Below are 139,666 nucleotides of genomic sequence, written 5' to 3'. Positions count from 1 at the left end.
GGGAGGGAATAGTGGGTTTCTCAGGCAGCTCCCAGGCCTTGTCCTTGCTACAGCTGTGCAGCTAGTGAGCTCATGGGCAAAGGGAGCCAACACTGGGTCACATCTGCCTTGGCAAGTAGAAGCCTTCCTGGGTGCCTCTTGTTTCACCGTCTGTCACGGGGCTACTTTTCTCCCACCTGGCAGCAGAGGTGGCCTCAGGATCTTAGAGGCCCCTGGGAAGCCCACTTCCCCGGGGAGCCCCTGACCGGCTGGCTAGCAGGCTATGCAATGCACCCACCACCCGCAGCAGAATGGCTCCCACCTCCAGCTGCTCTTGGTGAGCAAAGGCTGCTGGGAAACCGGCCTGCCAGGAGCATGGAACAGAGCCAGGAGTCCTGGTGCAAGAGCTCAGCTTGGGGGAGGTTAGTACTGCAGGGTGTGCATGAGACAGGGGGTAACGGAGCAATTCCGTCTGATCATACAATACTGACCCCCTCTTTCATGATTAAGGGCCCAGTCCTGCTCCCCTTGAAGACTCCTGGACAGCAGGATCAGGCCCTAGCCGTTTTGTTCGGATGCTGCCCAGGGCTGTGTTTGTCTACATGGATTGTCACTGTCCTCTAGCACAGCCACCTCTTGGCCATAGGGTGACCAGACAGCAAGTGTGAAAAATTGGGATGGGGGTGGGGGGTAATAGGAGCCTATATAAGAAAAAGCCCCAAATATCAGGACTGTCCCTATAAAATCGGGACATCTAGTCACCCTACTTGGCCAGTCACACACCCTGGGCAGTTGAAGCCATTGCACTAGAGGGCAGATTTCGGACTCTGGGCCAATGCTCCAGTTTGGTCCATTACTGACACTATCCCGAAGCAGTTGGTTGCCTCCTAACTCCAGTGCAGAGGCGGCAGGGACACGGACCCTGACAGCCTAAATCCCAGCCCATTGGCTCCTGTCAAGGACGCACACTGATGCTAAAGTTTGGTGCCATTTAATGCTTTGGGTAGATTTGTTCCATTGCATTCAGCTGATGTTCATGAAGCCTCTAGCCCTAATTGTCCTTTGCTGTCCCAGCTAGCCAGCTATTTTGTCTGTCCTTCATTTCATCTTGTGACGGTCAGGGCTAGAGTTTTGTGCATTTTCATGCTCCCCTGTGCAATAGCTCTAACTCTGCCAGTGTCTCAGGTGTGGCTCAGAGAAGGTGAGAGCTGATGGACTGGGCTTGAATTGGGAGGATGTTTTCAGGTGATGGATAATAAAACTGTTGTCTGTTAATTGTCTGTGGTGGCGTTATCTGTATTGGCAGAGGGCTGGCTGCGAGGGGGAGGTCTCCGCTTGGAAATACCTTGAGTTCCTGAGACCACAGTTTGGATCCATGGCCGGGCAGATAACGCAAGTCCTGTGTGATTTACACGGTGCGCGTCTTTGGGACAACACTTACAAACAAGGTCCTGTCCACTCGCTTGGGTGTTAAATCTCCTGTGACCTGTCCCAGGAGACAAGGGTTTTGTCTTTGTCTCTTGCTGCCCCACCCCCTTCTCTTCTGTGCATTGTGCTATGGTACCCCAGTCAGTTGCATCCTCCACCCCAGAGCTGTGTGCATGGCAGCAGGGCTGTGTATATCGAACAGGGGAAGAATGTGTTGGTGAAAACTATCATTAGCCATCAGAGACGGGGCCATGGCCTGGGACTTCTCTGCAGGGGGTTTTATGAGTCCAAAGTTTTGTTCTTTTTGTGTAGGTGTCTGCCGTGAATATCGCTGTCACTGCATCTGTATGTCTGTACACAGGTGTGTGTGTTTCACCGCACGTCAATGCACACAACAACGTGTCTTGCCATAAATCCGTGTGTGCACGTGCGTGTGCGGAGGACTATCTGTCGTGCCTGGGATTTTTTGATGGTTGATGTAACTGTCCCCCAAACCAATGCCATGTGGCCTTCCGATTCAGCCCGCCCCCAGCTCGGGGATTCACGGCTCCTCCAGAGCGTCAGAGGGAAGCAGCACGAAGCCCTGGACACAGACACGCTCTGTGCATTCACTCAGCACAGATGCCCTCAGCCAAACAGCCCATGTGCTCCCCAAACCTGCCCATGCCGGCCCTGCTCTCCTCTGTGCCCGGGTAAATCAGGAGTAACCCCCAGGCAGGGGAAGGAGGAGCGATGAACAGCATTTCCCTCGGCTGGGCTCCCCTCCCCCGGATCCCAGCCCTAATCTCCTCAAGAGAAAGGAGCGGTGGAGGCTCTGGCCTCTCCCGGAGCTCACAAAGGCCGGGCTCCTTTCCCAGCTTTGTCATGCTAAGAGAGCCAGTGGAGAGAGACAAACGTGGCCATCTGCATGTGAAGGAGCTGCACATCTGAGCAAAATAAAGTGCCATCTGGAGCAAAGCTGGTTACCGGGCGCCTCCCCCCACCCTCCTCCCGCTCCCACCTTCTCCCAGCCCTGGCTAAGCAAGGGGCATGAAGGGGGGGCGGGAAGCAACAGCAAGGGCTGGTGGAAATTGGACTCTGCCCGTTGTGGGCCGAACGTGGGAGGAGTTACACCAGGGTGACTCTGGCCCCGGGCCCCAGCTAAATGCCCACCAGAGCCTGTGCCCTATGCGAGGTGCTGGAAGGGCCCTGTTGGGCGTGGATGATCTCTGGCGTGCCCGGCCGTGGCCGGCGTGTGCAGAGTGCCAGGAGAATGGAGATCTCACACCCTCCCTCGCCTCCTGCCCCCAGGACACTGCCCCCCTTCGCTGTTGGCAGCGAGTGATGGGAATTGTTTGTTACCGGTGTAAGGGACGGCATGAGCAGAGCTTGGCCCTCTCCCTGCAGGGAGTACCCCCTGGCTGCACTGACAGCTCTGTGACTGGGTGCTCCGACCACAGGCCACCCTCTAAGCATGCCTCCCATCCGAGTCCCCCGGGCCAGGCAGCAGGAATTGGCCAGGGTGGCAGTGAGTCTCCAGTGACCAGGGATTCACTCGGATTGCTTTGATCTCGCAGTAACTCCATCCCAGCTCTAATGAGTCCACCGATCCAGCGCCCGGAATCCAGTCCATTGCTCGGATGGGCGTGAAGCCACTGACGGCAGCAATTTCATTGCTACGGCTCAGATGCCCTCGACTGCATGGCTGCTGTTTGCACAGTGCATTCCGCAGCAATTCGGTGCGGGGATTGCAGTGCCTGGGCAGTTCATCTGCAGGGAGCCAGCCGTGAGTGCAGTGACTCCTCTGAGCCCTGGGCTACACTGGCAGCGGATGTCGGTATAACTCCGTCGCTCGGGGGGGTGGATCTGAGCGACGTAGTTGTACTGGCCGAGCTCCTAGTGTAGACGCGCTAAGTCGGTGGGAGAACAGCTCCGGCTTCTGGGGGAGGTGGATTAACCCCGCCGGCAGGAGAAGCTCTCCTGTTGGCGTAGGTAGCGTCTTCACTAAGCGCTACAGGGGCGCGGCCGCTCTGGTGCAGCGCTGTCAGTGGAGACAAGCGCAGGCGTGGGGTGAGTGCCAGGATTTTCCGGTGCCTGCGGAGAATGGGGGCTGCGTGATTGCACTGCAGGTGCAGTGAATCGGGAGTGACGGTGCAGATCCCGCTCTGTATGCGACAAATGCAAGTGGATCTGAGTAAATCCGATGGGGCGGCAGCGCTGTGTGTGTGAGTGCCGGGGTTCTGCACATGACACCAGGCCTTTGCAGGTTGGAGTCTAGTAGGAACAAATGTTTACGTGGACTGTTCCCACCTGGCGCCTCAGCGAAGGCTGTCAGCCCACCCACCCCCACCCCCCGTGTTATAGAGGGGCTAAAGCACCTGCACAGGGAAGCGGTAACATAAAAGAGGGACCACAAGCTGCCAGAGTGGGGCTCTGGATTTCCACCGTGGCAAAGCCGAGGGGATTCTCATCCAGGGATTTGATTTGGCCCATTGTAGAGACGGGCCCAGCAGCAAAATTTGGATCCAGATGCTGGAGCAGATTCTGAGCCCCCAAAACGAAGGGGTGTTGGGATGTGCTGGGTTTTAACCCGGGCGCATCTCTCATTTCAAAAAGCGGCAAAGAGTCCTGTGGCACCTTATAGACTAACAGACGTATTGGAGCATGAGCTTTCGTGGGTGACTACCCACTTCGTCAGACGCATGGACTCATTTCAAAGGCAGCCCCGGGCAAGTACGTTAACGCTTTAACTGCGGTCCCACGTGTGGCAGCCCGGGTCATCTCCCCTGTGCTGGCGCGGTGAGGAGGAGCTGGCTGGCGATGGACCGGACTCCAGGAACAGCCCTGCCTTGTGTGGTCTCATCAGAAACCTTGTTTTGAAGAGCCCAAGTGAATAGCCTATAGTCTGCAGCGCCTTTGATATCTGCGGCTGCTGGGCAACCTTTGCTCTGCTCAAAGAAGCTGTGATCTGCCAGCAATCCTCAGCTTAGCTCTGAGCGAGTGCCATATGGACAGGGAGGCTCTTACTGGCCTCCTCTCCTGTTTCCCAGAATTCACATGGTAATGAAGCTATTCGTCTTGCACTCTGACACAGTCCGAGGCTGTCCAAGATGCTGTGCCGCAGCCCGAGCACATTGTCAATGGCCTTCCAACCACCTGTTTGATTTTCCCACCACCAGGCGTAATGGAGAAAAAAGCAGTTCATGAAACCTCCTCTTCCTCCGCACCACCTTGGATTCCTTCACTCCCTGGCCTCCAGGCTTCCCGGCTGTCTGTCGCAAATGCTGTTCAGCGGCTCTCTGGAGCTCCCCTTTCCTCCCTCTCTGATTCCTTCCCTCCCCTGGCGCCGAGAGGCGAGGGGCTCCGGCTGCTCCGCCTGGCCAGGAGGTTTGTGTGCGGCTGGGACTGGGGCTGTCCCTGGAAGTAGCTTCACAACACTCAGCCAGCTACTCCTCTCCAGCCTCCTGCACCCTCACGCTCTCCATCTGCTGCCCCCAAAGCATCCACTGTACCCCCCCGCCCCGCTGCACTCACCTGGCAGGGAGGGGCTGGGCTGTGTCACTCTCACCAGGGAGTTCGGTGGTGCCCGAACCAATTCCCCGACATGGAGGCAGGTGGCAGCTTGGGGCCTTCAGCACGTAATGAGCTGTTTCCAGTCTCTGGTGAGAACCGTGCGGCAGGAACTGCCCTGCCTGCCTGGGGGAGCGCACAGGGTGTGGCCGGCAGGGCTGGTGCAAGGAAGTTTCGTGCCCTAGGCAAAACTTCCACCTTGCGCCCCCCGCCCCCCCAGCCCTGCGGCAGCTCCCTGCCCCCCTCTGCCCTGAGGCACCCCCCCCCCCACGGCAGCTCCCCCCCCCGGGGAGCCGTGCGGCAGCTCCCCACCCCAGCTCACCTCTGCTCTGCCTCCTCCCCGAGCACGCCGCCCCCGCTCTAATTCTCCTCCCCTCCCAGGCTTGCGGCGCCAAACAGCCGATTGGCGCTGCAAGCCTGGGAGGCGGGAGAATGGAGCGGCGACTGCGCGCTCGGGGAGGGGGCATAGGAATGCTGTAAAAAAAATTGGGGGCACCGCTTTTTGGCACCCCCAAATCTTGGCGCCCTAGGCAACCACCTAGTTTGCCTTAATGGTAGCACCGGCCCTAGTGGCCGGGCTGGAGAAGACGCACGGGGAACTCTGGGCACTTCCAGAGCCCTGTCCTCCAGACCAGCAGCCAGCCAAGGAGTGGGATGGGGGGGCTGGTGGCAGAGCAGAGCCCTGGGAATGTGGCTCTGGTGAGAGGGACTCTCTAGCCATAGAGCAGCTGCAGCCAGGGAAGCCACGTTTCCAGCGGCCTGGCACGAGGTCTCTACCCTGTGGCCCCCCTGAGCCCTTAGCCTCTCTCCTGGGAAAGGAGAACCATCCAGGGTGGGCTTGTGCTGCAACCACGTCTCCCCTAGGCCCCAGAGCTGAGCCCAGCCAGCTCATGTCCCAGCCCACTGAGCCAGCAGGTTTTCATCCCCGGTGAGAAATGAAGCAGGGTCATTCACTGCACAGACCCCCAAAGGCACCCGACAGCAGCATTTGCTGACCCCCAGCCAACACCGGAAAGTCAAGCTCCCTGATTAGTGGGTGGCCTGGAAAAGGTTGAGGTTGTCAGGGCAGCACCGTATCTGGGACAGGGGGCTGGGCCCCTGGGTGACACAGCAAAGGCCGTTCTTTCATTCGATGTTTACCCTTTCCAAGTTCAGAACAATGATGACCTCTGGGCTGGCCACTTCCCTGCAGTTCATGGTCAGCTGGGTCCCAGGCTGCCCCGCTTTTCCCCAGGCGCTTGGCTCGTTCGGAGTTTGGGTGAAGAGCTGCACAATGCAGGAGGCACACGCAGTTGCAAGTTTCATGCACAATCACGGGGACTGCGTGCACCGGTTACATGCCCAGGTAGGCTGAGAATTTGGCTCTAGGATTGGAAGTGCCCTCCCAGCCAGCCAGCACTGCAGTCCAAGTCTTCTGCTCTTCCCTTCCCTCCCACCGCTCTGTGCCTAGCGCCAGTGGCTCATGTGTCAAATCAAGGCATGGTCACGGAGGGGTGGGTGTAGTTGTAGATGTTTTTCCCTGGGGTATCCATGCATTGGTTCCTCATGTAGCATCTAGGCCCCACCATTCACAATGTGGAAGAATCCGCAGCTTGGCATCCTCGCCCGAACTCAGATCCCCCTCTGTACCAGGCCAGTGCCAGGAGAAATGCAGCTGGATTCCCACCAGCAATCCCCTTCCAGTTACCAACATGAGCTAGCACTGTGGGGACCGGATGAATCGTCACGTAACGCCACTGACTTCAGTGGGTGCCCACCAGTGACGAGGTTGGCCCTCCGCTGTGCGAGCATTCGCGAATGGAGCCCCACAGTGACCCCAGGAGGTAAGCCAGTTTTATTATCCCCTTGTAACTGATGGGGAAACCGAGGCACGGGGTGGTGCAGTGACTTGTCCCAAGGCCATCAAGCGAATGTGCATCAGAGCTGCGGCGTTCCTGGCTCCCCATCTGGGGCTCACTTCACCTGCCTGTGTCTCTCAGGTCTATGGAGCACTGGGTGGAGGGGTGTGAGCTGGCCAGGGGGATTTCAGCCCCTCGTGTGCTGTGACCAAACAACGTGCCGTTGGGGAGCTCGTGAGCATCAGCCAAATGGGCTTCTGGGGGCAGCACAGGGAGGTGAGCTGGGTTCGGACCAGGCCAATTATACCTAGTAGGGAGCGGGCTACGACTTGACCCTTTGGCCCTTTGACATGAGGCTAATATGTGCCATGAGCCCGGCTACCGAGCTAAGCGGGGCTGGAGGGACGGTGAGCGGAGTCAGGCCCTTTGGCATTGTTCCTGGCCTGGCTGCACAGCCCGCCTTGCTCCGCAGGCCGCGGCTCCGGCAGTGAAAGGCATTCCTGCACACAATGCCCCGCTCCTCAATAGCCCCTCACATGCCACCGGTGGTGGGCTGCTGCGGACGCGGCTGCTGCTGGCAGATGGGGGCTAATTAGCGGCTTTGAGAGCCTGTGTGGGAACAGGGCACCCACAAGGCGCGCATCTGGGCCGTGTGAATGGAGGGGCCGCCCTGCCGGCAGTACCCGCCCTGGGAACCCGGGGGTGTGAGCGAGGGAGAAAAGACAGACAGCTGAAAAGAGCCCCAGCCGGGCTCGGCTCGCGGCCGCAGCAGATGGGTTTGCTGTGCCGTGCCGGGCAGGCCTGGCCCGAGCTGCTATGGGTCAGCAAGAGACCTTGGAGCAGAACAATAGCCAGGGTCCCTGCATCCTCCACAGCCAGCCCAGCCCAGGAGCAGGGGGATTCCCCCAGCCCTGCTTGCAAACAGCCTGTGCAGCCCTGCCTGTGGGGGATCCATACTTCTGTTCCTTTGCTGCTTGGCCGCCCCAGCGACCTGAGCTGGGAGGGTGGGGTGGGCTAGACGGACCTGCGTAGTTTGGCCAGCTGGCCAATCCAGATACCCTGACAAGCTGGCAAGACACTCCCTGGAGTTGGGCTGGGTGGCCCGGGCTTGAATGAGGGACTTGCTCAGCTCCGTGGCAGGAGCCTGAACGGGCTGCCTGGGCACCAAGTACTTCCTTGCATTTGGAAGGGACCCAAGGGACAGCTGGGCCCTGTGGGAGAGGTGCATTGGGAGATGCAGAAGGCATTGCTGCAGCCAAGCGGAGAGACGGCTGGGCACGGCTGCTCCAGGACCGATCTGACCGGGACGCTGCTGTTGTATGGATGGGCGGAATCGTGCCCGTTTCCTGCCACCGATGCCCCTGAGTGTATCCCCGACCCCAGCCCAAAGTCAGGGCTGGCCTGAGAAAACTACATCCACTTGAGTCTCCACTTCCAGCCAGGGGCCTCCACACACCTGGGGGCAGAGGTGCCAGGGGGGCGGGTTAAAGGTAAACGGGAGCCTGTCTCTCCCAACCGTCCTCCCCCATGGACCCTGCCCCCTCCCCACACTCTGCCCTGCCCAGATGTTTTTCTGCCTTCCTCCCCTGTCTGAGTCCTTGACCTGCCTCCCACGCGGGCAGCCCATCCTGCCAGGCACCTGGCAGGCAGCAGTCGGCCGTGGAGTGCCCTGCTGCTGTGACTCACAGCTCCTGCCCCCTGCCCTGCCCCACCCCTGCAGCAGGTGCCTGGGACTGGCCTTGCAGTGAATGCAGGATGGAGGCAGCCCTTCTGCAGGGCTGGGCTAAAATAAACCCGGCTGCAGAGGAAACGCCTGCACACTTTCTCTCCCCCACCGCCGGCTCTCGGACATGCTGCCGATTTTCCCACAGGCCCTGCGGCGGGGGGAGGGGGCAACCCTCCCAGGCCTGCTTTGCTGCCCTTCGCTCGCACACCTGCTCCAGGCCGGCCGATCCCGATCAGCCAGCGGGCCGGGGATGAGAGGAGTCAGCGGCACGCACAGCTGTCACTGGCATGATTAGCGTGGCCGCTAGGAAGCCATCGGGGAGGCAGCCCGGAGGAGAGCAGCCAGCGCACCTTTCAGTTGCGAGAGCAGCCAGATTAATCCCAAACCTCCTGTGTCCAGATGTCCCTGCACAGGGCGGCAGGGAGATGGATTGAGTGCGCTCCGTAATTAGCCCTTATGTACCTTTTTGTCCCTTCCCAAACTGAGCTCTGCAGAGTTGAGTCATTTTAAAGCAGATCATTTTCTGGCTCAGTGAGCAGAGCCTTGCTGGAGGGAGGCGGCGGGCTGGGGGCAGGCTGCTCACTTCCCGTCAGTGCCTCTCACCAGCAAACCCTGTGTGTATGGCCCGGGGGGCTCGGCGCTCGCAGGGGGGCGTGCAGCAAATGTGCCGGGGAGGATGAGAGTGTCTCTGGTGTGAGGCATGGGGACGCGTGCAAAGCCGTGCGAGTGAAGCACGAGGGCTGCAAAGGTGGGTGTGTGGTTCTGAGGCACAGTGACGTGTGCGTGCAGAGGCACGCACATACTGAGCTGTGTCTGGGGAGGTGGGCACCCCCTGATTACAGCCCATAGGGACACACCCCAGCGAGCGCCCGGCTGTGCTCCGGGGCGCCCGCTCACTGAGGGCTGGGGGAAGCTCCACTGGCTGCCGGAACCATTGCTCGGGCCATTATTGTGTTTGATGGGACCTGCTAGCAGAGCTGCTACAAGGAGAGGGTGGCCTCTCCCTCAGGGGAGGCTCCCACCAGCCCTGGGGGTTGGCACATGGGGTGTATCACGGGGTGCGTGCAAGTGGGGGGTGCAATCCAGCTGAGCAGTCACTCATCTCACAAGACAACTGAATTCGCTACCCCAACAACGGTGGAAGCAGCCACAGCCCCCTCCGTCAACACGCAGCGCTCGCCGGCTGCATCAACCCGGGGGCTGCATTGCGGGAGGTTTGGCGGCCGGAGTTGCTGTCAGGCCCGGGGCAAGGAAGACAGATTCCTTCTGGATGACTTGTGGGAGTGAGCGTCCCACACACACCACAGTGTTTTCTAATCCCCAGCCGCCCGAGGACGGGGGCTAGTGAAGGAATGGCAGGGCCGGGGCCACCCCAGGGTGACTGCCACTGACCTGCTCAGACAGTGTGGAGCTGGAAGGAGCCCCGTGCTGCCCAGTCCCAAGGAAAGGAGCCATTTCCTAGCCCCGGAATTTGGGTGTGAAGGCGCCTGGGCTCTACCTTCCCGCGATAACACCTTTAACTTTCACATCCTGTTGTCTTGGCAGCCTGTCCAGTCCAGGTCACCACTTAGCCAGCGGAGGGCAGCGGGAGAACAATGGGAGATCAGGGCGGGATTGTGGGAGAGAGCTGGGGCTGGAGCCGCTCTGTCTGGGGCTCCCTATTCTAAGCTCTTCAGGCTTTGTTCAGCTGCAGAGGCTATCAATACTTCCTGCTGGAGCCAACAATACCGCTGCACAGCTGGGCTCTGGTTCATCTGGTTTACAGGCCCCACATTCAAGGGGGAATTGGAGCGGGAGGGGGAGGAGGGAGAGGCCGAAATATTATATTCACACGTGTGTGTGTGTGTGTGTGTGCGCGCGCACAATGGGGGAGGGAGGCTGCAGTTCAGAGTGGCTTTTTCTTTACTGCCCCCCCAGTTTTCATTGAGTGTCTTTTGGGCAGGATGGGGCGCAGATCCTTATCTAAGCTGCTTTGGAAAAGAGTGAAAGCCGGAGACTCGTGAAAGAGCCTGGAGCTTTCTGCAGGAGCCGGGGACGGATTGTATGAGCTCAGTGGGTTCAAGCTGCCTGGGAAATGGAAAACCTTGCTCTGGGCTGGGGAGTCGAGAATATTGAGCCGACTCTCCGTTTCTGGAGCCCCTTCCCAGGGCAGGGAGACGCTGACTGCCCGGTACACACATTACTGATCAGTGCATGACGTAAGCCTCGTGCACCTCATGTCTAGTGGGTAAATATAGCAATAGCCCCATTTTGCAGTTGGGGAAAGTGAGGCACAGCAAGGTTAAATGCCCTGCCCACGGTCACGCAGCAAGTCTGCAGCAACCCTAAGAGTTCTGGTGCCCACTCCTGGACTGTACCCACTGCACCCCCCTCCTGGGGCTGGTCCGCATGCAGTGTTCCACCGGATTAACTAAAGGTGAGATGTGGCACCAGTGCAGTTAGCATAGGCCAGGCCTGACAGCTTCCTGGAGGGGCAGCCCGTGTGCCTGGCCATGCTTCCGATTCAAGGCAATCACCATCTCCACTGATGTGTCAGAGGCTTTGGAATGCTTGCAGCATCCAGGAGTGTTGGCCCGGCTGGCAGGAAGCCCTTGTCACGCCCATGAGGTTGTCCCCAGCATTCATTGACCATCCCCTTGACATCCCCTTGTCTCATAAGAACGGCCAGGTTGGGTCAGACCAAAGGTCCATCTAGCCCAGTATCCTGCATTCCGACAGGGACCAATGCCAGGTGCCCCAGAGGGAACGAACAGAACAGGGAATCACCAAGTGATCCATGCCCGTTCCTGCAGAGGGGCTCCTGTGCTTTCACTCCTGCAGGAGCAGGATCGTGTATGGGGGCTCTGCTTGGCTCTTGTATAGGTTTAGCTACTTCGGCGTAGTCTGTGTTCTGCGCCATGGATGGGAGCCTTCCCTGTCCCGTTGTCCCTGCTCGCGTGGGTCCGTACAGCGTGTGCGCAGGACAGGTGTGTAGGCGGGGGGAGGCCGCCACAGCTGGGATCCTGTGATAGTAATGAATGCTTCGAGGGGGAGCTCTTGGGGCAGGGCCTGTCTTTTGGTCTGTGTTTGTCCAGCGCCGTGCACACGGGGCTGCTGCAATATAAACAATGATTCATGGTTTTTCTTGCCTATAGCACCTTCCGCCCAGTGCACCCAAAGCACTTGCAATACCGCCCCTCCCCCCTCGCTCTGCGGTAGAGATCACCGTCCCCTTTGGACAGAGGGGGAAAGTGAGATGCAGAGAGATGAACTGACTTGCCCAAGGTCATGCAGCCAGTCAGTGGCAGCAGCAGAACGAGCACGCAGCCATCCTGACTCCCAGCCCGCTGCTCTGCCCGCCAGGCCATGCTGCCTGCTCCACTCTGCCGCAGCCTTCCATGCGCCTTTCGAGCCTGGTATATTGTCTTTCATGGTTCAAGTGAACCGGCAAGGGGCTCCCATGGTCCATGTAGCCGAGCACAGGAATCCTGAGAAACGGCCAGATTCAGCTCTGCTACCCTCAACTACTGCGCCCTGGATGCCCTGTTCTGTTCGTGCTGCTCCGACTGGCCGTGTGTCTAGGGGGAATGCAAAGCAGCTGCATGATTGCCCTGTTCTCCTGGGATGATGGATGTCCTCATACACCAGCCTGATGTTTGCAGGGTTGTGCGACAAAAGGCATCTGGCTGCTGGAGCTGGAGAACGGGACCCTTCGTCTGTGGCCACCCCACACCGGCTCCCTGCTCTGCCAGCAGGGATCTAACTGCCGCCGGATAAGGTTAGAGGCAGGATGCAGACGCCCCCTCCCCCCCAGTGATGGTTGTATTGGTGTCAGGTGGGGGGCAGATGTGCCAGCATGTCAGCGTCCACACATGTGGGCAACATCTGTGAGTGGCCGATGTCACTGTCCTGGCGGGAGACGCTGAGACAGACACCGAATAGATTCGTTCTACATAGACTGGGGGGCTGAGCAGGCTCCTTGCTTGCTGCTGCTTCACGTGAGCCTGTACTTCCCACGCCTGCTCTGCTGGTCTCAGAGCGACGCTGCACTGGCCCGTACGGTGCACTGGGGTCTAGCGAGGCTCTTGGTGGGGAAGTGGGATGGACGTGGTTCAGCGGGGCTGGACACGCAGCGCAAGAGGGGGCCGTCGTCTTTGCTGTTGGGCCTGCATAGTGCAGCACCCACTGAGTGCAAAGAGTAAGGAATTGCCTGGGGAAACACAGGGGCGACATGCAGGCCTTGTCTATACACAGCAGTTGCCCTGATTTACCCAGGTTGGTTTCTAATCTGATTTCCATTGGCACGACTTGTCTGTAGGCGAGGCCAAGCCAGATAGAACTGAGGGGTAACATCAGGAACAGCGTCCTAGCGCTGAGCTCTATCCACAGTGGCACCCCCCTCCCCCGGATACTGATTGGCAGCCCCTCACTCACAGCTCTACGGATGGGACCTGCTTCCCCCTGCCCTGAGGCGTGTGGAGTCATTATGGTGAAACGCTGCCTGTCCCACACAGTTCTTGGCCCCTAGACCGGTGCCGGGTGGGGAGAATCGGGCCCACAGTCGTGAAGAGTCCCAGCCTGGCCGAGTGGGCTGGACCATGCCCTCTCCACTGCCTGCCATTCTGGGACTCTGCAGGGTGGGCACAAATCGCTGCTGGATGGCGAAGAGCGTCTCCGGGACAGATGGCCAGGAACCGACGGCGTGGCTGATAAAGGCAGAAGGAGCAGCCACAGCTCTGCATGCATTTCAGTTCAGCCTCACCGGTCTTTAGGTGGGGCAGTTTCCTTTCTTGTGAATTCTATTCTTGAGACTGTTTCCATCCGCACCCCCGTGGAAAAGGAGCAGACTTTCCAACAGACGGTTCCAGTTCCTCCGTCGGGATCTCCGCGGGGCGAGGGGCTTTCCACACTGACATGGACAGAAAGGATCAGAGTGGAGCTTTCCTAGCATTGTTGTATCGGGTCTCGGGTTGCCAATTTTGGTTGGCCATATTCCTGGAGATTTCATCACATGACATAATCTTTCATTCCTGGAGACTCCAGGCCAATCCTGGAGGGTTGGCACCCTAATTGGGTCCAAGGCTCCTTCCATCGATGCCAAGTCTCAATCCAGGCAAAGTCCAGCCAAGTTACAAACCTCCAAAAACGAGGCGCAATCATGGAAATGTTGGCAGATCCTTAACCAGAGCAGGTGCTGCAGTGACCCCCTCCAGCGCCCCAAACTACTGCAGTGGGGGGTGAGTCATGAGCCTTCTCTGGCTCTGCTGTCCAAGGAAGAGGTCAAGCCAGCTGGGAAGCAGGCCACTCCTTTCCAGTCTGACCAGCAGCAAGCGGCCAGGGGTTCCACACAGCCAGGGCCCCCACACAGCCAGGGCCCCATGAAGTGGTTTGCACTGCCTGTGCCTAAAGTTAGCTCTGCCTCCAGTAGCAGGCTCCTGTCTCCTCATCCTGACGCATCTTGCAGAGAAGTTAGCACAGAGGTCGCTGGGGGAGTCGAGGGAGATGAAAACACTGAGTCATCTACAACTGCAAAATAAACAAATAACGTGAAAATCCCCCTCCTACAAAAAATAAACAGGAGCAACGTCTCCTGAGTCACATTCCGTGTCAGGCCATAAAAATGTAAAAGATAAAATTTGTAGCATCACAATTTGACCCACGAAAGAGCCTTGTGTAGGAGGAACAGCCTTGGCAATGCTGCGGGTGTCTGGTAAAGACAACCCCAGGAAGGCATGTGCAGCGAGAAACAGCTTCTATCAGTCTAAACAACTGGGAATCCAAAATGCCTCTTTTGTGCAGGGTGAGCCCTAAGCACCCAATCTTGCAACACCGCCACCCTGGCCACTCTTGTCATTTTGCTCTTGCAGTTTTTACAGGCCGATGGGACAGGCACCCGGCGTCTGACTAGCCGATATAGGGACGTACGTGCAGTTTGATGCACAGTCCAGATTTTGTGCAAGCCCAAATGTATGCGTGAAAAAGTGTGTGTGTGTGTGGGGGGGGGGAATGGTAGAGACAGGGCTCAGGGCCCTTGAAAATCTGACGTCAACGGCTTTTATTTGGCATATTTGCTCTTCCCAATGTGCAGGAATAGAGCCCCATGGGGACCCATGTCCCAGCCCTTATGTCAAGGCACTCAATGACCTGGGTCCAGTGTCACTAAAAGAGCGGAAAGGTTCAAGATGTAGACGGCGCTTGCCAGTTTTTCTCCTCTGGCGCAGTGGGACTCATTACACTAAGAATAAAACTCTTCTGTGCAGGAGACAGAGATTCCTTGGGGGCTGGCCCCACACAACGGGACGAACGCCCCAGGAACTAAGGACCTGTCCCAGGTGTCTCGCCAGTAGGTCTCAACCACATACTCAAGGTCTAGTTGATCGCCATATTTGGGTTGGGAAGGGAGTAAATGGGGGATTCTCTGTAACTTGGAAATCTTTAAATCAAGATTTGAGGCCAGAGGTTCTGGGCCTGTTGCGAGTGCATGGGCAAGGTGCTGTGGTCTGTGATGTGCAGCAGGTCAGACTAGATGATCACGATGGTTCCTGCTGACCTTAAAGTCTATGAGACCATCCCAAATCTCACCCCCTTCTACCTCAAGTACAAGGCACATGTTTTTGACTTGCCTTCTCCAACATAAACGTACATCCCTATGTGCACCTACCCTGGGCCCAGGTCAGATATATGTGTAGTCATTAAAAAAAAGAAGAAAGAAATCCAAACCACGACACCCCACTGCACACACTTCTGACCCGGGCACAGGGCAGAACAAGCACATGACAACACAGATTAACGCACTCCTGCAAGGCGCTCAGATGCTATGGGGATGAATGTAGTATAAGAACCTATAGAAGCTAGACTATTGATTAGCTGCAAATAAAATACAGCTCTAACACATAACAGGATAAAAAGGACAGTGGTCTTTGAATAGTGCACTGGCCTGGGAGTCAGGAGATGTGAGTCACATGTTCCTGGCCCTGCCAATTCTGAACAAGTCCCTTAATGGCTCCGTGCCTCAGTTTCCCCATCGGTCAAGCGGGACTAATGATCTGTTTCCTGTAGTGTCATCAGACTGAACAGATGGGTGGCTGGAAAGCGCTGTGAACACCAGTGACAGAAGTGCAAGGAACTAACCACGGGCGACACAGTGCCTGACACCGGGCGGGCTCCTGACCACTTCCTCCATTTTTTGCATTTCAAGAAATATATATTTCCTTGTATTAGAAAACAACCCCCCAGCCAACCCCGCCCCCCAATCCAAGCCGATGGGGGGGGGGGCTGCCAAGGCCAGCCCGATTAGCTAGTTGAAGCCTGGGGAGGGGAGGTCAGGAGCCCCCCCCCGCCAGCCCCAGCCCCCGAAGCTGGTGTATGGGGGTACACGGGGCCCTGCGAGCGGCTGGGGGTGGGGGCGGCGGTGCAGGTGCGAGGGGGAGGGGGCGGTAATCTCCTGTCCTGCAAGGTGATAAATGACCGCCGGGCCGGGGCCGGTTCTCAGGCACGGCCCAGGCTGCAGGTGATTGGGGGCGGCGGCGGCTCCCTGTTTGTGGTCGCCATGGGCACCGCCCGGGAGGCGCCAGGCTGACAGCACTCAGGGTTTTATGAATGGGTGACGTCACAGCCCTGGCGTCTAACGGTCTGAGCAGCTTGTTTAGACACAGACCCAGGCTGCGGAGGGGGCGGGGGCCGCGGAGCCCGGGCTGGCGGCGGCGGCGGTGGGAACAGGGGCGACGCAGAGAAAATCTGCAATGAGCGGGCTGCAAAGCGCCACCGCCCTGGGAAAAACAACCCGGGGGGGTTGCAAAAAGTCCCTGCCACGCGAGCGGGGAAGGTGGGTGCTGCGGAGCCACGAACCCACGAGCTGACAAGCGGCCCCGTGCCGGCGGCTGGCGCTTCGCCTTTCCCTCCCGGCGGGGTTCAAACCCGGGGAGGTGGCCTAGGTTGCTGCGCGCACCCAATCCACGGATCACCCATTAGCGAGCAGTCGCTGCACCTCGGGGCATGCACCCAGCGCCCCTGGGCTGAGGGTCGCCAGCTCCCAGCCCGGTGCTGCTGGGGAGGCAGGGAGCTGGGCTAACTGGGCCACTGGTCTGATTCAGTCTGGCCTTTATCTTCTTATGCTGGAGGGAACTGTGCAATGCCCCCCCCACCCCCGCAGTGTTTTCTGCCTGTTGCATGCGGGGTGTGTGTGTGGGGGGGTCTGTCTCTGCCCCGCCGGGGTAGAGCCTGTGGGGCAGCTGGATTTGTCTGCGGGGGGGGGGACTTTGCCGATAAATTGGGGGGCGGTGTCGGAACGGTTGTTAAAAAGCTATTCCAAGTGCTTGTCACATTCCTTTAATCCTCCCCCTTTCTCAGCCAAATGCCCTCAAGCTGCCTCCACCTGCGCGCCGCCCCCCTCCCCACGCGCGTGAAACCCTCCCGCCCCCAAACCCGTTTGTCTCTGCGCGTCACTGTCCCTTTAAAACCCTCTCCGAACGCGCGGCGGGGAGAAGGGCGGAGAGGGGGCTGGAAACCACGCCCCCTCAAGGAGGGCCGATCGGATTGGCTGCTTGGGAAGGGAGCTGGCCCCGCCCCCCAGGGCCCCGCACTCTATAAGTAGCCGGCGCGGCCCGGTGCTGGCTAGTCCTCGTCGCAGGGTCCTGCCGCCGACGGATCATCGTCCCGCTCCTAGCCCAGCATGAAGGTCGCTAGCGCCGCCGCCGCCTCCCCCGGGCCCAGCTGCACCCTGAAGCGGGTGCGGCTGGGCGGGGGCGCGGGCGAGGCCGTGCGCTGCCTCTCGGAGCAAAGCGTGTCGCTGTCGCGGGCCGGCGGCGGCTCCCCGCGGGGGCTGCCCCTGCTGGAGCAGGCGGAGCAGGCGGCCGCCGCCGCCTCGCTGCTCTACGACATGAAGGGCTGCTACTCGCGGCTGCAGGCGCTGGTGCCCACCCTGCCCCGCCACCGCCGCGTCTCCAAGGTGGAGATCCTACAGCACGTCATCGACTACATCTGGGACCTGCAGCTGGAGCTGCAGCACCCGCCGGCCCGCGGCCAGCCCCTGGGGGGCGGCCCCGACGGGGAGCCCGGCGGCTCCGCGGAGGTGAGACGGCTGCTCCGGGGCCCCTCTCCCCTCCCCGCTCTCGTGCTCTGAGCCCCTCTGCCCGCTTCCCTGACTGCTCCCCTCTCCTGCCATCTGACCTGGGCTTTGGGCCCCTGGGGTCCCCCACACCTGTTCCGGGCTCCAGGGTCTCCTGCTTCTCCCCCCGTCGAGGTGCCCTGCTCCTCTGTGTCTGGAAATGTCATTCCCTTCCCTTGGGGTGGCCTGACCAGCCTGCTGTGGGCTTCCCCATAGCAGTGCCTGGGGACGGAGCCGCTGTACTTGCCTTTGCTGGTATGGGTTCCCATGAGCTGGCTCCTAGGCCTGGGGAGGCCCAGTGCAGCCAGCCCCTGGAGCCTCCTGCCCCAGGAAAGGCTAATAGGGGTGGGGAGAAGGATTGAGAAGAGTCTCTGCCTAGGACTGGAAGGCTGCGACTGTAAAAGGCCTGGCCTGGTTGCAGGAGGACTGGAGTGACCCCAGCTGGGTCAGGCAGGTCCCTATGCAGCATTATGGTGATGGGCAGTGGCCTTTCTTCTGAAGGCATGAAATGGGGAGGGGGGGAAGCCTGCCGTAAGGGAAAGGTGCTGCCCTGTGACCAGGAGAATGAGCAGGACCATGGCCCCGGACTTGTGATTTACCCTTTGCCTCCTCTCTGTTCTAGCAGGCTGCCTGTGTGAGTGCCAGCGACAGGATCCTCTGCCACTGAGAGCCTGCCTGGGAGCATGGAGCACTCCTAGGGCTGAGGAGCAGTAGCTCTGTTCCCCATAAGGGGGAGGTCTGGCTGGTGCCCCCCTCCCCCCCCCAGCTCCACAGGAGTCGTCTGAAGTCTGAAGGGAGAGCTCTGGCGAGCCTCTTGAAGGAGATGAGGATGGGGAGTCTGTGCTGAGCCTGCGTGTGGAGCCTTCTGGGATCCTGGAAGGAGGAACAGGAACCAGGACCGGGGCTATTTGCAACAGCCCTGGCTCTTCAGCTGCTGCTGCGACATCAAAGACTCTTGAGACTTTTCTGTATGGGAGACTCTTAACTTTATAAAAAAAAAAACAACCAAACCTAAACCTGTATCCTTCTCAGATTGCTGAGAATATTCCCTGTATTGTATATTACAATGATGCTACCGAGAATATTGTTCTACAATAGTTGGAGTTTTTGTTATTAAACAAATGCTGATTGTTTATGGAGAACTGTCTCCTTTTGTAGTTCCTGTGCCCTGGCTCCCCTCTGCCCCCGCCAGTCAATGGGGCCCTTCTAAACAGGGCTTTAAATGGTGCTTTGCTGGACTTGGCTCTGTGACCAGCACTAGTAAATTGTAGGGCAGTGGGTGCAAACCAGTTCGTTTACTGAATCACTTCATAAAGCCACGCATGCCTGCATTAGTGTTAGCCCTGGTTCACAGTCAAATCGGAAACCCTGAGCGACTACAGCCTGGGTTTGTCTAGTCATGGAAGTCCAACTTTGGAGTGAAATTCTGGGACCCTCCGAAAAGGTAAATCAAGCCTCTGCACCTGCCCTTGCCTGATGCCTCTCCGGGGGCAGTGTAATAGCTATGCTGGGGAGGGTTAGGGTTGACTAGAGTGCCATGAACCAACCCTGTTACTCCCTAGGTCAAGTGCTGATCTCGGTCCTGTAAGGACCTATTGGGCCAGTACCAACCGACTGGCGTATGTCCTGGCTGCTGGGCAGAAAGTCATGGGTCAGCCAATTTGGGTGACTGGTCCAGGTGGACAGAACTCAACTTGATATTTTATCAGAGGTATAAAAATGTCTATTCTAACCTCCTATGAGCTTCAGTTATCACGAATTTGGGGGGGGGGGGGGGGAGAGAAGGATACCAGAGGTGTTAACTAGAATGACAGCTGTGGAGATTCAAAAAGCTAATGCTTTATAACTTTAAAAACACATCACCACCTAGGAAGTAAATGGCCTTAAATCAAACAGGAGTTCACACATTTTATTACTTTGTCACCTATAAATTCTGATGATTAATGGAAATATCCTGTGTGTGCACTGACATTTACCAATGAAATCTAAGCCTGGTTACAGCCCATGGGGGGGGGGGGGGGAGAGAGAGACACCTCAGTCCATCTATTCATTGTCCTTCCTCAATAGCAGCTTAGCTGAAGCTTTGGATACAGGAGAGTCCAATCTTGTCTGTGTTAACTGATAACCTGCCCCCTTCCAGTATCTACTGGGTTTAAAGAGAAGTCTGGGATGCACCAGGACTAATACCCAAATTAAATCCCCCAACAGCTGCACCTCCATTGTCTCCGGCAGAGGCTAATTCTCCCCCTCCCCTCCATCACACTGTCTTCTAAACTTTCACCACCCTGCTTCAATTTGGTTTTAGGATATGAAACCATACTTTTTTATCTCTTTCCCCCCCCCCCCTTCCAATTAAAAGTGAAGCTGAGGTACTGACCCCACTGCAGGTGCTGGGAGCCCTGTGGAGGAGAGCCAGCCCCTGTGCTCTGGGTGGGGGGTAAAACAGTTTTGCTTTGAGGTTTCTGCTGTTAACAGGACCCCCCCCCCCCCCCACACACACACACACACACCCGTGGAGGAGCCGGCTGTTCCCTCTCCTGAGTTGCTCTGTTCTTCTTTCCCCTTTGGCTCCCTCCCAGCCCATCTGGAGCCTGGCTCAGCCTGCCTGTTTGTTAATGTTTCAATCAGCTGTGTGCTAAGGAATGTGCAGTTATTTAACCTGAACTTCCCCAGGTGTACACAGGCGCCTCTCTGTCTGAGGCTGCAGGCCCTTCCCAGGCAGGCGGCCTGCCTTTGGCACAGATCTATTAGACAAACACTCAGCCCTCCTCCCTAGCACACACGGCTGCCTTGTGGAGCTAACGTCCCACCCCCACAGCTGCATCTCAGCCCTGGGAACACAGAAACATTGCACAAGAGAGAGACGTTACACACAAAACTCCCTCTTTTCAACTGCTGCTTGGAAAGTCAATAGATTAACCCCTTTCCAGCCACACCAAACTGAGATCATACAGAGCAGCTCCCCTTAGCCTGGGCTGGTTCTTACCTGCTTTTTAGTTAGAAATGCTTCCACGACTGATTGAAGTGGGGGTTCCAGCAGGAAAGAATCTGACCTCATACTTTTTTTCTACAGTGCTTTCTCTTCCTGGGCCCATGATATGGCCTGTAGGCCCATGAGAACTGTGATACTGGCGTGTATGGGACAACAAAGGGAGGGTAACTAGCCAGGAGAACCAAGGAAGTGTGGGCAGCTAAGTGTGAACAGGTAGATCAGGAGGTGAGGGCACAGGGCTGTGAGGCAGGACACCTGGGTTCTGTTGCGAGCTCTGCCACGGATTTCTGGTGTGACTGGGGAAGTCACATCACTGCCTCAGTTTCTCTAGCTAGAAAGTGGGAACAATGATCTGACCAGCCACCCACTGGTGTTACAAGACAGAATGTCTTGCTCTTTGTGAAGTGCTTTGAGCTCCTCGGAGGGGAGGCACTAGACAAGAGTGGGTGTATGATTAGAAGGTTGCAGGCTACTCGTGTGGTGGCATTGGCCTGGGGGGGTCTGGGTCTTGTGCAAACTCCCTGTGTGATTTTGGGCAAGTCACTTAATCCCTCTGTGCCTGTTCCCCCATTGCTGATTGCGTATGGTCATTCTTTTGCCCATCCTCTGGCTGCCTGTTTCCACAATCCGCTCTCCGGGGCAGGGACTGTCACAGCACCAGGCAGCCCTAAGCTCCGCTCGAAGCACTAGTGTCAAACAAGTCATTTCCTCTGCAGGCTGGAGCCCTCTGTTCTTAGCCCTGCGGCCCCTTTGAAAGGCTCTAAGAATAGCTCGCTTCCCGGGAGGAAGGTGGGTGGCTGAATGGGACGGTGCAGCCAAGGGCCAGGGCCAGAAGCGCAGTAGCCCCCTCCCTGGCTCCCAGGGGCCCGGAAAAGGGCAATGAGTTTTCTTTTCATCCGAATCGTCCCAGCTCAGAAGCAGCATCTGGTCTGCAGGGAGGTCGAGGCCTTACCCAATTTGCCAGCTGGGTTGACTGAAGTGCAAAGCGGTTAAAAGTGACTTGTTCGAGGTCATCCCTTGAGTCAGCGGTTCCGCCCCGTTTGGAAGGCAGGCGCCTCGCCTTTGCTGAAGGGGGAGTTGCTTGGCCTCTTGCTGAAGCAGGAGGAGCTTGTGAAGGGCCAATCCTGCAGTGACTTCACAGGGGCGAGGGAATGCGGGGTGCAGGGTGCTGCTCGCTTTGGAAACGCCAGGCCTGCCTGCATTTCCGCCGCACGTTGTTGCAAAACCTCGTAAGCCGAGTTGTAAATAGAAGCGCTCAGAAGGAGGAAATTGCATCAGAGGGGGTTGTGTAATTCCAGCCCCAGCTGCAGGGACGCCTCACAGGGCAATAGACAGGCAAAGGGCACCGCAGCCCTGACTGGAGCTGGCCTCTGCTATCCGCCGGGGCTGACTCACCCACCCAAGCCTTCCGGGGCGCCAGATGCCGCAGCAGGGTTGATTTACTCACTGAGCGTTAGCATGGAACGGACTTTCCTCGGGATCCGGGGGACATTCCGAACCGAGGGGGCGTAACCCCAGCTGGGTCTAGGGAGACCCCGGCCCCCAGGGCCTCAGTGCAGGAGAGAGCCATGGCCCGTCGCCTCCATGTGCCAGGATACTGTACTCAGCGCACAAGGGTACAGGAGAGACCCTTTGGCGCCGTTGGAGCCAGGAGACCCTATTCCTGGGCGCACGTGTACGGAGCGATCCCTGTACCCAGGCGTCGGTGTGCAGGCGAGTCGCTGTTCCCAGGTCCAGGGCGGCTCCTGGGACGGTCCCAGGACTGCAAGTCATTTGACCTTTTCCCTGGTGTCTGTGAAGGAGGGCATGCTCCAGCCCTTCCCAGCACCCCCCACCCGTCCCATTCATTCCTGGGAGGAATTTGCCCTGGCAGCCCCTTCTCCACTCTGCGGTTGGTTTAATTCAAGAGCCCTGGAGAGCTGGGTGGACTCCCTCGCCCCTCTCCCGGCTCCTGTCCTCAGCCAAACAGAAGGGAGAACATCTCAGCAGCGTGGGAGGCGGCCGCCCTGGGCACTGAGCTAGCCTGGCAGAAGGGCGCCGTTGCCTGGCTATTCAGCGCCATGGCGGGAGCCGAGGGTTGTGCTGGATTTGCAGTGCCGTGCCCGGGCTGGCTGGTCAAGAGGGAAAGCGCAATCCAAGGGGCCCCTGAAGCTCTGCCCAGCTCCTGCACACGTTAGGGCAAAATAGCAGGGTTAGCTACGCCCCCGTGGGATGTGGGGCCTCGCCTGGCATTCCAGGGGGTGCTGCTCTGGGGGGGTTGGCGTGCCATGCAGACTGGTGCCCCGGAGCAGCCGCGCTGCATGGATCCTGCGGCTGGAGGGTGGCCATGCTAGCAACTGTGAGTGGGTCCTGGGCTTACTCTGAGCCCCAGGCTGCTAAGCTGGCCCGTCAGAGCCACCCGCCCCAGAAACCCCACTGAGCCACTCACAGACCATCCAGCCGGCCATGAGGTGGGACATAGTGTTAGCTGCCTGGAATCATCAGCACTTCCCTGGTGGAGCTTGCCCTGGTTAACCCCTCCTGCGCTGGGCAGGCTCAGGACCTTGGCTGTAGTGAGCAGCGAGTAGTTTGCTGGAATCCCGGGCAGGTTGCCACTTGGTTGGCCAGCTGCAGCCTCTCGTAGGCACTGATGGACTGAACAGCCCTTGCTCCTTCAGGGGGTGTGTGTGAGAGAGACGATGGGGCAGCTCGTAAGGACCTCGAGATCCTCCTGGCCTCCCTTTCTCTGCGCAGTTCTCAGCTCCTGTCCTTGCTGCTCGATGGCGCAGCTGGCGTACCAGGAATTCCGGGGGTGCATTTGCCATTGGGATGGTGTTGGTCTCTCCTGATTAAGAAGGCTGCAGGGGGGTTGAGGGGTCAATTACATGAAAAAAAAGGCAAACACCCCCATATCTCACGTCTGCTAAGGCCCTGGCTATGCTGGAGATACATTTTGCACCAATGGAGCGACCCCAGCGCAACTGCCAAGTGTAGGTGTGCTGCAGGAGTGTAAGAGGGGGAAGTGACACCAGGCCCAGCCCTGTTTTGTACTGATGCAGTGTGTCTGCATTAGGGGTTGGCCCCACTGTCACTCCATCCGTGTGCTGCCCCCTGTGCCAATTTCCCTGCTCCAGACAAGCCCACGGACTCAGAGGCAGGGCAGCTGTCAGGGGATGCCTTGGTAGTTGGGGAGGAGTGGGAGAGGGAGGATGGGTATGTGTGTGTGTTCAGTTTTATGCATGCAGCTTTGGTTTTCCAACTCTCTGGATCTGATGGGCCTGCAGGGGCCAAGCAGGCAATGAAGAGAAATGTGAGCTAATTAGTCAGGGATCAAGAAACCCAGCAAGGGACTATGTGCTAAATGCCACTGGAAATGACGTATCATTGGAAGTAATAATAACCCTAAGTAACGCTTCAATTTATATCCCTCTTTTTGTCCCAAGGGATCCCCAAAGTTCTTGGCAAACTTTGTATAGGGTTAATTTAATTTGCCACTGAAATGCAGCCACCTCTCGGGTGGAACCTGGCAGCTGTGTAACAGAGTTTGGGATGTGAAGTGAAGAAGGCGGCCAACTGGCAATGTGGACAGACAAAACCCTGATCAGTTGAATTTTAGCTGGGTTAACTCCTGCTCCTACCTAATGATCACAAGTGTCCAGGGCGGCAGCTTTCATCTCAGGGATAGGGAATGCGACGGGTGATTCCGCTACTGCGCGGGAGAACAATTAGCGTCTCTCTGGAATGCAGCGTATGATCTACCAGTCACCCTCCCATAGGAGAAGCCCAAGGAGAAGCCAGGCCTGCCGACTCTAGAGCCTCTGGGATTCTCAAGGCACTTGAGAAAGCAGCCGCAGCAGATCCATTGTCCACACTAGAGCCGAGGGAATCTGAGCTGGGCTCTTCCTTGCACAGAGTAACAAACACAAGGGATAAGCTACCAGGGGAAACAACGGATAAATGAGCTCAAGAGACAACCAGTCATCCTGCCAAAGGCAGCAATTGCAGGGTCTGCAGACCAGGAGGCAGGTGCGGCGAAGAGAACACCTTGGCCCAGATCCCTGTGCTTGTAGCTGGAGCAGCTGTGGGCACCTCCCCACCCCACAGTGCCGCCTGAGGCTGGAGGCCAGCCCCTGCCTTGCTGGGAGCCGCTCCAGAGCCTGCACGCGGAGGAATATGGCAGCGACTCCTGCTGGGGGAGGTTGCGAGCGCCCCCAGGGCAGTGTTTGCAACCCCCTGCCTAGAGTGGGGCCTGAGGGGAGAGGCTGGGTCTGGAATCACTCACAAGCAGCCAAGCAACAGGGAAGGGCACGCGCCAGGAGTGAAAAGTGGCAGAAAGGTCCCAGGTTTGTCACAAACGGGACCGTTTTAAAAATGCCCTGTAAAGCCAAAGTCCCTGATTCCCTGGGGCTCTGGCTTCTGTGTGAGTGTCCGTCCCTGCGTGGACGCGAGCAAGGGAGCGGTAAGACCCCAAGGCCCTGCCTGAGCCCCGTTGCGACCTGGGGCTGCTGACAGCCAGAGCAGAGCAGCAAAGGTACCAGCCCCTGGGTCAGGGCTGCCTCTGGGATGCCGAATCCTGTGCAATGGTGCCCTCTGGTGGATCCTCTATTTATGACATGCCGAAGACCATAAATGACCTCTAGGGTGCTCCGCCTGGATGCAGCCCCACGCCCTGACACCCATGCAGCGGGTACGCTGGCTTTTCGCCTCCTCCAGGGAGCACAGTTGATTTCTAAGGAAAAGGCCTCTCCTCCAGGAGTACTGGGGTCCAGAGGATTGAACATGGAAAGGGACATCAGGAGAGCCGGCTTCCATGCCTGTCTTGGCCATTGGCCTGGTGTGTGGGCCTGGGCAAGTCACTGTCCCGCTTTGTGCCTCAGTTTCCCCATATGACAACAGTGGACTGTAATATTGACACACACACCCCTTTGTAAAGAGCTTTGAGCCTTGCTGGTGCCAAGGGCTCTGTGCATGCCCAGCAGTGCACACAGGCCATGGGGCTGCGGAGGATTGGGAGAAGACACAATTCCAGCCCTTTCCTTCAGGTCACTTTCTTTTACTCCTCTGGCCTCTGAACAGCATTGCCCTTGCTTTGCTGCCTGCCCCTGTGCTACATTCCGGGGGGGAGGGGGGGAAGGATTCACCTCCAGCATTAGCAATGCTGAAGAGAGCAAAAGACACAGCAAATGCAGCAGAGGTGGCTCCGTTTCCCCCAGAGATGCTGTCGTTCTCTTGCGATGTTCCAAGGAGTCACAGTTTGCACCCTGCAGGTCATAGAAAAGCTGGAGGGTAAAACTCACACTGGGCGTCAAAATTGCCCATCAGACCCAACCCACCTGCTTATTCTGAATCGCAGGCTGCCAGGATGTGACCAGAAATATCATGATGGGTGGGGATGGATCTTATTGCCCTTATATAAATCCATGGTACGCCTACATCTTGAATACTGCGTACAGATGTGGTCTCATCTTAAAAAAGATGTACTGGCATTAGAAAAGGTTCAGAGAAGGGCAACTAAAATGATCAGGGGTTTGGAACGGGTCCCATATGAGGAGAGATTAAAGAGACTAGGACTTTTCAGTTTGGAAAAGAGGAGACTATGGGGGGATTATGATAGAGGTCTATAAAATCATGAGTGGTGTGGAGAAAGTGAATAAGGAAAAGTTATTTACTTGTTCCCATAATATAAGAACTAGGGGCCACCAAATGAAATTAATGGACAGCAGGTTTAAAACAAATAAAGGGAAGTTCTTCTTCACACAGCGCACAGTCCACCTGTGGAACTCCTTGCCTGAGGAGGTTGTGAAGGCTAGGACTATAACAGAGTTTAAAAGAGAACTGGATAAATTCATGGAGGTTAAGTCCATTAATGGCTATTAGCCAGGATGGGTAAGGAATGGTGTCCCTAGCCTCTGTTTGTCAGCGGGTGGAGATGGATGGCAGGAGAGAGATCACTTGATCATTGCCTGTTAGGTTCACTCCCTCTGGGGCACCTGGCATTGGCCACTGTCGGCAGACAGGATACTGGGCTGGATGGACCTTTGGTGTGACCCAGTCTGGCCGTTCTTATGTTCTTATGATGGCCAGAGATCCCAGGGTGGGACTGAGTGTGGGGTGAAAGTACAGAGGGGGGGTGTCTTCCTCCTCCGGCACAAGGCGAGTGAGGTGAGGCGTTTGAGGCCAGCCTGTTTTTGTGATGGGGCAAGAGAGATGCTGGGGGTTGAAATAGCAGAGCCAGCCGCCCTGTATCCCAACAAGGGCTGAGCAGAGAGAGGGCTCAGGACGGGAGAGAAGGGCTGCTCAGAGACCGTTTTCCTCAGGGCTCCTGGGATGAGATGGGAGCTGGGCCTGAAGGTTTTGGTTTCTTTCCCTCAGGCTGATGAAAGGGAAAGGGTTAGTGCGACCGTCCCCTTTGAAACCCAACACAATCGCTGCCGCTTTGTGGCTCCTTTAGCCCTTTTGTTGCTTTGCCAGGTGCAAAGAGCTCGTCTTTCCCCGGCTCTGATGTCAGCGTCCCTGATGAGGTGGATAAAAGGCCCCTGGCTAGCTCAACATCACTCCTGCCTGTGCAAAATCCCTGGGCGGCCGGCAGGTGGGAGGCAGGCGAACGGGGAGGGGAGGGGGCAGCTGAGCTGATGATAGGTGCTGCCCAGGGCCTGGCCTTGCCTTGACCTCGCTGTTTGGCATTAGAGTCAGAGATGTGATCAGTGCTCAGCATTCGCGAGCCATTCCTGGCCCCGGGGGCCACCCGAGGCCTGTTCCCCCCAGCTGGGGCACAAGGCACCGGCAACACAAAAGCCACCAGCTATGCCTGCCCTCGCCAGGGTGGGTTACAGCCCGGCCTCCCCACCTGCTGCAGACAGACGGGGAAGGTGATTTGTGGGGCTCATTCCCTTCTCCGGGGCATGGTAATAAGAAGTGGGCGTGGCCTTCCTAAAAAGAGGTGTGGCCAAGTCAACCCCTCCCCCCCACGGGCCACTCCCCTTACTTACATTTTTCCAAGCATTCAGCTGAATGACTTGTGTGTTAGATTAACCAAAGCAAAGGAGAAAGCCTGGCCCTCTGGTGCCAGCGTGCCCCTTCCCCTGGGGGCAGGCCCATGCCGTGCCACACAGCCTCCCCCGCCCAACACAAGCACTTCCCCCCCGACCCCGCTATGCCCAGCACCCCCCAGACTCCCTCCACCTCTGCCCAGCGCCCCCCTGCCCACAGCCCCACCACAACTGCCCAGAACGCCACCCAGAACCCCCACTCCCTAGTGCCCCAACACACACATCTTCCCCACCCCCTCACAGCCCAGCACCCCACCAGGTCCCCCAGAAATCCACTCCCCCACCCCTGCCTCTGGCCACACTCACAGGCCCTTCTGGGAGGCGGCTGTGTGTGCCGGGCTGAGCCGGCAGCGCCACCAGCCCTGGGAATCGCTACTGACCCTCGGGAGTGACGCGATCAGCCAGGCCAGAGCCTGCCCCACCCGGGCTCCCTCAGGACCCACCTGCCTGGAGGGGCCCAGCCAAGCCCCCCCACATTGCCCCACCCGCCCCCAAACTGACCGAGACAGGCCAGGCTCCTGCACCAGTCCCAGGCGGCTCAGCTCTGGGGAGACAGGCAGGGCCCCACAGGTGGTGGGAAGCAGAGACGGCCCGGAGCCGGAGGTGCACTGGGGTCGGGCCAGGGGGCTGAGAGGAGCCCTTGGCCAGGCTGGCCGGGTCTCGGGGCGCAGTGCACGCGGAGCAGGCGGGGGCCCCTTGTGAGCATGGGCCCGGCTCGCTGGCGCCACTGTGGCAGTGTGTGCTGAACTCAACACACTGCCCCTCCCAGCTGCATAGACAAGGAACAAGTCAAAGCTGCCTCAGGCAATTTGGCCATGCCCCCTTTCCCCAGGGCCCAGCACTCGCGCGTGCTGCAGTGATCACTGGGGGAGGCTGGTACCCCTGGCAGAAGGACAGTGGGTTTCATATTGCTGCCGTACCGACACCAGTGGAACCTGTGTGCTTTGGGATTTGGAATCGTTTGCAGGTCTGAGCCCTGCTCCTCAAGGGCTTTGCTGATGATGGCGATTGAGTGGCCCCTGCTCTGCACGTCCCGTCACCTGGGCAGTGCGGCTGATGCTGCGTGTGCAGCGCTCTGCGACGTGCTACAGAGCAGAGGCGTTTGCCCCCCTCCACTGCTCCGAGTCAGGGGGGCGTCTCCTCAGCTCTCCCGATTCACCCCACTTGACATGAGCTGCCGCCTCCCCGGGGGCTCTGGGCTGCAGCCGGACCCTGCAGGCAGCTTCCACACCGGTACAGTCCGGCCTCCTGCTTCTCCTGCAGCCACTGCACTGCCTCCCCGTAGTCTGTGACACAGCGCTCACTGCTCTAGGCGTGGGCAAGCTGCTGGGAGTGGGGCCCCAGGAGCTGTGAATCAGGGGCATTTGGAGGCATGTAGTTTTCATCTGGCCTCTCTAAAGCCTCCCCCCGCCCCCACTAACTGCTGCTCACAGTGCAGCGCTGGAAGACAGGCGTGTGCCCGGTCCCCTGCCCTGGTCCAGGCTCACTCTTCATTTGCTTCAAAGGGGACAGTCAGGCCTCAGGATTCAAGTCTCCCTGCCCAGCTTGTGAGCGAGGTGCAGCCCCTGATGGAGGCAGTGTTTGAAGGCTCAGAGAGGACCCCAACGAGCTGAGCCCTGGTCCCAGGGAATGTGCAGCTAGGGAGTCTCTAAACAGCACCGCTGCATTTCGGCTAAGGTCACACTGCGCCAGGAAAGGGGTCACCGTTGCTCACTCAGTCCCCCTCCAACTCCTCTCTTGATGGCCGTGAGCCCTCCCCTTGGCTGAAGCCCTCCTTAGGCCTCTGGTGCTCCTTTGGGCTGTACATAGGTGGCCTTGTCATATTCGAAATAAAGAAAAATCTTCTGGCATTTTGCACAAGTTTGCAGCCTCTGCAGCACCTCTGTTTCTGCTGGCCAAGGTCCATGGGCTGGTGACGGCAGCCGAGCCCAGCAGTCACTTGGACTGGGGAGGGATGCGCGGCTAAGATCCCAACACACAGGTTTGGGGGTTTCACAGCAGCTAGTCTGGCCAAGCGCGGCTGAGTGAGGCCTGATACGGTCCGGTCGGGTAGAAGGACCTAGTTGTGTTTAATCCATGTCTCAGTCTGAGCTAAGGGTGGGTGTGTCTGGTCTGGGCTCATTCCAGGCTCCATCGCAAGGCAGAACCCTGTTTGGGGACAGCCGCATTGTATCCCGGTCCCCACACCCTTGGCTCAGCATCCCCCCTCCCCCCAGCTGCGGGCTGCCGAAACTGCTCTGCGTCTCTTCTGACATGGCTAATCTACCCGGTACGCCAGGGCTCCAGCAGAATCAGTCAGACAAGCCCATAGTTCCTAAGGGAAGGAAAAGCAAGCGCACCCGGCGAGGGTGGCGGCGTGCACAGAAAGGAGCCGTGGAGGGAACGGAGACAGTGCACGTGGGAAGAGCCCGAAGGGAAGCGATGTCCGTGGGAACGGAGTTCTGGATGGGGAGCCGCAGCGATGCCATGCAAAGGTGCTTGTGTTCCCCCCAGCCCTGGAGCGCACTCTGGCCAGTGTCTGTACTGGAGAGCAGATTCTAACAGGATGATCCATCCTGGGATTTGCCTAACACGGGGACCGGCCACTTCTTTGCGTGTTGGAGACGCATGGCCCCTAGGTGTGAACCACCAGCGAGCGAGGCCATGCCCGCAATGCCAGGGGAGCGGCAGCTCCGCTCACTCCTTATCCGGCTTGGCTGGCAGTGACTCAGCTGGAGGTGCGGGAACTGACAGTGTTGTTGAGATTAGGAGCAAGGAAACCTGGCGCCTTTCTGGTTCAACCAGACCGTCAAGAACTTGGGCAACCTTGAATGTCAACACAGGCTATAAGAACAGGAGCTGTCCTGGTGCTGGGACTTAGACCCACTGGAATCAAGCAGTCTGGATGCCGCAAGGACTTTGGAGCCAAGAAGCGAACAGGTATCAACATCATTCCTTCTGCAGCGAGGGCTCGGTGAAGGTTTAAGCCAGGGTTTGGGGAGCCCAGATGACTCGTGCTGGGTCATAGACAATTCACTCATCTAGCTGTGCAGTGCAGTCAGGACCTGAAGGCTAGACTAGGGCTCGTCTTATTGGTTATTGTCTGTCCATAGCTGCGCAGAATGATTGGGTCAAGACACGCTGCGTGGGCGACCCAGAGCAGGGGGGAATCTCGGCACAGGGAGGAAGAGCGGGTGAGCAGCCATGTGACTCCCAGGGGTTGCAATAACCGCCCAGGCTGCAGCAGGGACTGGAGCCGGCCATCAGGGACTTGTTCGCTGCTATGATAATAGTTGGCACATTTCAACAGGCACGTGTTAGCCAGCAAGAGGCCGGTAGGTGCATAGGTGATGCTGACTCTGTTTTACAGCTGGGGTAATGAGGCCCAGCCAGGCCAAGTGACTTGCTCAAGTCACCAGTGAGTCCAGCAGTGCCAGGGATAGAAGCAGAAAGAATGGCTTTCCTCCTGTGGACAACGGCCTATGTCTGGTGACTGGCAGCCCTCTCGGGGCTTGGAGACCAAAGTGATTGTCAGGAGGGTCCGGGGAGGGTGAGATCTGGAGATAGACACATACCAGGGGGATGTTCTGGGGCAATATGGCTGGATAGTCCCAGAGAGCCTGTGCTCCCCTCCATCCTTTCTGCAAGGAAACACGGGGCGTCTGGCAGCTCTCTCCTGATTTGCTTCCTGCCTGCAAACAAGGTGTGGAAAAGTCCCGTGTGTTTGTCAAGCTGGTAGGGCATGGCACGAGGCAAAGCCCTCTGACATTGCTGGAGGGCAGGGGGGGTTCTGCTCCTCGTGGGAAAGACACTCTCTCCGGAAGCACTACGAAGTGTTGTGTGTACGAGCTGCGATGATTATTAAGACTGGGCCGCTGCCTCAGAGGGTTCCTTATGGGGCAGTAATTCTAGAGGGGACGCAATTTTCCAGTTTAGTTTTTTTCAGTCTTGGCTAGCGTCATTGACTCTACTCTAGCTGGTCTCTTCCTAGCGAGGCAGGACCGGGCGCGTGCTGGTGTCCGTATGATCAGACATGCGCAGTAGCTAAGCCGCGCCTTGCGTGGCGCAGGAGGTGAGATTTGCCAAGTGACAGATTTGAAAAGGCTGCCAGGAATCTTGGCACGACCGGTGCTTCTTTCTGCCAAGAGGGAAGTGGGCACTCACAATCTAGGGGTCAAATCTTGGGGAACAGCTCCCACTGACGTCAAACCAAGAGCCGAGTCGATGGCAAAACTCGCACTGACGCCAGTGGGGCCCGGACGTCAGCCTCTGGGGGTTGCATATGCGTGGTTATTATTCCTTCAAACATTTAAAATCCTTCTCAAGGTGCCCCCCAAGCAGGATGTCCCCTGCCAGAGTGGGGGACCACACCAGCAGGTCCATAGTCCTGGTATCACCTGCTGTAGTGCTCTCTAGCTGAAGTATTTCTGGTGCTCCTCTTCCCACATACGCAGGCATCATGGCCCAGGTCCTCAGAGGTCCTCAGCACCTAACTCACACTGATTTCCATGGACGTCAGCAGCCTAAATACCTTTGAGGAGCCGACCAAAGCCCATTGCAGCCCATGGATGTCTTCTCAGTGATTCCAGTGGGCCAGCTGCACAGTTACTACCTGGCATTAAGTTGCTCTGAGAGGTGACGGCTCCTGATCCCCCTATGTCCCGTGGCTCTTCCCATCCCCTCTCGCTCACTTGGCAGGTATCTAGCTGCAAGCTGGGAAGGGGAGTTGCTCTGTGTGTGACAGTTAGCAGAAGGGAAGGCCGCCCCCGGGATTTTCCCCAGTCCCCTCTCTTTCCTTTGGCTTGCACATCTTTTGGCCCCAGGGTTCACGAAGCTGGAATTGTTCGGTGTGAATTAACTGACTTTGAGTTTAGCCCTTTGCTCTGTCTACGAGTCGCTTGTCCCCGGCTCCAGATTTGTGTCGATACATTTATCAGGCACAAATGTTGGCCGAGCAGCTGATGTGACTCCAATGAACCTACAGTTGGTCCCAAGCTGGTCACCTACGCCACATCTATATGGGAGCAAAAAGACGCACAGCTTGGCCCTGCCTGGCCCAGGTCAGCTGACTTGGGCTCATGGGACTTGGGCGGCAGGACTAAAAACTGAGCTCTGGGACCCTCCCATGTCCTGGGGTCCCAAAGCCCAGGCTCCAGCCCAAGCCTGAATGTCTACACGGCAGTTTTACAGCTCTGAAACCCGAGCCTGAGTCAGCTGACCTGGACCAGCCACGGTGGTTTAGTTGCTGTGTAGATGTACCCTTAGGGCCATGTCAATGGCTATTAGCCAGGCTGGGCAGGGACGGTGCCCCTCGCCTCTGTTTGCCAGGAGCTGGGAATGAGCGACAGGGGATGGATCACTTGAGGATGATCTGTTCTGTTCATTCCCTCTGAAGCACCTGGCATTGGCCACTGTTGGCAGACAGGATACTGGGCTAGATGGACCTTTGGTCTGACCCAGTCTGGCCGTTCTTAGGTTCTTATGATCCTTTGAAGTGCTGGGAGACGGACCTGGGGGACATTGTGGACAGCGTGATGGGGACTCTGCTCAAAGCACAAGTGCGTTCGCAAACACGGCTGAGATATTAGGGTTCCTAAGGAATGGGACAGGGAATAATATGGAGAATATTCTAATGTCTTTTCCACGCAATGGCACAGCCCCATGGCTACCCATGGCGCACAGGAGAGTGCAGAACTGGAGGGAAGAGAGATTGAACCAGCTGGGGTCGCTGCCTTAGCGAGCAGGCGAGTAAGGAGTGCAGACTGCTAGAAATGTAGGGCTGGAGGAACCTCCAGAGGTCAGCTCGACTCTGCCTCATGCTGAGCTGAGGCAGGATTAGGTGCACCTAGACCACCGCTGAGCGGTGTTTGTCTAACCTGTTCCAAAACACCTTCCTGGGGCTTCCACGACCTCCCTGGATAATCTGGTCCAGTGTGTCCCTCTCCTTAGAGTTAGAAGATTTCCCTACTATCGAACCTAAACTGCAACCCACACTGATTCCTTCTTCTCCTGCCCTCGGTGGACGTGCCGAAGAATTGATCACTGTCCCCTTTAAACTTCTATACAATAACAAATGGCCTAGAGAAGGGAGATCGGAGGCTCTGTTCTCCCTCTCCTGTAACACATGAACAAGGGGACAGCCTATGACATTAAAAGGTAGGAAATTCAGAACTGATAGCAGGAAATGCTTGTCACACAATGTGAGAGGAGACTGTGGAACTCACTGCCACAGGGAGCCATTGAGGCCAAGAATTTAGCACGAATCACAAAGGGATTGGCCATTTCATGGATAATAAGACTACCCAGGATTAGCATAGAATGGTGGCAGGGTTATCAAACCTCCTGCTTCAGGGCTTCAGCCAATCTCTATTCGAGACTAGGATGAGACCCACCACAACTGTAGGTGCTTTGGAGCAGGGACCATCGTTTTGTTCTGTGTTTGTCCTGGGGTGTCGCAGAAACATTTCACACGGCATGCACAACTGAACCCCCTGGCATCACCCCTCCCCACCAGGGCTCCCCTCCTGACCACTCCCTCGCGTGGGCACTCAATGCAGCTCCCCATACTTGAAGCCGGTCTTGAGGCGGTGGCTGAGTGAGACCTGCGGGTGGAGCAGAGCGGATGGGGCTGCTGTAGGTGGGGTGAGGCCAGGCAGGCCCCTGGCAGGGAGCCCTGATGCAGGAGTTAGGCCCCCAGCAGGGTTGAGGAGAAGCAGCCCTGGTGGACCCACCGCCAGCTCCATCCCGACAAGGGGACGGGAGGGCCCAAACGGAGTGAGTGGAATTACAAGCTGGTGCGTGGAGAGTTCAGCACTGCTCAGGTTTGGGCCATGGCCCCTGTCCTGGAGGGGCTGCAGGGCCAAATCTGAGTGGGCAGTGGGGCAGCAAGGGCTGCTTCACCTCGCCGTTGCCATGGGGCCAACTCCTGTACCAGGCTCCCCCCACCAGGGGCCTGCCCAGCCGCCCCCGTAACATGCATGTGGGCGTCACTGGTTTGTACAGCACCTGGCACAAGGGGGTCCTGGTCCAGGCCTGGGCTCCTAGGCGCTATGGTAGCACGGATAATAATACATTCTAATAGGGAGGGGCAGAGTATCCCCCTTGCCCACCTGCCTCTGCAGCATCAGGTGCTGCCCTGCTAGAGTCACTGTGCAAGATGGACCTGGGTCTGATCGGGCCTGGCCATTCCCAGGGATTGTGTCATGGGACTGTTCGCTCCTGGAGTGTGAGCGCTCATCCTCCTGGGCACACGACGTCAGCTCTGCCGCCTGCCTGGGTGCCTGGAGAGTGATTCATAACTAGCAAACAGTGAGCAATGAACCCCCAACACGTGCATGACTGTGTGGATTCTGTGTTCATGCAAAGAGCAGCTGCTTCCCCCAACAGCTTGTGTGAGAAAAAAAAACACCTTTGCAATCAGGGGCTCGGATGGAAATAGGCAAATCCATCAGCCGGGCCTTTCTCTTGGTTTCCCCTTTGAGTCACTGTGTGGGGAAAGGACGCGGTTTCGATGGCAGGCCGCAGGAACAGCGTTTTAGCGTCACAGGCGGGGTGAAAAACGGCTCTGTTGCAAGTATCAGTAACAGTGGAAAGCACAAGAGACAAAGCTTTCCTGCCAAGTCATCAGAGGGGGCCAGACATCACAGCGTGTCCTCTCCAGCCAGCGACCCATATAAAATGTGGGGGTCGTCGTGTCTTGGGTTTATCCCGGGTGTGCACTTGGAGTGACGGGTCTCATCAGGAGCTGAGGTACTGGCTAGGGTTGTATTCACGGGTCCCCAGGCTGTCTTCACTGTTCCAGACTTGCCAAGCTGCTCCGTGGGGAGAGAGAAAAGTGGTTTCTCATGGACGTGTCTCTTGCGGCAAAGGACTGGCCCAAAGTCATACTTTAGAGCTGAGCTGGGAACCCAGCCCCGTGCTGCAAGCGCCAGGCCTGTAGCTTTCCCATGGGAAGCTGTGGGATGGGTGCTGGGAGCGCTGGGCTGTCACATGCTGCTAGCCGCGTGCCTTTGTCTCCCTGCTCCAGGTGGTGAAGAGGATCCCAGCTCCGGTCCTAGAGGATGGTTTGGGCATTTGTCTTTGTTCTGCTGGGCGCTTGCTGTCGGGTGGAGGGAACCAATGCCGGCCTGAAAGGCAGAGTAACACAGAAGGGCCTGGAGTACGGTCAGTTATTACCCTGTTTGTTTTTCACTGGAATTGTGGCCTGTGCTCTCAGCCCGGAGACATCCCCAGGGCCCTGCTCTCCCTCGGAGCCGGAAACGGGCTGGCATCTGTTCCTTGTAGGGTGACCAGATGTCCCGATTTTATAGGGACAGTCCCGATTTTTGGGTCTTTTTCTTATATAGGCTCCTATTACCCCCCACCCCCTGTCCCGATTTTTCACATTTGCTATCTGGTCACCCTAGTTCCTTGGGATCCACGCTCTGGGAGCAGCCTCACCACGGCTGCTCCCTGCAGTGCCCTGCCACGGCCCCAAGCTGCTCTCTGCAGTGCTGTATAGCAGAGGGGGAAGACCTGGTTCAGCCAGCCTGGGGAACGTTCCCAGAGCACTCCTTCCCCTGCATGCCGTGGGGCAGTGTGGAGGGAGGATGTGAGACTGTCACCGCCTTCCTGTTCCAACGGCCCCAACCTGCTCCCTGCAGTGCCCTGCCACGGCCCCCAGCTGCTCCCCGCAGTGCCCTGCCACGGCCCCCGGCTGCTCCCCACAGTGCCCTGCCACGGCCCCCGGCTGCTCCCTGCAGTGCCCTGCCACGGCCCCTGGCTGCTCCCCGCAGTGCCCTGCCACGGGCCCAGGCTGCTCTCTGCACTGCCCTGCCATGGCCCCCGGCTGCTCCCCGCAGTGCCCTGCCACGGCCCCCAGCTGCTCCCCGCAGTGCCCTGCCATGGCCCCTGGCAGCTCCCCGCAGTGCCCTGCCACAGCCCCCGGCTGCTCCCCGCAGTGCCCTGCCACGGCCCCTGGCAGCTCCCCGCAGTGCCCTGCCACAGCCCCAAGCTGCTCCCCGCAGTGCCCTGCCACGGCGGCTGTCTGTGGGCCCTGCCACGGCCCCTGGAGGCTCTCCGTAGGCCCTGTCGTGACCCCAGCCTGCTCTCTGACTCAAGGTCAGCAGTTCGGCCTGGAGGCGGTGAAGTCACTGCTGAAGAAGGAGCACTTCCCGGATCTGAATGGTTCATACAACATCCCTCTCATCGGGGACGTGGGCTATTCCGTGTCCAGGTAAGAGCGCGGCTCCTTCTCCCTGGTGCTGGGGCCAGGAACGCACTCATTGCCCCCCCCCCCGAATCAGTGGGGCTCCCAGGCCCTCTGCACCGGACAGCTCGGGCTCGTCACGGGGACTCCTGAGTCCTTTGATGAGAGTCGCTCGGGGCTGGGCATGGGCAACGTAAGCCGGTTTAGTGCTGCAGGAGCTGCCACCTCACACATCCGCCCATCCATCCGTATGGAATGAGAGAATGCCCTCCCGCCATGGCCTGTCACTCCCCTGGGGCCCCGACCCCGCAGGAGACAGGCGGGATCTCATTGGGGGGGGTGTTCCCTCCCTTCCATGCCACGGGACTGGCGTTCTCAGCTGCGGGGTCGGGGCTGCCTGGCACCATGGTATTGCGGTCGGGTGGCCCAGTGGTGCAGGCACCAGCTGGGTTCAATCCCAGCTCCACCCCGGACTGCCTGTGTGTCCTTGGGCCACGTGCACTATGTAAGGGGACTGTTGGGCCTGCACTGAAACTCTGTGCGGGTTGTTTGGTTGGTCCTCTCCCAGTACCAAAAGAAAGGGGGAGGGCCAATGGGAAATCAGGACCCTAAGACTGACAGTCCCCAGGGCCAATGGGGAGAGGGCAATGCTCCAGGTCAGGCTGATTGACAGGGCAGCCAGGCCAATGAGGGAGCCAGGAGCGTGGTGTCCCGTGTGAGGTGGAACGGCCGGGCCGGAGGGGCAGAGCTAAGGGGAGAGCAGGAGCTCGGATGGGCTGGGAGCGAGGGCCAGAGCCGGGGCCAGAGGAGCAGCCCCGGGAGCTGAGCTGGAGGCAGGGTGCGAGTGGGGCTGGGGCTGAGGCTGAGGCCAGGGCCGGGGCCGGGGCCATGCGGAGCCGGGCACGTGAGCGGCTGGGGAGTCCAGGAGCCCCGGGCCCCGGGCCCAGCGCAGGGAGGCCCCAGGCACGAGGCCTTGCAGGCCGGGCTGGGAGGGGCTCGTGACTCCGACGGGGGCGAGGCTGGGGGGACGGGCCCTTCCCCCTAGCGCCTGCGGGCGTGTGGCACCGCCAGAGCAGGGTGTAATCCCCGGTGTCATGGCAGCGCAGCCAGGGCCTGGGCAGGGGCGTGGGCCCTGCGAGGAGCAGGCTGGGAACGTCCCTGCGCCCCCGAGACGGCCGGGTGTGGTGCCCCAGGCCCACGGGGCAGGGTGACATGTTTCCCTTTCACCTACCCCGTTTTTTTTAATTGGTTGCTGTTTAAAAAATTGTATTTGCTTGAACTCAGTGCGGTGAGCAATGGGGCAGGGAAGTGTCTGGTGCAGAGACAGTGCCCCGGAGTGGGGACACCCTAGCCCCTGTTCGACGTGACCATGACAAGACTAGGGGCCCAGCCCCCCAGGAATCCTGGGCCCAGCCGTGTCGGGGTTACGAGGACTCTGCCACACGGGAGAGAGGAGGGGAGCCCTTGAGGTCAGGCAGGCCCATGTGTAAAGGAAGTGGGAGCAAGGACTCAGATCGTTTCGCTAGCCCATTTCACCGGGGTAGTGTATAAACCAGGAAAGGTCTCCACAATAGTGGGACCATTCCCCCACTTACAATTAGATGGTGAGGTGCCCAGATGCTGCGGTGATGGGTATTTTAGCTGGCTAGACTGTCCCTGCCGGCCATCTCTGTAACAGTCTTACCTCCAGCTCAGTGACCCTGGCCGCAGGACGGTGCCGGGGCTCTGAGCCATGAGCTGCTTCACAGAACCTGTAACCTTTGCCTCCAAGATCAGTCAGATGTCCTGCCCTCTGGGTAGTGCCCACCGTCACTCAACTGCTGTGACTCCAAACTGCACCCGGGTGGCCAGGGCTGGAGCTCGATGCATGAAGCTGGTTTAGGTGCATTAGAAATTAGGCACCTGAGTGTTTTTCTTGAACTTCCTCCGCTAACAAATCCTCTCAAAGCCTCCCATTCCCTCACACCTAGTCCACTCAGGCCGATCCCCCGCCTTCCCTCTGTGAGTGTCTCTCACCTCCTCTTAGCCACACGCTCATCTCCCCTGCATAGGTGATCCCAACTGACCTGCTTCCTTGTCTCACACCCCACCCAGAGAGCTCTGCCCTGACTCACTCTAACACACACACGCACACACACACACACACACACACACACACACACACAGGACACACCCATAGATCTGACCTGCTTTCTCTCTCTCTCCCACACTCCCAGGATGCAGCAGCTGCAATAAATGTCCCTTTCCCCACGTTGCTAAAACCAGTGCTGCTCCCCGAGTGTTCTCCTGAAAATTGTGGCCAAACACCCACACATACATACATATGCACACCTACTGCATGCACACACACAGGCACACACACATCCATATGCAGATGTGTGCGTGCACACACACACACACACAGCCCCCCTGCTCCCCAAACACACACACACTGTGGAGCGTGGCAGAGGTTCCCGGGAGTTCCCGAGGTCCCCATGACAAGCTGTTCCTGGGGCGTGTGGGGGAGCATTTGGCCTTAGGGCAGTCGGGCTGATGGGTCTTTCTGCTGCTTCGCAGGATCCAGATTCAAGAGCTGCAGCTGAATGAGTCGGTCGTAAGCTTCTCCGAGGGGACAGGCGTGAGGCTCGTGGTCAGCAATGCCCGCATCCAGCTCCGCGGTGTCTGGCGAGTGAAAGTTCTGTTCGTGTAAGAGCTGCTCCGCTGCTGGTGCGGCCACTGGAGCCCTCCATAGCCCCAGGGACAACGGGGACCCCACCTCCACACTCCCCTCAGCTCCCCAAACTCCCACCCAGGGCCAGAGCCAGCTCCGATGCCATGTGCTGTTCTCCACCATAACCAGAGCTGGGTCATCTCCACTGGGCGGGGGCTCTGGGGCGCGCACCTGCAGATGTGACTTGCCCAGCCTGACCGTGGCCTCGTGGGAAGGGCAGGGGGGCTGGCGCTGGCACTAGAGATGCTGACACAGGGTCTGGGCAGAGGCCAGTTTTGCTCCGGGGAGCAGTCGGACAGGGCCCCGCTTTGCGGCTGCTGTCTCCAGTGCCGCCCTGCGGTGCAACCCCAAGAGGGTAACGTTGAGCCTCCTTCCTGCCTGTGCTGAGAGCACTGATCCCCCTGCAACGGTTACCAGCTCCTTAGCCCCCCCACAGGGCCCGGCATTGGTTGGGGGCCCCAAGCCCTGCAGAGACCTCATTTCTTCGCTTGGTCAATGGGTCTAAAAAGATGCGAGTCCCTTTGCTAAAGGGACCAAGGGAAGGGAGCACCAGATGCCTTCTCCTTTGCGGACATATTGTTCCCCGGGGCCATCGGTGACACAGCCTGGGGGGTGTTCCTGCTACCTGAACCTTGGTGCAGGAGCATAGCTGGAAGGGAGGGAAAGGAGCAAGAGGGAACCTCCCCTGCCATGCCCTGGCTCCCCTCCGTGGCTGCACAGGTACAGGGAGGGAGGGAGGGGCAGATTGGGAGGTGCTGCTCTGGGGCGATGGAACAGAAGGTAGGGAAAGGAGGTGACGACTCCGTGCTGGGGTAGTGGCACATTCTGGGCAAGGAGTGCTGAGTGCAGCTACTAGGGGGGCAGCTGCCCTCACAGAAACCACGGGCACAGCTGGCAGCCTTGTGGGCAGCTGAGCAGAGAGGCCAAGGCCTGGATGGGTCCTGGGGGCACTGCTCCCCCAACCCCTGGAGGAAGTCCCTGCAGCGCAGGGCAGTGCGGGAAGCTCTCTCCCTCTGCAGGTACAGCTCCGACTCCGCTCTCCAGTGCCGTCTCCCTGGGGCTCTCACCCCAGCCTCTGGGCCCGTAGCTAGGGCAGACCGAGCTCCACTAGCCGGCAGGTGCTAAACTGCCCTGTGCTTTCCTCCCTTCCCAGACCCGACAGCGGCTCCTTTGACCTGAGCGTGAGCGACCTGTCCCTCTCCACCGAGCTGGGGGTGAGCAGGGATGACAGTGGCCGTCCCCAGGTGTGGAGCACCAACTGCCGCTCCAGCATCGGGAGGCTAGCTGTGAAGTTCCATGATGGAGCCAGGTGAGTTCTGGCTTTCTGAGGCCCTGCTACATCCCTTACCCCCGAGCTGGGCTCAGCTAGGCTGCTTATACTGTCAGCCCCCTTACAGGGGGGCACGCTCACTGGGGGGGGGGGGGGGGCTGCGCTCTGCACATCACGGCCTCTCTATCCCACAGAGCCCGGGCCTGCTCACTGGCTGCACCTGCTGTGGAAAGCACCACGCTGAGGCTTGGACCGCAGGGCTGGCTGGGAGATGGGGGCAGGTTCAGAGCAGTCTTTTTAGAGGGGGAGTTGGGACCAGATCATGTCCATGGTTTTATTCCTCTAGGTCAGGGTGTCAGAGTCACTCTGCCGTGGGAGGCCAAACTACATTTTTACTTACGGTCTGTGGCCAGGCCGATGACATATGGGGCAAGTCCCTCCATCCCCCCAGATCTCCCATTGGCCAATAGCAGAGTTGCACAAAGAGGGAGGTTACAATATGGCCCTTGTGTACTAAGTGAGCCAGAAACGGGCCAAGTCACTCTTGTCCTCAGCCTCAGACCTGGGGAAAGGCGACGCGGGGCTCTGCAGGGCCGGTGCGCAGCCTGCCTGTTTGCTTGGCCACTGCCACGTGCAGTTACCCAGTCTGAAATTGTGCAAACTAGGCAGACAGTGACACACCTAGATCACTGAAAATCGGGGTCGTGGTGAGCCAGCACCATAGGCATAAATGTCAGTATCCCCTGGAGATGAATGGGGGCAGGTCACATCCCCTAGAGCTGTGGTTTCAGGCTGTCTGCAGACTCAGGAAGATGCCACTGCAAGCGCTTGCACTTGATAGTGAATGGAGGGCAGTGGAGTTTCGTCCCAAGGCTTTGAAGAGGTTGACTGTTCAGAGTGGGATTTGCCAATGCTCTGGGTGCTGCCCTAGACAGCCCTGGGAGTGTTACGGAACTGGGCCAGCGCTGAGTGCTTCGGGAGCCCCCGCCCATAGCTCTGCGCTAAGCACTGACTCTTCTCCTTCTCTCTCCCCACAGCTGGCTTTACAATCTGTTCACGGGGGCTCTCCAGGCACCCCTGCGGTATGAAGTAAATAGGCAGGTGAGTGTTCACACTGCTGAGAGCAGCTCCCCGGCCCTGTCTGCCAGGACTCGGGAGGTAGGAGGAGGGTGAGATCCGCAAATGCTGAACAAGTGTCTTCCTTCCCGGCCTCTCCTGCCAAGCACTAAACTCATTCGCTCATTGCTACTAGGGGAGCTGCTGGGTACAAGGCCCTCCAAACACACGTTATCAGCAGGGCTTGCTCCTACACCTTCAGCACAGCGGCACAGACCTTTCTCGCTTGAGCTAAAGGAGTAACTCCACTCGCTGGCAGCATGGTAGGCTGTTATCCACTATTGGATCAGGCCACTAGAGCGAGATGTTGGCCAGTGTGTTACACTTAGCCTTATTGTACCAGTGCAGGTCACTTCAGGCCTCCTGCTTAACGTACCTGGTACATGGGGCAAAATATGGTCCCACTACCATCCCTGCCCCTGTGTGTCATGCTGGACACCTCTTCGTCCTGGGGCAGTGGAGAGCAGCTCCTGGGTGGGGATTGTATCAGTGTTTCTAGTTGAAACCCAGCTGAGAACCCCAAGGCCATTCTGTCCAGAGCAGTGTTCTAAACCTGAGGAAGCGACAAGGAAAGGACGGAAGGAAATTAAACAGGAGTTGATGAGAACGTATCCACACACCCTCCCCATTCACCTTATGGCTGATCCTGCTTTTCTGTCAAAACAGCTCCTCCATGGCCCCACAAGAGCCCCTGGCCTGTTCTTTCCTCTGGGAAAGGGTTTCTGAATCTGTAATGTTCTCTTTTTCCATCCAGCTCTGTCCTGAGCTCGGGAAAGGGATCAGTGATCTGGAGCGAGTCCTGAAGACCATGCAAGGTAGGAACTGGGAGCCATGGAGACCTGTAGCAACATGGGGGCAGATGGGATGAGTCGTCTGAAAGCCTGAGAATTGGGGCAAATATCAGGGAATCCTTAGGTGGGGAATCAGGGTGTGAGGCAGCAGGACGGGAACGGGCAGCTCAGACTGAATCCAGGGTGCGAGTTCAACTCAGCTGGTGATTAAGAAGAAATGAAAAAAGACAGGCTGGTCCCCCAGCTTTTTCCAGGGGGCGTCGGGCTTGACTCAGACGAGCTGTCTGGGCGCTATTGACCTGGGGGATATGAGGACTCACCGCTTTGGATTGTACTGCAGTGTTCCTCTGTCTCTGGCTTCCCTGCAGTCTCTGCCCAGATCGACCCCTTTGCTGCAATTGACTACTCCTTGGTGAACAAGCCAGTGATTGCCAGGGAGCATGGAGACATGGACCTGAAGGTAAAGCAGCCCGGCTGGGCACCGGGCTCCCTTCAGGGGGGAGGTAGACTTCCCAGAACATTGTGGACGTCTTCTGGCCCAGATCTGCTGGGAGCAGGACACCTGCCAAGCAATAAAGCGACTGCCTGGGCTGAGAAAAAGGGACATTTGTAAAGGGAAAATCTGCTCTTCAGGGGCAAAGTGGGAACATCTAAACCTATGCCTCTCCTGCTGGCAGTGCTGCCTACGCAGAGTGCAGTCCCGCTGGCTGGGCACTGCACTCCTCCCTGGGCAGAGCTGCCAGTGCGACTTGCCCCTCCATGGACCCACACCTACCCCTGACCCCAGTCAGGTTCGGTCGCTCCCCATTAGGGCTGATTGCCTGTCTCTGGAGTGATGGAGCCTGCAGCTTCCTGCTTTTCTCAGGCCCCCTGTGACACCTCAGGCCAGAGGGACATTAGATCATCTGCTCTCACCTCCTGTCTTGCCAGGCCAGAGAGTGCCCCCGTCCCCCTTGCATTGAGCCTAGTGACTTGTGTTGGGCTAAAGCAGATCTGCTGTTCTGTGGACTGCCCTGGACATGCCGGCAGAGCCAGACACGTGTGGCTGAGTCCCAAATCCACGTTATTGCCCAGCAGTTGCTGTGATTGTCTCCTGAGTGGCCCACCCAGGCCTGACCCAGCAGTCGCCCCATCCCCGGGGGTGGCGCGTAACATGTCCTGTGTCCGTCCCTCCAGGGTGAGTTCTATGGCGTGGGCAAGCACAGAGAGAGCCCCTTCTCCCCCGCCCCCTTCCTGCTGCCCGACGAGGGTGACCACATGCTGCTCCTCGGCCTCTCCGAGTTCTCGGCCAACTCGGCTGCGTTCGTCTACTTCACGGCGGGGGCCTTGCGGAAAAACTTCAGGGACGACATGGTACGGCGCCGGGGCAGCCAGCGATGTAGGACGAGGGAGTGGCCACTCTGCTTTCTGGGCGGGAGCAGCGGGAAGCCCCCTCCTCTCCTTGATTTGGCTAAGCAGCTCCCAGGACATCTCCCCCTTCCTCCATGACTGGTGCGGTGAACGCTCCCCCTGCTCTTTCAGCCCCAGAATAGGGTGACGCTCAGGAGCCCATGGGCCCTGTCCAGCTCCCCCAGGAGACCCAATCTTTCCCGAGAGCTGCATCCAGTCGCTGCAGGAGATTTTGCCATATGATTTCAGTGCTGGCTGGAGGGGAGGCTGTTTATCTACGGAGCGGGTGCAGCACCAAAGCCAGCGTGCCCCAGCCGTGCCCAGGAGGGGACCGCAGCGTTGCCACCCGTCTAGGTTCTCCCAGGCTCGGCCCTCGTTTGAGGTTGCTGACCTGGGAGAGCTGTACGGGTGCTCAGTGCAGGCTGCCAGCTGGCAGGTTTCTGGGCTCAGCATCATCCCGGATGTCCTGGGTTTTTGCATCCCAGAGGTGGCAGCCCTAGGGGAGTTGAGGGCAGAGCAGCTCCAGGCAGAAGGCAGCCTCCCCCGCCTGTCCCGGGTGGCCGTTGCTCAAGCACTGGCACGTGCTCCCCCAGCAACGTGGTGTCTCGCGTGTTTGTGTTGCAGATCCCGAAGCACTCCCCCGTCCGGCTGAACACACAGAGCGTGGGGCTGTTCTTCCCAGAGGTGAGTCAGCTGGGGCAGCTGTTATGCAGACAAAACTACACAGGATCGTTTCAGGGGGCAAGACAAAGATGCCACATTTATTATGATAACAATTTGATTTATAACCACTAGCTAATACCTTAATACTTATACACACACACACAGACACACACACACCAAATGTTCTGCGGCTGCTAGCTAGATAATTACCAGTCCTGAATGTAGCTTGGGTTGGTAGCTTGTGGCGGTAACTGGCCAGGAAAGCTGGGCACGAGGAAGGGCAGGGTCTCTGTTGGGCATGCACCGATGCCCTTCCATGTTGGCAGTAGAATGTTACCCTCCAAAGTCTCCCATCTCACCCATCCTTTTTTGTAGGCTTTAGTTTGAATTCAGAGTCTATGGGTCTTGCTGTGTCACGCTGCCTCTGGGTTTTGGTGATTGATCACCCCGTGACTTTCAGCCTGGGACCTGGCTTTGATCTTCCTTCTATTGTACCTTTGTTCTTCTCTTTTTGGGGTGGACTCTTCTTACTTTGTTAGGGCTGTTGTCTGCATCTTCAGCCCTTGGTGTTTGAACTCTGTTTCATCAGGACAGGCTGGGGCTGGAGGTTGATTCCATCATTCATACATACCTCATTCACACATCTAAACTAAACTAATAAGATTACAGCAGGGTTTGCAACAATGAAGGTTTGCAGCAGTGAGCTTTTACAAAATGGAGTGAGCGTTTTAAAATGGGGTTTGAATTACAATATGGCAAACAGTGAACAGAAGTTACAATTGTCACGGAGTGTGGGGGAGTCAGGGCCCTGCACCCCTCTTCCTGCGATTCCCCGGGACTCTCAGCCGGCCAGTAAAACAGAAAGTTTATTAGATGACAGGAACACGGTCCCAAGCAGAGCGTGTAGGTACAACCAGAACCCCTCTGCCAGGTCCCTCTGGGGGCTTTAGGGAGCTTAGACCCCAGCTTGGGGTTCCCTGCGTTGCACCACCCAGCCCAAGACTGAAACCAAACCAAAACTCCTCCAGCAGCTTTCTCCCCCCTCCCCTCTGCTCCTCCTCTCCTTTGTTCAGTCTCCCTGGCAGAAGGTGTCACTTCTCCCACCCCCCTCCTGGCTCAGGTTACAGCTCAGGTAGCTTCCTTCAAGGGAAGTCCCCCATCCCCAATGCAACTTCCCTGCAACATTCCCAGGTCAAATCTGCCCGCTCCCTACTGTGTCACAACAGTATAGACAAGTGTAGTGGATGGCAAACAGTGAACAGAAGTTACAATGTAGGCAAGTGTAATGAATGGTGAACAGAAGTTACAATCCTGAAACAGTGCAAGTCTCAGTGATTTAAGCAGGAATTGGATTGATAGTGAAACTTACAAAGGCAGCCGGCTGAACAACTGTGGCCCTTAACAAGCAGCTTAATTGAGCTGAGCAGCAGCGGACTTAGGAGCTCAACAAGTGGCTTAATTATCAAGTAGCCAGTTATTGGGGAAACCGGTTTTATGAATGAATGTTGTTTCATTCATAAAACTTTACTTATGAAGTTACATTAATAAAGTGAACAATTAAAAACAAGTTCATTGATCAGTTCTACACAGCTCTTGTGCCCTCCCCGCTGCACCTGGCATCGTTAAACCCCGACCCTGGGGAGGGCACCAGAAGGCTGGGCTCCCAGGCTGGCTCACACATAACGGACAGGCTGTGCTCATCCTGACTCTTCCTCGGCCCTCTGGGAGTTCAGACCCCCGCCCGCGAAGGGAGAGGGGAAGGGGGTCACGTGCCCATGGCCAAGGGTCGGGGTCATGCACTCCCAGAGGGTGTGAGTTAGGGCTCAGGGCCATGTACACACGGGGTGTACGTACGGGGGGACGGGGCGAGGCTGCACGGTCGGGGGGAGGATGGTATCCCGTGCCCCGGACGGCGGGATGTCTCTCTGGCTCGGGGCTGGTCACTGGCTGTTTCTGTCCATCTCACGGGCCGCTCTGTTGCTCTCCCTGGCTCAGCTGAAGAAGCTCTACCCCGACATGCCCATGGAGCTGCACCTGTTTGCCCGCAAGCAGCCCCTGCTGACCTGCCGCCCGGACAGCCTGGACCTGGCCCTGTTCGGCACAGCCGAGGCCTTCGTCGTCCTGCCAAATGCCACCCTGGCCTCGGCCTTCCTGCTGGACCTGGTAAGTGCTGGGCACAGCCCTGGGCCCGCTCGCCTGGCATCCTGGATCCCTCTCTCCGAGGGGCCCAGGCGTATGGGTGCAGGGCTGGCATGGCCCCAGCTCTCCGGGACCTGGGGTGTTGGGGGAGGGCTGGGGCCCTGCGCTCTGGGAGGGGATGGATATTGTGGGGCCTCCGGGGCCATGTTTTAGCTGCTCTTGCTGATAACAAGAATCCAAGTAACGTCTCTCTTTGTTGGCAGGATGCCAGCCTGGCCGGGCAGCTGCATCTCGACTCAGCCAAGGTCGGGGGCTCCGTGGCTCTGACTGAGTGAGTCTGGGGCTTGTCTGGAGCCTTCCCTCCCCTGCCCCCAAGCCCAGGGTTATGTCCCAGCCAGGGGCCCTCGCCCACGAGAGGTTCTATCCCCTGGAGTTTATAGCCCAGCCCCGGCCCCAATCTGGGATTTATATCCCAGCCGGACACCTCCACCCCAGGGGCTTAGGTCTCAGCCCTGGGGGTCCCATCCCAGCTGGGAGCCCCACTCTACCCCCGCTCCTCCCCACCCAGCGAGAAACCCAACTCAGAGCCCTCCCAGCCGCGCTGCGTCTCCTGAGCTCAGCCTCCCCCTCGGCGCCCGGCCTGGCTCCGTGGGACACTGTGAGCCGCTACCGCTGTGGGGAGACCCCGCTCAGCCCTGACCTTTGTCTCTGTGTCTCCAACAGCTTCAGCCTGTCCGTGGTGCGGTCCCATGTCGGCTCAGTCCAGGTGAGCCATGCCAGCAGCAGGGGCTGGGCGGGCGGCAGGGAAGGGTAGGACGAGGCGGTTTCCAGGGGTACATTGTGCGCAGCCCTTCCTCAGCAAAGCTGCCACTGAACTGCCAGGGGAGATTGGCCTGAGGACCGCGGGGCGTTGAGCTCTGACTGCCAGTATCAAATAACAGCAGCCAAGCAGATAGCAGTGCAGCTAGAGCGCACCCCCGCGACACACTGGGCGTGTGTAACACCGACAGACCCCGGTCGTCAGCGGGCGGGATCCAACCTGGGACCTCTGGAGCTTAGTGCATGAGCCTCTGCTGTATGAGCTAAAAGCTGCCTGGCCCTCAGCTAAGGCTGGCATAGATTAATTAACCTTAAGTGGCCTTGGTGCCACTAGATGGGACAGAACCACCCCCAGGAGGTGTGTGAGTTACACGTGTGCACACAGTATACATACACACTCAGAGCCTGTCACTCCCAGTGGCATGACACCCGCTCCCACATACACTCATCCACAGCCTGTCACCCTCCCTCCTACAGTCGCTCCCACTCACATACAGCCTCTCCTTCCCCTTGTTCCCACACTTACCCCAGCACCGTTAGCACCCCACGCCTGGCCATTGCACACACAGCTCCTCTCCGGCACTGCCCAGCTGGGTCACATGGTGTCCCCCCAGCACACAGACAGCTGCTGTGCCCCCTGGCCCACACAGACTCAGGAGCAGAGGGCACGGCCCCGCCGACCCCATGGAGCCGGGCTCTGCCCCACACCGTGGCAGCTCTCACCAGCTGGATTGTGTTCCGCAGGTGAAGACGCTGGAGACCCTGCTGAAGCTTGCGCTGCGGATGGTTGCACTGCCGATGGCGAACAGTGAGTCCTGCCACATTTCCGCACCCCGTGTCCCTGCTCTCGGGGTAGCAGTCCCCCTCCCGGCCGCCCACGGGCTCTGGGTCCTCCCCCCTAACCAGGGCTCCTTTCGTCTCCCCAGAGAAGCTGAAGAAAGGATTCCCTCTGCCCAGCGTCTATAACCTCAGCCTGCTGAATCCCCATGTCAAAATCAACCAGGTAGGGATCAGCCATGGCCGTGGCTCCATGTCGTTCCCAGTGTCTGCACTGGGAACCCCCAAGCCCATGGCCAGGTGTCTTTTCAGATTGGGGGGGGGATCTTTGACTGTGATTCCAGGGGCTACCTGAAAACTCTCCTATTTTTTGGCAGACAACTTAGCAATTATCTGACGGAGCACTGTTTCTAATTCCTATATAGAAGAAAGAAAATTAAATCAATATTAGCCCCACTCACCTCTAATACCAACATGTTCTGACATCTTGTGGCCAGTCACTTAAGGGACACTGGTTAGGTTTAAAATTGTAATGTCTATTCTTACTCTGTTACTAAAATTCTGCGGGGAAAGAGACCCCGTCAGAACTCCTGGGTTCTACTTCAGCTCTGGGAGGGGAGTGGGGTCTAGTGAGTTACAGCAGGGGGAAGATACATCTGGGGTCTACATAAGAACATCAGAATGGCCAGACTGGGTCAGATCAATGGTCCATCTAGCCCAGTGTCCTGTCTTCCGACAGTGGCCAGTGCCAGGTGCCCCAGAGGGAATGAACAGAACAGGGAATCATCAAGTGATCCATCCCGTCGCCCATTCCCAGCTTCTGGCAAACAGAGGTGAGGGACATGCAGAACATGGTGTTGGATCCCTGCCCAGCCTGGCTAATAGCCATTGATGGACCAATCCTCCAGGAACTTATGTAATTCTTATTGGGAAACAATGGTATAGTTTTGGCCTTCACAACATCCCCTGGCAAAGAATTCCACCCGTTGACTGTGAAGAAATACTTTTGTTTGTTTTAAACCTGCTGCCTATTAATTTCATTTGGTGACCCCTAGTTCTTGTGTTACGAGGAGTAAATAACACTTCCTTATTCCATTTTTCCACACCAGTCATGATTTTATAGACCTCTATCAGATCCCCCCTTAGTCGTCTCTTTTCCAAGCTGAAAAGTCCCAGTCTTATGAATCTCTCCTCAGACGGAAAGTGTACCATACCCCTAATTGTTTCTGTTGCTCTTCTCTGAACCTTTTCCAAATCCAATATACCTTTTTTGAGATGGGGCGACCACATCTGCAGGCAGTATTCAAGATGTGGGTGTCCCTCTCTCCATTCTCACCAGGGCCAGCTACAGGCACCAGCCAACCAAGCACGTGCTTGGGGCGGCCCCTGGTAAGGGGCGGCCAATCTTGGGGTGGCGGGGGGCAGCGCGGCACGGCGCTCGGCGGGGGGGGGGAGGGTTCCGGCGGCGCGGCGCTTGGCAGGGGGTGTTCGGCGGCGCTCGGCGGGGGTTTTGGCAGCGCGGCGCTCGGCGGGGGGCGGGGGTGTTCGGCAGCGCAGCACTCCGTGGGGGTTTTGGCGGCGCTCCGCGTGGGGGGGCACTTCGGCAGCGTGGCGCTCCGCGGGGGTTTCAGCAGCGCTCCACGTGGGGGGGGGCTTCGGCAGTGCGGCGCTCCGCGGGGGGCGGGGGTGTTCAGCGGCGTGGTGCTCGGCAGGGGGTGGGGGTTTCGACGGCGCAGCGCTCCGGGGGGGCGGAGGTGTTCGGCAGCGCAGCGCTCCGCGGGGGTTTCGGCAGCGCTCCACGCGGGGGGGGCTTTGACAGTGCGGCGCTCCGCGGGGGGTGGGGGTGTTCGGCAGTGCAGTGCTCGGCGGAAGAGGGGGGTTTCGGCGGCGCGGCACTCCGCAGGGGGTGTTCAGCGGTGCTCCGCGCGAGGGTGTTCGGCAGCGCGGCGCTCAGCGGTGCTCCGGGCGGGGGGGTTCAGCAGCACGGCGGGAGGCGGGGGGTGTTCGGCAGCACGGCGGGGGGCAGGGGCTGTTTGGCGGCGTGGCGCTCGGCAGGGGGGTGTTCGGCGGCGCTCGGCGGGGGCGGGGTGGTTCGGCAGCGCGGCGGGGGGCGGGGGCTGTTCGGCGGCGTGGCACTCGGCGGGGGGGTTCGGCGGCGCGGCGCTCGGCGGGAGGTGTTCGGCAGCGCGGCGGGGGGCGGGGGCTGTTCGGCGGCGTGGCGCTCGGCGGTGGGGGGTTCGGCGGCGCGGCGCTTGGTGTGGGGGGGTGTTTCGGCGGGGCAGGGCAGGGCGGCGCTGGGGGGGGAGTGTTACGGCGGGGTGGCGCTTTTTTTTGCTGCTTGGGGCGGCAAAAAAGTTAGAGCCGGCCCTGATTCTCACCATTTATTCCTACCTTTTGTTTCCTATGTTTTAACTGGAGTGCCTGGCAATGCTTTCAGGATCGTCTACTGATCCTTAATTGAATGTAATGACAAGTCTTTTGTTACCTTCATCAATTGGCCTCTGTTTATAAACAAACTCCCTGCCGCAAAGGCAGAAGCTGGGAGCAGCACCGAACTCATCCCATGGCAGTTCGGCGCGCCACCTGGGGCTAGAATGTGTGCTGTGAGCAGACCTCAGGTACGAAACTTGCGGGGGGGGGGGGCGGTAGAGCTCCTCTGCCCCCCCCCCCCAATGGTGCAATGGTGCCCCTGCTCTTGGGTCCTGCAGGGGGCTCGCTCACACCTACCCCATCAGCGACTCCTGCTGGGGGACTCTGCGGCCCATCTGGCCAGCGCTCCTACCCCACAGCTGCTGTCATTAAACACGGACGGACTCTCAGCCTGCCATTTTGTCTTCACAGGGGTTTGTGTTGGTAGCCACAGATGTGCAGTACAAGGCTTGAGCTGCCGTGGCTGGGTAGCCCCCCCGTGGAGAGAGCCGCTGCCCCACAGGAGAACGCACACGGCCCATGGCTTCCCTCGCCCCTGCATCCTGCTGCTGCCTGCCCTGGAGTCGGCCTGGAGCCCAGGGCCAGAGGGGGCATTTTGTGTTATTTTAAGTAAAACTGAATTTTTTATGCACTCAGTCTTGTCATGTTAAAGCCTCCCCTCTGACCCTCCCCCTCCAGCAGTCCCCGCTTCGCTCCAGATCTTCCCCTCCCCCCAGAGACCTTTCAATCCCCCTAGCCCTACGCCAGCATCTCTGATCCCCTCGCTGTCTGGAGGGGAGGGGGAGAGACAGCTTTAAGCCCCCTGTTCTAGGGTTGGCCCCTACACGGGCAGCTCCTGGGCTGCTCTAACTCACGCTGGGCTGGCTACGGCAGCCAGGGGCCTACAAGGTCGTGCCTCTCCGTCTGTCCCCCCTTCTCCCCAGCCCCGCCCGCTGCACATCCCTTCCATCAGGGGCTGCGCGGGAAGGGAGCTTAGAGCCGGGGGTGGGGTGGGTGAGGAACACGAGGACCCCTGCTGTACCTCAGCAGCAGGATTTCTGGGGCGTGCCGTCCGGGGGGCCCGCCCATCCCCCGGAGTCGAGGGTACAATGGGTACAGCGAGCAGGGAGTGTGGGACGGCTCCCCACAGCACAGCACCATCAGGCAGGGCCCAGGCCCCTCTCCCGCGCCCTGGGCTGACGGCAGGGCCGTGGGAAGACGGGAACCCAAAGGGAGCATGGGCCTGCAGCTGTGCTCAGGGCTGGGGCCCAAGCCTCACAGGGGGTCACAGGTCACCAGCCTGCGTCGGCCCTGGCACCGTCTCTGCCTGCGTCAGGCTCAGGAACCAGCGGGCTGCAGACCAGTGGCTCCCGCCCCCCTTCCTCCCCTGCCTGAGCCTGGCTGCGTCAGGGACTCTTACAGTGCCTCTGGCTCTGGGGGGGCGTCTGCCTGGGAACTGGCCCCCTGCCAGCCGGCTGGAGGGATCCATTCCAGCCCACGCAGTCCTACCTCTAAAGTGCTCGGCCCTGAGGGCTCTGGGTGGGAGGGGGAGGTTGGGGGCTTGAGCAGCGGGATTTTTGGGTGCCCCCTCGGAGGCCGCGCGCTGGTGGGAGGTGGGGGGGCCCTGCAGGGTGGTATGTTCTCCCACAATCCCACAGCTGTGCAGCCGAGTTCTTCTAGAATAAGAGTCTCTGCTGGCCTGGCCGGCGTGTGTGCGCTGGCCCCGTGCCCAGAACCCAGCACAAGCTGCACTTCGGGGACGCCTGTTGCCTCCATTTCCCGGCTGGCTGCAGCCCGCCCTGCCTCGTCCTGCAGTAAGTATGCACGACCCTGCCCGCTCCGGAGCCAGGGGGCCAGCGGGGCTGACCGAGGCAGCCGGAGGCCCAGCGACCTGGCACTGCCCTCTCGCGTGAGGCCGGGGGCTGCAGGATCCACAGCCTTTCGGTGCCGGGGCTGGGCCGCAAACAGAGGGGCTGGATGGTTCTTGGGGCAGGGACGCTGAGCGGCTGCTTCTGTTCTAGCTGCACTTTGGAGAGCAGGCCGGCCCCCGGCCCCGCGTCTGAGCCCTCTGGGGAAGAGAGACAGGAGAGGGGCAGTATCTGTAACTCCACCGGACTGAAGGGGCTTCCCAAGCTCCCCCTACACTCAGGCATTTCGGGGGGGGGGGATCCTTTCGGCTCTGACATCAGCGTCTAGTGCACTTGGGTGACCCCCAGGGTGGGAGCAGCCCCGGGCCCCACTGCCTCCGCCGCTGGCCAAGGGCTGGGGGCCTTTGTCCCGTCCCTGCGGGCCTGTCCCTGTCCCTTGCCCGTGTGGGTTAGCTGTGTCCTGCTGGTAGAGGTCAGACAGGACGGGGCCCTGCCAAGTCCCAGTCGCCTTATTTAGAGCGGGGAGGCTGAGCCAGCTGCGACGCCCCGAGCTGAAGGGCACGGAGCCCCAAGTGCCCAAGTCCGGCAGCGTGAGGGGCATGGCCAGTGCCAGGCTGGCCTGGCGGGGTGGGCTACCATGGCAGGTAGGGCTGCCACCTCTGAGGTACAAAAAACCCAGGACATCCGGGATCGTCCTGTGCCCATACAACCGGCCAGCTGGCAGCGTGCAGAGCCGGCTGGCAGACTGCCTGGCACAGGGACGAGCCTGGGAAAACCTGGCCAGGTGGCACCCCTCATGGCAGCTAGCGGGGAAGAAAGCTGGAGGCAGAGAGGCCTGGTAAATAACAGGAGAATGAGTCTTGTCAGGCCCGGGCTGGAGCGGCTTGCAATGAAGGCAACGAATGCTCTGCACACCCGGCCCTTGCACCCAGCCTGGAAATGCACTCGCTGGCTGGCACTGCAGGGACCAGGAGCAGGGACGCTCCGGCCGCCTTCATCCAAGCCTCTACGGGCCCTTCCCAAATGCCAATGCTCCCAACACCCCCTTCAGGTCTTGCAGTTGGGGAAACTGAGGCACGGAGAGGGGGCATGCCTAGCCCGATGTCACCCAAGGAGTCAGTGGCAGAGCCAGGAACAGAACCCAGGTGCCCCGGTGCAGTCCTGTGCCAACTCCCAGGGCTGCTGCTCGTGCCCTTGCCCCCTGGAAGCGGGTTCGGGATACAGTCCTGCCTCTTTCCAGAGCAGTTACCTGAGACAGGATCCTTCCCCCGTTTGCTCTGGAGCGATCTGTGCTGGGGAGGGCCGGGCGGCACCAGGGACGATCCCGCCCTTCCCTGCCACCAAGAGATTTGAGGCCAGCTGGGCTCTGCAGCCCAAGGCCTTTCGCCATGAGCCTGAAGCTGCCATTGGGGAGGGGATGTGGTGCTGGGGGCCGCTGACCAGCCAGGCTCCCACCCGGCTGCCAATCAGACGGCACCGGGGAGCAAAGAACGGCCTTCCCAGGACAACCCACTCGCTGCGAAGGGCTGCGCCGGCAGGAGGCTTGGTGAGGAGCTCGAGGATTCGAGCAAGACTGGGGGGGGGGGCTCCTGGGTGAGGGGGCAGCCGGTGCGGGTCCTTGGGGTGCAGCTAGGTGGCGCTCTCCCCCCTTGGACAGCACAGCACAGGCGCCCGCGTGACAGAGGTGCCAATGCTTTGATCCCACAGATGCTCTCGCTGCCGGCCCTGCGCGTGGGCACCCTGGCCAGGAGAGGAGTCCTGGGCGCTGCCAGCATCAGAGCAGCACATGGCCATAGCGGACATGGTAAGAGCCCTCTCCTCGCCGAATGCCCCTGCGAGCCAGCCCGGGGGGTCAGGGGAGCCAATGGAGACTGGGCCCCCACTGGCTCTGGTTTCCACGTCAGGCAGAGGAGGGAGACTGGTACTGGAGCTGCGGCTCTAGAGGGCCGCGTAAGCAGCATTGCATGTACCTGGGGAACAGCGGATCTCCACCCCACAGGCCACCCCGCTCTGCAGCCTGCCTCCAGCCGGGGCTGCTGGCACATCAGAGGCACAAGTGCCTGGCCTCAGGCCTACCCTGCCGTTAAACCCCCGCGACTGGCTCAGGTCAGCCGACTCGAGCTGGCAGGGCTCGGCCTGCAGGACTGAGACATTGCAGAGCTCAGGCCGGAGCGGGCTGTCAGACCCAACGGTGCCCGCGCAGCCGGCGCCCGAACCTCTACACTGCCATTGTACGGCCCTGCAGCCCGAGGCCTGCCAACCTGTCAGCTGACCCAGGCCACCGCAGGTGTGTTGTTCAGTGCAGACCCAGTTATTCCCAATAATACCCTGAGTGGCCAACCCTCCACTCTGGAGAACAGGGAGTGGATTCCTTCCTGACCCCTGCATGCAAACTGCTTCCGCCCTGCAGCATGGGACTCGGTGCCACTAACCTCGCACTTACCCAGCATTGTCTTCACTAGGCCTCAGAGCACCGCGCAAGCACTACGTGGGGGAATTGTAGCCTGAATCACTGAACATTTTGCTCATAAAATGACGCAATTCTCTCTCCAGTCCTGCTCCGGTCTGAGGCTGATCTCCCCCAGGGCTCAGCCCACCAGACCTGGATGAACTCCTGGCCCTATTGAAGTCAATGGGGGTTTTGCCACTGACGTCAATGGGGCCAGAATTTCAGCCCAGTGGCTGGAGCGCTTCGATGAATTCTCCTACGGCAGATATTTGCTTGCTCCAAAGTGCTCATATTGCAGCTACTTGTGATTCTTTCTCCCGTAGGGATGGGGCTATTCGCTAACTTCCTGGCTCTCACAGCGTCCTGGTTCCGTTTAGCCCCTGTGGGCCCTAGCGAATAGAACAGACTTGGGTGGGGAGTGCTGGGGAAGGCCCCGACTGGTAACCGGCAGAGACTGGGGAAAGCTGGGCCTGGGCCCTTCTTTGTGATGTATAAAGTGGGCCTGAGAAGGCAGTGGGCTTTACTCCTCTTCTTCTCCTCTCTGCACCTTTTTACATTAGAAATTAGGGTCCTATGTGGAGAAATGAGGCCACCCCAAGCATGAAAGTTGAGCAACTCTGCAGGATTGGGATTTTTAGTCAGACTGCAGTAAACAATAAGCACACATTTAATTTCAGTGAGTAACTCACATCTGGGAGAAAGGAAGTCTTTGTTAAAGATTCAATTAAGGTATGAGCACTCGCCCGACACATCCTTTAACACTAGCCGCAAACTCAGGGAAAATCAGAGGTCATCTACTCCAGGCCCCTGCATTGAGGCAGGACTAATATTAGCTAGACCATCCCTGACAGGTGTTTGTCCAACCTGCTCTTAAAAACCTCCCATGACGGAGATTCCACAACCACTGGGGGTAATTTGTGCCAGTGCTTAACTACCCTGACAGTTAGGAAGTTTTTCATGATGTCTAACCTAGATCTCTCTTGCTGCAATTCAAGCCCATTGCTTCTTGTCCTGTCCTCAGTGGTTAAGGAGAACAATTTATCTCCCTCCTCCTTGTAACAACCTTTTATGTACTTGAAACTTGCTGTTATTGTTCCTTCGGTCTTCGCTCTCTGGACTAAGCAAACCCAATTTTTTCAATCTTCCTTCTTCTGCCATGTTTTCCTTTAATTGTTTTTGTTGCTCTTCCTCCAATTTGTCCACATCTTTCCCGAAGTGCGGCGCCCAGAACTGGACACCATACTCCAGTTGAGGCCTTATCAGTGCTGAGTAGAGTGGAAGAATGACTTATTGTGTCTTGCTTATAACACATGTGCTAACACATCCCAGAATGGGTTTTGCAACAGTATCACATTGGTAACTCATATGTAGCTTGTGATCCACTATGCCCCCAGATTCCTTTCCGCAGTACTCCTTCCTAGGCCGTCATTGCCCATTTTGTGTTTGTGCAATTGCTTATTCCTCAAGCATAGTACTTTGTATTTGTCCTTATTGAATTTCATCCTATTTATTTCAGACCATTTCTCCAGTTTGTCCAGATCATTTTGAATTCTAATCCTGTTCGACAAATCGCTTGCAACCCCTCCCAGCTTGGTATCGTCCACAAACTTTATAAGTGTACTCTCTATGCCATTATCCAAATCATTTATGAAGATATTGAATAGAACCAGACCCAGGACAGATCCTTGTGGGACCCCACTCGATAGGCCCTTCCACTGATAACTATTCTCCAAGAACGATTTTCCAACCAGTTTTGCACCCACCTTACAGCAGGTTCATCTGGGCTGTATTTCTCTAGTTTGTTTATGAGACTGTCATGTGAGACAGTATCAAAAGCCTTACTAAAGTCAAACTATATCACATCTGCTGCTTGCCTCCTATTCACAAGGACTGTTACCTGTCAAAGAAGGCTATTAGGTTGATGTGACATGATTTGTTCGTGACAAAAACATATTGACTGTCACCTTATTTTCTTCTAGGTGCTTACAAATTGATTGATTGCTCCATTATCTTTCTGGCACTGAAGTTAAACTGACTGGTCTATAATTCCCTGGGTTGTCCTTGTTCCTCTTTTTATGCCCATTTCCAGTCCTCTGGGCTCACTCCTATCCCCCACAAGTTCTCAGCGATAACTGCTAATGGCTCAGAGATCTCTTCAGCCAATTCCTTGAGTATTCTAGGATGCATTTCATCTGGTCCTGCTGACTTGAAGACATCTAACGCGTCTAGGTCATTCTTACCTTGTTCTTTTTGTATTTTAGCTTCAGATCCCACCCCACTTACCCTGATGTTCGCTAGGTTAGTTGTCCGATCGCTGCTAACTTGTATGGGTGAAAACAAACAAAAAAGACATTTAATACTTGGGCCATTGCTTCGTTTTGTTATTGTCTCTCCCCCCTTGGGTACTCCTGAAATCACCAGGGTAAAACTCCTTGTAGCCGCCCCCTCACCTGCTCTCTCTCCATCAACAAGTGGAAATGAGCCGCAAGCCCAATTCTCAGTCCCTTGTTGGTCACCTGCAGCAGCTTTAAAGCGCTGTTCCCAGTTTATCCACAAGATGGCACCAGTGCCCGTTTCCCACAAACTGCTGCTTGTTTTACCCTGTTAACCCCTTAGGTCCTGCCCCTGTTAACTAGTTGCTGTGTGCACCTTGCTCAGCTGCAGCATGGGAATAAGACTTGTCAGGGTCCCCGTACCGCCCTGGGCCGGGGCTGAGGTGACACCGTGCAGACCCTGTACAGATGGACGCTCCCGGCTGGCCGGGCTTCCTCCGGCTCTGAGGGATGGGGGAGCTGGCGCAGGGCACTGGGGCAGCGGTAGGGATGTGCTGGGGCTTTGCTGAGGCTGGTCTCTGCCATCTCGCTCTCTAGTGGCGACTCAAGAGGACATGTCGGTGCCCCACTACTACGACAAGCGCAGCTCCCCGCTCCCCGACGTCCCGTACCACAAGGAGCTGGGAGCGGAGCAGAAGGCCCTGAAGGAGAAGGAGAAGGGCTCATGGAAGCAGCTGAGCAACGAGGAGAAAGTGGCCCGTAAGCAGGAGGGGGTGGAAGCCCCGTTGCTGGGGTGGGAACAGGCGAGGGGGGAGGTCATGGTACCAGAGGGGGGGTCTGGTCAGTTACCTCTCCCCCATCCTCTCTGCGCAGCGTCCAGCTCCTGCTTGTGGGCTGGGGGCTGCCAGGCGACCGAGCAGGTTGTGGCTGGGACACAGCGGGTGGAGGGACGGGCTGTGCTGCTGGACCCAAGGAACCGGGCGGGCCAGGGCCTCGGGAGCCAGTGAGTGACCTGGATCGGTGAGGGACGGAAGTGCTGGGCTATTCAGAGATGTTCCAACCAGCTAAACCACACAGAGAAACCATAACCACACCTCTCCCGGCCATGGCATTAGAGATCTCCCCAGCCCAGCAGTACTGTAGGTCTGCGTCATTTAAAGGAAGGGAACTCGGCACCCTCCATCCATAGGCAGCGAGTTATATAGGCCCGTAATGCCCGTGCTCCACCAATGTTATATTTTCAGAGCCATCTTGTCCATAGGATGGACCAGGGCAACCGGTACGGGCCCCGCGCTTTGGGGGGCCCCGTGCTTCAAGGGGACACGGGGTCCAGAGTGGCCTGGGAGGTTAGCGGGGGGCCTGAGACCCAGCCCCAGGACGCCCCTCTCTGTCTCTTCCCACCTCTGCTCTGCCCCCCCCACCCCCATTTCACCCCTTCCCCCAAGCCCCCACCCCTGCCCCGCCTCTTTCCGGGTTCCGCCCCCTCCCCCAAGCAATGCTGGGAGCCGGTGGGGCGGAGCAGGGCAGGCTGGGGCCAGGTCGCTCACTGCTGCCATCGCTAGGCCCCCCGCTAACCCACCAGGCTGCCCTGGACCCCACGTCCCCCCAAAATGCAGGGACTGGAGCAGTTGCCCCGGTCCATCCTATGGACGGGACGGCTCCGCTTAGACCCAGTTTGGGCAGCACCAAAAATTATACAAACCTGGCACCCAGGCCTCCGTTGTCTTTGAGCGTGTGATTGCTGAGAAACATCCCTGGGCTCCCTCGTGGTCCGTACCTGGAGCCCTGGGCTTCTGGCGTTGGCTGAGATCAGCACTGGCACATGCCGAGTTGGATTCCCCCCAGATATCCCTCGCTCGGAGCCCCATCCTGCAAGCTGCAGCCTCCCCAACCCTGCTGGCTTCAGCTGGAGCAGAGGGTGCCCAGCATCTGGCAGGGTCAGGCTCAAGTCAGGCCTCCAGTCGGTGATCAAACCCAGTGCCCGTGGAAATTTTAGCCCAGGTGTTGCTGAGGGCCAAAGTTGCTGAGGCCCAAAAGCCTCTGAAAAGTCAGCGCCAGGGAGCAGCTCCCTCCCCTTCTGCTGCCAACCCCCTTGTAACTTGCATTCTCCGCTCCGCCATTAGTTGACATACCGGGAAACCAGCTGGTGTAATGCCTTAAATACGCTGCTCCCCCAGCTGGAGTGTCCGCCAGGGAGGGTGCTGTGTCACCCCAGAAGTCTGGATCACAAGAGGAGCCAGCCAAAGCCAGCCGGCACTTTATCGATAGCGCTTTGTCCTGAGCAGGCAGCAGCCGAACAGTTACATCTGTTCCAGGTCAATGCATCTAGTCACTGGGGAGTGAGCAAACATTGCACCACTCTGCATCTGAGCTAGCCCAAGGAAGCTCTGTGCACATGACAACAACTAGTAAACTGGCCTTTTACGCCGGGACAAAACTTGCAATCAAGAGCATGGAAACACTGAAGCCCAGCCCCACCCAAACCTGCATGAAATACACAGGCTGCCCCTGAATCCTCGGCTGAAGGGCTGCAAGTGGGGGACGAGAATCACCACATAGATCAGTGCACGGAGCCACAAAGGGCTGATACGTCGGCTGGGTAACCACGAACTGGACTCTGTCCTCGTCCTGTTTACAGCTGAGCAAAGCAACTTCCAGGGTCTTCCCTCCCCTAGGCCATTGCCCTACACCATGGAGAACTTAACCCTCGCCTTGGTGCTCTCAAGCGTATCAGTGCTTTAGAAATGCTAATGAATGAGCCCTGGGAAGCATCATCACCCCTACAAAGCAGCCGCAGTGAGGGTGAAATGACTTCCCTGATGTCCGATAGCCTGTAGGTGGCAGAGCCCAGATCTTCTGCTCCCAGACCATGACCCAACCACTCCAGCTCCCTCTTGCCAGCGCGGTTCTACCACCGTTTCCCCGGTCCGGGTGCAGACGGGTTTGTCTCTCTCGAACACCATCAGATAGACGCACCCGGGAGAGTCTCCAGTAGAAAAACGAGCCCCGTTTTCAGCACTGGGCCAGTTTCACCTTTGCTGCCCTCAGCAGTAGCACTAGTGTAGATGGGCCCTGCTGGCCTCACCACCATGGTGCTTAGCCCTGCTCAGAACAGTGCGAGAGAAGAGACCCCGAGCCCTGGCTCCACCATTGGAGCTGCACCATGCTGACAGGAGAGCTCCCCAAAACAGGCTGCTGGGCGTGGGGCTTCATGCTTACCCTGTTGGAAGCTGGTGCTGCCCCATTGTTGGACCAACACGGACGGATGGACGTGGAAAGCAGACATCTCTGCATTTGCCAAGCAACAGGAGCCGTTATCCTGGGACAGTATCCCAGTCCCTGCGATTTCAGTGCTCTTCCCATCTGGATTCATGGTCTAAAAGCTTGGACCATGTCTCTAACCTGCCTGTTAACTGCTGTCCAAGTTCTGCCAGAGCAGGCCTGACACTCCAGAGACAGCTGACAGGAGGAAAGGCAGGATGGGCCGTGCAAGGAATAGCCTGTGGGAGCAGCAGATGGGATGAGGGGGGCGGAGGGGGCTCTGAGGTTAGCGGCCAGCACAAAGCCTTTGCCAGAACTGTCTGTAGCTCCCTTTACAGACAGGATCTGGAGGCACTCGATAGGCTGCAATCTCTGTGCTAACACGGTCTCTCAAGCAGCCCCCGGGGTGGGGGAGCGGACCGGCTGTCAGAGTGGGCTGGGGTTCTCTGTGCCGCCTTAGCCTTGCGCCTGTCTCTCTAGTCTATCACCTGAAGTTCAACCAGACCTTCGCGGAGATGAAAAGGCCATCCAACGAATGGAAGACAGTGCTAGGAGGCATCTTCGTATTCTTTGGCATCACTGGATTAATCGTGTGGTGGCAGCGAGTCTATGGTAAGGGGGGATGGACCGTATGCTTGTAGGACAACACGTGGGAAGGCAAACGGGACAGGGCTGGGAGGCTGTAGTGACAATCTACTGCCTCTGTTGAGGCTCCCCCTTCAAATCCCCACTCCCAAACATTCTGTTCTAGGGGTGTCCATGTTCCGCTGCCCAGAACTTCCTGCCCCAGCTTGAGCTGGGATTTGAGAGACACGTCATTCGAACCCTGGCTCTGCTGCCAACCAGGCCTGGACCTGCAGCTGGCCACGTGCTCAGGCCTGGGATGGGGCAAGAACTAGCAGGGCATGGAACTGGCTGGGGAGCGAGGCCCTGGCTTCTGGCACTGGGCATAGAGCTGGCGAAGCAGAGCTCAGAGCACGGCTGTAGGAGACTTCTATCCATCTGGGCATGCCCTTGAGCGGGTCTGCTCGTAACCCTGCCCAGCCCAGCCCCTCGAAAGAGCTGACACCTTGATCCAGCTGGGGCATTGGTCCTCAGATCCCCTGAAAACCCCCTCTGGCCCCTGTTGGCCTCACCCCCGGTGCACACAGGCTGCAAGAGCCCAAAGGTTTTCTAAGCCCCTTCTTTAAAACAAATAAACAGCCCCAAATATTCTCCCTCACACCCTTCCCTGGGGAAGCAGCCTTCAGTGTAAGCCACCCTTCAGCCAGCAGAGGGCGCCTGAGCCAGCACCTCCTAGGACAGGCCTCTGGCCGCCCCCTGCCCTTGGCCAGGCCGGCTTGTGCTGCTTGCTGAGGGGCCGGGCAGGGGCCGGGTGCTGGTGCCCACGTAATGCCATTGAGCCAGCCACGGTCCCCGGCCCAGCCTGGCCGTGAATTGGGAGGAGAAGGGGGTGGGGAGGAGCACAAAGCCGCCCGTGAAATCGATGGGAGCCGCCGGCGTCCAAGGCTGACCTAGGCCTTCGGCCAGGCTGATCCCCACGCCCCGGCGGGAGGGGAGATGGGGAATAACGTGGCCACGAGCACGGCACGTCGGGTGGAGAACCGGCAGGCTGGTCCTGAGCAAACGGGTGCTCTGAGCTCTCCCCTCGCCGTGTCCCCAGTGTTCCCCCCGAAGCCGCGCACCCTGACGGACGAGTGGAAGGCTCAGCAGGTCAAGAGGATGCTGGACATGCGCATGAACCCCATTCAGGGCTTCTCCGCCAAGTGGGATTACGACAAGAACGAGTGGAAGAAGTAGAGGGGACGCCCTCCACCCCCCCGCCCCGCCCCAGCCCCGGCTGCAACGGGCAGTGCCTGCACACTGCCATTCCCGAGAAGCAAGGGGCCAGCGCTCTGGGGGAGAGCAGCTGGAGCAAAGCCACTCTTGCCTAGCTCCCCTACCCCCATCCTTCGCTGGGCTGCCAGCCCCACCACCTGACCCCTCGTGCCTTGTCCGCAGCTCTCCTCCTCCTGCTCTGGGGCCTGGTCCTGGGCAGCGAGCCGCTCCAGTCTCCACCCTGCCCCACTGGGGGATCCGTCCCATGGCCCGGCCTGTCTCTGGTGAATGAGCATTTGGCACTGTCCAGTCCCTGCTCCCATGGAATAAAACACTACAGTAAATCCACAGTGTGCAGCTTGTCTTGTACCTGACAAAGGGGAGGGGAGGAGAGACCCACTGTTCTCAGTCCCTGGGTTCCTGGTAACTTCCCCCTCAGAACCTCCCCCTGCGCAATCCACTCCTGTCCCCCAGGGTACAGCAAGGAACCGTTCACCCTCACGCAGTTCCTTACAGCACCACCTGGCCCACGGTCCTCTCGAGTTACTCGGTTCTTCTCCCTTCCCTGATCTCTAGTTCTTACCTGCTGGAAGGCAGAGATCTAGGCCTGTGTTCGTCTATGGAGAGGAGCCAGGCAGAGTGGGACCCCAGCCATGGGCACTGTAGGAACCCAGGGGCTAGTGTGCTCATGGGAGCATTTTAATGGAGTTCTGGGAGCGCAGGCAGCTCCATTCCTTCTCCAGCCACCCAGCCTGCGCAGTGGCGTCGGGCTCAGGCCGCTCCAGGTGAATCTCCGCAAGTGCAGCTCATTCACTTAGCACTTCACAGGACACCTCTTCAGAGCACCCTGCCAGCAGGGCGAAGAGTACTGGGCTTCTGCCTCAGGCTCCCTCTGTGCCCAAGGGGAAGAAGCGACTCATCTGAGGCAAGGAAGGGCCAGAGCGGCTATTGGAACCCAGGCAGCTTTAGCTCCTAGTGGTGGGCTCTGGCAAACCTCCTATTTCACAGAGGGAGGGAGGGAGGGCGGGCCATCCGGGCACCGCTACGCTGCATGGGCCTGGCGCTGCGGGGCTTGGACAGGCACATTCTCCACTCGGATACTGCTGGTGCATGCCGCTGTACGCTGGCTCCTCCTCGAGTGTGGAAAGGGGTTTCAGTGCAGGCAGAGCAGAGAGGACACAGGTGTTTCCACACGACACTGTCTCCACCTGCCATCGGCGGGGCTGGAGTGGCTAAAAGCAGCCGGTGCCCTGTCTACACTAGCATTGCACCGGTGGGTGGATTGAAAACAGGGAGCAGCAGTAGCCGCATTTTGCAGGTGCGCCTCTCAGCAGGGACAGGGCCCTTCTCAGCAAGAATCACAGAACTACACAGCTCCAACAACAGAGTTTATTAATAGGATTGAGCCTCCACCTGCAAATCAAAGCATTTCAAATGCCTGCCACAAGCTGTGTCGGGAGTGACTTTCGCACGCAAAGGACTGGGTGGGCCTAACCCCACACTGCCCGGCCAGCACCGTGAGAGGCTGAGTCAGAAGCTGAGAGTGCAAGGTGGGTTCTTAGTGTCTGTGGGGACCTGCTCTCTCGCCCCGGTTCTCCGGGGGGGGCCTGGGACCTGCCCCGTGCAGAGTGCACAGCAGATGCCCTGCAGGGTGATGGGGGAGCACTGTCAACACACATAAATACAGACATACAGTTAACAAAAATAGTATTAGAATATTCACAAATGAATAAAAACTACTCTCGGGTATTTACAGCAGAGCACAGAAAAGACGTACAAGGAGCAGACACCTGCTAGGCCTGTCGGGCGCGGACGCTGGACTCCCAGGAGACGGGGGATGTTTCAAAGCCAGCATCACGTTAATGCTTCAGGGGGATGAAACGCCAGTCAGGCACTAGCAGGGCCCAGCTCCTCCTCAGCAGCTTGCAGGAGAGAACAGGAGGTGCGGGGCTACAAGCGGCACAGAGGACAGCCCTCCCCAGACCCACCCCCCGCATGTGGAGGGAGGGAAGGGCGTGTCCCTGCGCTAGGAGCAGGAGATGCCACGCCCTGCGAGGAGGTGAATGCACACTGGAGATGGAACGGTGGCAGGACCAGTATTAACCCAAATGCTGCTGTTACTCAGGCAATCCCGAAAACCACGGCAGGTATCTGAGCGAGTGTGCTGCTGCGGAGCAAGCGGAGAGTTCCTACCACCCTGGAGCTAGCAGGGGGCCAGCAGCAGGCTCTGAACACTCTGCCCCGCTCACTGCTAGAGCGTGTGGCCAGACTTGGAACTCAGCTAAGGGGAACTATCAGGAAGGCGGGCAGGGGCCTTCCTCCATCTCCAGCCCCTTCTCTCCCTTGCCAGCTGGGCTGCCTCCGGCCGTGCTCTGTTCCAGTGTCCAGGCTCCTCCATCCCCTCGGAGAGATCAGGCTCCTACTTTGCCCCTGGCCCAGGGACGACGATGCTACAGCTCCCTGCTCCTGCTGGTTCCCTATGGGGCAGCACTCGCCTCCACCGCAGTCTCGCTTTATTCCTCTCACCCTGCCCTCCCGCACAGCGATGAGGAAAGACAGACAGACTCTGCTGCTACCCCAGAGGGTGTGCGTAGGAAGGGGGCGGGGCAAGCAGTTCCATCACTGCTGGGGCAACCCCCACTTTACTCCTGCCAGGCCCTGAGCAGAGCAGTGTTTACTTCTGCCCTTGCTGCAAGCTCCTTGGGCAGCAGCCACCGCGGGCTCTCCAGAGAGCGACGCTAACAGAGGCAGGGAGCAATTAGAAGCCAAATGTAAACACCTGCCCTGGCACTGCTGCTGACACCGTGTTTTTCTCTGTCCGTGAGTCCCCCACCTGGCATTAGCTAGGGGACTCCAAGCAAGAAGAGCAAACTCAGACATGCCTGGTCCCCAGAGAGTGGGAAAGCACTTTGCAGCCCCAGGCCCATGCTTGGAGCAGCTGAGCCGAGGAACGCGGGGTACCTGCTTGGAGCGGTGGGGTGTGGTGCTCGCAGCATGTAGGGAAAAGTGGTAGCCTAGGGCAAAAGGGAAGGAGGCGGCACAGTGTAACTCACTGCAGAAACCTACATTCATAGGGAGAGAACAGCACGAGGATCCCACTGTGCCCATGCCTGGGGGGACAGCCCTAGCAGAGTGCCCTGGGCTGGGCACAGCCAGCGTAGAGACGGGGCCTTGGCCTCTGGAGCTAGACGCAATGGGACAGCAGATTCGGGCGCATGCAGGAGGAGTCTCCTGCAGCACAGGGGAAGGATTCGGCCCTTCAGGGCTGGGGAGACGCCTACTGTAAACTCTACCCCTTAACTAGAAGAAATGGTTTGAGGTCTGCTAAGGGCAGACCCGGGGCCCTGGCTGCACCTAACCCCTTCCTACCAGCTCCAGGTGCCACACACAACAGCCAGGCAATCGCAGCACCAGCTGACCACAAAGACCGCCCAGGAGGGGAAGCTGCATTGATGGTGAACAGCAGATCTCCCCGGTTCAGTCTGCCAGAGGCCCACTTCTCCTTTCTCCCCCCCTCCCTGCCACGCCCGGAACACCCCTCCAAGCACTGGGGGCTCTTGCTAGATATGCACAAAACCTGCAATGAGGGTGGGGCTGTGTGGAGGGGGCGGTGCTTGCCCCTAGAGCCTTACCCTAAACATCTCCCCCCCCCCAAAACGTGCGTCTCCCCTAGCCCCCCGGGGGGAGCACGTTTCCACCCCAATCCCTGCTGTTTGGTGACCTAGGGCACGGGCTGGGGTCCCCAGCAGCCTGCAGAACAACTGCCTTGGTCTCAGGGGCTTTTAGAACCAACAGTAAGTGAAGCTGGCGGCACGCAGGCCAGAAGAGATCTGTGGGGCAGGAGTCACCACCCTTCGAGACGGGCTGAGGGCGGGGCGCTGCCCCTTGGAATGATCACGTTACTCTGGAGTATAGTGTGGCGGGTTTTTGCCGTTTGCCACAGGCCCAGGGGAGGAGTCAGTGTCCGGTTACTTGCGGCTCAGCAGAGAGCCCAGCAGGAGCACTCCCGCCAGAGTCGCCCCAGTCAGAAGCCACCTGTTGAACTGCTCCTGGCCTTTCCTGCTCTTGGCAGCAGCGTCATTCCCGTAGAGATCCACAAACCGCTCCTGCGGGGAGAGAGAGAGGGGTTAGGGAGCTGCAGAAGCCAGGGGCGTGGGGGGCAGGGCAGAGCTCACATTTAAACACCAGACAATGACCAAACGCAGGCTCCATCTTGTGAGCGGGAGAGGAGGGGATTCCTGAGCTGCTGCTCCCCCAGGCGCTCACCTGGGCCGAGTCACAAGCCCTGTTCTCGAGTCAGGTGACACTGCCCAAGGCGGGCCCTGCACGAGTCGGTAACAGCGCAGGGGCTCAGGCAGCCTGGCCTAGTCTGCGCTAGAAAAGCCTTGATGTGCCAGCAAACCCTCCTGGTACCGATGCAGCTTATACCAATAAAAGACTGTGCCAGGAGACCTTATACCGGTTCCCTGAATGAAACCCACAAGGTCATTCCCAAATGACGCCACACACCTCGTTCACAGTGACTGGGCCCCCAGGCGCACACACCACGGCACCATCGCAAGCAGCCTCCTACGCTGAGCGGGGCATGAAACGGACCGGGGGGGGGGGGGGGGGGGGAGGATGGGCTGCCTCGCCACATGCCAGTGACTGCTCCTTCACCCCCATGCCTCTCTCCGTGTTGAGGAGGGCAAGTACTGATACAGATGCCTTTGAGCCTTGCTAGGCAGCAGTCAGGAGAACAGCCTTCTACCCTGCTCTGGAAGAAGCCAGCTGACCAGCAGCCAAGACACCCAGGACATTCCTTTTATTCAGCTCTTTTTTCCTGAAGTTCCCCCACACCTAGCCTGGTCGCTGCCCCACAAGGCTGCAGAAAATGAGGGACTTGCGTGGATTAAAATACCTATTAAGCTTCACAAGAACTCTGGCAGATTTGGCTGGAAAATCCAGGAGGACAAAGTATGCAGCCATTCCAAGTTCTGAGAACCTTCACCAAGGACAAGACAACTGGATCCCATTTTCAGCACTGGGGAAAGAGAACAATGAGTGTGTTCCTGTTGCAGGGGGGTCTTGCAAAACCCAGAGGAAGTGCATGTGTGCATCCACTTCCCAAGACGCCAGAAATAACTCAACCGCTGAAAAAGAGAAGGGCGAGTCTCGGGCAAAGTGACGAAAGCTACCGCACGGAGTCGGATGTGGACGTTTCCTTTGAGAAACGCCCTAATGCCTAGACAAATTGGGCCACCCATGTTTAAAAAGAAAACGATTTCAGAGACACGCTAACGAACAGAGATCCTCTACCAACAATGTAACAAGGAAGAAAGCACCTGCTACAAATACATGAGAAGCAAGAGGAAGACCAAGGACAGATAGGCCTGTTACTCAATGAGGGGGGAAAGACAATAACAGAAAACGTGGAAATGGCAGAGGTGCTTAATGACTTCTGTGTTTTGGTTTTCACCAAGAAGGTTGGTGGCGATTGGACGTCTAACATAGTGAATGCCAGGGAAAATGAGGTAGGATCAGAGTCTAAAATAGGGAAAGAACAAGTCAAAAATTACTTAGACAAGTTAGATGTCTTCAAATCACCAGGGCCTGATGAAATGCATCCTAGAATACTCAAGGAGCTGACTGAGGAGATATCTGAGCCATTAGCAATTATCTTTGAAAAGTCCTGGAATGTCTCCCGTCTTCCATAAGACTGGAAAAAGGCAAATATAGTGCCAATCTATAAAAAGGGATACAAGGACAACCCGGGGAATTACAGACCAGTCAGCTTAACTTCTATACCCAGAAAGATAATGGAGCAAATAATTCAGCAATCAATTTGCAAACACCTAGAAGATAGTAAGGTGATAAATAACAGTCAGTATGGATTTGTCAAGTACAAATCGCGTCAAACCAACCTGATAGCTTTCTTTGACAGGGTAACAAGCCTTGTGGATGGGGAGAAGCAGTAGATGTGGTATAGCTTGACTTTACTGCAGCGCATGACCTGCTCATAAACAAACTAGGGAAATACAACCTAGATGGAGCTACTATAAGGTGGGTGCAAAACTGGTTGGAAAATCATTCCCAGAGAGTAGTTATCAGTGGTTCACAGTCATGTTGGAAGGGCATAACGAGTGGGGTCCCACAGGGATCGGTTCTGGTCCAGTTTGGTTCAATATCTTCATCAATGATTTTGATAATGGTATAGAGAGTACACTTATAAAGTCTGCAGAGAATACCAAGCTGGGAGGGGTTGCAAGTGCTTTGGAGGATAGGATTAACATTCAAAATGATCTGGACAAACTGGAGAAATGGTCTAAAGTAAATAGGATGAAATTCAGTAAGGACAAATGCAGAGAACTCCACTTAGGAAGGAACAATCAGTTGCACACATACAAAATGGGAAATGACTGCCTAGGAAGGAAAGAGATCGGAGGTCACAAGCTAAATACGAGTCAATAGTGTTATGCTGTTGCAAAAAACCATCATTCTGGGATGTATTAGCAGGAGTGTTGTAAGCAAGACACGAGAAGTAATTCTTCCACTCTACTCCACGCTGATTAGTCCTCAACTGGAGTATTGTGTCCAGTTCTGGGCGCCACATTTCAGGAAAGAGGTGGACAAATTGGAGAGAATCCAGAGAAGAGCAACAAAAATGATTAAAGGTCTAGAAAACATGACCTCTGAGGGAAGATTGAAAAATTTGGGTTTGTTTAGTCTGGAGAAGAGAAGACTGAAAGGGGACATAACAGTTTTCAAGTACATAAAAGGTTGTTACAAGGAGGAGGGAGAAAAATTGTTCTTCTTAACCTCTGAGGACAGGACAAGAAGTAATGGGCTTAAATTGCAGCAAGGGCAGTTTAGGTTGAACATTAGGAAAAACTTCCTGTCAGGGTAGTTAAGCACTGGAATAAATTTCCTAGGGAGGTTGTGGAATCTCCATCATTGGGGATTTTTAAGAGCAGGTTGGACAAATACCTGTCAGGGATGGTCGAGATAATACTTAGTCCTGCCATGAGTGCAGGGGACTGGACTAGATGACCTCTCGAGGTCCCTTCCAGTCCTATGATTCTATGGGTGCAGACTTTGCCCATGTTCTGCAGAGCCTCTGCTTTCCCATCTTAGCCAGAGAGCTGCTGGTGCTGCCACCGCTAGGGACTTGTGCATTTTACATGCACACTCGCCGTTTCTGCCAAAGGCTGGATGGATTGTTAAACGTGTTTAATCTTTACAGTATAAAACATATTGAATGTTCAATGTTCCAGGTTCAAGTGGCTGGAGCAGGTTCTGAAAGGGAAGCGCTGTGTAACTGCACTGGGAATGCTCTCTCTCCTCAGTGTCCGTGTAACCACTACCGTGCTCAGCAGCTGAGCTGCCGTCTCACTGTTGGCTCATTTCTGGTTTGAGCTCCCCTCCCCGGGAGGGAAGTGTGGGGCACAACTCTCCGTGAGAGATCAAGGGCCTCCGGAGCCCTAAACAGCCATCGGATCAGGTCCCCAAACTGCAGCGTGGGCACATGGAGGCTGCCTAACGGCAGAGAGCCCTGGCCCTTCCAAGGGGCAGGATGGGTAAGCTCCCCCAGGCTTCAATGGCTCCTCCACAGATTAGTCCCCACTAGTGGGGCACAAGGCACTTCAGTTTCCTCCACAGAACAAGCACCAATTGCAGCTACTCTGCCCAGCTGCCAGGCCTGCAGGCATTTACCCCTTCCACCAGGCGCACCGTGTCCGCCGAGATCAGTGAACTACCCATGACACCCTCCCACCCACCCACAATATCTTGGGGACCTGCCAGAGACTGCCTTTCACCAGGGCCCAGTACAGCACTGTCACTGTCAGTACCCAACAGGCATCAGGAGTTTCTCCGCAGCCGAGGGTGTGGGAGAGAAGAGGTGGGAGATTGGCATCTGTGTTCCCCCAGCAGGCCCCACGTAGGTCAGCCTTCTTCAGGCATGGCACTGAATGGACACAGAAGCCCTGTGCTCCCCACCCTGAAGTGTGTGTAAAGAGGGCAAAGGGAAGCACAGGACCAGTCATGAGAGAAGCGTGTGTCAGGGAGGGGAGAACACCACGAGTGCAGGACAGGAGGTGCACCACAAGCACACAGCGCGCTGAACTCGGGAAGAGGGGCGGGGGCAGCAGGGAGACAGCGGAGCTTTGTTTGCTGGGGAGGCTGGACTGGGCAAACCGTTCCATGACTGGAGCCCAATTTCCTACGGTTACTCTAAGAACAAACACCACATGTCTGTTATTGTCTGCTCTGTGCCCACTCCTCTCCTCCCACCCACAGCTCGCGTCCAGGGGGACACACCAGCCCTTCTGGCAGCGAGCTCCCTCACAACAGTGCCCTGCATTCAGCATTATCAAGTTCCAGGAGTCATTTCTGGGAAGCTGGGTGTTCTGGGACAACAAGATCCTTGGAGTTTCAGGGCACAGGGCAATCTGAGGCATCTACCAGGAATGCAGCCACTCAGGGCTCTGCCTGGTTCCTCCCAGTCCTGCACCTCCTGCCAACAGATGGCAGGTTCCCACCCCCCAGCTGAATGTTGAAATACACGGAGATTTAAAGCGTGCCAGCACAGGAGCCCAACTTCCCCTCCCATGACAGAGAGAAGGGACAGGACAGAATCAGAGGGACAGTGTGGGGAGCAGCTGGGAAGGTAGTCAGGGGAGATGGCAAAAGGACACAGTGGCTTGGATTTGGGGGGGGGGGGGGATCCTCACCCCCTACGGGACAAGCACTGTCATCGTAACCACACCCAGCGAACTGCATTACTCCTGCACCACTAGTGGCAGGATCCACCCTGGCAACAAGAGCTCCTACCCCACCATCCCCTTGCTAGGCTACCCAGCCTGAGCATCACCCAAGGCACAACTTCAGAGCACTGTGTGCAGTGGTTTTGGAGGGCTAGGGGGTCTCGCACTAGCACAGGTCTGCCCAGCGGGGCCGGGAAGCTCATTCCCTGAGCTGGGTAGACTCCCACCCATCTTAGAGCCCCCGAAGACATAGGCTAGCCCTGGGGCTGCATGGAGTTGAGAGCAATGCACAGAGCAGGGCTCTCGGCCTGAAGTGACATTTCCAATAGTCACGGCAGGAAGGCAGCTTGAAGACATCCATGGCATCTCCTCAGTGAGACGCTCAGTCTGGCTAGAGAGCAGGCCCTGACTGCACGCCCAGCCACCCAGCAGAGCCTTGCACCAGCAAAGTCTGGTCTGAGATCCGAGAATGACTGAGGTAGGCCACACCCTCCCCTGAGCTGGTTCCTTGGAAGGGTCAGAGAGCCGGAGGGCTGGACAGGACCTCGAGAAGATGCCTTTCCAGGGCTGGGGAGTTTGCTGATCATCTGGGTCCAGAGCACATGGAAACATCAGCAGCTCTGCTGACCCGCCCAGGACACCAACTCCTTCCCACCTACCGAGACACTCCAAATCTCCAAAATAAGCCCCACCCCAAAGAGTTCCATGAACAGAGCACTGACCCCACCCACAGGGATAGGGCTGCGCTGCAGCTGCAAGAGGTTCTTCCAGATACAGCAACACAATGTGGGCCAAATTTGGGTACCCCGTGCCAAGTGCAGAATTCCCACTGGAGTCAACAGGAGCAATGGGCATTCACCAGGCTTTTGTTTAGATACCTCACTATTAAGCACAAGTCTGACCCTGGGAAGGGATGGGGAGATGAGAAACTCCTGCTGCGGAAGGTATATACCTGCTGCAGGTAAACGGCATGGCTGTCCAGCAGAGACCCTGGCACCTACCAGGGCAGAAGCTCTAATCCACAGCAATCCTGGCTCTCCTGGAACAAGGGGTCCAAGTTCAGTACGCAGCAGACTACAGAAGAACTTTACCCCCGGCAGCCCTGAGGTTTATCAAGCATGCCTGTCGGTCAGATTAAAGCAGGAACGCGGCCTTGCAAACATTTCCCAACAGCATTCCAGAGAGCAGGGCAAATCTGAGGCTAGCTTTGTTCTCCTAGCTCACTGGGTAAGTAAACAGGCCTGCTTCCCTGCTATGCACAAACCGCACTGCACAGGACTGGAGACCAAAGAGGGCCAGCGAATGGGAATCGATACAACAACAAACAACGGTAATGAGAGCTTGCCAGCCGAGCATCTCCCCGCCCCACAAGCAACTGATGGGCCCCAGACACAGATTGGCTCCCAGAGCACTCCATGAGAAGCTCTGTGTTCTGGACGAACCTGACCCGGGCTGAGGGCCCCTTTCTTCCCCCACAGGAGCGGGGCATGTATTCTATTCAGACTGCCGTTTTCCCAGCAGGATTGTCTCCTGAATAAATACGGCTGCGGTAAGTCAGCCAGTCTGGAACAGCACAGATAAGCTTGGAGTGACCCTGTGTCTGTGTCACGCCTTATTGTGCGAGGCACAGAAATCAGACAGGCGGCAGCTCTCTGCTAAATCCCCTCCCGCTGCCTGAGCCGCTAGAGGGGTCTCCTGACTCCCACAGCTGTGCCAAAGAACTGCATGGAACACCTGGTAATGTCCCCATTAACATCCAGACAAGACATCAAGAGACAAGCTGTGACTGTTGCCATGGTCAGCTACGTGGGTGTCAGTTCCTAAGCTACTGCTGTGATTGGCAAGTAGCTCAGCCAATTGCTTTTAAACTGGCTCCTCCCCATAAGTCATAGAAAATGCAGCTCACTTCCCCCCCATTACTTAGAAGATGTGAAACTTCCTGATGCTCCATCACAGCTCCTTGCAGAGCACTCATCCTTCCACACCTTGCTGTGTACACATGCTAAGGTTCTAACAGATGACCAAATTCCAGCCTGGAGTAAGCAGGGATTTGGGGATTTTCAGAGGCCCCTGGGCTTTGCACCTGCTTGCCCCAGGACTGAATTTGGCCTGAAGCCTGTCTCATTTGTCACAGACCCTCCCTTTTGTGGGCTGCCACACGAGGCTGCTGCAGAGATTGATAAATGTGCAATTTCAAAAGCAAGTTTTTCAATGGCCTGTTTGGAACAGATGGGGGTCATGTAAAATCCCAAGCGACACCAATTCTTGCTGTGGCCTGGAGCAAATTGCTTACCCTCCCTGCCTCAATTTCCCCCTGTAAAATGGGGATCATTTTACCTCCCAGGTGTATTAATGAGGACAAATTCATTCCTGTTTATATTGTGCTTCAAAGCACCTAACAAGTAGTTCACGCTACAGCCAGTTGGAAAGGGCCCAGATCCAGGTGTCAGAGGGTCTCTGTGGCTGCAGCCACAGATACACACTACTGCCGTTTCTCACCTGGATCAGGTTGGCGACCCCTTTTCCCAAGTCAAACTTTTCACAACCCCCTTACACGTTTTTACTCTGATTTTTACAGTGAATATAACAGTGGTAACAATAAGCCCCTATAGAGGCTGACGGAATAGTTGACCTTGAGGGCTCAGGGTGTGCGTGGAGGAACAAGATATTTTTTTTTAACCTGAGATTGTTCTAAATTTTTCAACACCTTGCGAGTGGAGTCTCCTGTTCGCCTTTCTTGTCCCCCTGGGGGCCATGACCTACTGATTGCAAAACACGCTCTAATGAAATGAAATATTAGAGGACCCTAGGCACAAAGCATTCCCCGGGCAGCACGGACTCCTGCTCACTTATACCATGTGCCTCACCATGCCAGCCTTATTCTTCATCCTTCTGTTGGGAAGAATGTACTAGATGTGGGTGTCTATAATTCCCATCCATTGAGAGGAACAGAGAAGGCGGATAGGTTTCACTTCAGGCCTACCAGCTCCTTTGGGCACCGCAGACCTGTTATATTGTATCCCCTGCACCATTGCTGTGGGGAGGGCCAGGCCACTGATGTAAGAATCCTGCCCAGAGAGAAAGAGATCAGGATTCTTGTATATTTCCAACGTCCTCCCTATTTACAGGTGGGAGTGGGAAGGTCAGCATGCTGTTTGTGATAACAGAGAAACCGAGCCCTGAACGTGTTGGCACTTGTGCCCAGCTAACACACAGGGATGCTACCAATAGTGAAGCCCGCATTTTGGAAAGTGGATAGATTTTCCCCTCCAGGATTGGAGTTTAACACATTGGGCATGTCAGCCTTAACAATGCCCCTTTGCACATAGAGAAGGGAAGGAGAAAGCACGCAGCCTCCAAGCATGTGTCTCATGCAGAGAGGTCAAGGGGCTGCAGGAGCCTTGTGTGACCTACTGCAGGAGATGGATGACAGGGAGCAGGTTCCAGATCCCAGGAATGGATATTTTAATTTATAAACTGCACTCCGAACAAAGTCTCTTTCTATTGATAGATATGAAAGGCAGCAGGACTGGGACAGAACACTGCACGCTTCTGCGTACTCCGCGCTGGCTGGGGAGTCACATGGTACGGCATCAGTGGGAGTGATGCCACACAAATACCATCACATAAGAAAGGTTTTGAAAAGGGAGATGCATCCCAGGAGCAGACAATCAAAATTTTGGCCTTGCTCCATGCGAGCCGGTGTTCAACTCCCCTCGGAACCATGGACACCCAGTTTCTTTCTATTGGGGTCATTTGCTATGACACACTCCCACCAACGTGTCCAGAACACTTGGGGAAGCACTTTGCTCCCAAGGAATGGCTAGTTAATGATTCCCCAGAAGGATGCTGGGCAGGAATGCATAAGCTCCTCCCACTGCAAACAGCCACGTGTGGATATGCATGACCCTGCCACTCCCCAACCTCCATGCTGAGTGCATATATCGCCCCCACCACCACCACCAGTGTCCCTGGTAACACAGTGTTTATTCAGAAGGGTCCACGCAGTCATTCTGTAGACTCACAGCCCAACAGCTCCCTGATCTGCCAGTTCTCAGCTGGGGCTGCCTCACAAGACAACAGGGGAGAAAAAGAGACAAAGGCACTGTCTCTGGCCCTGGTCAGGTGCACTAGAGCCCTTTCCATCCCTCCCGCCACTCCCCCAGATGCTGCAGTCTCCGCATCCTCTCAGGAAACCGCCAGACCTTTGTTTTTAGGGTGACCAATATTGCTATGTTTGGGGGGGGGGGAAATCAAGACTGTGGAGATTCTTTTATTGAGCCCAATGCTAAATAAGGGGGAAAATCCTTGTTCCCCCTACACAGTCCCCAAGCACCCCTTGCCCTGCTCTAATAAGGCTTCCAGGAAGGGGGGTGCATTGTCAGGCAGAGTGGTAGCATGCCTTGGTAATTGACAAGCTGCCATATTTGCATAGATTTGCAGCACTAAGGGATTTAGACACAATCTCATCACAGCACCAAAAACGGTCACAAAGAAACTAAGAACTAAGTCTTTCCACTTGGTAATAAAACCAAAGGCCCCTCCCCCACAAAACACCACGCAGCTGCGTAGACACCCTAGCAAACAGAACTGCTCCAGGGAGGTAGGGAGCGGTCACCCAGCAGAACGAAGGGCCTTCGCTGGGGCACGAGAGATGAAGCAGGCTGGCTTGGCTGAGCGTCGATAGGGCAAGCAGGCTGGCTTGGCATTTTGTTTCTAGTTTTGATAGTATCTGTCTCAGAGCTTGTGGAAATCATTAGAATTCTTCTTGGAAGTTGACTTGTTTTGAAGCGCTTATTTCTAAGAAAAGAAAGTGTTTGCTGAGCAAGAGATAAATGGCATCTGGTGAATACATGGAGCTATCAGGCACTACAGGCAGGGAGGGAAATCAGTGGAGGAGCATGGAGCACCCCTCCTCTTCCTCCAGAACCGGAAAACACGCAGCTAACGTGCAGCTGGCAGGGCACCGAGGGCGGCACAACAGATCGGCCCCTTTCCCTTTCCATGTCGACGTGCCTGGAGAAGTCAATGAATTCTGTGGAAGTCACTAATGCTCTCCATTCCAGCCACACTGCATGGGGCTCTGCCCCCACGCTCGGTTCCCAGACTCAGCAAGCCCAGACCGGCCCGGGCAGGCAGGTAGAAGGGACACGGCTGCTTAGCTCAGGATTTGGTGGACACACTGGAGACTAGCGAAGTGCTGGTCTCCTAGTTACCTTCCAGTTCATGCACTAACCCAAGGCCTCGCTTCCCTTATACCTGAGATCTAGCCCCCCAAATGTCAGTTTCAACCTCTTCAGCCCCGTGTTCTGGATCTCAGACTAGTCCAGACATGTCCAGATATTTCTAGCCTCCCCCAGTCACCTTTATCTGAGAGGAAATGTTTAGAATTCCTGAGTTGCTCAAACGATGACTCTCTGATAGCAACAGCACGTCACAAAGAGGATCACAGACAGTTGGTATTGGCTTACCCCATCCTCCCAAGGGTAGATTGTTTTACAATAGGCTCTCTCTGCATTTCACACATCCCCTCCTTTCCCCCCACCCACGAGTCAACAGATACACTAACAAGGATGGGGCAGTAGGTGATAGTGAAATAGAATAGAAGCAATTATGCCAATAGGTAGTGAGATATCACCTCACCTCCAAGTCATCCACTAGTTCAACAGTGCAGTTCAGCATCTCTCTATTTGTTTTTGCCACCCCCACCCTCCCTGCTGGTCAGAAGACATTGTACATGCACAGAATCAGATTCACAGCCCATACTCCACTCGCCACCCGACCCAGCACAAAAGTAGAAGGGATCCTCATTCCCCTCCACAGCGCTGAAAGCATGATACCCTCTTACACCTACACTGAGCTCGGCATCCTGAAGGTCCCACAACACTTTACACATTTAAACAAATATGCAAAGTAGGCAGTTACCAATCACTTCACCCACCCTAAAATGCAGCCACCTCTGGGGTGAGATTCAGCAGCTGTTTAAACAGTGCCAACAATGTCAACTGGGTGTGAAGGAGGTATCTCAGTAGATAACCATAATCTATCAGATTTGAAATTTGGCCAGGACACTGGCATTCACATCCCTATCTGGAGACTGATGGGAACTAGAGCTTTAAATGTATCAGTAGTACCAACCCTGTTAGCTGGGTTAGTTTCATTCTCTTGTGTCTAGGTAACCATCTGAAACGCTAACACTAGACAGGTGGGAAGGAAATCAGTTGCACTCTCTATAGTGAAATCAGGAACAGGGCCAAGTTCGAGGCAAGTGAAGCAGACCAAGTTCCTTTTCAAGGTACAAGCAGGATTCAGCGAGTAGCAGTGATCCATGAGAACAGGTGAGGGAAGCAGATGTAGGGGGATCATCCCTGTCTAGTCTCTGGGCAGCAACATATTGTCTGAGCCATGGCTGGGGTACAGAGGAGAGCAGGGTAGTTAATAGGGGAAAGAAGGGGTTTGGGTACCAAGAAAGATTCCTTGGTGTGGCATGGCTGAAGTGCGCTAGCATGCGAATGGGTCACCTGGCTCTTTGTACAGCAGAGGAGTCCCTCCTATAGTAGAGGAAGTGTGAGCAGATGACAGGGAGGGAGCGTGGTCCTTTGCAGAGCCAGTCTGGGCAGGGTTCAGAAAAAAATTCAATGGCCTTTCACACAGAACATTCCATGTGGAGGAAACAGGCAACAGATCAGCCCCAGGGCCACACCTTCCACCTAGCAATGGCACTGCCACACCTGCTTATTTACAACCCAAGCCTGTAAGACAGGAACTGTTCCAACCCAGTGACTAAACACACAGCGGGGTGACCACCACGCACACAGCTCTCTCTGCCACCCCAACAAGATCTGCTTGGGAAAGAGCAGCGTACCATTTGAGAAAGACACCCAAAACAGTTCAGCAAATACACCAGGCTTTTCATTCAAGAGTCTCAAAGCACTGTCTAAATATTAATTAGCTCTCAAAACCATCCTATGATGTGGAGCACTATTATCCCAGATGGGGAAACTGAGGCAAAAAGCAGTTTAAGTGACCAGCCCAGAGTCATATGCCAGTCTGTGGCAGAGTTGGGAACACAATCCCAGGCTCTTGACTCCCAACTGCTGGTGTTTAGCCACAGGACACTGTTTCCCCTCAAATGAGGCTCTCCGTGTTTCTAGTATACCTATAACTGTAACAGCAGCTGTGTTACTGCTAAAATACCTATGATGCACCCCAGCCACCGGCTAGCAGCTGCCATTCGAATTTGGATTAATGTGCACTTGGGAATGGTTTCATACAGAGATGAGCAAAACAAGGTGTGGAATAGGAAACACCCTGGTTCCAGCAAAGCCCAGGAACAACAGCTGCCCTTTACTCAACTCACCATGTGGGATTGGCATGTACAAACCTGCAGATGAAGCTCAATGGAGAAAAGCACTATCAGAAAAACTGAAAACAGGAGTATTCCCAAAGGCTGCTGCTAGAATCCTGTAAACACAGCTCAGCGGGTCCCCACGTGACTACTAGAGCCCAAGAGAGCCCAGAGGTCCCCTACTCCGTCTCTCTCCATCGCGGAACCGGACGACAGGCTGCAAACCCTATGTTTGTATGGCTGCTCAGACATCCCTCGAAGCCGGGACCTGAGTGTCAGGCAGCAGCAACGTCCAAGCAGTTATAACTGCCATTGGCGCAAAACACCACCCTTGCAATCCAAATATTTCAGAAGATATGCCACCTCTCCCCCCACCCCACCCCCACCACGTCCGTCAGGAGAATCTGACATCAGAGAACAGGCCTCAACCCCTCTCCAGAGCTGTTCCTCACATGCGGCTTTGCTGTTCCGCCCCTAGTGTTCTTTCAACTGCTTTGTCAGTAACTCACTGCCAGCTTCCATGGCGAGTGGGGGGAGACACAAGCAGACTCTGCAGGTGCAAATGCTTCAGGGATTCAGTTTTAACTGTTATGCAAATGACTGACCTACATGGAAGCAGCTGGTTAATTTCAATTACAATAGCAGGGAATTCTGGGTGATGTGAACCCTAAGTCCTCAGCAATCACTGTCAAACTCCAGGATGTTGTGACCCAGGGCTGTGTAGAGATAAAACCTCTGCCATCTCCCCCTCCTCCTCCCCCCCCCCTCCCCCCCCACACACAGAGCAGGACACCAGCATTTGGTAAGGCACACAGGCTGTCCCAGTTTGCGGAAGGGCTCCAGCCAGACTGGGTGCTGGAGTGGGAAGTACAATAAACCTCCAGAGTTCAGTGCACACTACAGCCAAAGCCAGTACTTTGCTAAGCAGAGAAACAGTCACTAGCACATTCCATTCCTAACCCTGCTGCCAGGGACGCTTGTCAAACTGGTTTCATCACCAGCTTCACGGAACCTACAACGCGCTTGCACCACTCGGAGATGACAAGTGTGCACCAGCATTTCCCAAATGTGTTAGAGGGGTTATCCAGAGAGCTGCAGCCCGGAGTCAGCCTGGCCTGGCGAAGCAATCAGCCATCAGATGAAACATTAATGTGCAGCAAAACAAAAACTGGCATGAATGACTAATCCACTTGCATCCAACTTTCATCAGTGAAAGTTATTCCCTCAGAATCATCAGGGCTGAGCCATAGACCAGAACCAGTATCAGGAACACACAGGAGAGGGAGAGCTGGGAGCCATGAAGCCATAATACAAAAGCACAGTGAGGAACATGTAGGTCGAGCCGGATCCACTCAGGAGATTAGCACCTGCTGGGAATGGGATTGCATTTCCTTGGACTAACCCATTTAATGCCTTTTGGAAAACAGTCTCTATGCGGCTTCTCCCCACTGGACAGATGGTGTCTGAGCCCCAACAGGGCAGACCAGTCTGCTGGCCTTTGGTGAGAGAGGCACATGTTAGGTGTAGCGGGAAGTCTCCTTGTCTCGTGTCAGAGCTATCTGAAGCCTAGAAGATATTAGTGCAATGGCTGTGTGCCTAGCGAGGCTGCTGTGTAACACAAGCATCTCCTTTTGGGGGAGACCATGCCTTCAGCACGTGGTGCCCAGGGAGAGGAACTGAGCTGCATTTTCACCCAGTCACAGTCTTCGCCCCCAAGCATTAAGAAAGTTCCTGTATCCTTGTAGAACTGGGTATGAGGCAACAGTTTCTGCAAGGAGGCAGCTTTTGCAAAGACACAACCTTTGGGCTTCATTGAACCCTGACACCATGACCACATTCCTCATTCTCTGGGGCCAGAGCTGGGGTATGCCCTACAGTGCTCTCGGACCCGTGACCAGAGTGCAATCTTGTCATTTCTTAGGCATTTCCCCCCAGACAGAGGCTGGATGCAAGAACATGCTCCCCCACAAAAAACATGCCCTGGGAAAATGGTCAGGTTTGGGAATAGACAAGAAATCGGGACCCACTCCTCCTTCCACACACGGACCCACTCTGATTTTAAATAGACGGTCTCAGCCCTTCTCTCTTGGGTAAGTCCCAGGGACCCTTTGAGCAGAGCTCCTCCTCCCAACACCCCCCTGGGATGGAGCTGGAGAAGGGGAGGGAGATGCACTCATTTAGTTCCTGTTAATCCATGTGAAAGCTCAAGTGATTCAGCCCATGAAGTCACTTAGCAAGAAACCTCCTGACCAACAGGAGAGGGAGCCAAATAGGTCGGACTTCCCTAACATATGCAAGGCAAACTACTGCAGCAGGAGAGGGCTCCTTTGGAGTGCTCTACTCTGGGCCTTAGTCACACACTGAAAGCAAATAATTGTTTCATCCAATAAGATATTGGTGAGCCACATGATTTCAGGATGGAATAAGCATTACCAAGCACTTATGGCCACAGGTTTATAGGAGTTTAAATCAGATGCCCTCAATACACAAAGCTGGGGCTTCACTTGAGGGCTACTCATGACCATCTGTACACAGCCTCCATTTCCTAGCCAGCACAGCTAGTCACTGCCTGAGACAACAGCGTCACCACAGCTTTCCCGCCAGCGGAATGCCATTAACCTGCTCCCACTGAAGCCAATGGCAAAACTCCCATGGACTTGTGAGTGGGACCAAGATCATGTCCAAAACACCAGTGAAATGGTCCAGAAGGGATAGGAACCATCTGAGTGGAAGCTGTCCTGCTGCTCCCCTCCTCTCTGCACTGACCAGTCCCAGCGTGCAGCAGTCAAACAAGCCCTTGCTCTAACTCCAGTGCACACAATGGTGAACCTGGCAGCTCGCTCCCGCATCTGGCTGGGTGTTGAGAGCCCTGTGCTTCCCTCACCTTTTCTCTGTTTAGTGCGGAGCTCTTGGATTCAGGTGAACGACTGCACTGGTATCAACAGCAGCGGGGGGGGGGGGGGGGGGAAGATAGGAGAGATCTTTTATTCTTCTCCCCCCTTTCTCCTCACTCTGTAAGGGGCCTCCAGGTGCTCAGACACCTGTGCTGTCAAACAGACAGTTCTGTCCATTCCCCTCTCTCCAGCCCAAGCATACGATTCTATTTCCAACCAACAAGTCAACCCAGCCTGCACCTGCTGCTTTCGTCACGGGCAAGGCACCTCACGGTACGCTATACATAGCCATCCCTTCATGCACAGTTTACAACAGGACAGAATCCAGCTTCAGAAGCTCTGGCTGCATGCTGGCCTCCCTCGGAACTCCGGGTTACAGAGTAGCCCAGAAGAGGCTGCAAGTCCGTCCACAGGGTATAAAGCCCACTGAAATCAGAAGAGTAGATTTAACTCCACGTTCATTCAACTCTCCGCTCCCTTTAAGGGGGGGGGGAACAACCACCACCACCACTGCATTCAAATAATCCCAGAGGCAGCAGAAACTTCTCTGGTTAAAACTCCGAAGAGGCCTTTGAATTCCATCCCCTCCTCCCTCCCTCCCCTAGAGGCAGGCGCCAGCACCAAGGGCATTTGGGTCCCCATTAATGGGATCCTAAGAGACAGCAGTGGATCAGTACACGTGAGCATGTGCCTGGGAGAAAACACGTGCGGATGTAAAGATGCTGGCTGCATGGAGGAGCTGTGCTGGGCGTTTCCGCCTGGAGGTTGCCCTTCCCAGCACTGGTGAGCTCCTGTATTCGCTCTCTATCTAAAATAAGCACAAGGATAAAAATAAGTGAAATGCCTAAAAATAAAAAACAAAGCAAGCAGTTTTCTGCACCATAACTAGGTCACCCAGCTCGCCAGCATGCGAGTTGTGGCAGAAGGCACACAACCTTACAGGCCTCCTGAATTCAAAATCAACATGTCTCTCTTCAAATTTTCCTGTCACGAAACCCACACCTGCTCCCCAGTAACCCCCAGCTGGAGCCATCTGTTAACGGTTCTGCCCTCCAGTCAGCTTGGGCTGTTTTGCTTGTGTGGCAAACTGTAACCTTATCCCCCCACCTGAACGCTGCAACAACGAACGCTGCCCCAGAGGACACAACTGAAGCTGCCCTGTGCGTTCAGACGAGGCCATGCTTCCTTCTTTAGAAACAGACCGATGGGCCTGATGCTGTGAGGTGGAGAGAGCTCTCGCAGGCCCAGCGACAGGGGCTCCCCTTTATGTGCACGCCAAAGGGCAATTAGTAACTAAGCTTGAGAAGCCACTAGACTGTCATTGTCACTGGCACAGCACAGATAGGACCGGGGAGCTCTGGGAATGTTCAGAGATAAGAACTCTGGCCTTGGAGAGGAAAGCTAAACAGACAATCCCAGGTCCCATCCCAACCAGGGCAATGTCTGTGAGGGACCAAAACGCTTCCCTTCCCTGTTACCAAGGTTACTCTTTAGCCACTTCAGAACAATGGGTTTTCCAAGAGCAGCATCCCTGCCAGGAGGGGCAGCAGGAGAGGACAGCACCACTCAGCAGAGAGAAGGCCACTGAGGCATGACCTGGAGGATGCCAACAGCAGTTACAGCTCCTACTGCCATCAGTATACAGATCATCACGAGGTGGGGAGACATCTCTGCCTAGCAATTCTGCTGTTGTCTCAGAAACAACCAGCAATCAATCAGGGATGGCTCCCACTTTTGTTATCGGATATCGTTAAGGTTCTCAGATGAGCCCATCCTCATTCCCACCTCCCCTCCCGACCCTGCCAATCCAGTTTCTCCCAGGACTGGTTAGGCTTAGTAGTTGCTAGGGAAATAGTTATTTGTCCTAAAGCAGTGCTCCTGGTTCTCTCAGAAAGGGACTCTACTCCCACAGCATTCCTACTTTCACTCAACAAAATGGGGGCGGGGGGGGGGGTGGGAATGGAGGAGAGGGGAAAGCAAGGAAGAGCTGCAAAGGCCCTGATACATCACATCACCGCTGAGCCTCCACCACACTCCCGCCGAGGGCCTGCTGTGCGTGTTCCCATTCAAATTCTACAAAGGGAGGCTTATGTAGTTTCTGACATCCAGTTAGGGACCCAAAAACGAGGTGTGGCCGTGCATGTCAGGCACATGCATAGAAAGCAGCAATTTCCACGGTGTGAGTGAGGGCTCACCATTCCTAACCCCTCTGGCTGGGTCAGACAAGGCATCTCAATAGCACGGACATGCAAAGACCCAGGGCAGCTCACAGTCGGGGCCTGAACTCCAATTTCAAACAACACCAGCAGATGGGGGGAACTAAAGTTAACGAGAGCATCTGAGAATCGGTAACAGTGAAAAAGTTTGGAAATGCATCTTGGGGTATTTTTAAAGTACTTTGTTTTTTGAATCCCAGGATCTCAGAGAACTTTACAAACATGAATTCTCACAGTCCACCCTGCAAGGTAGGGAAGTGTTATCAGTGACAGAACAAGGGGGTGAGAGATCAGGAGTTCTGACATGCAGATTCCTGCTTTAATCACAGACCTTCAAAAAATGTAATCAAATTGCACAACACAGAGAGAGACACCACGGAGGAAAAAGACAGGGAGAGAAGAGAGGCAGAAACTGAGGAAGTGGGGTGAAGAGTGAAAGTCTGCAAAGATTTCTTTCCATCTTTCACTTTTTAGCAGGCAGGAATTCTGCTGCTGGGCTGGGACAGGAAGCAGCAATGGAAGTCATTCCAATGGCATTTCCTGAAGAGCTGTACAGAAAAGCCTCCCAGCTCCGAATCAGTTTGAGAAGATGCCAAAGGTCTGCACACTGAGCAGAGATCTCAAACAATCCCATTGTTCAGACTGCCCCTATCTGCAACTAGCCACCCTGCCTCTCCACCTGGTACTGAGTCAGTCTTCTGGGGAAACGGATCAGCATGATTGCAGGGAGTGCCTGGATATACCCTCCTTGCTCCACACAAGTGTGACTGTGAGATCGAATCTGATGGAAGAGAAGACAGAATCTTCAGGGCTTCAGCTGGGAGAGAAGAGAACCATCTGGTGTTCCGAAAAATATTTATTTAACCCAGGCAGGTGATGCCTAGAGAGACATCTTTCCCCAGCCCTAGATAGCACGCAGAGTAGATGAATGGGTGGGATATTTGTTTGGAAGACAGGAGGAGGAAAGAAAATAGGAAAAGCCAGTTGCCTGATAATGCAGGAGTCTTACAGTTAGAGAGCACTTCATTGTCACAAAGAGGAAAAATGAGTTGTTCTCAGAGAACACCTTAAAGCTGTCTCCAGTCAGTCAAAGCTGACTGTGCACCTGGAGATCCCATCCTTTGTCCAAGATGTCATACTGACAACTTATGGCCATTAAAGATCCCATGGCACTTCTATATAAGAGTCTGAGTATTAATTCTGGTACGCTAGCCACAGTCCAGTTTGCATAATTGTATTTGGCCCACATGGATTTCGCTTGTAACTTAATAAGAATACTGTATTCTTCTATCTTGGTATTTATACCGTGCTCATCACAAATACCTAGTCTTCATTCCAGGTCTTCGAACTATTGTACAGTGTTGCTGTGTGTTAAACGACTACATTCCACCCAGAAATAGCTGCTTTTCCTTGAAAAATGTAGTGGATTCTATAAAGCTCTTTTAAACATGCAATATACCTATCTGAATCAATGCTTACTCTAACAGGAGTTAATCTCATAGTGTTAACTACACACCAAATCTTGGTTATCCAAGCTGTCTGATCAGCCAGTGAACCTCTCGCTGCCGGAAACAAAAGGTCTAAATAGGCATAATTAAAGACACAAACTCCCTTGGATGGCAATGGGAGTCCTACATGCTAGGAACATAGATCAGCATACCAAGATAGGAGGGCTTGAGAGCACATCTGGTTTGCTCATCCAACCCAAGCATGGATTTAGCATCTGCACACAGGGCAGTCACAAACTCTACCACTAAGTCCACCTCAGCCATCTCTCAGAGGGCAAAATGAATGCCTCGACATGGTTATTCCCAATCCCCACAGTGGACAGAAATCATAGGAGTAGACATGAAGAGGAGCAAAAAGTCTGCCTGAAGGGTGAGATGCAAAGTCTCGAGTTTTCTCTCTGAAAGCAGAGGGTGTATGCAGAGCACAGCTTGCCTGTCACACAAGTGTCTGTGTCATTTCCCATCATTCAAAAAAAAAAAAAAAAAGTGACATTAGAAAAAGGACTCTCCATAATCACATTTTCTAGACGGTTTTCTCCACAAAGCGCCACAAGACTCCATCCTGCCGCAATGCAACTCAGCAGGACTCCGTCCAACCTGGCTACCATTCAGCAACTGGGAAAATCTGGGTTCATAGAATATCAGGGTTGGAAGGGACCTCAGGAGGTCACCTAGTCCAACCCCCTGCTCAAAGCAGGACCAACCCCAACTAAATCATCCCAGCCAGGGCTTTGTCAAGCCTGACCTTAAAAACCTTTAAGGAAGGAGATTCCACCACCTCCCTAGGGAACCCATTCCAGTGCTTCACCACCCTCCTAGTGAAAAAGTGTTTCCTAATATCCAACCTAAATCTCCCCCACTGCAACTTGAGACCATTACTCCTTGTTCTGTCATCTGCTACCACTGAGAACAGTCGAGATCCATCCTCTTTGGAACTCCCTTTCAGGTAGTTGAAAACAGCTATCAAATCCCCTCATTCTTCTCTTCTGCAGACTAAACAATCCCAGTTCCTTCAGCCTCTCCTCATAAGTCATGTGCTCCAGCCCCCTAATCATTTTTGTTGCCCTCTGATGGGCTCTTTCCAATTTTTCCACATCCTTCTTGTAACGTGGTGCCCAAAACTGGACACAGTACTCCAGATGAGGCCTCACCAGTGCCGAATAGAGGGGAATGATCATGTTCCTCGATCTGCTGGCAATGCTCCTACTTATGCAGCCCAAAATGCTGTTAGCCTTCTTGGCAACAAGGGCACACTGTTGACTCATATCCAGCTTCTCATCCACTGTAACCTCAAGTTCCTTTTCTGCAGAACTGCTGCCTACCCACTCGGTCCCTAATCTGTAGCAGTGCATGGGATTCTTCCGTACTAAGTGCAGAACTCTGCACTTGTCCTAGTTGAACCTCATCAGATTTCTTTTGGCCCAATCCTCTGATTTGTCTAGGTCCCTCTGTATCCTATCCCTACCCTCCAGCATATCTACCACTCCTCCCAGGTTAGTGTCATCTGCAAACTTGCTGAGGGTGCAATCCACGCCATCCTCCAGATCATTAATGAAGATATTGAACAAAACCAGCCCCAGGACCGATCATTGGGGCACTCCCTTGGGTTGGGCAGGTCAGAAGAAGGGGGAAGAGGTTTCATCTAGTCCATTCCCCTTCCAGTGACGTCCAGTTTTTCAGACTTCAGATAATTCTATTGGCATTATTTTTCTTGAGAAACTATTCCACTATTACATATGACTAATAGTTCTTTCCAGTGAGAAATTGAAACCCCAACCTTCCTTTGTTCAATCTTCACCCATTACTTCTCATTATACTCCCCTGAGCCATCCTCAATTTCTTTGCCTCCTTGGTGTTTACATGTTAAGCATCCAGGAAATCAGTACTTTAGGGAACTGTTTGCGTTACTCCAATGGGACAAAGCTCAATGCCCCAGTCAAGAGACAGGACAGTCAGCATCAGCAAACAGCAGTATATTCTCCAGTTCCCACTTATTCATGGAATTGCACAGATGTTGCCAGAACCTTCAATTCCAGCCTTTACTTTCTGACCAGATCTCTATTAGAAATGTAAATGAGTCATTCATCATGAATCACTCCCAGCCTTTGCAGAGCTCTCAGAAAAGCATTATTCACACCCACTCTAAAAAAGCAAGGATTTCTCTCTGATCATGGCATCCTGGCCCTCCATCCCAAGCACCACAGCAGCTCTTTCATTTTCACCAGCCTCTGGAAAGCAGGAACTCTTACCCAAAAAGACTGTCTGGAACTACTCCTGCCCTCTCTCAGGGATTGGCAGGCAGTGAAATGCTGCCATACTCTAGAAAACAAACTATTTTGATACATACCAGGAGCAGGCCAGCCAGAACTTGCATTCCTCTGTTTGAGACTTGGCTATGGCACCTTTTTGTGAACGGGCCAGGCAATAGCTGCTCAGCACGTACCATACACACTGTAGGTGAGCAGTAATCCTGTGCAAACAGGACAATGACAGAGAGATTACTCCATCATTGGGCCAGGAGGAGCACTCACTGGTTCAAGGCTCAGGGCAGAACTAGCTAGGAAGAGGCCAATGGTTTCTCTCTGCACCTAGAAGCAGGGGGAAGGTGAAACAGAAGATATCCATAACCCTCCACCCCATTAGGATGGCTGAACTTTTACAAACAGTTGTGATGCAATATTAACATTAGCACCATTGTTAGCAGCAGCAGAGCTGAACAAGGGGAACAAGATTGGGAAATCTGGGGCAAAAAAAATAAAATAAAATAAAATAAAAAAGGCCTAGTGCTAACAAGGCCAAAAGCATCACTACCTAAAGCTATCAAAGCTCCAGTCTGGGGTCTGGTTCGAAGCCCCTGTAATGGACCCGCACAGTAGCTGCGCCCCACATCTCTTCTCCAGCTATCCGTGTAGAGGAACCTACAGAAACAGCCCAGACCTTCTCTTTGGCCATCACGGGCATTTGCATGGCCTCCCTGCACCAATGGCTGGGTCACATAGGTCGGCCAGCTTGCAACAAACAATACAAGCCAGCCAAGGCAGCTAGAATCACAATCAGGGATACCAGCACAGAGCAAAGCTGCTTCTCTGTCTGGCAAAAAATATGGCTAATAGCCATCTTAAGAGCAGGAGCCAGTGGGTGTGTCAGACACAGAGGAATCCTGTCCCTCATGCAATCTGCTGAACAAATATTTGTTTCAAACAATGAATTTGTGCTCAGACAAAAAGGAAGCACACTGTGATACTCTTGGGGTGGGGGAGGGGATTGCAGAGACCAGTGACTTTCCATCAGTGATTTAATCTAAATCTCCCAGGGAGTTCATTTACAAAATCAGATTGCATTATCGCCTAGGTCTCCAGGATACAACCCAATTGTCACCAGCAGCAAGAGCCACAGAGACTAGGAAACCTATTCCAGGACTAATCTCTGTTTTTAAAAGCCAAAGCTGGAGAGGAGAGGGATGAAACCCAGCATTCAGCGGCTGCTAGGGTGATCTACAAGGCCAGAGAGCTAATGGGCCAGAGACAGTCTGTTGAGATGGTCAATGTAACATGAAACAAAATTCAATCTGTTTGGGTAGCCACACCCCAGGCAGTGCCCCAGGACAATTGCATTCCACGCATTCCTGGGCGCGACATCCTCCCTTCTGCCTCCACTCCTTTACTTTATCCTGGGCTTCCCTGAGCTCCAAGAGGCAGATCAAATTCACCTGTGCCAGGAGCAGGTGCAGAGCAAGGCTGGGCTGAAAGAATCTTGTCTCCATATTCCCCAGCACCTCCTCAAGTCTCCTCTAGCTTTCAGGGTGGGCTACTGGTTGTGGCTGCGGGGCTGTGAAGGTGAACACAATTTTCAAACCCACAGCTCATCAACGGGCCACGGAAACAATACTCCAGTGCTTAAATGCCAGTAGCTGAAGAAGTGTTTTTTTTACCCACAAAAGCTTATGCTCAAATAAATCTGTTAGTCTTTAAGGTGCCACCAGACTCCTCGGTTATTTTAGTAGCTGGAACTGTCCCCCCTGTCCAGCCAGCACCAGTACAGAGAGCCACCAGAATGCAGGAGATAAAACAAGGCGTAAACTAGGCCACTCATTTCCCATTGGCAAAATCCCCTGAACCTAACAAGTTCCACAGTGCAAGCCATCTGGTGATGAGCAGAAGAGACTGTGGGCTTCAGTGGGAAACACCTACTCATGTTAACACAAATCCATTAAAAGGGTACGCACCTCAATTCTCAGACTACATGGAGGACAGATACCCAGGGGAAGAAGGCCTACTTTATTTGTGAGCAAATCAGAAGGTGAATTCTTATCTCCAGAGGTGGAGAGCTAGCATATCATCCATCCCACTTGGCTGCAAAGCCCACCCCCAGCATTTTAGGATCATTGCATTAACAAAGGTGGAAGGAAGGTTCAGTCCTGAGCTGGGTTCCCGACCACTGTCAGACATGCTAAGGAACAAGGGCTTCCATCTCAAGAGCCAGCCTGGATTATGGGGGCCGCCAAAAGGGTTCCTCCAACATCCAAGGAGGCCGAGAAGCAAGAGGGATTCAGACAAGCCTGGTTGGTGGGCACAGTACCAATTCTTTTTGCTCTGCCACAATGGAGTGACCCCTTGTGGCAAACCACTAAGAATGCGCAGGGAAAGGCCCATTCCAGTTGCATTTGTTTCACTATGGACATCTAGGACAATTACTAGCATGCACAAGGCGTTCAGCCAGTTACATTTTAATCAGACTGGTCAGATGAGTGGGGAGCACGGTCCCCTTGGAAGTGAGACATGTTCTTACCCAACCGCCATTCTCTTGGATCCAGGGATCTAGGTGGTCAGTCAGGTAAGTGGTCATCCATGAGACGATGCGTCCAACCAACACCTGCATCTCCTTGTCGACACTCTCCACGCACAGGGCTCCTCCAAAGGAGAAAAAAGCCACAATGCGCCCCCAGTTCACTCCGTCCCGGAAGAGTTCATTCACCACCTGCTCAAAGCTCTGGTATGCCGTGCCAGGGGTGATGTGGAGCTGGGAAGTGAGGTCACTGAAAGCCCTCCGATACCTCAATTCAAACTCATCTCCTGCCTCTCTCAGTGCCTGCCTCACTCCAGTTGCCGGAACCCTTTCATGGGCTTCAAGGCTGTTACTGTGCCCGGCAGCCCCATTCACCACGTGGCTGGCACCCGGATGCCAGGATGGACTCCCATTAGGGACGCTTGCCATCTCAGCCTCTTCTGCAGACTCAGTCCTGATCTCATCCTCCCCCTCGAACCGACTCCAGCTGTATCCCCGCTGCGATAGCTTGTAGGAGAGAAAGTCAGTCACTAATTCCCTGTTAGTGTTCGACATTTTCACATTAGGGGGATTCTCATGGAGTCCATGGTCCAGAACACAAGCTGACCAATGTGCTTACCAGGTCCAGACTCTCCTCTCCTCTGGAGTCAAGGCAAACATCTGAACCCTGAGCAGACAATCTTTAGAGGGAAAAGAGAGGCAAATAAACTGTTAATACAACGTTATACTCACATTTGGGGCATTAACATCAGTAGCTTCTTCCTAAACTGAACCCTCAAGTGTTTTTGCAGCTATACGTTAGGCAGAACCTCAGAAAACTGCTGGAAAACCATCAATTTCTATGAGAACTAGGCTGAAAACCCTTGGACTTGCTTCTGAAACAGCCACAAGTCACATGCACATGAAATGCAATCAGTTCAGCCACCTCTACATGAATCAGGGAAAGCCTGAAAGCTCTTTTGTCATGTAGCTGCGCAGAAGGTTGAGGGGTTTCTACACCTCTGCATAAGGTCAACAAGGGCTCAGTGCCCAGCCAGCCACTGCTGCTAGTCTCAATCTAAGCCTCGGAAGAAAAAGCAGCTCTTGCTGAAGTGATCATGCGACACTGCAGGCTGGAAATTTGAAAGCAAAGAAAGAGGCTTTGGAGCCCCAAGAGCTCACCCTCTGCCTGTTCCTCCATTACCTTGATTGAGTGGTGCATGCAGCTCTGCTCTGCTGCAGTAACGCAAAAGAACCCTCCCTCCCTCACGCCCCCTTCCTCCCCGCCTCCCAGAGAAGATCAAAGCTCTTCCTGTTTTTTTTTTTAAAGGGACCGGTACTACTGGGTGAGGTCCCTTGAAATATTTGCTTGTGCACTAAAAGAACAATGCAGCCCTCTCTTACTTCTGTGGAGTAACATTTTCCAACAATTAGAGAGGCTCAGTCTAGAACAATAGCAGCTGCCACCCTGCACAGGGGAGTTGTTTTAAGCTTTACAGCATCATTTTCCTTTTTCCATTCCAGAGAGGATTAGCCCTGGGTTGAGTTTCACCAGCTACCAGGTGCATGGAAGGTGCACAGTTCACTATATCTCCTCACTACATGTTCCATTCTATGCATCTGATGAAGTGGGCTGTAGCCCATGAAAGCTTATGCTCAAATAAATTTGTTTGTCTCTAAGGTGCCACAAGTACTCCTGTTCTCAGTTCCTCTTTGCTGGATTTAGGTGCCACTACATCCTTAGGAAATCCTATAACAGACCCCTTATGTGTTTTACTGGAATCCCAGTTATAGGTTCACACCCTCAACCCTACTTTGTTAGCAAAAGTTGGGAGAGGAAGTCACATAATAGTTTCAGAGTGCCCAGAAAAGCAAGTAAAGACTGGAAGCACATTAAATCTATGCTGTATTACTTCTGATGTAGTTAATCATTGCAGAGGGAGGTTTCCAGGGAAAAGAAATGCATACAATCACATATAAAAGTGGGCGAGACTTTGCACCCTTGAATTTTGAGGGAAACCCTGAAATATTACCAGAGAACCCTAGAGTAGTATAAGGACAGAAATAACCCTACAGAAATGTGCCCCAGATACATTCTTTTTCAGTGTCTTACCATCACAAATACAGTCACCATCTATCAGGGAAAGGGGGCCAGGGTTTTCTGTTATTCTAAATATTCAGAGCTTTCTGTAACCAGTTGTATTAAGAAACCTTATTGTTCCACAGAGAAATCACCAGGTAGTTCAGTCACTGACTGAAGTTACCTTCATCTCAATACTCTTTATTAAAAGCATTTTATTTAGTTCTATGATTTTACTAGGAGCAGCTTCTCTCTGCCTCATTTCCACCCTGCCCTAGGTCCTACAAGGGGAAGCAGCATAGGGTGGCCTCACCTAAACCACAAGGATCTGTAACAATAGACAGGATACATAGGCTCCCTATCAGAATATGGACTGGAGAGAGAACATACATGCGTGTTTCTACTCACCCTCTAGAGTACCTGCTGAGAGAAAGCTCTGGCCTGGGAAATCTCAGTTCACCGCCCCTGTCGGACCAGCTGCAGAGGAGAAAGACAGCCACTGACTCAGCACGCAGTAGGCTGCTCCCTGACCCTCCCACAACAAAATGCACTGAGCTCCCCAGCTCCCCATCCCGCATGTCCCTCCCCCACTAGTCTTCTAACCCTTCCCTTGCCCCACCCCCTTTCCAGCCCCCAGATCTTTGGAACTCTATACATAGCAAGAGTCCCCTCCTGCTGCTGCCCTCTCTCAGGCATTTGTAGTAAGCCCCTCACTCAGACACCTTACATAGAGGTCCGAGGTTTTTATTGTTATTTTGTTTTTAAATTCATTCTCCTGCCTTCATCAGCGCTGGAAGCTTTCAAAATCACCCTCTGAAAGCAAACAGGCTTGGGCTAGTTCTTATATCCTCTCCTGAGGAGCTCCAGTTGAGAACTGTGTACTGAGAAGGCTTTGCTCTTGCAAGTTTCATCTGGACTCTGTCAGCCAGAGCATGCCCTTGGCTTGGAGCACATCTGTTTCACAGGGTCACAGATGTGAAGGTGATCTCCAAGATAATCAAGATCTAGTATGTATTGTTCCTTAAAAGCGAAGATTGTTATTCACCTATCTGAATTATTAGTTGGGTTAAAAAAATAATTTAGTTAAATTCCTGGAGGATAAGGCCACCAATGGCTATTAGCCAAGGTGGTCAAGGTGTCGCTAAACCTCTGACTGCTAGTAGCTGGGACTGGATGACAGGAAATGGATTGCATGTTAATTGCCCTGCTCTGTTAATTTCTTCTGAAGAGTCTGGCAGTGGCCACTGTGAGAAGACAGGTTATTGGGCTAGATGGACTATTGGTCTTGCCCATTATGGTTGTTCTTATATTCTAGAATGAACTGGGAGCCCCTGGACTCTTTTAAGTCCTCATGTGATGAGCTCTTAGCAGTTTCTTTCTTTAAAGAAAGTCTGCTGCATGCTGCACAAGTTAGAATTTCTATGTAGCCTTCATCTTCAGACCCAGGTGGACTTACAGTAATTAACTGAGAAGCAAGGAGAGAGTTGATTACAGTGGTTAAGAACTCATCGAAAAGAAACAGCTGCAATCTTCTGGCAAGGTGGTAAAAGGTGGTCTTTCTTGCCAGTTTTGCAATCCATATATTTGGAGAACCCAAAAGTTGATACTTTGTTGTTTGGAGGGATGCACACCATCAACAGAGGGTGCAGGATTAGAACCCATGGCATTTCATAAACTTTCCAATGGGTCTCACGTATATGTTGAAAAGGAGAGTGGGCATGATTAATTCTTGCAGGATCTGTTGGGATTAATGAAGCTCATTCAGTACTATGCCACCAACTCCTGATAGGTCTTGCATGTGAATCAGCAACATTTTTTGTCTTAGCCTTTGTTACTTTTTGGACGAGGGAGGGAGGCTAAAGTTCCAGCACCCTTTATTGTGAAGAAAACCCTACAGATGTAACTCACTGATGCTGAGAGCTGGAAGTCTGTCACAGTGATCATAGCTTATTCATAGTCTCCTACAAGCATCCAGGGCAGACTGTTGGGACCCTGGCAACCCACTCCTGTGGGACCCTCTTTTTTCATGGCTGTGGGGGAAGTACCAATTCGTTGCTGCTGATGGCTCTATGCTACCAGAAACTCCCTCTTAGCTGGTTGCCCACAGAGGAATTGGCTTCTTTGCGGAACAGCCAGTGTGATTTCTGAGCCAAGAGAAGCAGGATGGTCTAATGGGCTAAGCCCAGGATTCCTGCCTTCCAGGCACCGACTCTCTTGGCTTTGGCAAAGCCATTGAGGAGTTCCGCCTTCCAGTTCCCTTGTCCGCGTGCGATGGGGGGCAAGGACACGCACATGCGGAGACTTAGGGGGTCAATGAGAGAATGGCTGTAACCCAGGACTTGAGATCCGCCCTAGCCAAAGGCCCTGCTGGGGAGAGCCCCCAGAACTGGGAGCCGGCCGAGGGAGGGGAACAAACAGCGGGAGAAGAAGAGGAGACACACTGTGGAGGTGGAAGTGGAGATGGAGATTCCCCCTCCCCCCTTCCTTTCCCCTCTCCCTGGCCCCGCCCCCTGGGGGGGGTCAGGGGCGGGACCAACAGGCATCCTCCCATTGGCAGCACCCGGTTGTCACTCACGCCTCGCCTGCGCCACTCCGCTCTCACCTCGGAGGCCGGCGAAGAGCCCAACCCCCTGCTCCTCTTCCCCCACGGAGGAAGACGCCGGGGCAAAGATCGCTGGGAGCCCGCGGGGCCTGAGCCGCTTCAGCGGCCTCCTTCCCTGCCCCTCCCCGCCCCCAACGGCCGCCTTGTCAGGGCTGGGCGGGGCTGAGGGGGGAATGCGCATGCGCGAATGGGTCTCACGCTTGGGGCGGGAACGTCCGGCCAGGCCTGGGCGTTAATACCCATGCGCGAGATGTGTTCCGCTGAGTGTGCGGCTGCGCACGCAGGAGTAGTGAGCATGCGCAACACAACGGGCGGCTGTGTCAAAGCGCAGACTTTGGCGACCCCGCGTGAGCGCCCTGGAGAAGTGGAGATTTAAAGCGACCGCGCCGCCCGGCCCGCTCAGTGATGTCACTATGCAGCTGTCGGGCTGGGCCACGCCCAGCTGGAGGGGCTGTGCCCATAGCAGCCCATCAGCGCCGCCTCTGTCCTGTGGGGTTGGGTATCCTGCGTGGGCCAGCCCTGCCCACAGCCCTTTGGGGCATCCACTCCCATGCCTGGGGCTTCGATGCGGAAATGCCAGCAGCTCCCAGCTGGAAAGCCACCGGGCTATGCAGGGTGAGCAGGCAGCAAGTGTGGAAAAATCAGGACAGGGGATGGGGGTAGTAGGTGCTCATATAAGACAAAGCCCCAGCTATCGGGACTGTCCCTATAAAACAGGGACATCTGGTCACCCCACACGTATGGTTTGTCCCAGCTCTTTCCCTCCCCAGGCAGAAAGAAGTGGGGGTGCAATGGAGCGTTTTCATAGAATCACAAGGGTAGGCCTGGACGGGACCTCACAAGGTCATCCAGTCCCCTCCCCTGGGCTCACAGCAGGACTGAGTAATAATTAGACCATCCCTAAGGCATCTAACCTGTTCTTAAAAACCTCCACTGCTGGAGATTCCACAACCTCCCTGTAGGCAATTTGTCCTAATGTCCAACCTAAACCACGCTTGCTGCAATTTAAGACTATTGCTTCTTGTCTCAGAGGTTAAGAACAATTTTTCACTCTCCTCCTTGTAACAACCTTTTACGTACTTGAAAACTTATCTCCCCCCTCTGTCTTCTTTTCTTCAGATTAAACAAATCAATTTTTTCATTCTTTCCTCATAGGTCATGTTTTCTAGACCTTTAATCATTTCATCTAGTCTCCTCTGGGCTTTCTCCAATTTGTCCACATCTTTCCTGAAATGTGGTACCCAAAACTCGACATGATACTCCATCTGAGGCCTTATCAGCATGGAATAGAGTAGAAGAATTACTTCTCATGTCTTGCTGGGTTTTTTTTAATTTTGTACATGCTACTCTGCATCTGTTAGCAGAGGCAGGTCAAAGTGTGCATGGTGTAACCCCTTGGTGAGTGTGTGTTTTTCAGGTTCCCCTCTGTGCCTGTCTACAGCAGATATGAGTTGTTACAGTCCCCAGCTACAGTAGCTGAAGGTGTAACAGCTGATGTTTTTAGCTCTGGAGTTCTCCAGTTTAATCCCCAGTGTATTGGCCAAGAGGGGGGCTGGCACCCTGGAGTCACAGGTGCTGGAACTAGGGTGCTGCCACACTCCCTGGCTTCAAGTGGTTTCCATCATATACAGGGCTTATAGTTTGGATCAATGGCTCTCAGCACTCCCACTATACAAATAGTTCCAGCGCCTCTGCCTGGAGTTTGCTGCAAAAGATGGGGTGGTTTGCAGTGGTGCTTATTCCTGGGTGAGCTCCTTACATATGTTCATATTGGCCCCTGTAATGGTAGGCAGTCACCCCAGGAGTGTCCCATGCCAGTCCTGTGCAGAACTGCAGGCACATCTCGGCCTCACTGTCCCTTAGTGTACTTTCACTAAAGTCCCCAAAAGCTTATATATGTATTGCCCTGTGCCCCTTCAGGTGTCTAGTTTATTTAATCCAATGGCAGAATGTGTTACACATGTAAACCTCCACCCGAAGGGGACCGAGTTAATTTTAGTCCATCCACGCTCCTTACCAGTGAGGCCCTCTTGACCCAGGACCCTTTACTGGACTCTTTGCCTCCTGTCATCAAATATGAAAGGATTTCTCATCTGGGTTCAAGGTTCCTGCAGAGTTCAAGCCATGGCAACCCTTCTCCAGAATAACATATCATTCATTTGTGAGCTGGAATTCTTGCTACTACCTGGTGAAATCCTCTTGGGGGAACTAGGTTTTGTTAGGGCTTGGTATTCACAGGTCTTTCCTTCCAGATCCTCTTCCTGCTAGGAGTACTCTTCCTCTGTTTTCTTTCCTAGTGAATTCCCTCAACTGCTCCCCCTAGGAAGCCCTTTTCTTAGGAACTTCCTCTCTCTTCTCTGTACCCTGTCTGAGCCTTCATAACCTTTATAAGGCCCAGGTGCTCCTTACCTAATTAACTGCTGCCCAGTTACTTAAGCAATTGACTCATTCTCTAAGTGGATTTGGGTTGGCTCATTCACCATAGCAAAGTTCGTCACCAGTAGACTGGGTGTCTGACTCCCTCAGGGGCCAGCCCCTCTGACAGTCCATGAGAAAGCTCTGTCTCCTGCATGGACAAGCTGCACCCTATGGTAGAAAGTTTCATTGTACCTAAGGAATGGAGTTGTCAGTTGTAGTCTTCGTCCCTGAGTTCTAGGTGATCTTTTAGATATGCTGGGGTCAGGCTATTTTGCACTTTGAGGCAAGAACTGAGAAATTGAACTTGACTCAGTATTCTATGGGAAGCTAGGGGAAAGAGGAAAGGACAGGCTTGATGTGCTTGCATGCCTGTATTACCGAGGAGTAGGGTGACCAGATGTCCCTATTTTATAGGGCCAGTCAAGATATTCAGGGCTTTTTCTCATTTAGGCACCTATCCTCTGTCCTGATTTTTCACACTTGCTATCTGGTCACCCTACTGAGGAGATACGCTTAGGGTTGTCAACCCTCCTGGTTTCGCCGGGAGTCTCCTGGAATCGGGCTTTATCTCCTGGAGGCTACTGAAGCCAAACTGGGAGATTTTAGGTGCTAAAAGTCCAGCAGCACAGCAGGACTAAGGCAGGCTCCTTGCCTGTCCTGGCCCCACGTCGCTCACGGAAGTGGCTGGCACATCCCTGCAGCCCCTGGAGGAGGGGCAGGGGTCTCCGTGCACTGCCCTTGCCCCAAGCACCAACTCCGCAGCTCCCATTGGCCAGGAACTGCAGCCAATGGGAGCTGCGGGAGGGTGCCTGCAGGCTGGGGCAATGCGCAGAGTCCCCTGCCCCTCCCCCAGGGACATGCCAGCCATTGCCGGGAGCGGTGCGGGGCTAGGGACATCAGGGAGCATACAATACCATACTTTACTGCTAGAGATAGGGGAAATATTTCAGCAAATAAACCATTTGCTGATAAATGCAGTTTCGGCCAACCCCAAGCTATTTGTGAACACATCATGTTTTGACCAAACCAAAAATCGAAATGGTTATTTAGACATCTGCACAATGCAAATAAAGCTACTGAGAAGTGTGTTGGTGTAAAGCTGGCTAGGTGTGCTGGGCCTGATCCTGGGAGGTGCCTGACTAGGGAGACTCCTTGGCATGGAAGGTGATGAGGGAAAAAGGCACAATCCCCTAGCTCTATGCTGGGGGAGATCACATGTCTCGACCCACTGAGTGGGAGGCAATAGGGGCTGGAGGGGATGGGAGACGTGGCACCCCACTGAGTTGGGGGAAGGGTTTGGTATGGGGATAGCCCAAGTGCCAGTGTCACCTGTAGTCTACCTGCCCTACCTCCATAGTTACATCAGATTCACAATGGACTATTCCAGCCACCAAGGCCACCAATTGGAACGTAGTCAAACAGCGCCTTACTTACTGAAAGCTGATTGGCCACTTCATCCCCAACGTTGAAAGTTCCTTCTCGGATTGGCTACGCACTCCGGCTCCTGATGCCTTCTGGGAGCTGTGGTTTCCACGCTCGCCTGCCGTGCAAGCCGCCCTCAGTCTAGAGACTACATGTTCCAGAAGTCTCCGTGACGGCAGTTGGTTTCATGGGAGAGCAGGGCGGGCTTGTTTTCATCCGGGTACTCGGCTGCTTCCCGCGGCTCGTCCAATCTGCGCGTTCGATGGGGACGACGGCCCGCGGTGATTGGTGAGTTTGGACTAGGGACCGTTGTTCAAAAATTGTTAACGGCGGAGCTAAGCGGCGTAGGGGACACTGTCGAGCAGAACGAGGCTGGGGTTGGCGGTAGCGGTGGTAAGTGGGTTTCGGCTCCTGAGCAACGGGGCCCCTTCGCCCCCCCTCCCCCGCGGGCTCGGGTTTTTCCCGCCCGTCCCTAGGCCGCCTCCTTCCCCGGCTGGGGTCTCCGCCTGGGGGGGGGGGGGGCGGCGTTAGTGGGTCCCCGGAGCGGGCCCCTCTCCCTAGGTTGTGCCTGGGGCGGGGCCGAGCAGCCGCCGGGCGAGCTCGGTGCCTGTTGCTAAGAGGGCGGGCGGGGGGTCCAAGGGTTTGCTCCAGGCCCGTCTAGGGTGACCAGATGTCCTGATTTTAGAGGGACAGTCCCGATTTTTGGGTCTTTTTCTTATATAGGCTCCTATTACCCCCCACTCCCTGTCCCGATTTTTCACACTTGCTGTCTGGTCACCCTAGGCCCGTCTCTCTGACCCGACTCAGCTGCCACGTTTGCCGAAGTTTTCACTAACTCAAAATGGGGGATGTGTGTTGGGGGGGGGGGGGGGGTTAATAGTCCTAGGAGTGGAGATGTGGCTGCAGGTTTTGCATCTGTTCTGGCCGACTCTGGTGTGGCCTGGTCGGTGGGGGGCTGGCTTCTGGTGAGGTTTGGGGGTGGGGTGCTTTGAAGGCCAGAGCAAGGGTTTGGGGAAAGGTTTCTTACTTGATGGGGAGCACTTCCTGAATGTCCTGTTGTTATTTGATATGCTGTAGGATGGGTTTTAGTGTGGGGTGGGAGGTGACAAGCAGGGGTGTGTGATCGGTGGGCTTTTGCTGTATTGAAGCAGGTTCTTTCAGGGAGTCATGGTAGCCTGTTTTATGATGCTATCTACTTCTTTGGTGGAATATCCTTGTTTGGAGAAGGCAGTTTTAAGTATATTAAGGTGTATATCCCAGACCATATTCTATGGCACTCAGGTGCCATTGCAAACAAAACATAAACACACAAACACTTAACATTGGGTTAAAGAGTATATTGGAAAATGGGCTAGTGCAAGAAGTTCCAAAGTAACTGAAATGTCAAATTTGGCATCAGAGAGCTGGATTCCTGTAGCTATTAAGAACACTTTCCATCTTGGTTATCATGCTATTGTGTAATTTCTTGTTGTTACAACATAGGCACATTTAAAAAGAGAATTTCAAAAGTCATTTTTGAAATAATGTTGTCAAAATCAACACATTGAATATTTCTAGGTTTCACAGTAGCAGCCGTGTTAGTCTGTCTCTACGCAAAAGAATAAATGGACGCAAATCTGACATCAGGAATCATAACATTCAAAAACCAGTAGAACACTTCAACCTCTCTGGCCATTCAATAACAGACCTAAAGGTGGCAATTTTGCAACAGAAAAGCTTCAAAAAACTAGATACAATCAATTTAGGCTTGAATAGAGACTGGGAATAGCTGAGCCATTACAAACATTGAATCTATTTCCCCATGTTAAGTATTCTCACACCTCTTGTCCTACCAACTCTAAGAGACTAATTAAGTAAGAGGAAAAAACTTGTAGTGATAATCAAGATAGCCCATTACAGACAGTTGGACAACTCCCACCTTTTCATGCTCTCTGTATGTGTGTATATATATATATATCTCCTTACTATATGTTCCATTCTGTGCATCCGATGAAGTGGGCTGTAGCCCACGAAAGCTTATGCTCAAAAAAATTTGTTAGTCTCTACTAAGGTGCCACAAGTACTCCTGTTCTTTTTGTGAATATTTCTATTTCAACAAATTGATGTTTTTCCAATGGAAAAATATTTTCTTGGAAAACTTTCAACCAGCTCTACTCCTGAGTTAGATTATAGTATTCTTAAACTCCTTTAGAAGGGTAATTTAAACCAAAGATTTTAGACAGAAATGTGATTTACCAGCTGTTAGAACCAACACCTAAGACTAGGGGAATATTTCTTCTTTTCCAGTCTTACTTTGCAGAATGCTGTCATGCACATGTATTATGGCTTTCACACAAGAGGGGGAAAGACTTTTTTGAAAATAGGAATATGTACTTTAAAAAAAAAATGGCATGGGTACCCAGGGGCTTGTGTGGTATCAGAAGCTATTTATAACTCACTAGTAGAAATCTTCTAGATGTAATGTTTGGTGTTTTCTAGCTAGTCTTGATGGCTGGACTTGTCTCTTCTGAGCATCAATGCTGATGTCAACACAGTATTGTTCTTGGGATACCACAGGACTCTAAAGTAGTGTTTAATTGGTGGTCATAGAGCACTTGGCATTCTCTTTTGGCGAGACCTCGCAAAGGAAGGTCTAGTGCAGAGGTTCTCAAACTGTTGTATGTGGACCACTCTCCATTCAGGTGGTCCACAGATAGTTCCCTTTAAGATGCGCACCTGGGTGGCCGCACACAAGAGAATAAAGGGCCACCCACCTAATTCATTAGGTGCCTGGACCCTGGAGAAGATGCACATGTCATGTGAGGTGGGGGGAGAATAGGGGGTAGGTGGGAGGGGGCAGTGGGGTGAGAAGAAGGGGAGGGGAGAATTTAGGGTGTACAGGGCTGTGGCCAGAAAAAGAGGCAACTTTCCCCAGCTCTAGGGCTGCGGCTGCTGGGGAAAGATGGCCCTCCTTCCCAGCCTCAGCTCTGTGGCTGCTGCGGTGTGGGAGTGGGGGAGAGACTCCCTCCTCTTCCCAGCCCCAGCTCAGGGGCTGCTGCAGCGGGGAAGAGGGCACATCCACTGCATTAGAAAGGTAAGACTACTAATCTTAAAATGAGTTGTGTGCTTTTATTTGTAGAAAAAACAAAATTTATTAAGGTTGTCTTTTTATATATAGCACTTTTATCTAAAGCGCTTTACAAAAGTTAGCTAATGGTACAAACATTTGGAAAGGTCATTAAGTCGTCCCCTGAGACCCTCAGCAATTTTCAAGTGGTCTGCGGGGAAAAAAAAAAGTTTGAGAACCACTGGTCGAGTGGAACTGCAGTAGCAGCTCTGCCATAGAATTCCTGGATGGCATTGAACCCCTCAGTGCCAATTGGCAAAGGGTTCACTGTTGTGTCAGCAACTTCTATGGGGCCTGTCAAACTCACTACACCGAACGCATTGCTGGCTTAGTGACAACATTCTTTACATATGAATACTATCAGTGAAAACTGGTGATGCACTGATTATTAGTATCATTGTGATGTGTATGTATTAACACTATGAGGAATTATGTATACCTCCTATATTATGCTTTAAAGTCTAATCAGTCAAAGGGAGAAACCAGTTTCTTCCAGACCAGAGGGAAGGGTAGTTATCTCTCTGTTATATGTAGGGCCCCACCTAATTCATGGCCATGAAAAACATGTCACACATCGTGAAATCTGGTCTTTTGTGTACTTTTACCTTATACTATACAGGAGGCCAGTGTTTCTCAAACTGGAAGTCCTGACCCAAAAGGAGGTCAGGTGGGGGTTTCAGGGTTATTGTAGGGGGTCGTGGTATTGCCACCCTTACTTCTGCGCTGTCTTCAAAGCTGGGTGGCCAGAAAGCAGCGGCTTCTGGCCAGGTACCCAGCTCTGAAGGCAGCACTGCCAGCAGCAGTGCAGAAGTATGCGTGGCCGGAGAGTGGCGGATGCTGGTCAAGGGCCCAGCTCTGGAGGCAGAAGCACTAAAGTAGAGGCAGCAATACAATACTATGCCATCCTTAATTCTGCGCTGCTGCTGGCGGTGGCACTGCCTTCAGAGCTGGGTGGCCAGAGAGCAGCAGCAGCACAAAAGTAAGGGTGGCAATACCATGACCCCCTCCATTACCCCTTTTCTGGTATCAGGAACACTACAGTTACAACACCGTGAAAATTCAGATTTAAATAGCTGAAATAATGAAATTTAGGATTTTTTAAATCCTATGACTGTGAAATTGACCAAAATGGACTGTGAATTTGGTAGGGCCCTAGTCATACATAAATTAAGCATTCTGAGCCAAATACAATGGGAGCTACATTTGCAGGTAAAGTAAACATGGTGCCAACATACTAGAGAACAAGCAGTAGGAATGCTTTTAATAGGCTTACTGTACTGTAATGGGGTGCAAAGACAACACCCGTGATCCGATTCACTGAGGAACACTGGCCATTTCCCTGGCAGAGAGGGGTGATTCTTGAAGAAATGGCTCATGCCTGGTTTGACTGAAAACCGGCATGCTCTGTAGAAGGAGTTTGAGGGGGAGAAACTGCTTTAAACAAGGATGGTAGCTTATTTTTTAGTTTCCAGAAACCATTTTATACTTCTGTTTTGTTTGTGTAACCAGTTCTGTTTCTGTTATCCTTATTCTGTATCACTTAAACTTATTCTTGTCTTATGTTAAATACACCTCAGTGCTGTGGTACTAAGCAAAGTGTGAAATTCAAGATGTAAGCTTCTAGCTCTCTGTATTACTCCTGAAGGAATTCTGCACCAAAAAACAAACAAACAATTATGTGCACAATATTTTAAAATTGTCAATAAATAAATAGCAACAGAGGGTCCTGTGGCACCTTTAAGACTAACAGAAGTATTGGGAGCATAAGCTTTCGTGGGTAAGAACCTCACTTCTTCAGATGCAAATAAATGTGGCTCCAGGATGGCAGTGGGGAGCACAGGCCACTGGCTGCATTGAGATAGGAGATCACCCTGAAGCCCCTACCTCCTCTGGTACAGGGACTGGGCAGTGAGGCTGCACGCGACCCTGACACAGTGCAGGAGCTGGGTCTACCCCATAAACGCCCTGGGGCCCTTCCCCTCTGCGCCAGGCACACAGGTGCTGGAACTAGGGATGTGGCTTGAAGGAGTTTCCATTATATACAGGGTTTACAGTTTGGTTCAATGACTCTCAGCACCCCCACTATAAAAATTGTTCCAGCACCACTGGCCAGGTGCACCAGGTGTGAGTGGGTAGGTTCAGCCCAGCAGGATCCAAATGTGGAGGGGCTTAGCATGGGGGGGATCCAGATGAGGGGTGAGAGATTTCTGCATGGGGCATTCTGTGTGCAGGCAGCTCAGTGGGATATCTAGAGGCACAGGTGGTCATTTGGGGGGCGGTGTTTCTGAGTGCAGGGGCAATGGGACTCTGCAGGGGATCTGGGTGAAGGTGGTTGGGGCTCGGCAGGGGGGTCTGGGTGTGGGGAGATGGGGCTTGGTGGGGGGGCTCAGTGGGTGGGTCCAGATGTGGGGAGATGAGGCTCGGGGGGGAGGGTGCATGGAGGTGGGGCTTGGTGGGAGGGTCGGGGGGGGTCCAGGTGCAGCTGGTTGGGGCTCAGTGGGGTTTGGGTCCAGGTGGGGGGGTGGTAGCGATTGTCAGGGTGAGGGTTCGATTGGCCTGCTTCACAGGGAAGCCCCAGCTGCTGCTGAGGGGATGTCACATGCTGGGCTCCTGCTTCTCTCCCCCCCACCCCCCCGATTTCCCCTATCCCCATTTCATCCCCCTCCCCTCACTCCCACATTCTCCTCACTCCCCCCTTTCCTCATTTCCCCACGACCCCTTACCCAGCTCTACCACGGGCACTCACTGTTGCACAGAAAACCTGAAGGCTCTCAGCACGCAAAAGGGGAGCACGACTGGCACTAGAAACCAGGAGGCGGCGTTCAGCTGCAGAGTCAGGGGAGTCCAGACGCAGCCTCCTTCAGCTGGGCAGCTCTGTGCTTGCAGAAATTGGGGGGGGGGGGGGAAGGGGGAGGCAGCAGCAGCAGGTAACCCTGTGTGCCCCCCATGCCTTGCCTCTGTTTGGGGTAGGCAATCCCCCCAAAAAGGGCACCCATGGCCATGTCCGTCCCCCCTCACCCCCCTTGCGGCTTCCCTTTTCTTTCCTGCCGTTTTCTGCAGGGAAGCACAGGCATTCTGCGGGGAGGATGTGTTCTGTGGGTGCGCAGTCCTGCAGATTTTCCCCAGGAGTAATGTATACTGTCTCTTGGCAAAAGCTTAACTGGTAAGTTTTGAGAGTGTCCAGTGACGGGGCTGGATGCTATAGGGAGAATGCCCTTCAGGGATAGGGGTACACCTAGTGTTAACCTGCAAAGCAAAATAGGACTGGCAGAGTCCTGAGGAGAGGGTTTGAGTGGTAGAGCAGTGCTGTACAAGAGCTGCCCCAAGCTAGACTCCCTCATACTCGAGGCAGGGGGTCACCAGATGACCGATGATACTGGGTGCCCTGAGAAGGGGTCACATTGGGCAAGTTACTTACCTTGCCCTGGTCTTCTCATCTGTAAAATAGAATAAGATCTTGTAAGGATTTTAAGGCTTATTCCATTATTTATTGAAAGGCACTGTGATGTGACAGCAATGTAACAAGTTACTAACACAGGTACATGTCAAGACACAGGTTTTAAAAAAATATCTGGCCTTCCTTCAGTCACTCATATTCAAAAGCAGTGTTGGATGCTTTTTGGTCATGTTGCCAGGATGGACAAAAATACCCCATCACACCGCTTTCAAACTCTCCATAGATGCGCAAAGAGGTGCATGTCCTGACTCTACTGGGGGCAGCCCCAGAGATTCATGCATTTGCAGGATTGAGCCACGTCTGGGAAATTCACTACACAATGCCTGCTGCTATGCCATCATCTGTGGTCTCTCTGGTTGGCGCAGTCGTCCTCGGTAGACTATGCATGTTTGATGTTGATGAGTCTTGAAATTCAGAAACACTCTGGTTACAAAGTCTGGAACAAAGAACAGTTCTGGATCTCCATAAGAGAGATTGTCTTGTCTTTACTGACAATCTTAAGTCTATCCAATATTAGACTATTCTAAAATCTGAAGAGATGTGTACCTGCTTATTATGAAAACTGAGCACAGTGATTCTTTTTCTTATGCTCTAATCCAGTGGTTCTCAACCTGTTTACCATTGTGGGCCACATCCAATACTATCTATATGGCCCTGAGGATGTCACATGGGCCACAGCTGTGTGCTGACTGGGCCGCAGGTTGAGAACCACAGCCCAGATCTTGTTTCCCTGGTTAAAGTAGGCAAATATGCTCAAAAATATCTGAGGCCATTGGCCACTGAACTTTGTGAAAATCCATGAGTTTTATGGATTGCTTAATTATTTGCTCCATTATCTTTCTGGGTACAGAAGTTAAGCTGACTGGTCTGTAATTCCCTGGGTTGTTCTTATTTCCCTTTTTATAGATGGGCACTATATTTGCCCTTTTCCAGTCTTCTGGAATGTCTCCCATCTTCCATGACTTTTCAAAGATAATTGCTAATGGCTCAGGTATCTCCTCAGTCAGGTCCTTGAGTATTCTAGGTGACTTGAAGACATCTAACTTGTCTAAGTAACTTTTAACTTGTTCTTTCCCTATTTTAGCCTCTGATCCTACCTCATTTTCACTGGCATTCACTATGTTAGATGTCCAATCACCATCAAGCTTCTTGGTGAAAACCAAAACCAAAGTCATTAAGCACCTCTGCTATTTCCACATTTTCTGTTGTTCTTTCTCCCTCCTCCTCACTGAGTAATGGGCCTACGCTGACCGTGGTCTTCCTCTTGCTTTTAATGTATTTGTAGAATGTTTTCTTGTTTGATCTTGTTTTGTGCCTTGGCCTTTCTAATTTTGTACTTACATGCTCGTGTTATATGTAATTCATTAGTTCTTTGGAAAGTTGGGTAGATCTCTGGTTGATTTTTAGGGCTTGTCTATGCTTGAAAATGATTTTGGATTAGATTTGGTTGTAAATTTTAAAGTGCAAGAGTTACTCCTGAATAATTGTGGCACTCTTATTCCAGAGTAAGAGTGCCTTGTTCCAGTTTAGCTTACTCCAAGGCACCCTTATTTTGGAATAAGAGTGTCAAAACACTGACGTTGTGCAGTCTATATGGTTTTATAAAAATATGATAATAAGTGAATATAATGTAATTGGGATATGCTTCATGCAAAAGGTCTCTTGTAAGGTATCAATACAAAGCTTATAATCTACTGAGTGTGATCATCCTATTTGTATAAATGTACCACTCTTGTATCTAAAACTAGAAATATAAAATATAACTCTGAGGGCCTATTGTAATTATGCAAAGTGTGGGCCATTAATGGAATCTTGATAACTCCCATTAACCAGGACCATTGTCTGCAGATGGCTGTGTTTTACCTGTGAGTCTTCCTGTATGTGTGTGCTGACAAGTGGGTAATGAAGTCTTACAGTGACATGTGATCATGTCACCTGAACTGGAATCCATCTTTAACCTGGTGCTTTTCCAGTGAGGGGGGGTGGAAACCCAGAGGGACAAAAGGTTCCCACCTTATGCAAAAGATAGATAGATAGATAAATAAAAAAGGGGTGGAACAGAACAAAAGGGGAGGAGAGGAGCCATCATGAAGAATCCCCTAGCTACCAACTGAGCTGGAACAAGAGCTGTACCAGGGGAAAGAATTGTGCCCAGGCCTGGAAGGTGTCCAGTCTGAGGAAAAAACTTACTGAAGCATCTCTGAGGGTGAGATTATCTGTATTCAGTTTGATTAGACATAGATTTGCGCATTTTATTTTATTTTGCTTGGTGACTTACTTTGTTCTGTCTGTTACTACTTGGAACCACTTAAATCCTACTTTCTGTATTTAATAAAATCACTCTTTACTTATTAATTGACCCAGAGTATGTATTAATACCTGGGGGAGCAAACAACTGTGCATCTCTCTCTATCAGTGTTATAGAGGGCGAACAATTTGAGTTTACCCTGTACAAGCTTTATACAGGGTAAAACGGATTTATTTGGGTTTAGACCCCATTGGGAGTTGGGCATCTGAGTGCTCAAGACAAGCACACTTCTGTGAGCTGTTTTCAGGTAAACCTGCAGCTTTGGGGCAAGTAATTCAGACCCTGGGTCTTTGTTGGAGCAGACGGGAGTGTCTGGCTCAGCAAGACAGGGTGCTGGAGTCCTGAGCTGGCAGGAAAAACGGGAGCAGAAGTAGTCTTGGCACATCAGGTGGCAGCTCCCAGGGGGTTTCTGTGTTCCAACCCGTCACAAACACATAATTATTCAGGAGTAACTCCATGCATAGAAAAGCCCGTATCTGAACAGAAACTGACCACTTAAACTCTTGTCCTTTATGTACTCTATGAAGTGCAGTTCTGTAACTAACCATGTTTGTCCTTCACAAATGCAGCATATGTTGGTCAACTAGCTGAGCAGAGCCAGAGTGAGAACTTGGCAAAGTAGATGTGCCCCATCCCTGCCACCATAGAAAAACTGTCCTTTGATGAAAAAGGTGTCAGCAGGTCACTTTCCCAGTGCAGATCATATGGAAGAAGAAATTGTCCTATTCTGCTATTTAATAATGTCCTACAGGAAAAATTGAGGTGGGATGCCAGCCTTTATTCCTAGCCTCTGGTCAGATGTTTTGGTTAATCAGTGTACCCGGGATTTCAAAATGCATATCAGCACCTTGTCTTTGAGGGGTGCACAGTATACATAAACCACAAACTGACTAAACTCATCTTGGTTATAAATACACCTCTACCCCAATATAACGCGACCCGATATAACATGAATTCGGATATAACGCGGTAAAGCAGCGCTCCAGGGGGGCGGGGCTGCGCACTCCGGCAGATCAAAGCAAGTTCGATATAACACAGTAAGATTTTTTTTTTTTTTTTTTTTTTTTTGTCTCCCAAGGACAGCGTTATATCGGGGTAGAGGTGTACTAGAATAAATATTTCTAAGGAGTTGTCAAGTCATCTTAAACTCCATAAACTACCTAGACTCAAATGGCAGAGTCCAGAGCTCAAACTGATGTGCACAACTCTGAGATGCCATTCTAGTAAACTACTATTCTGCTATAAATCTGACTTGGTTGGAGAATGGATGCAGAGTGTGGGGAATGGGAAAAGAGACCTATAAATGTCAATCTGAGCAAACAGATAAGGAAATGTGTATCTCAGTCTCATTGGAGTCTAATTACCAGCTCCCTGCTGGCTTTCTAAGAAACATGAGGTGCACTGTGTACAACTGGGGAAACATTCCCACTTTATTAATGCTTGTCTGACTCCTCTTAGCCACATAAATGTGCAGAACATAAGCGTACTTCTAATTCAATAATTGCCTCCCCATTATCAGGCAACATTCTCTAGATATCTCACAGTAAGAACAGAAGTAACTTGGCTTCACAGTGAGCTGTTAACTTTACAGCAGTCTGGCACTGGAATCTTGCAGTGGATACAAATATTTGTGAAATTTGATGCCTGGTGCTCCAGCTTGGCAGATTGGCTTGTTTGGAGGGGGAGGGCGAAGAATGCAGATGACGCACTTGATTTTAAAAAAAAGTTAGTAGTGTTGACAGAAACCCAATCCTGATTAAGAGGGACAGGAAGGCATCCGATTCCAGCCATGTCTTGAGCTCAGTTATAGTTGGTTTTGGCCATGGCTTTCTTTTCTGCTTGCCTCTTATCAGTTTTTTAAGCTCTTGCCCTGACATTTCCACTATCATGTAGATGACTCTTCTCTAATGACAACTTTCTCCCTAGCTACAGCACTTCTATGTTAGGGGGACTGGAGGTTTCTCAAGTATGCAGCAAATTTTGGAAGGGAGGGTCCATGAGTTGTAAATTACAATGGCACCTGCTAATAGTACTCTGATTTATACCCAGACAAACCTTCCTGCTGAAGGGAGCCAACCTTTTTTAGGCATATATAAACTGCTCTGGACTGAAACATGCCTGGCTTGTTTAAGCAGTGAACTATTCTGTTCAGCTTCTGGTGATCAAGAATATCGCTCGCCTCTGAAGTGGTTGTGTTCATATACAGCAAATGGCTGCATAAGGTTTCCGCCCCCCACTCCCATATTTCTCTTGCAGCATACATATTGTCTTAATGTTTGCATTACTCCTTACTATATGAGCTCTGATGAAAGCACCAAATATCTTGTGTGCAAAATATTAAATGGTTGCAATGTAAGGAATTGTAACTTAATTCTTGGATTGCTCTGGTATCCCAGAGTCTCTAAGGCCCTGTCTACACTGGCAAGTTTCTGCGCAGTAAAACAGCTTTCTGTGCTGTAACACGCGAGGTGTACACACTACCAAGCCATTTAGTGCACAGAAACTACCCCAACGAGAGGCGTACAGCTTTCTGCGCCGGGGCTACAGTGCTGTGGTGCCAGTGTAGACACCCTGGTCGATTACAGCACTGCAGTTGGCCTCCACGAGGTGTCCCACAATGCCTGTTCTTGCCTCTCTGGTCATATGTTTGAACTCTACTGCCCTGCCCTCAGGTAACCAACTGTCATGCCCACCCCGTAAATTCCTTTGGAATTTTGAAAGTCCCCTTCCTGTTTGCTTGGTGATGCATGCAGTGGTCTCAGCACATCTTTCCAGGTGGCCATGCCTGCTCCACGCACCAGGCAATCCCCTGCTTGCAGCAATGCTGAGCTGGTGGACCTAATCAGCATTTGGGGAGAGGCTGTCCAGTCCCAGCTGCACTCCAGCCGTAGGAATTATGATCCCTACAGACAGATTTCACGATACATGACAGGGGCCATGATCAGGACACATTGTGCAGGGTCAAAGGGAAGGAGCTGCAGAACGCCTACCACAAGGCATGGGAGGCAAACCGCCGCTCCGGTGCTGGGCCCACGAGCTGCCGGTTCTACAAAGAACTGGACGCAATACTTGGTGGCGACCCTACCTCCACTGCGAAGGCCACTGTGGGTACTTCGGTGGCTCACATGCCAGTCGAGAGTGGACTGAGCCAGGAGGAGGAAATCTTGGAGGAGGGCGGGGACCCAGAGGCAGAGATGCATGCAGCCAGGAGCTCTTTTCTACCCCGGAGGAGGCTAGCCAGTCTCAGCTGTCGGATGTTGGTGAAGCACAAATAGGACAGGAGGCTCCTGGTAAGTGGATTTGATTTTGGGAATCGCTGAAACGAGTTGTGGGGTCAGAAGGGTTGCAGAAAGCAGGCTTATCTCCTACCACATGCTTAGTCTGAGCAGCGGAACAGACTGTTGGTTGACTCCCTCACTTCACAGGAATCTGCCTGAGATCTCCAGGAAACTTTTTCGTGGCGATACTGGGCAATCCGCTGCCGCTGGTTCTTCGGCAGACCTGCTTTGTTTCTTGCCCCATTAATGGTAATTTTCCTGTGCCAGTGTGGGGATAGGAATGATTATCAGGCCCCCTCCCCCTACAGTGCTGGCTCTCCCCACGAGCCATGTGCCCAGTGTACAGCAGGGTCCGGGAAGACTGATTTTTCCCTGCCCCTGTGGCTACTCACCATTTGGGGAGGGTCTTGCGGCTCATGAGGACTTGCCTGGGGTCAGCCAGTTAGTGACAGGTGTGTGAGTACTGGCTGTGTTTTAAATCCCTGTTCTGTGTGTTGCAAACAATACTGCTTCTGTAAAATGTTGCATTTAAGCTTCAGAGAGATGACCTTGGGGGAGCCCAGCCTCCCTCTTTGTTATCGGCGGCTGAATGACTGCACAGAATTCGAAAGCGGCCAAGAAGAACTAAGGAGGACTTTGAGTAGTGATATGATGCACTCAACGTCCAAGAGAAATTTGAAGGAGTGGCGAGACAGCAAGAAGAGGGACCGAAAGGAGAACGTGGCAAGCCAGAATGAAGCCCACAGAGCGGCTCTTAAAGGTTATGGAGCGTCAAGCAGACACACTCCAGGCGATATTAGCTCTGCAAACCGAGCAGCTCCATTTCCCCGCCCCGCCCCCCCCCCGCAGCTGCTGTCACAAAACTCTTTCCCATGCTCCCCCCAGACACTGCCAACACACACTTATCAACCTCCTGGCTCCAGTCTATACCTGCGGTATTCCACTCCTCCCGCCTCACAGTCCAGCACTGCGGACTCCCACTACCCACTGCACTCAACACCCATCCCTCTGCAGTTTGGCCCTGCTGAAGTATAGTGCCTGCTGCATTGTACTCCAAAGGAGAAGGTTGGATATGATCCCAGGACATACACCAATCTTTAGCCATCCCAGGACCCCACCTCCTCCTGGGACCTTCCCTTCCCCTATTCCCCTCACTGCTGATGTGGTTGGTTGTTTTGTTTGACTCTCTCCTCTGGTTGTTGTTTTTAATAAAAGGATTGTTGGTTTGAAAGCAAAAAGAGCCCTGCAAAGCAACATACAATTATGTTAAACCCACATATTGCATCATCTGCACCAATCACCTCCTGTCATTACAAGCACTGCACTCCCGAGCAGAGCAACAAATATTAGTGGCTTTCAGCTTCAAATTGCTGCCTCAAGGCATCCCTGATCCTTATGGCCCCATGCTGCGCCTCTCTAATAGCCCTGGTCTCTGGCTGTTCAAACTCAGCCTCCAGGCACTGAGCCTCTGTGGTCCAGCCCTGAGTGACGCTTTCACCCTTCCCTTCACAAATATTATGGAGCGTACAGCACTCGACTATAAGCATAGGAATATTGTCGTTGGCCAGGTCCAACTTCCCATAGAGGCAGCACCAGCGGGCTTTTAAATGGCCAAAAGCACACTCAACAGTCATTCTATATTTGCTCAGCCTGTTGTTGAGCCGCTTGTCAAGTTGCCCCATGTATGGCTTCATAAGCCATGGCATTAAGGGGTAGGTGGGGTCTCCCAGGATCACAATGGGCATTTTGACTTCCCCTACAGTGATCTTCTAGTCCGGGAAGAAAGTTCCTGCTTGCAGCTTCCTGAACAGGCCAGTGTTCCAAAAGATGCGTGCATCATGCACCTTTCCGGACCAGCCTGAGTTAACGTCTGTGAAACACACACGGTGATCCACAAGCGCCTAGAGAACCATTGAGAAATACCCCTTGCGATGAATGTGCTAGGTGGTCTGGTGCCAGAATTGGAATATACATGCTATCTATCGCCCCTCTGCAGATAGGGAAGCCCATTTGTGCAAAGCCATCTACAATATCACGCACATTGCTCCGATAGCTGCCCAGAGTGCACGGCTCCGAATACCGCTGCAAGTGCCACAAGTGTGACCATGCTGTTGCGCAGGCAGCTGACAGTGTGAACAAACAGCGGTTTCCCTTCAACACTCTGAGAGGCGCTATAACTCCTGGCACTGTAACTCTGCTAGTGTAGACATCAAGTTTAAGTGTTGTATCATGTCTCCAACTTTTATTGTAATTAAAGTTGGGACTACTTTTGCTGTCTGTCAGTGCTTCTTTGACTAACCATAAGGTCTGCTGTTGGCATTCTGCATACACGGACAAACCTGTGGGGGCAGTGATGTGGCATTCCCCAGGGGTTTACATTGCCATCCTGTATGTATGCTTAAATAAAGAGACATTGTAGCATTGTTGCTTAGTACACGTGTCTGTTTCTGTAGTATTGCAATTAAACATTCATTGTACAAAGGCCTGGTTGTACTGAATGACTAATGTTGCTGAGTCCTTTTTTTATGGAGGTGTTTAATATAACAATATGGTAGCAGAACTCCAAATTGCTTATGAAGGCCACACTAAAGTGTAGAAGGTTTCTCTTTATCAGGCTAAGGACTACAACTTGAAAAATGTGTTTGCCAGCAATGAATGGGAAGATCTCCCTACCCAGTGTGGTTGGTGGGGTAGGAGGGCGCACAGCAAAGCTGTTGCAGAACTTACAACTTTCCATTAGAAATAAGCTTCTAGCCATTACAGCTGCAAAACTTCCAATGTGACCTGATGCCATGGTTTTTATTTGACTCTCTAAACAACTACAGTGCTAAAGCTGCTGCTTTTGGTTTTGCCCAGCAGCAGCAGTAGATTTAAATTAACAAGACTATAGTGTTTCACCATTGTCCTCTGTGGAATTGTGAAACTGTTCATTCCTCACGAACTAACTGGGAGAGGGAATAGAGTGGCAGAGACCTATTTTCATCTTTACGGCAGCCAGGAGGCTATGCAGATGAAAGAGGACAGAGCTGCTTCTCTCTTCCAGTTGGAGGACTAGGTGTGGCATCATCTTAAAATCTAAGCTTTAGACACTTACTAGCATTGATCCAACAAATGGAGGACCCTCTGCAAGAGCTAGGGCCAACACTGGTAGAATACTCAGCATCTTCCTTCCCATCTTCTGTGGATGGCACAGTGGTTGGGCTTGTCCGCACAGTGTTAGCCATTCAGCAGTGTTCAGGGGCAATTCCTATATTCAGGGGTGTGGCATGATTCTTTCATGTGAATCTAAAGCTTTCTAATAAGAGAGTAACAAACTTTAGATAAACCACTGTTATAATTTGACATGAAAAGTAGATACAGATGCTCTGTGCAGTTGCAATAATACCTAGTGCTTCTGAGCCCAAGTAGGAGTCTTGTCTGATGCATTCTGTCCTCCATCTCTAGAGATGCTTGATACTGGTGACTTTCAGGGTCTAACATTTCCACCATTGTGTGGAGCAGTAACAAGTCCTATTGTGATTTAGAGTAAATAACCTAAATTTAAAACTTTTTTTCCAGTGATTAATCTAAAACTGATTTGTGTTTGTACATGTGACAGACTTCTGGGGACAAGACTGCAGTGAAAATGTCTCATCCAGAGTCTTCCTATTCCTATGATGCAGAAACTACCTACATCAACTTCAAGACTCTGAATGATGATGACCTGCAGAGTGTAGATTCATGGTTTGGTAAGTATCTTAGAGTTTGGTGTCTGCTTTCTGCTGAGGTGAGGCTTTGGGAAAGTAAAATGTCCCTGCCCTGGGAAACTGTCTTGTTAGGCTTGACTTCTATAGCAAGTAGGTTATGTTGAATTATGCAGTAAATGACATGTCTAAAACCCAAGTACAGTAAAATGCTATCCCTGATCAGAACTAGTGAGTTGACGACAGGCTTAACTAACATCATAATTACTTGTATACCATGTGGTATTGTTACAAATGCTTAATATAGAATGTGTTGACAGTGTTTACTCTTTCACAGATCTGAAAGCCGGTTCAGAGAATGTCCCTCCTGCAGAGAATGTGGCAACTGTCTTGCAGCACAAGCCTGCCTCTTCAAAGGCTAATCTTCCTCAAGCTATTGTTCCACCAATGGTGAAATCCAGTAAGTTGGTACAATTCTGAAAAAATAACCTCCATCCACGAGAAGTTGAGAGGCATTGGTGCTAAGTGGCGTAATGGCTTAGTCCAGCGTGGTTCTGTGAGCTTGTTACGGTCTTGGAAAGATATGACAGACCTGTCTTAGTACACTTGCAGACTTGCTAGTTCACAAGCAAAGTTTAGAAATGCACTCTGGAGACGTGTGACATTTTTCCTGCCTTCTTAGATTTGTCTTCTGACCAGACTTTGTATTCTGTCCTGCCTCTCTACTGTCCAATGTAGAGAGGTCTCAAACACTCTTGCCTCTGGGGTTCTAGGTTTAACTTTTTCCTTTTATTTGTTTACACAGTCTTCAGTTGGGTTCTAATACTAGAGATGGTGTCAACTCTAACCCTGGTGAACTTTCTACAAAGAATCTTACATCTGCCCAAGACACCATACCCATCTGTCACCTTATAAACACACTTTCCTAGATTAATGTTACTCCCCTGCTGATGGGGGGAAATGCCACCAAGAGACCCACCCCCATCTTTGTATCCAGTTCCAAGAGCTCTACATTTCCTCCTTAAGAGTTACCTGCCTGAGCCACTTGCAGCACATTTTATTGGGAGCACCTATGCTCTTCCGACCAAGACAAGCGTGGAGTATCCTGGTTTCAGAACACTTTATCCTGGTATGCTTTTCTCAGAGAGAGAGAGAGAACTATGTGAAAATCCCACTCAACAGCAGAATTATTTGTAAAACAAAACATTAAAATGTAGAGGGAAGGATTTGAAACAATAAGGTCTTATCATAACTAGACTTACAGTTGGCAGAAGTTAAACTAGATAAGGCATTTTTTGTCTTAAGTTGCAGAAAAGAGAACTAAAAACGTACATATTTCAGAGAGCAAACTCATAGGTCTGATTTTTTTTTTTTTTTCCCATTAGAATCCCTGTGTCCTATTTTTTTCCTAGGGCAAGGGAGGTGTGTATGGTGTCTCAACATTTCCCGATGGTCTGCTAGAATATCTAGAAACATAAGCCCTTGGCTTTCTAAACTATCTCCATAGTTGCATACTAACATCTCCTGAGGCTCAGTCTCTAAAAATGTGTGTGGGCGGGGGAAGGGGCGGCCTTTCAGTCTGTTCTGTACAGGACCTTCTTAGTCTATTACCATTTAGCAAGCTTTTATATGGTATTTTCTACTACCCTCTTTTAGGCTATGTCTACATTACCACTTATGTCGATATAACTTTTGTCACTTGGGTGTGAATAAGCCACCTCCGAGTGATGTAAATTACACCGACCTAAGCGCTGGTGTGGGCAGCACTATGTCAGCAGGAGAGCTCCTCCCGCTAACCTAGCTACTGCTGATCGTTGGGGGTGGATCAATTAAGTCGACAGGAGAGCTCTCCCGTCAGCTTACAGCAGCTACATTAGAGAGCTTATAGTGGTGCAGCTGTGCCACTGTAAGCTGTCTAGTGTAGCCATAGCCTTAACCTGTTCAAAAGCAGAGACTAACTTCCCTGTTTCACCCAATTAGGTGAAAACCATGAGATGGAGGAGAGAGAAATGGCGCAGGCAATGTTGAGACCACAGAATATTGTTGGTTCTCTGGCAGCCTGGAAAGTCCCCTCAAATGATGATTCACCTCCTGCTCCTTCAGGAGCTTCTCAAAGGTAAGAATGCTTGTCAGCTTAACCAAGTTCTATGTGAGGCCTAGTGGTGATCCTCATCAGCAGCATGCCCAAGCTGTGTCCTGGGCTAGGTGGGCAATGATGGTATAGCAGTCTCAACTCTTCATGAATGGTTCCATATAGATAGAACTGGAGACTATCGGCTTAACTCACCACATACAGCACCGTGTGAGCTTGTCTGTGCTGTCCTGTCAATGGGTCTATTTCCTAACCCGAAGGCCCCATCTGTAGGGGTAAGAAGGTAGTTCAGTTTCATACCTGTTGGCTGAGATATCCTGGAAGTCACCAGCACAACTGGCTGTGTAGATATCTGGAATTGGACTGAGGCTGTAAGAGTCCTGTGACGGGTTGGATCACAGAAACCCCCTTGGGAGCTGCCACCTGATGTGCCAAGACTACCCCTGCTCCTGTTTTCCCTGCCAGCTCAGGACTCCATCACCCTGCCTTGCTGAGCCAGACACTCCCGTCTGCTCCAACTCAGACCCAGGGTCTGAATTACTTGCCCCAAAGCTGCAGGTTTACCTGAAAACAGCTCACAGAAGTGTGCTTGTCTTGAGCACTCAGATGCCCAACTCCCAGTGGGGTCTAAACCCAAATAAATCCGTTTTACCCCGTATAAAGCTTGTACAGGATAAACTCACAAATTGTTCGCCCTCTATAACACTGATAGAGAGATATGCACAGTTATTTGCTCCCCCAGGTATTAATACATACTCTGGGTCAATTAATAAGTAAAAAGTGATTTTATTAAATACAGAAAGTAGGATTTAAGTGGTTCCAAGTAGTAACAGACAGAACAAAGTAAGTCACCAAGCAAAATAAAATAAAATGCACAAATCTGTCTAATCAAACTGAATACAGATAATCTCACCCTCAGAGATGCTTCAGTAAGTTTTTTTTTTTTTCCTCAGACTGGACACCTTCCAGGCCTGGGCACAATTCTTTCCCCTGGTACAGCTCTTGTTCCAGCTCAGGTGGTAGCTTGGTGGATTCTTCATGATGGCTCCTCTCCTCCCCTTTTTTTCCGTTCCACCCCTTTATATATCTGTTGCATAAGGCGGGAACCCTTTGTCCCTCTGGGTGTGTGTACGTACGTACAGACGTACGTACACACACACACACCCCACCCCCCCAGGTTAAAGATGGATTCCAGTTCAGGTGACATGATCATATGTCACTGCAAGACTTCTTTACCCCCTTGCCGGTATACAGGAAGACTCACAGATAAAACACAGCCATCTGCAGACAATGGTCCTGGTCAATGGGAGTCATCAAGATTCCATTAATGGCCCACACTTTGCATAATTACAATAGGCCCTCAAAGTTATATTTTATATTTCTAGTTTTAGATACAAGAGTGGTACATTTATACAAACAGGATGATCACACTCAGTAGATTATAAGCTTTGTATTGATACCTTACAAGAGACCTTTTGCATGAAGCATATCCCAGTTACATTATATTCACTTATCATATTTTTATAAAACCATATAGACTGCACAACGTCAGTCCCTTTGCTGTTGGTGATACTTAGAAGTTTCTACTGAGTGAGGCTGAGTTCAGACTTGCAACCTAGATGCACAAGGGGGCTTTGTACCATAGTACAAATAACAGAAATGATTTTGGTTTTCAATTAGCAGTGTAACGATTAGCTGCTGTTAGTCTCCTCTGAAGCATATCTGAATGTAGTGCTGTCTGGATTTCAGTGACTCTTTCCAGCAGATATTGAAATACACTATATGGAACTGATTCTTTCCCAAAGACCACATGGGAGACTTGACACTGTTCTTTCCTGCAGGAGGGTATCCAGAAGACTGTCAGCACAACAGAAGAATTCCCAGCAACGCAAACGTCAGGCCAAAGTCAAAGCAGAGAGATGCACTGTCACGTCCATCAAAAAGGAAGATGTTCCACCCACCAAGAAACAGAAAATGTACATCACCAGAGTCCTGCTTGGGGCTGGGTGGTGGGAGTGCTGCTTTTTATCTCTCAAATTACTTGGAGACCATTCTTCTGATAGGCTTCAGCCTAGATGAGATGGACTTGTAGGCTTAGGTAGAGGTGATGGAGACCTGGTTCATGATACTAATTCCGTAACACATGAATCCAGTGATTTGTTTGTTTTATTTTTTCCCTCCAAATTTGAGGAGGAATGCTGGGCGGGAGAGGGAGAGATACAGCGAGTGATACAGCTTTGAGTTTCTTAATCCCTATCACTCTGGGCCCAGTGCTTCTGTGAACTGTCTTTAAACTCGATTCATGCTACTAGTGAGGATGGAGTCGAACAATTCTAGACTACGAGAAGAGAATGTTTCTCAAATTCAGTTTAAATACGACTCCACTATATGCTAGGAAACTTTGGATCAAGAAAACAATACACTAGTGCAGTTGTCACAGGATGGGATGTATGCCTCAGCAATTACTCTTTCCACCTAACAGAGGACAGTACATACATCAAAGCCCATTCTGGAAGGAGAAGCTACATTCTGAAACTTCAGTAATTAGTCTTCCCTTTTGCAGCTTTAACAGAGTACCAGGGAAAACTAGACCACCAGTGCCATGCTATATGGCCAGGTAAGGCTCTTCCTTGGGTTATCTTCAGATGACTGGTGAATTCACTAGGTGTTTGGGATGTCCAGGGCATGTTAGTGAGCACTAGAACCAGTGTTGCACTGAAAACACTGGCATCCAGGAATGGCTTGCTCAGTTTTGTGTTGATCTTTATCTATTTTGTCACTGTAGCTCTAGCAGTATAGAGAGATTGACTGAAGTATCGATGAACAGAGATCACTCCCAGAGCACTGAACTCTCCCCAGCCAGACCCAAGGGCAAGCTGACCATGCCTACCACGCCAACAATGCTGAAGTACGTAGCTTTCCTGTGAATGGGAACAATCTCTTTTGTGCTAGTAGCTGTAATTTTAAAATATGACCATTTAAGGAAAGCTTGTGGTTTCAAGTCTTACTATTATATGGGGGGTGGGAGAGGCAGTGTGCCCGCAAAGTGTTCTGAGCGTGTATGCAGTAATCCTCAAGTACAAATGAGGAGGTAGCCCAACTAGCTGTATGTGGACTCCTCGAGATACAAAATCAAAGACTGTAGTTAGCCAAAAATATAGGCTTTACTCTGTTGAACAGTGTCTCTGGAACTTGAGAGTTAGACTTCTGCACTGCAGATCTTCAGTTGATGTGTCTGAGGTGGGAATGCAATATCCAATAGAAATGGGAAGTTACGTTTGTTGAGATCATAGAGGTTTGGCAAGGGATTAGTATCTCCTCAGGCTGTTGAAGAGGAGCAGGTAAACCTCCTGTAAACTTGTGGAAGTTGTTCACTCCTGCAACCGGGGTCCTAGTGGGGGCCAGCTGTAGTCATTCAATTAGGGTGAACTGCAAAGAATGGAGCAGACAATCCCCAAAAAGCTGGTGGATATTCCAATACTTAGATTTTTCAAGACCGCATAAAACAGCTTCTTTATTACCTCACTGGTTACTCAGAAGTCCAAACAATACAGTTCCCTTAAAGGATCCAGCCTCAAGCCTCCATCCAGGCACCTAAGTCAAATATGATGATTTCTGAAAATCTTATTTCATCATATAAAAGAAAAGGTTCTACCAATCCCAAAGGGTTGGAGACATTACCTCCCTGGTTATTGAATATTCCAGATCTTACCCAAAACACACTACAGCTAGTTCTTATTAACTAAACTAAAATTTATTAAAAAAATGAAAGAAAGAGTATAGTTAAAAGATCAATATACATACAGACATTAATTCAATTCTTAAGATTCAAATTCATAGCAGAGATGGTGAGCTTTGTAGTTGCAAAGAGCTCTTTTAGAAATAGTTCATAGGTTATAGTCCGATATCCAAATATCATATTCAGGGCGTACCAGCATAACTGGGACCTGTCTTGCGACTCAAACTTCCCAGATGAAGCCCAAGCAGATCTGAGATGACCGAATCAGGACCGAAGGATCTTTTATACAATTTAGTGTCCTTTTTTGACAAGTTGGTATTTCCTCGGGGAACAGAAGGTCATTAGGATGACTTTGAAGGAGGTCCATCACTAGTACTTAGCTATACGAATTAACATAAGGCCATTTGCTTGTTCCTCCAACATTCAGAGTACACTTCAAAGAGAGATGAATACAGAGATATCCCGTGTTTACAATTCATTTAAATGCTAGGATGTTCTTTTGATCTCTGAAGTATCAGAATACAGCATAGACAGGGACTGTTGATTACATCATTGACCCTACTCATACATTATCCCTCCACATGTCTTTTGAGAGTTATTTATTTTGCAGGATGTTTAACCCTTTCTGGCCATGCGTCTCAACTCCTCTCTCTACCTTTCTGACATACTTCACTCTTTCAGGAGGAAGTATCTTTCTGGCAAGCTAAAGAGCACAGAGGAGCAGGAGCTGGAAAAGATGAAGCAATTGCAGCAGGAGACAATGGATCTGCGCAAAAAGAATGAAGAGTCCCTGATAGCTGCTATTGCTGGCTCAGGTAGGCTCTAGCTAAACATGAAGGCTTAGCATCCCATGTCCTCCTAGTGACCCGTGAGGGTGTGGCTATGGATAGTGCCTTCTGGAGGGAAATGTCAATGTATGGCCATTTCTAAGAACATGGAATGCAGTTTGAGCCCCCTTAGCTGTTTGCTTCTCACCTTCCCTTTCTTTGGTGGGTGTACTCTAAGTAAAATGCACTGATCCTGACATGGGCATCTGATATATCCTGATTTCACTAACCCATCCACAGATTATCTTGTGTCTTGTATGAATTCTAGTCTGGAGGGTTTGGGTTGATGCATGTCATGGTTCCAGGGACAGAGCAGCACTTCCACTTCTCAGAGTAGAATCCCATGATTCACCCCAGTTTTAGACTGGTTCCTTGGCAGGTGGCAGGTCCCAACAGGGTTTGGCACCTGCCAGATGCTTTCCTTTGGGCATGTCCTCAGTATGAAAATGCAGTGACTGTAGACAGCTTCTCTGAAACAAAAGGGTAAAAATAACAAAAGGTCTACATACATATCTTCTTACTTATGCTTATCACTTCCCTGAAGACTTGGGGCTTGTCTATGTAACCCTTCTGCCCATCTGAGTTGGCAGCAACAAGGGCCGGGTTCAGTATTAATTTGGTTTAGCTTAATTCAGTTTTGTGCCAAATTAAGGTCACTTTAATTCTGAACAAGAGCATCCACACAGGGACTTAATGCCATTTAATGAATCTGTGTTTTAAATTCACACCTTTAATTAATTTGGATTAATTTTCCTGAGTGTCTATCTGTAGAAAAACTGTTAGTCCTGACTTAACCTTGGTATCCCTGCTTTCTTCTTCGAGTGCTTGTTCATGTCAATTCCAATCAGGTGACTCAAGGCCTCTGTTCTCAGGCGGAACTTGCTCTCCACGTCAATGTCGGAGAACAGAGAGCGGTACGCCTCGCGTGCCAGACTTTCCGAGGGGGAGGCTATTTCCTATATGCGTTTCCGCCTATCCCTCTCGTTCACAAGGTGCTCCTCAAGATACGGAGGGAACAAGCTTTGGTGATATTGATAGCTCCAGCCTGGCCTCACCAGCACTGGTACACATCACTCCCTGTCAAGTGCCATAGTTCTTTAGTTGGGGGGTTTACCCCCCCCGACTCCCTGGAGCCGTGGTATGCCGCAGTCCCCAGGGTTTAAAACCTGAGAGGTCTGCACTAAGCACATGCCAAAGAGTGACCCTCATGCCTTTAGTTTAAGGTGCCTGGGGAAGGTCACTAAAAGGACCGTTGTAAGATTTGCCACGAGTTCCATCCCAGAACCATTAAAGAAAGGGACCAGCGGCTCAAAGTTCTCCTTATGGAGGCAGCTGTCTGCCCCCACTTGGACCCGGGGTCAGAGGACCTCTCACCCAGCATGTAATCGTCGATGCAGAGCACCCCAGCACCTCCCAGGAACCGGTGCCAAGAAAGGACTCTTCCCGAGATGCTCAGCACTGGCACAGCTCCTCCCACAGCCAACCAGCAGGCAGACACCGATCTCATTGCCGGTGCCTTAGAAGAAAAAGAAGCCAGAGAGCACCATCAGCACCACCCTGGTCCCACGTGCAATCAAGAGGGAAGCCGGCGATGATGTCCCAGCGTTCTCCTTCTCCATGGCACCCTCTGGTGCTAGCTCCTCCGGGGAGAGAGCCCAGTCGGTCCCCGAGCTCCCAATGATCGGTTCCCCAAAGTACAGCTTCTCCGTGGTCTTCCTTTTCTGAGACCTCGGAGTCGGAGTCAGATTCCTACCGCTCTGACAAGAGCAGGAGGTCCCGGTTGTGGCGGGACAAATGGGCTTGCCAGGCATGATGGCCGCCGCAGTGGTAGAACCTATCACAGTGGCCCTTCTGGACTCCCTGGGCCTTCCACCAGAGCCAGGGGTCCCACTCAGTGATTTCGGTAGCTTTGGCCACCTTTATCCCACCTCCAGTCGATCGACCAGCCACTGAGCAGCCACCACCTGCGTCGACGCCATCAGCACTGGCTTAGACTTCGGCTCCTGCATGGACAGCGGCTCCTGCACCGACAGCGGCACCAATACCGTCCTCCACAACCCCAGCACTGAGGGGCATGGCACTGTCCACCTCAGCACCTACCCGGGCCCCCTTGGGCACTGACAGCGGGGAGCAGACGCCTTTTTGGGGGGCCTCCTCCTCGTCGTCGCCAGACGAAGCCCTGGCGGGCACTGCCATAGCACCAGCACTTGAAGGCAATAGGGTGTTGCAGCAGTTGCTGTGTCGGGTTGCCCAGGGTCTGGGCATCAAGGCAGAGGAGGTAGTTGAGTATTCTGATCCCATAGTGGATATCCTTGCGCCCTCTGGACCTTCCCATATTGCCCTGCCGCTCATAAAAAACATTGCGGACACCACCAAGACCCTGTGGCAGACCCCAGCCTCGTTGTTGCACTTGGCCATGGGTGGCAAATGGCAATACTTTGTGCCTTCTAAGGACTAACACCACCTATATTCCCACTCACAACCTGATTCCCTTGTTGTGAACGCTGCCAATCAGTACAAGTGGCAAGGCTTCCAAGGGCCCTCTCCCAAAAACGGAGACTAAAAAAACTCTCTCTTTTCGGGAGAAAGGTCTGTTATATGGGTGGATTCCAACCAACAGGGCATTGTCAGTTGGTTCTCTTATAATACCTGTGCGGTAATGGCAAAATTTACGGAACTGCTCCCCCTAGACTCCCAGGCCGAGTTTTCGGCCTTGGTTGAAGAGGGCAAGCTAATTTCACAAGCTTCCCTCCAGGCTGTGCTTCCCTCCAGACAGATTTGTGCCAACCCAAGCCTCCTTCCGGCCAGAGACAGGCCTTTTGAAGGGGCGATCAAGGACGGCTCACCAGAGCAAGAACTGGATCCACCCCACCTTCTCTTTTTTGTCCCAACTATCCCCTTTCTACCGTGCATGGCCCTGTATCACTTTGGACCACTGAGTGCTCCGCAGAATAGAGAGGGAATACTCCATCCAATGCAATTTCATGGATCCATTTTTTAAATTCACACCTTTAATTTTCCTGAGTGTCTATCTGTAGACAAACTGTTAGATGGTCCTGACTTAACTCTGGTATCCCTGCTTTCTGAGGACTCTTGTCTTATCTGCACTGTACCACAATTCAGCGGTGTGAGTATCCGCATGCACCAGAGTACTGCACTGTAAGTCCCTGTGTGTGGGCCCTACGGGTGCAGACTAAAAACCTAGTTAGAGGACCAAAAAAGTGCCACCGTGGCTAAACAAAGTAAAAGAAACAGAGGCAAAAAGGCATCCATTAAAAAGTGGAAGTTAAACCCTATTGAGGAAACTAGAAAGGAGCATAAACTCTGGCAAATGAAGTATAAAAATATAATTAGGCCAAAAAAGAATTTGGAGAACAGCTAGCCAAAGACTCAAAGTAATAGCAAAAAAATTAAGTACATCGGAAACAGGAAGCCTTTTAAACAACTAGTGGGGCCACTGGACAATTGAGATGGTAAAGGCGCACTCAAGGAAGATAAGGCCATCGTGGAGAAACTAAATTTATTCTTTGCATCAGTGTTCATGGCTGAGGATGTGAGGGAGATTCCCAAACCTGAGCCATTCTTTTTAGGTGACAAGTCTGAGGAACTGTCCCAGATTGAGGTGTCATTAGAGGAGGTTTTGGAACAAATTGGTGAATTAAACAGAAATTAATCACCAGGACCAGATGGTAGGTTCTGAAGGAGCTCAAATGTGACATTGCAGAACTATTAATTGTGGTATGTAACCTATCATTTAAATCTGCTTCTGTACGAGATGACTGGAGGATAGCTAATGTGACACCAATTTTTTAAAAAGGCTCTAGATGCACTCCTGGCAATTATAGACCAGTGAGCCTAACTTCAGTACCAGACAAACTGGTTGAAACTGCTGCAGTTGGGGGGGAGGGGGCAGCACGTGGTGCCACCCACCAACAGGCTAGGGGGGCCTATGGCCCTGCTGCTGCTCCAGTAGGGAGGTGGCCAGGTGCTGCCCCCTGTCCCCATCGCTCCAGGACCAGTTGCCTGGGGCTGCCAGAGCAGTGGCCGGGGCGGCTTTCCCCGAGGCTGCCCCAGCTGCTGGGGTGGTCCTGGGTTCAGCCACACCAGTGCAGCAAAATTCATGGAGATCCTAGAAAGTCCTGGACGCTGCGACCTCTATGAATGATTCGCACCCTTAACTATGACTCCCTGTGTGGATACTCTGATTTCTGGAATAAGGGTTTTGTTCCGTAGTGATGTAATCCACTTTGGAAGTGGATTGGGTTAATCCAGGATAAGAGCACTCACACAGGGAGTTAGTCAGGAATAGCTCTGCTGCTTTAAATTCACACCCTACCTTAATCTGCATTAATTTCACTGTAGGCCTTAATCTCCAGACCCTCCTCTTCCCCATAGTTTCAGGACTGAGGCTTTTAACCATTTCCAAGTTCTTTAGTATTTAAGTGTTGGGGATGGGCTGGCTACAACCATGATCTGCTTTCTTGCAGATGTAACTCTATTTGGATCAGAGTCAGATCTCTGCACCATGTAGCAGACAGCATGACTATAATTGAATAGACCAAGGTAGACATATCCACAAAAACAGATTTTCCACATTCTTAACAGCATGTTTCTGGGACCATATCAAATGGCATGTCTAAAGTGTATTGGGCCACAAATCTATCTGGAAACAAAGCTTAATTATCTTGTGAAATATAAAGGGCTGAGGATGAGTTTGCAGGCCTGATATAATGCACATAACTGCATAGAGAACACAGATTTTGGATGAGCATAAACTGCTCCTCTGGTATCAGTCTCATGGGTTTTTCTCCTTTTTAGGACAACCTGTGAAGAAAACAACTGGCCAGGTAACAAAGCCAATTGACTTCCATTTCTGCACAGACGAGAGGATTAAACAGCACACAGAAAGCCAACCTGGGAATGAATACAAGAAGCTGGATTTCATAGCAGCACTGAGAAAGCACCCTCCATCTCCGGTGAGAGGATAGGGCAGCAAGGGTGCTCCCTGATTGTTCTAAATCTATTGGTGGCTCTTCCTGTTCCACTGTTTGCTAATGTGGGATTTGCTGGTGGTAATTCACTGGGTGTGAGTGTAAGAGATCATGTGGGATGTGACCGACTAATAGAGGTGCTGTGGTCTTACTGAGCATCGCCGTGCTGGCTGTCAGCACCTCTGCAGAGTTTCCAGTCTGGCCCATCCCAGAGCTTGTCGTATGTCCAGTCACCTCACAAGTGGTGGAGGTGGAATCTGGAATCCCATCTACTACTCCAACAGGTTGAGTTCCCATGAGGCTCCAAAAAGAGGATCCTCTGAAAATAGAGTAGTATGCCTTCCCCGGTACACCTACTCTTCAGATATCTGAGATGGGAGCTAAGTATTCTTCCCTTACAGGTGATTCCTTATCAGCAAGGCTATTACAAGTCCTCATCCCTAGTAACCTACCAAGGATTCGATTTCCAAGCTGGAGTCTGCTTATTTAGCTACATCTGAGTATCAATGCAGTAGGGTCTATCCTCAGCAGTGCTGAGCATGCACATCTGTTCAAATCCGTGGGAGCTGTGCTCTCATCTCTGCATGGATTCTCTTCTCCTCTTCTCCCAAAACTACTTTAACAGCAAGAAAACTTCAGGGGGTCTATTTAATATAAATTGAAGATATGACTACGGTATCTGAGGTGGCAGACCAGAACATAAGGAGGAGATTAGAATGCCTTAATCAGTTGGCATTGAGGATTAAATGAACGATTGTACAGTGCCTCCCTCCTGTTAAGCATTGACACTTTCCCTTACTAACGGGAAGATGGACATCTTACACTGGTGTAGGAGTGAAGCTTTGGTGGAGTGCCTTGTTTAGATTGCTACAATGACCAGCAACTTCTCTTTCCAGGCACGAGTGGTGAAGGGGCCCACTGTCCCCAAACCTTTCAATCTCTCCTGTGGCAACAAAAGGAAGTTTGAAGAAACTACATCAGAGTATGTCCCCCTTGCTCAGCAGATTGAAAACTTCCAGAAACGTACTCCCTCTCGTTACCATTTGAGGAGCAGGAGGACCGATGAAAGTAAGCCTTAGTGAAGTGGGCTAGCTGGTAATTTGTGCACCAAGGTAACAGGAGAGCAGGAAGCAGTAACTTGTTAAGGTTCTGCCTACTGTATATGAGTGTCTCTGAGCCTGGCCATCTGCTCTAATTAAAATTCTGTTTCAGTTCTGGCTATTAATTGCTAGTTTCTGTGATTTGGATTTGTAGGTCCAATTCCAGTAAAGCCACTGAAGGCCAGGCTTACGCAGCCCAAAACTCCACTGCTTCAAACCAAACAGCGCTTAAGACCTGTAACTTGCAAGAGTGCAGCTGAGTTGGAGGCGGAGGAAATAGAGAAGCTCCGACAGTAAGTAGAAGCATTGTTTAGACACTGAAATATCCGAGTGTCCACAGAGCAACCTTTAACCAACCCAAAAGTCTCCAGGTGCTAAACTACTGCTTCTGAGGAACAGTGTTGTGTAAAACTATAAACAATTGTGTAAATGAGCTTAATGTATCTAGATTTAAAGCAAAAGGATATAGGTTTGATAATTTAACGTAGATATGGAAAATGATCCAGTTCATAAAAGGAAAGGACTCTAACTCTTGGCCAAGAGTTACAGTTACTAACACTCCCCTAATAAGCAAGTACAATCACCACATGCAGTATAAACTCTCCTACAACCAGACTTGTGTTGTTTTTTTTTTTTTTCCTAGTTGAGTTCTAAAATAAAAACATGTAGTCACTTAATCCAATGGGTAAGGTTGCGCCTGGGGAATGTGGTGAGTGGCTTAGTTGATCCTTGCTGACTCCTAGTAAGGAAGTGGAGCTATGCATAAGGTGAAATATGCAAGGCTCAACTGCTGGTCACTGTTGCTGATTTCTGCGGTGGTGGCAAGGGAAAAACTACTTATGACTGTTCTCTGCCTTGTTCTGTGTGTAGATGATTGTCCCCTCATTCTTCACGCAGATACAAATTCAAAGCTCAGGAGCTTAATCCAAGGATCATAGAGGGTGGGCCAATCCTGCCCAAGAAACCCCCTGTGAAAGAGCCCACACAGCCTATTGGATTTGACTTGGAAATTGAAAAAAGGATTCAGGAGCGAGAGAGCAAGAAGCAGAAGGAGGAGGAGCATTTTGAATTCCATTCCAGGCCATGTCCAGCTAAAATCTTGGAGGATATTGTGGTAAGAACTCTTGCAACACAAGCTCTGCTCAAGAAACGAGAACGTCTGAAGCAGCAGTAAGCTTCCATTTCAGAGCATGCTTCCCTATTTCTCTATGATGCTTACTGCAGTTTGTCTACCAAAGAGCTCCAAATATCACTTCACATCAGGGAAGAGCTACAGTAGGTTAATTTATGCTAGGGTGCTCCTGTGAAGTATTGCCTAGTCAAGGCTAAATTCTCACTTTACTATCTCCTCCTGACAGGGTGTTCCAGAAAAGAAGCCCCTTCCTGTTACCGTTCCTAAATCCCCAGCCTTTGTGCTGAAGAACAGAGTCCGAATGCCTGATAGCGAGGAAGAAAAGGTGACTAATTTGGGAGGGTTTCTGGTCTCCATAACGTGGCAGCTGGGACCCTACCCTTCCCATAGCCAACCAGCAGCGACTTCACAAGCAGTAATGGGTGTTCTAGTTAAGCACTTCTTGCCTTCAAACTTGGGGGAAAATGACTCAGTGGAGAGACCTCCAATTAGCCCTCTTTCCAATGGTCATTACCTCCCAAAGGGAATCACTTTTATCTGTCCTTCAGAGAAATCAAATCCTCTTAAGAAAATACATTTAACTGAGTAGACCTTTTATTTTAAGGGACGTTGTTTGGGCTCCTGAGGTACTGAAGGTATGCCCTTTGCTGCTGTCACTAACTTTGTCTTCCTGGGGAAAACTACATGGCTTATAGCCTTCTTGAGGAGTGAGGGCTCTGGCCCTGATGCTAATCTGCTGGGGGAGGGAAGTGGACGTTCAGGATTTGTATTTTTCGCTATAGTTATTCTAGGTGCAAGGGGAGCTTCTTCATAAGCAGGATGAAGGCCTTTCCGGCTCGAACACCTTGGTGCTACCATGGTCCACCTGGGGAGACCCAGGGCCCTTGAGGGTGGGTGGAGAAACTACAATCCAACCTTAGTGAGTAGTAGAACAAGCAAGATTTTTGCATTGTTCAGCTTGTTCTCCAAGAAGCCTCAAGACTGATACCTGCGTTATTATTCCTGTGGCAGTCTGTTACACTGTACCGTGCCTCTTAGTAGGAGAGGACAATGTACCAGTCTTAAGCCCTTCATTTTTAGCAACACTAGGAATCTCCCATCACCAAAAGTCTTAAACCTGCCATCAAAGAACAACACTGGTCAGGGGATCAGTGTGTCTCAGCTTGTCTCCTTAATGCTGCTGTTTCTTTAGAGAGAGGAGGTGGTCCCGGTGATCAAAGCTAACCCCATGCCACACTATGGAGTGCCCTTCAAACCTAAAGCCCCCGAGCAGAGGCATGTGGAAGTGTGCCCCTTCTCTTTTGACTCTCGTGACAGAGAGAGGTGGATGCAAAAGGAGAAAAAAATAGAAGAGCTGCAGAAAGAGGAGGTGCGTGCTGGGAAATGTCTTGGATTACTGTTTCCAAAAAAAAAAATCCCATCTCTTGCTACTGGCAGAAATGCTTGTGGGGTTTCATGTTCAAGCAAAACTGCTCATGTAGACTGACCAGCTGTACAGCTTTTTGCAAACCTATTTTGCAAGATCTCAAGAGTGCTACAAAATCATTGGGGGTGGGGGGGTGTCAGTTCCCCTGATAAGAGTAAATGGATCTCTAGGGAATAGATATTCCAACTGTCCATCTCGGTGTCCTTAAATCCCTGGAGGTAAATAATGGAATTCCCGTTTTCCTCTCCCTCTGTTCTTGTTGGCCCAACATTCAGAGGAAGCATGGGAACTGCCATTCTGGATCGATGCATTGGTCTGTGTGGTCTAGGGGCCAGTAACAGATGCTTCTGAGGAAGGTGCAAGAAATCCTTCAAAAGGCAGTTCTGGAAAGGCAGGCCTGCAAAGCAAGCTTCTTCCTAACTCCCATTAGTCTGATTTATTTCCTGAAGCAGAAAGACCTTATTCCTTCTTAAACCATTGGTTATCTTCTTAATCACTAATGCATTGCTGGATAACCTTACCCATGTAAATGTTCATTCCTCTTGAGTCAGCTAAATTCCTTAGGGTTTTCAAAAATATCTAAGGGACTTAGGAGCTAAAATCCCATTTGAAATTCAATAGGAGTTGGACACTTAACTCCCTTTTAGTTTCCTTTGAAAACGCCTACCCTTGGCATCTCTTGTACCAGTAAGCTCCAGAGGATGGGGGAGTATAGTGTTTCCCTTAATCAGTTTCAAATTTGCCACCTGAAAAGTAAGGGTGATCTTAATCCAAGCAGCACATCTCTTCCCATTATTCAGGTTTGAATTTTGTTTCTTGTAGGTACCAAAGTTCAAAGCACTACCCCTGCCTCAGTTTGACCACATCAACTTGCCACAAAAAAAAGTGAAGAACACAACACAACCAGAGCCCTTCCATCTGCAGACAGATGAACGGGGAGCTACCAAGTTGCAGAATTGGCAGCAACAGGTAGGACTAATGGGACAGCAATTCTGTGGCACTTCGGGCCACAGCAACTCTTCAGAACTGGGCCTGAAGAGTCTGGCTTCTCTATGAAGTGCCAGTTAAGCAGAAATGGGACTTGCTGGCATCTAAAATCAGTTCATTCGTCACAGTGGTATATTAGCAATGGTTCCCACAGCGAATTATCCTGCCTTGGGTTCAAGTCTCCTCAGACCTTTGGTATTGTGAAAAGCACCCCGGAACAGCTGTTACCTGCTATTTCCCAGGGCAGCTGTGCACAGCTGGAGCTCTCCTGTAGTCTGATGTTGGAATTCCAAGTGCTGCGATAAAACTGACCATTAGCTTCTGAAGCTGCTTTCCAGGCAGCTCACTGTACAAATGCCAAGCAGACAAGTGCTGCTTGGCTACATTTCTTTGGGGTTTAAATTCTCTCCATTTTCAATTACTGAATTGTCTGAAGTCTAAACTTTGTTCTCTGTGAAGCAGAGAGTGGGGTGCATTTCAATTACTCAGTTCCTGACAGGACCCTTCTTCCCCTGCAGATCAAAGAAGACCTGAAACGGCAGAAAGAGGCAGCGTGTTTCAAAGCTAATCCAAACACCATTGTGCACCAGGAGCCTTTTGTGCCAAAGAAGGACAGCAAGCCAATAGCAGGTGGAGTTACACGCACTCACTGCACTGGCTTGCTGGCAGTCCAGGGCTGACGCATAAGTGCTGTTGAACTGCACTGAGAAAACCTGCTGATACCTTTTTAGCATTCACATAGCTAGTGGTGCTTGTGCAATACTTAATCAACAAATTCTCTAACAGCCTGAGTCCCTAGGGAAAGGGGGGTGGTGGGGTTTCCTCTTCACTGCTCCATCTTCTGTTCTAACATGGCAGCTGCATTAACAGTGTTGCAGTTGGCAGATAATGGTTACTCGCTTGGGATAAGGTACAACACATGCAAGGAGCTCCCTGTAGAGACAGCTGACATTTCTGTAGCAGCTGCCAGGCTTTCCCTCCCTTCCCCTTTATGAAGAGGGGCAAAGCTTGGTTTGTGGGAACTGGGAGCTTTTGTCTGTTCTCTATCCTACAACAAACTTCTCCTTAAAAGTCTGTTTGTAAAGAAGTCTTCCAAGAAGTGCCCTAGATCAGGGGTTCCCAAACTGGTGTGTGCATACCCCTGGGGGTATGCGAGACCTGTCTGGGGGGGTACACGGGAGAAATTGTGTAATGGTGGATTTTATTTGTTTATTGCGTTTTCATACTAGGCAACTCAGCCAACGTTTTAAATCTCTATGGGAATTTGTTATATAAAATACAGTACAGTAGTTAATTTACTTCAAGATGTGCCAATGAAAACACAGACGCTGACCCACAGAGCCGTCACCTCCAATCACCATAAAGTGCGCTTCAGTTGCCCAGCAACTGTCCAGTCTAGCTGAGCTCAGAACTTAGTCAGGGGCGTGGTGTTTTTTTTTTTTGGTTTGGTTTCAGTTGTATACATCGCACTATAACTGTATGTGCACGTAACAGTGAAATATGGACAGATGGCTAAAGACAGGTGTGTTAAGAAGAACACACACAGTATCAGTGATGAGAAAGGTAAGGGTACATTGGCAGCTGGTAGCTCTGGAAGGAGGTACACAATAAGAAAAGTTTGGGAACCTCTGCCCTATACTGACCAGCGCCTACATTCATTGGCCCATTATTGGAGAACTGACATTGTATCAAAGCATCCCAGATGCATAAAGCTCTTCCTTCTCCCAAAATCCTAACAGCCTCCACTAATCCACTTGAAGCATGGACCTCTAGAGGAGGAGACTTCTGTCTAACTCTAACATAGCTATGCTTTGGGTGACTGTTGTGCCAATGTTGTTCCCTCTTTCTAAACTTAGAGAACCTTTCTGGTTCCATAGTTGCTGAAAGCTTTGAGCTGGCGACAGAAAAGAGAGCAAAAGAGCGTCAAGAGTTCGAAAAGCGACTAGCTATGTTGGAAACTGAAAAAGAGAAGCTTCAAGAAGAGGAAAGACAGCAGGAGGCTGAGCGGGAGAAAGAAGAACTCTCCAGGCTGAGACAGGAACTGGTAAATGAGCCGGCTATTCCTGGTCAGGGGCGGGAACACCGACTGACTGGGCTTATTAACTTGTCTGTCTTGGACATGCAGCAGCCAAGTGCAGTCCTGAGTCTACTGCTGTAGTGATCTGCCAAGGCCCCGTCTCCTAAATTGGTCTAAAAACCAGTCCCTCTGGGGGTATTATTGATACTTGTGCCAGATTGCTTTCTTAACCTGCTACATCAGCACTTCAGGGCCTAAGGGTACATGTACACAGCTTGAACTGAACAGTACAAACACCAAAGCAGGCTCCTACAAATGCACATCATGTTGCTTAGGGCAGGGGTTCTCAATCTTTTTCTTTGAGGCCCCCCAACATTCTCTTAACTTCACAGCCCACCTGTGCCACTGCATATAAAAGCCAGGGCTGGCGTTACGGGGTAGCAAACAAGGCAACTGCCTGGGGCCCCATGCCACAGGGCCCCCCACAAAGCTACATTGTTCAGGCTTCAGCCCCATGCTGTGTGGCTTCAGCTTTCTGCCCTGGGCCCCAGCGACTCTAATGCTGGCCCTGCTTAGAGGCCCCCCTGAAACCTGCTCGAGGCCCCCTAGGGGATCTCGGACCTCTGGTTGAGAACTCCTGCTTAGAGTGTAGTACCCAGACCACTGGAAGCACAGTCATTACTCTTTAGTGCCTAAACACAGCTCCCTGACTGCATCCTCTTGGTGGCTGCTGAGCTGTACTATGGTAGAATTGGGATGAGTGTAATTAAACCATGGTAACTGACCCTTAGCTGTCCTTTTTGTTTTTGTAGGTACACAAGGCAAACCCAGTTCGCAAGTACCGCAGTCTGGAGGTAAAGCCAAGTGACCAGCCTCTGACAGTGCCAAAGTCTCCGAACTTTTCTGACCGATTTCGGTGTTGATCTGCACCAATGTGTAGGAGCCCTCCTTTCCCAGCCTCTTGGGTATAGAGAAAACACATGCATCTAACTTGGGACTCCTCTTAAATTAATGCCTGCCTCCATTATTTTATTTGATATTGAGTAGCTTTAACAATTTCACAGAGGCAAGTGGCTGAAATGGGCTGTGCCTGGATAGAGATCACCAGTCATGTGGCTTCACTCAACATGTAGAGATGTTCATCGTAAAGACCGAGCCAGGTTTTAATAGTGTACCCGAATTAACTACTTTGCATACTTTAATAAAATAAAAGGTGTTCTGCCGGGCTCAATTCCCTTTTTGTGGAAGGGGTTCAGATGTGTCTTGGGTTCAGTTGGTACACACCAATCAGGTGCTGGCCACCTCTTCAAGCTGCCGCCTTGTTTTCCAGAACTTAAGGCCTGGTCTACACTACGACTTTAATTCGGATTTAGCTGCTTTAATTCGAATTAACGCTTGACCCGTCCACACAACGAAGCCATTTAATTCGAATTAAAGAGCCCTTTAATTCGATTTCTGTACTCCTCCTCGACGAGAGGAGTAGCGTCAAAATCGGTATTGTTAATCCGAATTAAGGTTAGTGTGGCCGCAATTCGATGTTATTGGCAATTAGATGTTATTGGCTACCCACAATGCAACGCTCTGGAAATCGATGCTACTACGGTAGCTTGGACGCACACCACCGAATTAATGGTGCCTAGTGTGGCCGAATACATTCGAATTTATAAAATCGGTTTCCTAAATTCGAATTATATAAATTCAGATTAATCCTGTAGTGTAGACATACCCTAAGATTGTTTGTTTGTTTTTTTAAAACACATCTCCAGCTGTGACCCTCAATCTGAGTAGTGTAATTCAGTAATGCCTTGGTCTGCAGACTCTGAAACCATAGCTGAGGTATAAACTGCCCCATTCATTTCAGTGGGTGATCAGTCAGGTGGTGACGGACAAGACTCTTAATAGTCAACATTGATGATCAGTAAAACAGTTAGCAAAGTAATGAGTGGGAATATCGTATGTTTATCCACACAATCTACTATGAGAGACTGCCTGCTCTGTCCCTGTGAGTGGGCTTGGGAATATTTCAGAGCGCTGTGTGTGATTATGGCCACCTCTCTTTCCCCATTTGACTTCTGCTTCAGCTGCCTTCTCAAGGGTGTAAGGTCTTCAGGTCACTGGGCCCTGGCCCTCTCCACTTGTAGGAGATACATTTATTTCTGTGGTCTGAGTCTCCTAGGTGGTCTGTTGGCTGTGATAAGGCTGTAATGATGTGGGGTTGAGCCATGCAAACTTTTCCAGCAAGAGCAAACTCTCTAACCTTATCTTGAGGTAGTGGTAAGAAGGAAACAACCATTTCCAATGATACCATCAGTGCAGAATTCTCCATCCTGGGTCTTAGCTCTCTAGCAGGAGACTGACTGAAGTCTCCTAGCTCTGGGAGTGGGAGTTAGCTCTTGGGTGGGGCGGGGCAGCTCACCCAGTAGTGCCGTGGTAGTGGGACAAAACATGAGCCAGGCCCCATACTGGCTGTGTCTCCCAACACCAGCAAAGCATAAATGCTGCCCACCAAACATACTAGACAGTTCCTTCAACTTAGTGGAAGGCAAAGTTCTCAGAGAAGCCAGTTCCATCAACAGAAAATAAATGTGCATTAAAAACAAAAAGGCACAAGAGACTGAAAATTATCTTTTTCTGGGAGGCTAATCTCAGGAGGTGGCTGAAGGAAGGGGAGCCCAGCAGGATGACTTCAGAGCCAAATCCCAAGGTAAGTAACTCTCCCTTCTCTGGAGATACCAACTACACAGAATTCTCACTCCTGGAAAGCAAGAAGCTCAAGGGATGTCAAAAGAGCACAGCTTCAGCAAGTAGCAATAAGCAGCCAACAATGTGTATGGGGAAGGTTTTGTCCTCTGTCTACATGTAAAATCACTAACCCGATAACAGGCTCCTCTGAAAAGGTCCCCAAACTCCTTTAGAATTTCAGCAAGTTTTGGGTGATCCTCAAAGGAGCAAAAGAGATGCTCTGGACAAATCCCCAACAGACATCTCCCTGTGCAAAGGGAGAATAAATAGAGGGCTGGAATACCAGAGTCGTGGCAGTGTCATGCTCAGCAGTAAAGGCAAGAGTGAATCCTGTATGACAGCATCTTCAGAGATGTAGAATTAAAAGGTAGGTATCTTCCTTCTGGTTTGCAGCCTCTTAACCTTGCTATTACTTCTACTTCAGTGACAGACCAAGTCCATATTGGGACTGAATAGCTGGGATCTACTTAGTTTTAAAACTTGGTAAGAACCTCTCCTTCCTGTTGCTAAAAGAGCTAGACTGTCAGCTGGTGGATAATTGGGCTGTTTAGTGTGTTTGCTCCCCTCCAGCCTTTCCTAATGCTGTGCATATTGACTAGCTAATGCTGTGGCACTAACTTGGGCTGAAGTCAGACATGAGTCACTCTCTGGGAGAAGTCTTGGTACCTCTCCTGCTGGCAGTCAATTTAAATCTTGGCTATTGAATGTTCAGAGCATTTAGGATACATTTCCTCATAATTCCATCTTCCTAATAACTTCAGATCAACACTTGGTAGTGCCTCGTAGCATTGCGCAACTCTGGGTGATCATTTCTACAATGCCTGGATTTTTTCCTCCCTTCCCCATTCCCTTAATGGTATGTCACAATATGTTCCTAGCTTGTCTGGGGAAATCCTTAGTGCTGATAGAAGCAGTTAAGAAGCTGTTGACTACATAGCTGGGGTTTTCTCAGCCAAGTCAGGCAGGCTATCTTAAGCTTCAGTGCAGCGGCTAGGATTCAGGTAGGGACGCTGTTCTCATTCTGAATCGACACCATCTGCCTCGCAGCCTGCTGCGACACTCAATTTAGACCAGGTATAAAGTTTCCTGGGGAACAGACAAGGTCTGGCTGTGTGGAGTTTCTGAAGCCTATGAAAAGAGCATAAAGGTTAAAGTGTGTGGTGCTTAGAGCTGTGACGCTTGTGTAGCTAGGGAACTGGCGTGCTTGATGCCTTGCCAAGTATCCCAGGACACTCTGTTTTCCAACCAGAGCCAATGTGGATGCTGGCTCAAGTTCCTAAGTGGAAAAACACTTGGCATTTTCTTGTTCGTTTCCTGCTCTCAAGAGCAACCTGGAGCACTGTTATAAAGTCACTTTGGGGTGTGGCTTTTCGTTCTTAAACTTGGACTCTCAAAGTGACAACTGGCCCAAGTGCCTGAGGAATGTGTGTCTAGAACAGAATCCAGCAAGCATTGCCACACTCGCTCATGAGCGCTGGCGTAGGGAGAGTAAAAACACTCCGCCCCCAACTTTGCCTTACTCCCTCTCCTCCCCCTCCAGTAACTACATTATATAAAAAAGTCTAAGCAGGGAGGGGGTGTTCCTCTAACTGTGCCAAAAGCCTGGGCCATCCTAAAGATAGCCCCTTTTACTTCTTATCCATGTAAACGATCTACAGACCCATGCTACCCATTGGTACTTTCTAGCCCAGTTCAAAGGCTCCATCCTGTAATGCTAATCCTGCCTGCCTGCACGTCTTTGACTGGTACTGAAAGATGAAAACTACAACTGCATCGCCTGTTGTCTGTACTGGCTCTCATAGTGTTTGTTTTCCCGGAGCCTCGTTAGACAATCTCACAACTCGATCGCTGGCTGTTAAATAGACCAGCTGAAAATGGAGAGGAAGAGTTGAATGGAATAGCCTTGGACTGGTGTGTGTTAGGCCATGAAAAGCAAAGTACCTCATTCTGCCAATGGGGGTTTGGTGCAGGGGCAGAGCAGACAATTGGGAAAAGATGCAGCAATACGTGGCTGGCATGAGGCTTGAGAGGTGGCTTCTAGGTATCTTGGCTGCTGCCCTAAGGAAAGAAGAGAATTTCTAGCTGCATAGTGGTAAGAGGCTACAGTTGGCTTAGATGTCCCCTATACCCATCCAGTCCCCTGGGCAAGTTTTCCTGCTTGCTTGCCCAAAGCCAATAAAGTAGTGCGCCTCTCTGCTTGCCTCTGTTGTGTACTCTGAGCTATGAGTGAACTGGTCTTCTGGTCAATTGACAGCATCGCTATCATTCCTAGTCTCAAACAAACTTAACTCTATAGTCCATGTGTGCAATGGAATCTATTGATGAAAGCTAAGCTTCTGCCTCATGTCGTCTAATTGAATTACCACCTTGAGTAACCTTCTACAAGTGGCAAGAGCTGTCCATTCAGGAGCTTTAAACCAAGTTGCTACGCAGGAACAGATCTGACTGTCTCCTATAATTTCTGTTCTCTTCTGCAATAAAGGATTTAGGTCCAGATCCTCAAAAAGAGATGGCTAGATTCCACTTATTTCAGTCGAAGTTAGGAGCATAAATACCTTTAAGGATGTGTGCCTTAGTCCTTAACCATGCTAGGAGAACCCTGTGCACTCTGCCTGCTTGGAAATGCAGCCAGGGATGCTGAAACAATCATGAAGATGTGAACTAACTGCACAAACTACTGTGTCGTGTTAGCTTTTAAGCCTAATGATGCATCAAATTGTAACCACTACTAATCTTGTTCCAATCACTTTAGCAGAGAAGTTCACCGAGTCTCCTTATCGACCCACCATTGATGTCAAAGCTGAGTCATTGCCCCTTTCCTTGCCATTGCAGGATTGTACTTGCAGGCAGTTCTCCAGATTCATTTTTAAAATGACCTCACCAAGAGAGCTACCTCTACCTCTGAGTCTCTCTCCCCCTCCCTCTCTTCCCCCCAGCAAATATTTTCTTGTCCCCATCTTCTCCTATTTGCCCAAACTTTCCACCCCATTCTACATGTGCTGCTGGGCTGCAAGTGAGTTACCAAGGGAGGGGCCAGAGAACCAGCAATCAGGTTAGGAAGCTGAGTCCAGCTGGGAACTAACAGCATGACTGTGAGGACACAAGATTGCTTCCACCTCCCCTTCCACTGAAAGGAATCCGTGCATCACAATAGTGGCCAATACAGGAACATGCTGGTACAGAACTGTTCATGGTCTTCAGTTCCTATGATGCCGTGTTGTCATGGGAGTTGGCCACCCGTTTTTGGAAAATACGTCTTTTGCTTTCTTCCTGCCAGAGCTGTTCCAAGTACTATAGCTAGACTGTTGCCTTGAGGCAGTCAAGGACCACCATGGAGTTAAGTGGCTTTAGTGGTCAGGTGCAGTGTGTATGTTTGGTGTGATTGTAACTGCATCTCTCAGATATGGACCAGCCCTGCCTGTCACCTGGATACTGAAATGTGCTCTTGGTGTCTGCCTGCGCTTGGCTTTTCCTTTAAAAAACTGATATTTTATTCACTGACAGGTTACAAAGATGATAAATTGCTGTCAAAGATGTTCTGGTCCCAGCAGCTCTCATGATGGGCCTTACTGGAAACCCTGTTGTTATGGGGTCATGTCCCATGCTAGGTATGAATGCTGGCTGGGAGCAGAAGCCTAAGGATAGCCACAGGAATGGGGAAGGAGGGTTGAGAGAACAAAGTGAGGGATTGTGGCATGTTTCTTGCCTTGCCTTAAGATTCGTAGATGCACAGGGCTGGTCACCAGATAGCTTTGCATCAAACTAACATGGTGTGAACTGAAGCTGACTTACCTATTTTGATGTCAGTCTGTGTAAATGCCATTAGTTTAGACTAAAACCCATCAAACTGGTTTGACTTTAGCAAAGTCACTTGAGTCACATTTGGTCTGAAAGACGTGTCCCCGCACAGCCTTGGCCAAAGCCTAACTGACCTGGGTTAGCTAAACTAGGGCAGGTTTGGGCGTAGCCCAGCCTTCGGGCTTGATCCTGGAAGTGCTCGCCTGGTCCCATTTGAAGGGAATAGTCCTCCTGAGCTGAGTAAGCCTTACTTATCAGAGGAAGGCAGTGCAGTATCTGCTACCAACAACCCCAAAACTGGCTCCCTTCCATCCCAGCTTTCCGAATTGAGCAGGGCTGACTTTTCCTCGCCCCGTGGCCCAACCAGCTGGGCAGCAAGCTGCCTCTGCTCTCTGGCTAGAAGCAGGGCAACTGCAGCAGCCGGTTGGATACTTAGCCAAACCC

At 53.0% G+C, this 139,666-nt stretch overlaps 5 protein-coding genes across 7 annotated transcripts; 4 read left to right on the top strand and 1 right to left on the bottom strand.

Annotated features, from left to right (window-relative positions):
• The first annotated feature begins 17,170 nt into the window (after positions 1-17,170).
• Positions 17,171-18,272, top strand: ID1 (inhibitor of DNA binding 1). The gene is made up of 2 exons (XM_065414909.1): positions 17,171-17,569; positions 18,228-18,272. The coding sequence occupies exons 1-2, from the start codon at positions 17,171-17,173 to the stop codon at positions 18,270-18,272; spliced, it is 444 nt and encodes a 147-aa protein (XP_065270981.1).
• Positions 18,273-35,664: 17,392 nt separating this feature from the next.
• Positions 35,665-51,389, top strand: LOC135886024 (bactericidal permeability-increasing protein-like). The gene is made up of 15 exons (XM_065413916.1): positions 35,665-35,767; positions 36,704-36,818; positions 39,348-39,476; positions 40,655-40,810; positions 41,809-41,872; positions 42,642-42,702; positions 43,047-43,138; positions 43,855-44,031; positions 44,692-44,751; positions 46,726-46,893; positions 47,133-47,200; positions 47,593-47,635; positions 48,433-48,496; positions 48,615-48,691; positions 51,307-51,389. The coding sequence occupies exons 1-15, from the start codon at positions 35,665-35,667 to the stop codon at positions 51,346-51,348; spliced, it is 1,419 nt and encodes a 472-aa protein (XP_065269988.1). The 3' UTR covers positions 51,349-51,389.
• Positions 51,390-52,525: 1,136 nt separating this feature from the next.
• On the top strand, positions 52,526-62,881 carry LOC135886723 (cytochrome c oxidase subunit 4 isoform 1, mitochondrial). Its single transcript, XM_065414504.1, has 5 exons — positions 52,526-52,688; positions 54,450-54,546; positions 58,062-58,223; positions 61,206-61,337; positions 62,389-62,881. The coding sequence occupies exons 2-5, from the start codon at positions 54,450-54,452 to the stop codon at positions 62,523-62,525; spliced, it is 528 nt and encodes a 175-aa protein (XP_065270576.1). The 5' UTR covers positions 52,526-52,688; the 3' UTR covers positions 62,526-62,881.
• A 1,039-nt stretch (positions 62,882-63,920) lies between these two features.
• BCL2L1 (BCL2 like 1) lies at positions 63,921-92,541 on the bottom strand. 3 transcript variants are annotated; one of them, XM_065414256.1, is made up of 3 exons: positions 92,506-92,541; positions 90,042-90,718; positions 63,921-66,649 (listed from the first exon to the last, which is right to left on the bottom strand). In XM_065414256.1, the coding sequence occupies exons 2-3, from the start codon at positions 90,591-90,593 to the stop codon at positions 66,512-66,514; spliced, it is 690 nt and encodes a 229-aa protein (XP_065270328.1). In that variant the 5' UTR covers positions 90,594-90,718; positions 92,506-92,541; the 3' UTR covers positions 63,921-66,511. The 3 variants fall into 3 exon arrangements, with proteins under 3 accessions (XP_065270328.1, XP_065270330.1, XP_065270329.1); XM_065414258.1 differs by having other exon boundaries at positions 92,518-92,537; XM_065414257.1 differs by lacking the exon at positions 92,506-92,541 and adding an exon at positions 91,200-91,233.
• Positions 92,542-98,889: 6,348 nt separating this feature from the next.
• Positions 98,890-133,858, top strand: TPX2 (TPX2 microtubule nucleation factor). The gene is made up of 17 exons (XM_065414613.1): positions 98,890-98,932; positions 114,287-114,416; positions 114,709-114,831; positions 116,352-116,487; positions 118,305-118,439; positions 119,249-119,371; positions 120,884-121,017; positions 125,848-126,005; positions 126,917-127,088; positions 127,275-127,413; positions 128,018-128,234; positions 128,479-128,577; positions 129,445-129,621; positions 130,501-130,647; positions 131,184-131,295; positions 132,522-132,709; positions 133,495-133,858. Exons 2-17 carry the CDS (start codon positions 114,314-114,316, stop codon positions 133,603-133,605), a joined length of 2,274 nt encoding a protein of 757 aa, XP_065270685.1. The 5' UTR covers positions 98,890-98,932; positions 114,287-114,313; the 3' UTR covers positions 133,606-133,858.
• Positions 133,859-139,666: the final 5,808 nt, after the last annotated feature.

Source organism: Emys orbicularis, chromosome 12 (genome assembly GCF_028017835.1).
Source record: "Emys orbicularis isolate rEmyOrb1 chromosome 12, rEmyOrb1.hap1, whole genome shotgun sequence".
Taxonomy (NCBI): Eukaryota; Metazoa; Chordata; order Testudines; family Emydidae; genus Emys; species Emys orbicularis.
Note: the sequence above shows the minus strand (reverse complement) of the source record. Positions and strands in the feature narration are given on the sequence as shown.

Bases quoted from the DNA above. Each gene is read 5' to 3' on its own strand.
- LOC135886024 (XM_065413916.1), top strand. From the start codon at position 35,665: ATGGTTTGGGCATTTGTCTTTGTTCTGCTGGGCGCTTGCTGTCGGGTG. The intron at 42,703-43,046 runs GTAGGAACTGGG...GCTTCCCTGCAG, and splicing joins AGTCCTGAAGACCATGCAAG to TCTCTGCCCAGATCGACCCC. The intron at 47,201-47,592 runs GTGAGTCTGGGG...TGTCTCCAACAG, and splicing joins GGCTCCGTGGCTCTGACTGA to CTTCAGCCTGTCCGTGGTGC.
- LOC135886723 (XM_065414504.1), top strand. From the start codon at position 54,450: ATGCTCTCGCTGCCGGCCCTGCGCGTGGGCACCCTGGCCAGGAGAGGA. The intron at 54,547-58,061 runs GTAAGAGCCCTC...CTCGCTCTCTAG, and splicing joins ACATGGCCATAGCGGACATG to TGGCGACTCAAGAGGACATG. The intron at 61,338-62,388 runs GTAAGGGGGGAT...CCGTGTCCCCAG, and splicing joins GTGGTGGCAGCGAGTCTATG to TGTTCCCCCCGAAGCCGCGC.
- BCL2L1 (XM_065414256.1), bottom strand. From the start codon at position 90,593: ATGTCGAACACTAACAGGGAATTAGTGACTGACTTTCTCTCCTACAAG. The intron at 66,650-90,041 runs GTAAGAACATGT...CTCTCCCCGCAG, and splicing joins TCCAAGAGAATGGCGGTTGG to GAGCGGTTTGTGGATCTCTA.
- ID1 (XM_065414909.1), top strand. From the start codon at position 17,171: ATGAAGGTCGCTAGCGCCGCCGCCGCCTCCCCCGGGCCCAGCTGCACC. The intron at 17,570-18,227 runs GTGAGACGGCTG...TCTCTGTTCTAG, and splicing joins AGCCCGGCGGCTCCGCGGAG to CAGGCTGCCTGTGTGAGTGC.
- TPX2 (XM_065414613.1), top strand. From the start codon at position 114,314: ATGTCTCATCCAGAGTCTTCCTATTCCTATGATGCAGAAACTACCTAC. The intron at 118,440-119,248 runs GTACATCACCAG...TTGTCACTGTAG, and splicing joins CCCACCAAGAAACAGAAAAT to CTCTAGCAGTATAGAGAGAT. The intron at 119,372-120,883 runs GTACGTAGCTTT...TCACTCTTTCAG, and splicing joins ACCACGCCAACAATGCTGAA to GAGGAAGTATCTTTCTGGCA.